The 144,179-nt window shown below is 37.9% G+C and overlaps 5 protein-coding genes across 5 annotated transcripts in view; 2 read left to right on the top strand and 3 right to left on the bottom strand.

Moving 5' to 3' along the window:
• Positions 1-2,755, bottom strand: part of LOC127953760 (grifin) — an 18,938-nt gene extending 16,183 nt beyond the window's left edge. Inside the window, exon 1 of the mRNA XM_052553047.1 lies at positions 2,466-2,755. Coding sequence (XP_052409007.1) covers positions 2,466-2,552 — 87 coding nt within the window. The 5' untranslated portion in view covers positions 2,553-2,755. The remainder of the gene's footprint in view (positions 1-2,465) is intronic.
• Positions 2,756-34,112: 31,357 nt separating this feature from the next.
• LOC127953246 (beta-1,3-N-acetylglucosaminyltransferase lunatic fringe) lies at positions 34,113-42,250 on the top strand. Its single transcript, XM_052552250.1, has 8 exons — positions 34,113-34,669; positions 39,214-39,262; positions 39,503-39,605; positions 39,696-39,846; positions 39,975-40,060; positions 40,153-40,318; positions 40,414-40,499; positions 40,601-42,250. Exons 1-8 carry the CDS (start codon positions 34,250-34,252, stop codon positions 40,665-40,667), a joined length of 1,128 nt encoding a protein of 375 aa, XP_052408210.1. The 5' UTR covers positions 34,113-34,249; the 3' UTR covers positions 40,668-42,250.
• Positions 42,251-52,846: 10,596 nt separating this feature from the next.
• LOC127952438 (protein tweety homolog 3-like) lies at positions 52,847-111,934 on the bottom strand. The gene is made up of 14 exons (XM_052550882.1): positions 110,904-111,934; positions 97,061-97,230; positions 80,725-80,836; positions 80,345-80,565; positions 78,520-78,615; positions 75,397-75,469; positions 74,291-74,366; positions 69,348-69,403; positions 66,096-66,188; positions 64,503-64,595; positions 63,512-63,648; positions 60,033-60,206; positions 59,635-59,710; positions 52,847-55,828 (listed from the first exon to the last, which is right to left on the bottom strand). Exons 1-14 carry the CDS (start codon positions 111,027-111,029, stop codon positions 55,754-55,756), a joined length of 1,578 nt encoding a protein of 525 aa, XP_052406842.1. The 5' UTR covers positions 111,030-111,934; the 3' UTR covers positions 52,847-55,753.
• A 1,954-nt stretch (positions 111,935-113,888) lies between these two features.
• On the top strand, positions 113,889-127,264 carry snx8a (sorting nexin 8a). Its single transcript, XM_052552714.1, has 13 exons — positions 113,889-114,056; positions 114,986-115,113; positions 115,305-115,434; positions 116,650-116,840; positions 119,342-119,462; positions 119,785-119,921; positions 120,038-120,118; positions 120,245-120,405; positions 121,032-121,161; positions 121,229-121,297; positions 123,360-123,509; positions 125,238-125,387; positions 125,521-127,264. The coding sequence occupies exons 1-13, from the start codon at positions 114,035-114,037 to the stop codon at positions 125,608-125,610; spliced, it is 1,560 nt and encodes a 519-aa protein (XP_052408674.1). The 5' UTR covers positions 113,889-114,034; the 3' UTR covers positions 125,611-127,264.
• A 376-nt stretch (positions 127,265-127,640) lies between these two features.
• nudt1 (nudix (nucleoside diphosphate linked moiety X)-type motif 1) lies at positions 127,641-130,566 on the bottom strand. The gene is made up of 5 exons (XM_052552715.1): positions 130,362-130,566; positions 130,007-130,100; positions 129,246-129,306; positions 128,065-128,210; positions 127,641-127,963 (listed from the first exon to the last, which is right to left on the bottom strand). The coding sequence occupies exons 2-5, from the start codon at positions 130,095-130,097 to the stop codon at positions 127,791-127,793; spliced, it is 471 nt and encodes a 156-aa protein (XP_052408675.1). The 5' UTR covers positions 130,098-130,100; positions 130,362-130,566; the 3' UTR covers positions 127,641-127,790.
• Positions 130,567-144,179: the final 13,613 nt, after the last annotated feature.

The following is a 144,179-nucleotide window of genomic DNA, read 5'->3' as shown; positions in this document are numbered from 1 at the left end:
TACAACAAATAATTTATAATTTTGACCCATACAATGTATTGTTGGCTATTGTTACAAATTTAAGAATGCTTTTGTGGTCCACAAACATTGTTGTGAACATTGTTAAATGTTACACTTACTAGAGGAAAAAAATAAATAAAAACCCTTAAGTGTGATATTGTAAAGACAATATGTTGTATGCTAAATTTAGTGATTAGCTTGCATTAGTCTTTGTACTAAAATATAAAATAAATAATTGAAGCAATATCTAGAAAATATAATTTTTATTAATTTTGTTTAATCAACCAATTCTTCTTCTTTTTATTATTATTATTTTGATCATTATTATAAATAAATGAGATGAGACCGACAGAAATAGCATGTTGCTATGATGTTCGCAGGTGCTCTCTTGTCTTCGTCCTGTTAGCCATTTGAATGTAAATTTTGGTACCGAAAGCTTCTTCCTCCACACTTCCTCACATACTTTTGTTTGCATTCTTCTATACTGTTCTCTCACTTACAAGAGCACTTCCGTTTCCCTTAACTACTAATGGATTTCCAAACAGAGCTCAGTGCTGCCTGGTGTGTACTGAACATTTACAGTTAAAGTAAAGAGAAGACTTTTTTTTTTCTTTACAACATGGTGCAATTGGAGTGAAGTTGTTGTTAGTTTCTCAAAATCTCTCAAGTTCCAGGGTGTCTAAAATGCCTGTAAGATTTAATTTTCACTGTTTCTGAAACTCAACCGGGGGTAACTTGAGGACAGAAACAATCACTTTATGTTTTCCAACTGTTTTACATTCAATAGACCCAACAAAGAGCGGAAACAGGTCAAACTGCGACGAGAGGCTTTGTGTGGTCATATCACTTACAGCTTTCTTTGTTATCTACTGTTCTGATGCTGTTGCTGTTCCTTTATTATTTGACAGACAGCATTTGTTTCATGGAACAAAAATCATAAGAGACAGACTAGGGAGAGGATCTAGAGAACCAGAGGTTCTTGGAAACAGGGCATGAACAGTCTTATTGAACTTTTTGTGTGTACAGCTTGATGACAGAAGAAGCAAGTGTAAATGTATCATACGTTTCACTCAAAGCGACCAGAGGAACATTGATTGCAGATGTGAATCGTGCTGTAAAGAGCATGTACATGAGCATGTCCGAGGAGCGAGGGAGGGAGAGAGAGAGAGAGAGAGAGTGTGTGAGATGGCAGATGGTGGGGCAGATCCCCTGAGGCTAAGAGCAATGTTATACCCTGAGACCAGGACACCTAATAATGCCCTGTTGAGCTTCCCACCTGCGGCTCCCCAGCAGACAATGTTATCTCATCTCCCTGACCTATTGTGCGTCTCATTGGCTGTAATGATGGTGGAGAGATGCACACTACAATCCAGATCTCTCCCTGGAGAGACGGACCCTGGGAACGGCTCTACAATCAATGCAGTCTCCCCATTACACCCCAACATTAACATCACCAGCAATGCACAGAGATGGGATAGAGATCTGTGAGGGTCAGTCATCTACACAGCAAACTGCATATTTGGATGTGAGGGTTAATTCCTGAACTGTGCTTTATTGGTGGTGAGTTGTGACCCAAAAATGGCTGTGTTTAAGGTTTTTTTATTTTTTTTGTGCAAATGTATCAAGCATTTGACACCAATGTGCATGGGTTATGCAATATTGTCTTCAAAAACCACAAACAAGCTATGCAAGCTAAAAAGTGAATGTCTTTAAATATGGGTTCACTTTGAAAAAAGATAAATGTGGTTTTTGCTGACCACTGTGTGTTTTGTGGGCTAAATTACTGACTGCTCTGAGTATGAAACTACCAAAATTCACCCATAGAACCAAAATTATCCATTTAGCTTTTCCATCCATGTTAAGATAATAATTTAGCATACTACTGGACATACAAATGCATACATATACATATACAGACAACACATCCTTTATGAAAAACAAGTATAATTAGTAGTTTAATACTTTTAAAAAGAGCACAGAAATAGTAACCAATCTTTTGACCCATTGAAGTAGTTATTTTAGAAAATGTTTGTGTAATTTCATGTCTACTCTTGAAAGGCACTTAAAGTATACTGCTGAATGTACAAATTTATGGTAAACTAAAATATACTTTGATGTTGTTTCAATTAAAACTTGAATGTCATTGTATTTGTAAATGATGAAGTTGTATATAAAAAATATTCACTTTAAATGTAATATTGAATGACACTGCAGCTAGTGAAGACATTAAAAAGGAGCACTTCTTCAAAAGCATGATAAAAGATCAAATAAAATGTAATTTAAGTAATTGCTTTTAATTTGACATAATTATAAATTGCACTTATTAAAAGTGTACTTAAATGTGTTAAGAAACACTTAAGTGGCTTTTTATTTCATTAATATTATATAATCTACAAGTATAGTTAGTAATAAATTGCACATTTGATACTACAGTTCATCCAAAAATGAAAATTGAATTTACTCACATTCATTTTGTTGTAAACCTGTGTGAAAGAAGATATTTGGAAGAATGTGGCTAACCAAACATTTGCTGGATGCCAATATATTTTCATTCTTGATTTTTTTGTTTTTGTTTACTTCTGTTTTTTGGAGCTGTCCGGGGTCACCCCTTGATGTCCACTGTAAAATCCAAAGAGAAAGCTAACTTTATATACAGCCTGGATTTGCATTGTTTGTCTTGCATTTGAATGTGTAGATACAGATATACAACCGTATGTTCTGTTGAGCTAGCAATTAGTTGTCTCAACATGACCATCAGTTTATTTATTTATTTTAATTTTGGGGACTTTGCCTTTTTGATCGGACAGTTACAGGAAATGATGAGGAGAAGGAAGGGGTGAGACCAGCGAATGACCCAAACCGGGTTCGAACTCAGGCCACCCAAACACAAGCTACAATGCAAAGGTCTCCAACTGTAGACTTTATAATATGTATTTATATAAAATATTGAAAAAATATATTTTTAAATACATACTATAAAGTTTGTACAATAATGTCATTGTGATAATTTTCCAAATGCATGTTTTAAAAAAATGCATATTGTAACTATAAGAGTTAGAAAAAGCAGAAAAAGTAAATAAAAAAAATGACCAAATTGAAAATAAAAGCTAATTGTTTTCAACATTGCAGTGGAGTATCTTTCTCAGCAGAAACTCTGTAAGTTTCAGTAGAGATATGACACAGACACACATCACGCCTAACACCCCCCTTATCAGTCCAAACACAGGCGCAGTCCCAAATCCCTGCACTCTCCCCACTGACTTAAATCCACACATGGAGTTTGACTGACCCAGCCTGGAATGTGCCGAAACAAGGGTCCCCTCGGATATTAAATAGCAATCAAGTGAACTTTCACATAAACAGCCGACATACAGAATATCCGTGACCCTCAGTTTTATTGGGTGTATCTATCTTGAATGATTTATAGTGTTATTCTTCTGAAACACAGCACCAGTGCAGTGCTGGGATAGTTATCTCCAGTAGCTTCAGCTGGAGGTTTTATCCACAGATCCTCCCTATAGCTGTGCTAATCACCGTGTTAGTCTTAAATCTGAACAATCTCGCTCGCTATCTTTGACTAATAAAAGAAGCGGCTAGGAAAAACACACTGCCTCAAATGCTTTCAATGTGCTGAGGGGTTTCATGAGAGAGACCGTTACGGAGAACAAATGAATCATGTGACAGGTGGAGCGGGGTACGTTTTAGAGGTACTGTCAGTTAACTTATCAGTTGTAGGACTTTAAAAAAAGAAAAATCTGTATTACTTACCAACCTAATTGGACTTTCAATAATCTTGTGAACTACTACACAGTTTTCATCTTCCATCTCAGATAATTACAAATACAATGCATATTTCTGTGATAGGCTACACTCCAGATAATTATCTAATAGTGTTTTTGTAGAACAGCCATTAGCAGTTCAGACTGGCCCTATAAAATCAAACATCTAAGCACACAAAGAGAAAAGGCTCTCAGGAAACTGTAACCCAACGCTTTGTCCTACCTCTAATCTAAACGTCTCTAGAGATGACCGTTTCCTGCAACCCTCTTTCCCTGCCTTACTTTATACCACCCTTCCCATCTTAGAAAACCGAGAAATCAGAGTTCAGCATTCACATCTCAGGTAATTTCAGATCTAATCAATCAAATGCTCATCCTTATTCAGTATGCTGATTTATTTGTAAATGTACTTTTACCATGCCATTGTGTATCTCATCTACATTATAACAGGTTTGCAGAACAGCAGCAGGCTTATGGGTTGAGATACTCTCATTCACATTCAGCAGGATCATTATTTGGTGCCATGAATAAAATAAACAGATGCTAACGTGTAACTAGTTCTGTCAGCTCTTAATATGCTTGGCTAAGTAAAGGCCTATTCGGTGAATATTCGCTGCCAACAAGGCTTTGAATCAAAACAATGCATCCCTACGGATCTATTCACACAGAGGATGAAAATCCATCTGACAGTAAAATGAGGACTGTGATATTGTGGTTCTCAAATTAGCTTTTTCTCTGAGAGTATTAATGAGACTTCTCAAATATGTCATGGCAGCGGATGATGGTCTGTAATCAGGGCTCAGTGCCATTCTCTGACCCCTGACATCAGCCCGTTTCTCCTGCTTCCAGAAAGGCCTTGACGCTGAGGTGAGATTGCTTGTGCCGCTTTGCCAAACCATGCTGCTGCTGACCGCAGGACATTTCTCTGCCGCCCTCCGCACACTGTGTGGACGGAAAACAAACTCATGGCAAACTTGCTGGAGAGAAAAAACAAAGCCTTGCTCTCTCCTGATGTCAAAACAAACATCTCTCCTGGTTATTTTTTAAATGATAACATCTACAAGCACACGAACTCAAACAGTAGGATTGAAAGGATCCTGTCATTTTAATGCAGTACTTGAGGACTGCTGGGCAAGTAGAAATGGCATCAGTATTTATGTGTCCATCTTAGATTGAAACTTAAGACACTCAAAACGAATTTTTATAAACGGCTCTGCCAAATGAATACGTTCATGCCGAATGTCAAATGGCACCTTTCAACTGAAATGTTATACATTTTATAAAGTAAAAAATGCATTGGGACACAACTATACTCTCAGAAAAAAGGTACAATGTTGTCACTAGGGTGTAACAAAAAAGAAATGGTCCAGTTTTGTTCCTTTTTAACCCTTAAATAGTACATTGAGTTGCACCTCAAACATACTTTTAAGTACTTAAAAACATATTCGGACCTTTTGAAAGTGTACCGCCACAGTGACAGTTTTGCACCTTTTTTTCTGAGAGTGTATAGTTATTTATTGTTGGGAAGAGAAATTTCATTGATCACCAAACACAGTCTTTGACCTAAAGCAACTTTGTGTTGATTATAGATTTTGCTTTAAGATGAAAATAAATGTGACTTAAGCACAATCGTGGTGGATGATCAGTCTAAAAACATCTATTTACAAATGATAAACAACAATAAAATCAGATGCTGATTAACATTTTGGTCACATTTCATTTTAAGGTCCATTTCTCGCTATAAACAAGCCATTAACTATGACTTTTCCCTCAGTAAAGGTTAGGTATTGAGTATAATTAGGGATGTAGAATATGCTCATGCAGAATATGTGCTTTATAAGTACTAACAAATAGCCAATATGTTAATAATAGGCAAGATAATAAGGCAATTATTACTTTAACATCTGGTGTGTGTCCTAGAGGGTTTCCAAATATATTTAAGACAATTCTGATAAAAAAATTTTTTTCAGCATTAAAATAAATAAGACAAATCTTTACTTCTAAGTATGATTACATGTGAATAATTTTATCAGTACTATTAACCAACACTATTTTTACACTATACTATCAATATAGTATGTTTTAAGCTAGACTTAGTAAAATTTTGACAGAACTGATGCAATCAGTGCAATTTGGCTGCATATATGCAGAAGTAATCGAAATGCAACCTTAATGAAAGCTCAACCATGCACAAGCAGACAGGAAAGGGAAAGAAGAAAGGATAAGTGATTGGTTCGCAGACTGACAATAAAACTGTTGAGTTAGAGGTTTAGGACAGGATGTTGGTCTTAGTCAGAGTCTCTCTGCTCTTATCTCGCTCGGGCCAGGAGCTCTCATCCGCCCCGAGCAGTCAGACGGGGTCACACATGCCTTCAGTCCATGAGCCAGAGCAGTTCTGTTTACACACTCTCCCTAAAGCTGTCACAATGACAATTAGTGAAGATTTACACCACTTTCTAGGAAGAGCTATAATCTTAGGGCCTTTAAACAGCAACCATCTGAGACTAATCAGTGCAGATAAAGACAGAAGGAACATTCTCTTAATGAGCATTTCTAGTAAGTAGCCATTTAACAGATGCCTTTGTCCTATGTAACTATAAGGGTGAGCTCACTAAAGAGCTTGTGGCATTTTAGGGAAAACCAACATCTTGTACACTAACCATCTGAGGTGAAGCTTGACCAGGTGCCATCTGTGCTGGTTAAAGCTTTGGCATAGATATTTAGATTGAGTTCAAAATGAGTTCTTCAGAAGGTGTACGCTACCATTTTAAAAAAATGTGGTCCGTAAGATTATTCTTTTTTTTTTAAAGGTTTTTGAAAGAAGTCTCTTATGCTGTCCGAGGCTGCATTTATTTGATCAAATATACAGTGAAGCAGCAATTTTGTTACCACTTATCTTTTTTTTTCTATATTAATATATTATAAAATGTTGTTAAAAAAAGCGGAATTTTTATAGCATCATTACTTCAGTCTTCAATGTCACATGATCCTCCAGAAATCATTCTAATATACCGTTTTTTGATAAAGCATTTATTTTATAGATTTTATGATAACAAAAAACAACAACAAATTTATTACACATGCATTACACATTTATTTACTCTCACTTTTGAATTTGTCACTTTATTTAAAAAACACAAACAACTGCAAAAAAAAAAAAAAAAAAAAAAAAAACATCTAACTGAATAAACTGCCACTTCTTCCATCATCTCACCACCACATCAGTTCCACCTCTATTAGGTATTACTACTATATATTTTAAATACTTCTTTAAATAAGTAGTCCAGTGGGCATTTATAATTTCAGTCATGTAGACGAGCCTTCTAGAACGTATCTATCTTCCTTCATAATTATGTGAAAATAAGACCTCGTAGAAAAACATTGTCATTGTTTTTCAGCGTAGACAATTACTTTCAATTGAAATAGTTGACCCATCAAAGTTCTGTCATCATTTAGTCACCCTTACTTCATTTCAAACCTGTATATAGTCTTCTGAATTAACCCAACATATATTTGTATAGACGAGTGCTATTTTGGCATTCACCTGAGCTGATTCAGCTGAGCTTATCACAGTAGTAAAATAATGCTTCAGGCCAGATCATAGCATCTGCTGCGTCCTCCAAAACTGACCATTCAGAACTGACCTGCAGGATGAAGAACAGCAATGTGCAAACTGTCAGATGAATATAGGTTTTCTGTTTAACGCAGATCATTTACCATCAAATCTGTCCATGCTTTAAGTCATCATTCAGACTTGCATGATTAGACACAAACACAGCGAGACTTAAATGAGGCATTCCAATGGAAACTCAAAAATCCCCTGGATGTTCCACAGCAGCACTTCCTGTGCTCTCTGCATATCTGTGTCCAGCAGTGCTGATCTGTTTGCTTAGTGGCTATCGAGTGGAAAAACTGACTCATGGTGTGGCTCGGGAAGCCCACCGACGCTATTGGCCCCGCTGCTGAGCCGGCCACAACATAAACACAGATCCTTTCAGCAGCCCAGGGTCTATTTCCCACTATGTGCATTGAGGCAAACACATTTCCTGCTGAGGGAACATTACATTCCTAGCATTAATTCTCTGTCCGTATGACTGAACGGGTGCTTCAGACAAATACGTCTGATGGGAAGTCATAATTACAAGGATGAATGGAGGTTATATGCGCCATTATGAGCTTTTCAGCTGCACTTGGCAGACTATCTTAACACTTGCCTTGGCGTGGGTGTTTCCAGAAAGTGCACTTAAAATGATATCAAACCACCAACAAGAATTATGATTTGCTTATCCTAAAATGTTTTTGCTTTATTTAGATCACTGAACATGTTGGAGCTCAAACACACTGAGGTCGCTCTAAAAGGCAATTTTCACTTTATTAATCAGTGCTTTTAAGTATTTTCCAGAGTTATTTTTCATTTCCTGTGCAAAGAGGCAGCTTCATATCTGATATGGCATTAGCCCAACTGAAACAATCTGACAAGTTTTCCCTCGGTATTCACGGCACAGCGGCCGATATGATCTTCGGCCCCCAATTCCACGCCACTTGCCGTGTGGGCCCTACCCAAAAAAATCAGAGTTCACAGTTCGTGTGATTAGAGGAACAATGATAATGTTCAGTGTGAGAGATGGTGTGTTCGGTTCTGCGGCCCTGAGGGAGTCCCACCCATGGAGAGGGAAGAGGAAGAGTGGAGGAGGGTGGTCAGTCGCGCCGGGCCTTCGCTCACAGTGCTCGCTCTGTTTGTTCACTCCTCTGCGAGAGACAGACAGTAAGACTTTATCGGATCAAAGTGCGCACTAATAAACTTACACCATGTTCCCACACATAACATCAGCTAGCAAAACAAGTCAGATAATAAGGGGAACAACTGAGTTCAGTATTATTTTCAGTTATGAATGCCTTCCACGGTTTTCTCTGATGAGGAACAATTGCTAAAAATTGCTGTTAAACATGAGACTACATTTACAAACCATTTTACTTTTATAATGTGTTGTACTTCCAAGTGAAACAGGATATAGGGCAAGACTTGATTTTATCTAAAAGGGAGTTAATTGGATCGTGATCATGGGCATTCACCAGAAACGCAACAAGATTGCAAAGACAAACAATTTCTTTCCTTTAGAATAACATGCACTGATGAAACGTGCACAATAAAGATCAATAATGTACGTTAATAAAGTAAATAGTGAATTTTGATTTCTTGTTGCCTTTTGGATTGCTGGGAAGTTGAGGTTTTACGGCCACGTCTGCATTTGCAGCCTAGTGTACAAAACAGTGTCAAATAAAGGAAGTAACCCACTTTACAACTGACTAACAAAAAAGGCTGACTATATTAAAGATATCCGAAAAGGCATTACGTTTGTAATTGTATGATTATCGGATTATATACAGTATTTTAAGAAATTTATCTGGCACACAACGAGGACCTCAAACAGGGTGAGAAGATAAAACTTTAAAGGCAGGGTATAGGTGATTTGGTAAAAAAAAAAAAAAAAAAGTTTTTTTTATGCTGAATGAAAGTCTCTTCACATCCCGATTACAATCACTAAGTTAAGTGGTCTAAATGGGTTTATATGTATTTATATCAGCTGTGGAAGTTGTAGGACCATAAAATGTTTGTCCAATCATATTCCTAGGTCCGCGGGCCATGATAGGCTATCCTATTGCATGTAAATTTATGTATTTGCATATATCTACACACCCTTTATTAAATTAAATTTGACTGAAAAACAGCAGTACTGACCAGTTTGTTGCAAAAAAAAATAAAATAAAAATAAAACAATTCAAAAACATTTAAGCAACACTTAAACAAATCACCCAATTGGCTGTGATCAGGGTCCACTTGTTAGGATCGAATACAATTAACAGAGATGAAAAACTTTACAGTTTTATGCTGTATGTTATGCTGTAGTCGCATGGTTATAATACTGAAATAAGATGAAACCATTTAAATCTGTACAATAGAACATGTTAAGTGTTATTTTATCTTGCTAGTGAGTTAGCATTGTCTGTCGAATGTTGTGATGATAACAACAGCCAACACATTGACTCCTTCAAGGCTTTTAATACACGGCCAAACAGGATTTATGGTTCTAGCAGATATGTTTGAGCCTCCATGTAAGCAGTCCAAGAGAGACAGTAGGGATGTGATAAATAACTCCCAAAACAGCCTATGAAAATCTGTGGACAATGGTGGGAATCTCCACCGTAGATGATGAAGCGCTTATGTGTACAAAAACAACTGACTACACTATAAAGCATGACTGCCATCTCAGCTCTCTGTGAGCTTCTGTCTCAGCAGAGGATGACTGATATTATGATTGTTGCGCGGTAGGAAGCGCATGAGGAATGTTTCTCTGACATCTGAGACCTCTGAGTGTCCAGGTCCACGTCCAGGCTGAAAGGGAAACGAGGGTGGAATCCAGGCAAACGGCTGGGTGTTTTTGTGATCAGGGGTCTTCCTGGAAATTTAAACACATTTACATTACGCGGGTCAGAGGAGCAGTGGCTGGTCACGTTGATATGAAAACACAGAGCTTCCTGTGGACACCCTAACCTGAATGGAAATTGATGTTTTTTCCATTTTTACCCCAAAGAAGAATATGACTAGATGTCAGAGGAGGATGACTTTGCCCTAATTATCAGTCTCTGGCTGGCTGGAAGGAAAAACCTCCTCCCAAAGCATGGACCCTCACCCTATGATAAGGTCTCTGTGTTTATCTTGGCTAACAATAAAAAACACAGTGAAGAGGATTGATGGCCATATCCTGACTGCTTGTGTGGACAGTTTATGAATGACTGACCTGTGATCCCTCTCGATCAAATACTGTGTGAACTGGAATAATATTTAAAAGTATGTTATACTAACAGAGGGGATACAAGACAAAAACATCAAAAACAAAACATTTATACATCCCAGAATCGTTCTTAAAGATGTTGTATGCAACTTTATGATGTAAAAATAAAAATATTTTCTTTGTCTATCCCTTGTGAGAGCAATTGAATTGAACTTGTAGTGTACTTCAAATATATATATTAAAAAATACTTGCACATAATATAATAATAATAAAATAAAAGGGTCCTTGAGTGCACTTAAATAGAATACATTTTCATGACTGTTGAGTACATAAAAAAGTGCACTTTGTATTAATGTACATAAGTGCATTTAAATCATTGTTTTAATAACATTGCTTTGAAGAAGAACACTTACATAGTTTATTCTTATATAGTTTATGTGTGTGTTCCTGTAGCTCAATTGGTAGAGCATTTCACTATCAAGCACAAGGTTGTGGGTTTGATTCCCCGGGATAGGTAAAAATTGATAGCATGAATGCACTGTAAGTCTCTATGGATAAAAGCATCTGCTAAATGGATAAATTCTGCTAAATGGATAAATATATTTTAAATGTACTTTACCTAGTTACTAAAATGTAAAAATAAGTTTTAGTTCATGACATATGTTACAATATAAATTACATTAAAGTATATTTTGGTATAAGTACCTGTATTTTAAGTACATTGTAATAAATGCTTGTCGGTACACTTGTGAACACACACTAACCATAGCAAATTATTAAATTATTTAAAAAGAGGTTCTTAAGTCCAAGTTATTTGGGTCAAAATGAATGAATGAATGAATGAATGAATGAATCAATCAATCAATCAATCAATCAATCAATACATAAATCACTCTCAGGTTAAGCTAATTGCATTTAATATAAATGTAAACTATTATTCAATTGGCTTTATTTGTAATATGCAATTTTTTGTCTGAAAACATTAATGTAATATACTTAAATGCAAAATGAATGTAAAGTATATTTTTCCCATTGTAAGTACCCCTTAAAAAAATTTTAATAGTTTTTTTTTAAGTTTAATTCTTTTTCAGAAGGCAGTGTAAACCATTTTCTACTTTCAAAACGAATCTTCATGAGCAGTCGGACCAACATGTGGCCTAAATTTAGGATGGGACTGTTTATCCAAACAATGGAAGATGGAAGGAGTGTTTGGCATTGGCAATACTGGCACAGACCAATTTTATGCATATTAATAGGATTCCATCTCCTCTTGTCAAGATATTTCGGTCCAAAAATTAGACATATTTTAACTGCATATTACCAAATTCCTTCTTCTCCTCCACTGTCAGTTTGGGTGATTTAGATGTAAAAAAACACAGCATATATGAGCACACTCCCCAATAAAGAAGGGTGAAGTTCATAAAAGAGGCCTGAAGCGTGTCAGATAACAGACCCACTGGCTACAGCTGCCACTTCCAGCGTATAAAAGAGTCCATATGACCTCTGACTGACTCACATTTTCAACTACATCAACGTCCATATGATAACACTTGAAACATGCTGCAGCTAAGCTGCCTTTAACCTCTCACTGAAGTTGACCTTCCGAATCCTAAATTCAATCTTTTTCATTCACACTGTAAATTAAAAATAGATTTTTTTTAATCCAACAGTCTTAATTGAGGTCTGTCTCGCTTTCCAATATAAAAAAGTTTTGTAACAAATCCTACTTTGTGAATAAAATTGTGAGCATGTATTGTCTTTTTCTCATGAATGCCATGGTTTGCCCCAGGCAAGCAGCTTATTTGCTCCAGAAGAGAACAAAGAGAGAATTTATCTTTTGAACCACTTAATCCACACAGATCTCTCAGACCACCATGAAAACCAGTAAGCAGTACCTCAATCTCTGACTCTGCATATTAAACAGTCAATGAAATATCAGTACTTCACCTAACCTGACTGTGCCAGCAATCCCACAGTTTACAGTAAATAACAAAAGTAAAGACTTCAAGCTTGTTCACAAGTCAAGGATGTGTGGAAAACAGTCCAGATGAACATATGACTGAAGCTGGATGTTCATTCAGGGCTAAAACTTTTTGACTTGACCTGGGCTTTTCACTCAGTGGCTAAAGTTCAAACCTCTGCCCCATTCTATTCAGCAGTCAGACCAATGCTTTCCTAAACTCTCTGCACTCTCTGACCCCAGGCTCAGCTAATGTCATGCATTAGCAGACCGACAGATGCCATACAAATGGTTGCTCTAGGCTGTCAGGAACTGCGTGCACCAGCCGAGGGGACCTCGATGAACCAAACAATAGCATTTGTTGAGCGAAGTCACGCAAACAACAAAAATCTCGCTATGAGTAAATTTGCTGAATGCATTCAACACACTTCTCAATTCAGTCATATCACACTGAGCCTAGATATACATACTTAAAGGGAAAGTTTACACAGAAACAAAAATTTTCATCATTTAATGACCCTCAAGTTGTTCCAAACCTGTATACACTGTATGGAAGCCCAGCAGCTGTTTAGTCACTTTAAGCAATGCATTTTCCACCAAGTGTAAGTTTCCCCTTTCACAATACATTTTGTATTGATTCTGTAATTAGAAAGCGCTTGTACACTTTGGCTTTGCTCCAGTTCAGCAGCACTGCGTTTTGAACTTTTGCACTGCAGTTCTCCATCTTCCTTTGCATTACTATTTTCAATTTCTGCAATGATTCATAAACTAATTAAATTCATTCCTCACCCCATTTTTCCTTCTGAAATGTTGTTTCAAGTCTCAGAATAAAACATTCTGAACTTCTCCAGACTCAAATAGCTCTCTCCTGTGATTTGTGTCAGTGCTTTCTGGCAAAAAAGTGCTTTGAATGTTAAATTTGGTATTTCATGTTTGTTTGTTACTTCTGAATTATGACATATCTGGCAGTGAGTTATGGATTTTGCATGTTCCTGTGGGAAATCTGATTGTTTTAATCACATCAGAATGTGTGTCTTAAAGTCTTCTGTACAAACTCAAGCTGTGGCTGAACACATTGTACTCTTCTAGTTTGCCGTCTTTGTGGATCTTAACTTATTGATTGACACTAATAAGCTACAACTAAGGAAATTTCTGGCAAGTACTTAAAAGTTCTAAGAACAAGCAGCTTTTATCCTTATCTTGTGTCTGCAGCTCCCCGTGGTTTGGAGCTGCTGCAGTCCAGGGATGGGATTGTCTGTAGCCGGTGCATTCCACAGCTCCTTGTGTAAAGCTGTGCCAGTGACTTCATAGCGTGAGTTCACTACTGCAGGCCTCCAGCAGAGCACCATGTCTCCTCCCAGACTGCCCTGCCGTCTGCCACAAGTGCCATTAACCCACCACAGCTCTTCAGCTCCTAAATATGTTAAACAGGACACATGGAAATGAGCTGTTCTGATGTTTAGACCACATCAGTGGGTAGATTGCTAAGCAATTTACTTTAAAAAGAAAAACTGGCACAAATTGAGTTAGAAATTAACATGATTTCACTTTTAAAAAAGCATTGATGGTTGAACATGTATAATAAATATAATTCAAAATACATGGCATATGAATAGTATTTGGACACTTCCGCATCGGACACTTAAAGAAATAGTTCACCCTAAAAATGAAAATGTTGTCATCATTTATTCGCCCTCATGTTGTGCCAAACCTGTGTGGGTTTGTTTCTTATGTTGAACACAAAAGAAGATATACTGAAGAATTGTGTAGAATCGAACAGTTATTGGTCTCCATAGTAGGGAAAGAAATACTATGGAAGTCAATGGGGACCGTCGACTGTTTGCTTACTAGCATTCTTCAGAATATCGCCTTTTATGTTTAACATAAGAAAGAAACTCATGCAGGTTTTAAATGACATGAGGTTGAGTAAAGTTGTACAAAATTGTAACTTTCGGGTGAACTATCCCTTTAAAGCACACAGATATCAGTCCATTTGCATCAATGCAAAGGTGTTAAAACTCATTGACAAATATTGTATCTCTCTCTCTCTCTCTCTCTCTCTCTATATATATATAATTTATATATATAGTAATAATTTTTTGGAGGGAAATTTAATATTCAAAAGCAATCTTACCATCTGACTTGGAAATAATATTAAGTGTTCATCAGCCAAGTACTTAAAACAGCGAACACATGATAGATTTGAGTTTTGACAGCCTGAAGGCTTTTAGTGTTGACTAGAGTTTATGAAAGTATGTGGAGTTGGAAGGACTAGTAACATTCAGCTCCAAGAGCATTCACTGTCGCTGTCATGGCAACTGTTCTCCGTGGAGACAGGCCTGGTTGTGAGAGTCTTTCTCTATTGTGCGATTGTTCCTCTATAGCGCCACACTTTCCCCTGGGGCATTCCCCATACAACATCTGTCCCTCTCAAGTCCCCGCCCCACATGCTCTGCACCCCTCTCCCATGAAAGCTCGGTCACTCACACCTGCTGGGAGGGTCAGAGGTCGTCCTCCAAGCACGCACACATTACTGCTTCTTTGCTTGACTGCAGGCCGCCGCCGTCCAATCATGACCCCGCAGCTTGGCTTTGTCCCTCCATCTGAGGAGAACTTTCCACTGCGCATGACAAATTCACCATCTAATAATTCAAAACTAGGATTCAGTGGCTCGTTCAGATGGTTTTCTCACTCGCCTGAATATCAAAGGCACTGCCAGTTATGGACAACAGCCCAGGCGACCGCATTACGCAGCATGCAGTTTGTGCTCTCGTTTTCAGGACATTCAAACTAAACACCAGAATACTGAAAACAGCACAATTTGTTCAAAAGAAACGTCTGTGAAATGAACGATGACTGTAAGAGGATTACATGTTAAGCTGCTTTGATCTACAACATTGGTGGGCTATTTCAAACTAACCTACGAACCACTCCCGACGTTTCTAATTCAGATCACAAAACGGGCTACACTCTTTAGTGCAAGGGTTCTCAAAGCGGGGTTTCACAGTGATGTCATGGAAGAACAATTTTTGGTTCCATTTTGGCTAAAACATTCTTTTTTCTTAGTGTGAAGAATATTTCTGCAATCTGAAGAACATTTCACTATCCATCCCCTTTTATGGAATGGAAAACTTCCAAGGATGTTAAAGGTTCTTCATGGAACCAAAGACGCCAACATGGAATGTTTATTTCCATTTTTGGTTCTTCGAAGACCCACTTTAGTATTACGAACATTTTTAAAATCCAAAGAAACTTTTTCCACTCTAAACATCTTTTTGTCAAATGCAAAGGTACTACATGCCACCAAACAGCATTTATTTTTAGGATTTCCTAGGCTTTGGAGGTCATCAAAGCATACATGTGCTTGGTACATGTTGCTGAAAAAGCAGGCTGTATCTGCGGTGTGGAAAGAGTCCGACCCCTGTTGCTCATGCTGACGTCCCTGTAGGAATGACCCATGCAAACCCTCTTCAATCTGCCTGAACATTCCTCTAGCATGGACAATAGCAGCTCTCACTGACTCTGGCAGATGGCTCGCCTCGGGCTCTCCAAGCCAAGCCTCTTTTATTTACCCCTGGGATTGATGCACACACTATCAGTCATCCTTTTCACTCTTTTTCTGTCACTCCGAGCACCATACTGAGAGATGAGCAACAGATCTTATCCTGGGAGACATCGACATAGAAAAAGCAGAGGCTCTTCTGAATCTGTAGGTGCTGTCTACAGTGGAGGGCAAATGAAGACTGATTGGTAGAGAGCAGAGATGGCAGAGAGCCACCGGTGCCTTCCATTCATGCACTGAGAAAAAAAATGGTTGTCCATGGCTGGCTAGATGCATGCCCTCAGGGATGAGTAATACTCAAGTCCTTTTACGGACACTTAACTGTGGAATGGTGATATTAAAGGGAGATCTTCCCATTGTGAACTCATACAATGGCAATGTACAGTCACTTATTGACTTTACCATGCTTAGCCATGTTTTGTTGAAGGGGCATCAGGAATTACTTGGTGCTTCTTGCAAAATAAAACATCAAAACAAGTAAAAAAAAAAAAAACAAGTACAGTGGTACTGTCCCTGATGACAGTGACCAGACAAAAAAAAAAAAAAAAAATATATATATATATAGATAATTTCCAGCTCTGACATCTGATTTCTGAGGCAAAAGGATCACAGCATTAGTTCTTATTCCAAATAATTAAAGTCAAATGACAAACATTTTATGTTTTTTGGTTTCAGTTGTTTTACCTGCTGTTTCAAATCCTCTAAATTCTGAGGAAGCGTATGCCTCCATCAGTTTTAATGAACATGATGGATCTGCTTACGTTATATTGCACTACTTCAGCTGAGGGTATGGTAAAACCACATGAGTGAAGAGGCAGCATCGAGGAGCTGTGGGGAAGTGAGGCATCTATTCCCCTTCAGACTTTACTGGCACATCGTGCTCTTGGTGCCAGTTTGCAATAAAAGCAAGAAGGGAAAAGTTAGTCACCGTGGTTAAATTGTGTCATGACTGCACTCACCACAGGCCCGAAGGCCAAGAGAATCCAAGTTCTCTAACCGTCTGCTTGAAAATTAGCATAAAGCTGTTCTGAAGAAAACCAAGAGAGCTTATTCAGAGTTCGTAGCGACAGGCTGTGCTTTCTTTAACACATCTGCTGTGTGCATGTCCGTACAGCTCGCACACAGGTCTGTTGACAGCATCTCCTTTCTTCAGATCTGAAAGAGCCTTCCCACCCTCTGATAGATAGCCTTCATTTAAATCAAAATAGCCTCCTCGTCGAAAGAGAGAAAGGAGAAGCACCACTCCAGCGCACCCCTGCATAAAGCCCCTAAAAGCCGCATTCTCTCCAAGAAGAAAGAGTTCTCTTAAACAGCCTGATGCTGAGCCTAATCACATACAGAGAGAAAGAAAAGCGCTTGTGTCCCGGCCTGAGGCTTTGTACGCCTTCTTAAAGCACAGATCCTCTGCTTTAACATGTCTGCCATGACACACTGTAAACAGCCAGAATAAAAACTGTGAAACCCCGGCCATGTTATGAACACCTTTACTTTGTCCACATGCAATGAGTCTGAAATGTATTTAGGCAGTTTTGGTTCAGATAGAGAGTTTATTTAAACATAATACAAGATAACAAGGCCTGGCGGCAGGACAGTCCGAGTTTTCTAAGACTCAATGAATAAATAAGGACGATGATGTAAGACGCTGGGAATCAGAGGCTGTGTTTTTGAAAGTGCCAGCTTGAATCATGGATACAAGATCAAGACCATACCTAATGTCATGAAGTTATTCCAACGGGAGAAAGACCAAGGAAAACAAAAAAACTGGATAGATTGTGATTATGAAAGTCTTGAAATAGTCCTTATCATGCATCTGATTTATATCAGTTTTCAAGGTCTAACATACTGTTTATTTCCAAGTCAAAATGTAACTATATTTTTCTTCAGTCTTGTTTGTAGTTGCATCTTCATAACTTGTTTATGTGACGAGGCTGCACAAAGAAAGAATCTTATTTGTGGTTGTGGGTGGGTCAAGATGTTTTGGTAACTTTATTTTAAGGACCAATTCTCACTATTAACTGCTTATTAGCATGCATGTTACTACCATATTGGCTGTTTATTAGTCATTATAAACCACACATTAATGCCTTATTCTGCATGACAATATTTCAGATCCCTTATCCTAAATGTAACAACTACCTTACTAACTATTAATAAGCAGCACATTAGGAGTTCGTTCAGGGAAAACTCTGTTTCAAGATAATTTTTCAAGTGTCTACATCCATACATTTCTAATGTGTTAACGCTCAACAGTAGGCTACATGATGCCTGTTTTGCTTCCTGATTCAGCAATTAAGATGAATAGAAATGTGAGGTCAGTGAGCGGTTAGCATTTATCAGACCCCAGATCCGAACAAATACAACTGGGCTCTGACTGTCAAAATAACATGATTATACTAACCGCTTTTTGACAGCATGAGGGAAACAGAGTAGGATTACAAATGGTGATAAGTGATTCACGTTTTTCTCTAAGTCAATAAAATCAGCTAATGCCATACTGGAGTCATGCTCATTTCAAAAACAATCAGTCGTAGCATAAAGAAAAACACTCTACATGGAAAGTTTTTGCTGTGAGAGATGTGTTTTTCATTGGTGAAGCGAGTTCCAGCGCAGGGCAACATGCCTCATTTGTCATAACTCATATCCAGCATATGACCTGAGCCAGTGTGTAAACTATACATGGCTTTCAGGGAGGTCTGCTCCTTTATGTACAGTATGTATATATATATACATATATAAAAAGTCATTTTTATAGTAAATTTTCTATGCAAAAACTGTTGATGTTCATCTCACGCTATCCAAATTTTCCTTTCGGCACCCCTAGTAGTTAACTAAATGTCTATTTATCTTAAACAGAACAGTTGAGTAGTTTGTTATGTTTTTGGTATATGTAAACACAGCATTTATGTTTTCTAAATGGCTCATCAGATAATAAAAACACACTCTTGTAATTAACTTTTGTGATTACTGAAACATTTGAAAACACTGTTGATATACAGATTTATAGCTCCCTTGTCTCAACCTTTATTTTGACTTCCTTTTGGGTTCGTGCCTTGATTAAGGGAATCAGGCCTCCTCGGACGACCCCATCATTTGAAACCTGGAATTTATATTTTCATATATTTAGCACAAGAGGAAGGAACATGTGGAGAACATACAGTTCAAAAGAACAAAGGCCTGGTGGAACTTAGTAGCAGTCCTTAATAGCACTGCATAACAAACACTGCACGTCAGAAGTGATCAAAAAGGCTCATTCAAAATAGACACATTTTATTGGGTCACACTGGCCACACTTGTCAACACATTTGGCAGCAGATCAAATAAACAGTAAATAATAAAGTAATTATATAGTAATAAAATAAAGTAGTTTGAACAGTAAACCATTGCGCCAGCAACTCCAAGGTTATGGGTTCAATTCCCTTTCATTCCTGTAAAGCACCCATATAATAGAATTATATTAGTGTTTACATGTCAGGGAATATACACTACTGTTAAAAAGTTTGGGGTTGGTAAGACTTTTTTTTGTTATTGAAGTCTCTTATGATCACCAAGCCTGCATTTATTTGATAAAATATGCAGTAAAATAAAATTATAATATTGTTACTGTTAACTACTCTTAATGTTTTCAGCACCATTACTCCAGTCTTTGGTGTCATATAATCCCTAATATGCTGATTTGCTGCTCAATATACATCTCTTATTATTATCAACAGTTGTGCTGCTCACAAACACATCCTCATTAGGACATGTTGTCCCTTCAGAGCCCATGCCATCTCCCCTGTTTTGTCTCTGTTGGAGCTCCATCCTAAATCAGAACAGACAGATCTGGAGCAGCACAAGGGGCCTCATTGTTGGGCCCTGAAAGGCGAGCATGTGCTTCGCTAATGCTGCAATCGCCACAGCCAACCTCCAGGACAACTTCTACATTCAGCCTTTGATTAAGGAGGCACATTAAGGCATGGATGACTTCCTCAGAGGTGCCTGGGGGTTGTGGGAAAGAGACGTGGAGCAAGTGTGGCCTTGTCTATGGCTGCTGCCGACCCGACTGGACACAATCAGAGGTTATTAATAGTGGGCCTAATATGCTAGTCGGCTCCATGATGATCGGGACATGAGGTTACCCCAGTTAACTTGGACGAGACAAGAGGTGTTTAAGGGATTTCCTCAGAGTTGAGAGATCTTACATAAGTCTCATACCTCAGATTAAGTGGTTTCAAGAGCCCAATTTGACATGTGTGGAATGAGGGTGTGTGTCGAGGATAACAGGTGGTATTTGTACAAGCTACAAACTTGTTCTTGTGGCTAAAAGGACATGTGTTTGGCCTCATTCCATGACTTCTGTCAGCCTAACCACACTCTTTAGGAGTCTCTTGTATTTTTTTCTCAGCATGCAGACCAGAGGCAGTTTTTTTGGGGGGGGAAGGGGGGGGGGGCGGTGTTGGGGGTGCATTCCTTGTTCATTGGTGCCATTGACAAGATTGAAGAAAAGAATAAAAAAAGAAAAAGGTTAACTTCTTTGTTTATATTCATTTATTACAGTTGAGAAATTTTAGTGTGCTATTTTTGTAACACTTTTTTATATTTGACATTTTTTCATCATTTATTAATGTACTATTTAAAAAGAATGTTAAAAATCTACTAGAATTGCAGAAGTGATCAATAGCCTATAGCTTAAAAAGGCAGTAAAAGTATCATTCATTTTTATTATCGTCATGATAGAATAGTACAGAATCTCACTGTAAAGTGAATATTATTTAATTTTTTAAAACAATTCTTGTTTACCTTAACTAATTATCTAACTTCATTTTCAAATATACAAATAGCCACAAATGCTACTAATACTATACTGTAGAGTAAATCGTTTTTTTTAATAAATAATTGTTACCTACAAATAAACAAGCAGCTTAATTTTCAAAGAAGAAAATGTTGTTGTCATTATTATTATATTATTATTATTGTTGTTGTTGTTGTTGCTGCTGCTGCATTTAAAAAGCTGTTTACGCATTTTAAATGTAGACAAACGCGGTTTACTCAGGGACAAGAACATCTTTCTGGAAGCCTCATGTGACTGAGGAATGTTTACTCTGCCACAAGCGTTCGGAAAAATCAAAGTGACCACAGAATGAAACATGGAGAGATCAGATGACACAGTTATCAGCTATGGATGTTCATTCTGTGTCCAATCTCTCTATTCATAGATGCAAATTAGACTAACTGGAGCCTTAACAGGTTTGCATTTATCCTTACCATAGAGTTTATATTGAGCTCAAATTTCTGCTCGGTGTGTTTACCCTAATGAAAACACCAGTGTTATGAAAATCACCTGGTTTTTGCTGATCTGGTGATGGTGGAACAGAAGCAGATTTGTGAAGAAGCTGGAAGGGATGATTAACCTGTTTGGATATCTAAAACTGGAGACTGGCTCCTCCCTCCAATCAGATGCTCGAGATGTGGCCAGAATTATACCCCTGATGTTTTACCACAAAAAAAAGTTTTTATGGCTGAACTAAACATTAAAGGCACACCAGCTGAACTACAGATGCATATTTAGCAAGCTGAAACAGAGGGAAAACAAGAAAATGAGTGAAACGTTATGAGAGGTACACATCTGTCATGGGGGGAAATATAAATTAAAGGATCAATTTTGCCTTAATGAGCTAAGACTTAATGGTCAGACTCAGAGGAGTTTGTCTATGTCACATCACAACACTTTTTACAGCTCATTTGAGCCGCTCGGTTCCTTCATTTAATAGCCCCATGTGCTTAAAGCAGTCCCTTAAATGAGTCCAAATGTGGCGAGTTAACCTGCTCCTCTGTGATTTCTCTCGTGGGAAATCAGGATCCCTGTAACCTGTGGAAATGCAGTCTGTTCCCACGCTCACTGTATGAGTTTAGAAAGCTCACATACACTCACAAGAGCTGACCAGCCTCCTCTGGCTCTGAAAGACTTTCACCTAAATCTAATCATACCACGAGACTGTGCCCATTATACACTACTATTCAGGGGTCAGGTTATTTATTTATTTATTTTTATATTTAGCAAGGATGCTTTAAATTGGTCAAAACTGGCAGTAAATACATTTATGAAAAATATTTCTATTTCAAATAAATGCTGTTCTTTTGAACTTTCTATTCATCAAATAATCCTGAGAAAACATATCACAGATTGCACACAAATACGAACTCTTTTTATATTGATAATGTTAGAAAATAAACAGCAAATCACATATCAGAATGATTTTTGAAGGATCATATGACACTAAAAATTGGAGAAATGATGCTGAAAATTCAGCTTTGCCATCACAGAAATAAATTTCATTTTAATAATATATTGCAATAGATCACAGCTATTTTAATGTGGCAATTATTGCTGTTTTAACTGTATTTTGGTTCAGATCAAGGCAGCCTTGGTGACTTATTTTTTAAAACTTTTTAAATGGTATTACACATATATTAATATTCAAGCATAATGTTGATTACTACACAAAATGTGTTTAGAGAGCATCACGAACAATGAAAGTAAATGTGGCTTATTTGTGGAGGATTGAAAAGCAGAGATGTGACTTTTATTTTATATGGTCTTTTTTAAGGTTTTAGGCCTTATATTATTTTGCCAACAAATCTGTAAAACTGGATGTGCCTTTACACAGAAAAGCCATTTTTACACTAAAATTGTTAATGTTGTTCATGTTTTGTGGCTGTACTATTTTATTTTATTGCTTAAGGATTGACCTTAGAAAGTGCCTCACTAACCCAGATATTTTTATAGAAATGAAAGACAAATGGAAATACATTTTAATTACCATCATGCCAAAAAATGCTGTCGATTGAGTTTAACTTGAACTGAACCCCTGAAATCTTCCTGCAATGTTTCTAAGAAAAGAGTGACTCTGGGTAGTTTTTCAACTGATACTGTCCTGGAGAGACGGGGTGCGATAATGTAAAGTGGACAAAACCTAAACAAGAGGGGTCTTGTTTAACTAAAAGGTCGGACCATGCCTGCTCTGCCTCTAAAAAGCTTTTAAATGGCCTTATTGAAGGCTGTCAGGTCTTATTGAACAGACCGAAAGCTGGGACGGTTGCCGGTGTCCACCCACTAGAAGAGAGCAGGTCGTGACCCCAGAAGGTGGATACATGGGCTGGCATGTATACTACTGACCATGGGAATGAGCCAGTCTTAAAGAGAGACAAGTAAAGCAGAAGATTCAGTCAGCTGACCAGGGCAGCACGTCTAGAGAGAGCGGGGCCTGTGGTCTGTGCATGTGTGTTTGTGTATGTAATGAGAGGGGGGCAGCTGACGGCAGACAGACTAAATCTGTGTTTAACAGGTGGTGGTCTGGGTATCGTGTGGCGGTTTTGTCCCTACACATGCACACAGAGCTACTGCTGCCAGTATAAGTAATTCAGGAAAGATACTTTCCATCTCTTTAGTATCTCTATAGCACAAGATTATATAGAAACTAACGAAACGACCCCCAGTCTGAAAACACTATAGTTATTAAACATTGTAGTCTTCAAAAGTCCAAAATTTTAATATAAACCCAGACCAAATTATCTGAGGTATAATGTTTTCATTTTATAGCTCCTATATTATATAGCTATTGAATATAAAAACATAGGCTAAACTAGCATTCAAAAGCTTGAGGACAGTAAGATTATTTCTTCTGAAAGAAACGTATGCTTTTATCCAACCAGAATTAATAAAATGTCAACTAAATGCAGTTCTGTTATTCATTAAAGAATTAAAAGAAAAAAAGGAAGAAACAATTATAATAATGAAAATAAAAAATACATTTTAAGCAGTACAACTGATTTTGACATTGATAATAGTAATAAATGTTTCTTGAGCGGCAAATCAGTATATCAGAATGATTTCTTAAGGATCATGTGACACTGAGTAATGATGCTAAAAATTCAGCTTTGTATTACAGGAATACAATACATTTTTAAATATATTTAAATAGAAAACAGTTTAAACAATTGTAACAATTTTATATTCTAATAAAATTTCACAATATTGATGCTTTTAATGGATTTCAAATAAATGCAGCTTTGCAGATCATTAGAGAATTCTTTCAAATGTAAAACAAATTTGTAAGAAATCTTTATGACCCCAGACTTCTTAACCGTAGTGCCTGGATAATGTGGTATTTATTTATTTATAATTAATTTATTTACCTTTCAAATGAAATGAGAACAGTCCATTAAATATATTTACACACACACACACACACACACACACACACACACACACACACACGCACACACACACGCACACGCACACGCACACACGCACACGCACATGCACACACACACACACACACACACACAAATATTATATAATCAATTGGATTCAAGAAAGAAAAACTGTGCAGCATTGAATGAATCTGGATGAAGATGAACGAAATGAAATAAGCCTGAACTGAATTATAATCAGATTTATGGCCCATGACTGAAAGAGTGCTGACGGTATAAATTTACAGCCTCCCAAAGCAAATTACCCAAAAAAGCCTCAAAATATGAGTCATCGTATTACGTTGCCGTTATGTAAGAATTAAGGCAGACGAGTGAAGGAATAGAAACCCATGTTAGGAAGTTTGTCTTGTGATTATTGTGGCCTGCTTCCCTTTGTGTTGTGGACCCAGTATATGTCTCACATGGCTGTGAAGTTGTGTACAGCAACTTTACAGCCATGTGAGACATATACTGCTTCACATTGAATGGATGCACATCGAATGGATGCATCGAATGGATGCAATTCCTCTGGCCCCCCGTGGACCACCACATGAAAGCCATCCTACTCTATTGCAACTGTACATGGGCCATACGAAGGCCTTTCCTTGCGCTGACAATCTTAAAACTGCTTCACAAGAAACAGACTAAAGATTATCTGCTGGAACCATGTGTCTTGTTTCATTAATGTGTTTTTCTTTATTCTTTTCTTCAGTGAGTTGAACCCATAACAGTCAAACTTCAGTAAATCAAACATCAAAATGTAGACAAAGACACCACCAGGGACTGAAACCTGAGCCGCAATAAAAGCGGCCAAAACTGTGAAATCCAAAATGGATTATTACAGATTGGCTTGATTACTGACATTGAATGGCTGTCCCATCTGTCATGGTTTCTCTTCCAGCGCACACAGTGATGGAACAGCAGCAGGGTTGAGGGTCCAGGCGTTATACTCAAATGTTTGGGCCTCTCTTGATGGGAAAAAATTAGTCAAACAGGGCTTCAAAAGCTCTAGCGGTTACTGTAGCAGAGACAGATTGACTCCATGGGGCCACTGGTCCGTCCCGAGCCCTTGAGGGAAGGGAAGTCAGGGGGTTCCCTGGGAAGCAGATCAGGTATCGGGCTGGTGCGAGGCCCAGGACCTTTATGAGCACTTTGGGACTCGGACAGCTCATAATAATGACATTGAGGCGCCTAAGACTAACTCTACCTGCAGAGAGCACCAAAACAGGACTGAGACACGCAAACCAAAGCACGGGAAGAGACGGAGCTCACAATAAATGTGATGTATCACATAGTGAGAGCTTGGATAAAAACAAAACATGACCATGAAAAAGGATCCTGCCCCATTTAATGTGTGTAATATTTCATATGAGTTGAATTTGTAATAATATTAAAAACACCAATATAAAGAATGGCCCCATTTTTCTCATATACTTTGGGTCTTGTGTATTTTCTATAATAACAAAGAATATCTTATTATTACATATAGCATTTTTTTTTTATATAAAAGCAATAACAGATACTTCAGATGTTCTACAGTAGCTTGAAACCAACAATACAAACATTGGAGAAGTTAGGACTCACATGAGTCTCTCTTCTAAAAACATTTTGTCAAAGAGGTCCACCAAACATTTGACATCAACTCACCATCTTTATCTGAAAGTAAAAAGGCAGTCGTCTGAGAAGGCCACTGACCTTGAGGTAACTGTTCCCACAACTTGCATGTTATTTTGATGAAAAACATGCAATTTCCAGTCTTACTGTGTGAGAAAAGAGCAACAAATACATTTCTGAGGTATTTTAATGATCCCACTCTTACAATGGATTTAAGAACAAAAAAAGAAGAAGAAAAGAACAGATAAAAACTTGGTAATGTGGCATGTCACACGCAAACCAAAATACAAATTTCAAACACAATTAGTTTAGCAACGAGCTCCTGTTATTTTGTCTTCTACAGCTAAAGAAAGAACAATTAACATTTTATTTTTATCTAACGACAGCATTTTTTAAATACACACTACCATTGAAAAACGTGGAGTCAGTAAGTTTTTTATGTTTTTGAAAGAAGCCTCTTATGCTCACCAGGGCTGCATTTGCTTGATGAAAAATACAGTCAAATGATAACATTGGGAAATAAGAACAAAATAACCGTTTTCAGTAAGCTTTACTGTTCTACAGTTTCTACTGTAGAAAAGCTCTACAGTAAGCTACTGTAAAAGCTCTACAGTTTACTTTACATTACTCCAGTCTTCAGTGACACACGATCCTCCAGAATTCAGTCTAAAATGCTAATTTGGTGAATGTTGAAAACATTTATGCTGCTTAATATTTTTGTGGATTTTTTTTTTCAGGATTCTTTGACAATAGAAAGTTATAAATATAAAGTTCAAAACACCATCATTTTTTTTTAATAGAAATATCTGTAACATTTTAAATTGTATTCCCTGTGCCAATAATTTTAATAATAATTAAAAAACATATAATAAACAATAATAATAATAACAATAATAATAAATACTGACCCATAACTGTTGAATTATAAATATGTAATGTGTGTGTATGTATGTATGTGTGTGTATATATATATATATATTTCTTCCAGCATGGAAAAGTTAAAGATTAATAAATTAAATTAAATGGTGTATGGTTATCATATAACTTTTACATGTAACAGATTCTTCACTCTTTATGTAATTTTTTTAAATATTATTTAACATAATGAATGACCCCAAAGACTGATGAGTCATTGACTATTTCCTCTGATGTCTGTGATATTATTTTGACAAAGCTCCGGTGAATCAGGGATTACTGCGGAAGCTGGCAAACCACACATTATCTAACATCGAAAACATCCACTGCTTTGCTAAGTCTGATGAGACTGAAAAAATTAGGACAAGTGAGCTCATCAGCCAGTCCTATCAGCCAGTGCTATTTTTCCCACGTCTCACGCCTCTCCCTCGGTGGGTAAACTGCGATTAGCATCACACACACATACAAAGAAAGTCTCAGCGTTTTCCCAGCACACTCACTCTCTCCTGCTCAGCACTTTATGAGACGTCCCCGTGAGATTCTCACAGAGCAGCACTCTCTGTCATCCTACCCCTCCACAGCCTCTCTCTCTTTCTCTCTCTCTCTCATGTTTGCCTACAGTATCGTTTTCCAGTGGCTTCATTCTCCCCCTTGTGCCACACTGCTGGATGGTGTCCCCTGTGACCACACAGATACTTCAAATCACAAAGCCCATCCGAAACTCAAAGTAGCTGACATGAGAGAAAAACGAGAAGAAATGAGCCAAAAAGAACATAACAAACAAACAAAATCAAGCAGTCTCGACTCTGTTAATTGGTACTGTCCCGGGACACTGTTCTCACTGCTGTTGCAGATCCACCCCCATGTCCTCTCACAAACTACAGCCCCAATTAATATACAGACAGATCTTCTCTGTCTCACAGGGCTGGCTATAAAGGCAGTCACTCATTAGCAGGTACTCAGGATAATAGGCCTGGGTCAAAGGGGGAGTTATGGGAAGAGAGTGGAAGTGGAGGAGGGGTGGAAGTAGGACAGATTTGGGGGGGGGGGGGGGGGGGGGGTTCAACAATTATGCAAATGAGCCAGTCCAGATAACAGGACAGTACAGACACCAATTAGCACAATAGTCCAGTCTCGGTTATTCTGGGATTTTAGATGTCATACTGTTTTATGAACTAAGCAATAAAACAGACGTTCAAAAGCACAGACTGTTTCCCTCTTGGGGTCTGCAGTTTTGGAAACTATAGCATGACTGGGCAACATGTGGTTCTTGTTAGGGGGACAAATAGACATGAAAACAAACAGATCAAGAATTCATTTTGGAGCTTGTTACAGTTAATGAGCGTCTACAGGGATTTTGTGTTTGAAGTTGTCGCTCACTTACCAGCACTTAGGCTTTTGACGCTTTGGACAATTACTTTCACACTTGTAGGTATGACTCGTGTGGCCTTCATCATCATCCTGAAATGGTGTTTAACTTCCACACATCCGTGCCACACACCACCAGTTAAGTGCAACGCCTTCCCAAACCTTGTTCTGAACTTTTACACCAAACTGTAGGATTGACACCACATTCAACACTTATAATCGAGCTACAGCAGGCTTTAAGTCAAGCTGCAATCTTCCTGTGTCTGTTCAAGTATACATGACACAGTTTGTAACCAAATACAATAGGGATTAAATACTCGTCACACACCATTTCTGTCTTTTAGTGCTAGAACACAATGCCAAGGTCAACGTATACATAAAAAAAGTGTATACATGCCGAACAAAGTCAAGATACAATCACAAGATCTTTGTCTGTTATTCTGATTGGTAAAAAATACTGCAGTTGACTGATATGACTAAAGGCTGGAATCCACTTCACTACTTTTGCCCAGATTTTTCTCTGCATTTACTGTTTGGAGGAGTCGACACTAAAGTTGCCAAAACTTAAAACCAGTCGACATATTATAGGCAGTCAGACTTGATTTTTTAGCTTCAGATTAGAAATCCTTTCAGTCAGAGGAGATAAAACTTATTTGATATTTTGAGACATTTTAGGCTCTGAACAATCATTGTTTGCGTTTGTCATTATCTTCTAGCAAAGAAGGCGCATGATTCTGCATGAGTTTGTTGTGTTCGGAACGACTCAGTCATTTAGTAAATGAAGCCCAGGTTTTCTTTGTGACCGTTTACAAAGTCGGCAAGTGTATGATGACTAGTGTTTTAAAAAGTCATGTAGCGTTTTCAAGTATTTCCAAGTGTTTATGTTACATTAAGTGAAGAAAGAATTACTGTTTCAGTAAGACTGAAATCTGACATTTCAAAGTGCATGTAAGCACAATTAATGAGGCTGTGTTAAACAACACAAATACACCACAGTTCCCCTGAGCGCTATTCATCCAGGTCAAAATTTAAATATCAACAGTAGCTTATCTCTCCATTAATTACAATTGAAAGCACCAGGAGATCCACATAATGAGATCTCTTGATATTCTCCCAGAGGAGCCATCTCAGCATTCCCAAATGGCATTTAGCATTCAAATACCCAAAATGGGCAGGAGAAAAGGTAATTTACTCAACAGTGGTCACCCCACCCGAAACCCACTGCTGCAATATCCCATTGTTTTCATTGAAAACCCGATGCAGGCTGTTTTAAGCTACTTCCTACAATGCAAATATATAGAATTCCAAGCATTTAAGGATTAATCATATATGTATGTATAGATAGTAATGGCAATGTGGTCACAACAGCATCATTGCATAGACCAGATCGGAAGAGTCATGGGATAGGAATGAGATCAGTGGACCCAATCCCAATAGGACATGTGATTACATCATAACAACTGGCAGCGTTCTCAAAACCCAAAGGTGGGGAAACCCGACAGCTTTAAACCCATTCATATTTGTGGCTGGAATGCGATGGGAGCTTCTAGCAACAGGCCTATTGGCATGCAGCAAGCCATTAGAATGAGAATAGAGGCCTGATGAGAGAGACCTACAGTAGTGCTTTAGAGCTTAATAGGCTCCGGGCAGCACAAAAAACATGCCTCAGTTTTCAGTGGTTGGCTCATTGTCCCGCTCAGCAAGGTAGTGGCAGGCCACAAAGGGGAAGGGTATAGGTTGAAGAGAACTCTTTCAAAGAGGCTGATCTAAAGTCTGATTCACCCACAAACAGCAGCGTCCTTGTCCCAGCTCCACTGTTCCAGCACTATACAAAGAGAGCCAAGCGGCTCCTTTCCCATCGTTCCACCTCCCACTTCTTCCTCAAACTGTAATCAGCTACAAAATGTTTCTGCTGACAGGTTGGGGAGATGATTTGCTTCTGCTCTTGTATGCAAATCTCTCATATGGTTTCAATGCTGCTCAAAACTGTACCCTTCTAAGTAGTTATGCAGTAAATTATGTAGATGAATGAGCAGTTAATTAAACTTTTCCTTGTGATTGCATGGTGTTTTGTGTCAGGGGCATATTTAACATCACTTATCACTACATTACATACATTGAGCATTTGTGGTTGAGGACAAGCCCAGACTAGCCAGGGGTGCAATCTGACCCCCCACTGCTACAGAAAGGCAATCTAATCCATTGCTAAATTTCTCATAATCCATTTGACATGGTGGAAACAAAGCACAAGTTACAGCAACAACAGCTGGCATTGTGACACAGACCCTGGCTTCCAACATCTGCAATTCTCAGAATAACAAAATTAAGTCTCTTCTGAAGGATTGTAGGATCTGGAGAGAATGGCAAGCGAATCAGAGGCTTGGATGAACCCTGAGAAAACAGACAATGTTTATTTGTTAAAGTTAAAAAAAAGATGCGCAAACCCAAGTCATCCAAGTGCATTTTCTTGTTCATGAACATTTATTCCAAAGCTGAAATGCGTTGTGTGAGAGAAGGACATAGTGTATAAAAAGGGCAGTGGCAGAAGCCAATAGCTCTGTTTATTCTCTCAGCATGGCTGTGCTAGCATTGATAGGATTACAGGTCACACCAGAAGTGAGAGCCAGGGGACTCCACGGCCCTTCAGAATCTGCATTATGTTTCCCTGCCCGGGACACAACCGTGGAGGATAGGCACTGCAGGATTTATAGCCCAAAAAAGACAAATAAATAAAGAATGTTTTCCCTTCATCTGGCTAGAGCACATAGACACTTTTTCCATCAACTGAAATAGATTTTACCCAGATGAGACGAATATAGTTTCATTATCACTGTGCACTCACACCATAGGAACATCATCCAGGGCCATCACTGTCTGGAATCCCATTTCATCCAAGAGCATTGGAGAAAGATCAAACAGAGACCTGGAAAACAAGAAAGAATGAAACAAGACAATAAGACATTAAAGCTCCAAGGACAGATTGGAACTTGGCAGGACTTGGTGCTTGCATAATTCAATCGAACATTTCACAGATCCCCATTAAATACGTCAAGCGACCATGACGGCATCTCAAAGAGCCATTTTTTCCCTTTTAGTTGAGGAAAGAGATGACTATATGTCATGTATTGTATTCAATATTTGAAAGTACTGTTTCATAGCTGGCCAAAAGGAAGAAATGATCCCCCAAAAATCAAATAGACCACCAAAAGATGTACTACAGGACACATACTGTAACTCCAGATGATTGTAATACAGTTAAATGCTCCATTATGTGAATCAGAATAATAAACAGGAGACTGTAGGCTGACAGACAACCACTAATCATCACACTGTATCCTTGCCCATTGTACAAGGACACAGTAAGACGCCACATAGCCGTCATCCTCTCACACAGCTGTTGTGAATTTAACCTCCATCTTCAAAGAATCTGTCCAGTGGTTGGAGGGTAAGGAAAAAGACAGAAATGAATGAAAATAAATATGGAACGGATGAAGGAAGGATGTGCCTTTATCAACATGATGGCGTTCTACCACTCCGAACAGACCGCTCTCATTACCCAGAGTATCTGTGTTTGTAGTTGTGGGTATTAAGATCAAAGCGAGTCAGTTTGCATCAAGGGAACTGTTTAAACTGAACGGTCAGATAAGACAACTCTGTCCTCCAATACAGCTAACAAGCTGAAATGGCTTTGTTTACCCTATGCAAACATTCAAATCCCAAAACAAACAGTTGCGCCAAGCCTTGAGCTTGAGTTTTGGCAGGCGGGAAAAGGGGATGTTCAGACAGGGCACGTCCAGTCTCATTTAGCAAGGATGCCAGGCACACTCACTGAAATATTGTACCTCGCCTTTGTGCTACACACATTAAAGGCAGTCTATAAATAGCATAATCATATCCATTCCTCTAAGATTCTCCATCATCCTGATCCAGATGCCACAGCGGGACAGCGGGAATGGGGTTGCTTTTATTAGCAGGTTCACTGGGCATTCTTGTGGGGAAGTGGGTTGTGCTTGGATGGGAGATTTCATTTAATTGGAATCCAGCGGTAACGTCTTCAGATGGGGAAGGATCCAGGATGTGGTATGGAGGGCAGACGGGGGAGCCTTTTTTTTTTGAGAATGAAAGAGAGGTTGGAAGAAAAGAAACTTTTTTCTCCCCTTTTTTGTTATCCGTCAGAGGTGGAGGAGGGGGAATGGGGTGACTGGCATGAATCTGGGATACAAGCGGAACTTTCGCATTGTGTGTGGTTTAGTCCTTTTTATTGCACAGATTGTCTGAGGAGTCTGACAAGGGGCCTGCCAGAGTGTTCCTCCATTCCCGAGTAAAAAAAGGGGAGGTTGACCCCTCTGCCTGGTTTCTTATACACGTTTTAACACATTTTTTGTTGGCTGCTTCAAAAGATTAACAAAAGAAACTGTGTGTCTGTTAACAGCAATGAAATGTTTGAAGCTTTGCGCTTTGTCTTGGACCTGTAGAATTTCTGAAGGAGCACAACTTTTTGTTCGATTCTTAACGATATGTCCCAAATGACCATTGCTTGAGTGTTAATTATCTCTGTTATCAAAAAACCAAGAACATCTCAGCTGTTCAGCCTGACTTAGAAGTGAGGACTTAAATGTAGTGTCTGACTGCTGCTTGTTTTGAAAGCAAGCTGTTGAGAGGCCTAGAAGTAGGATGTGAAGCCTTTAAGTCTGTCACCAGCAGTTGGCGAGCTGTCAGCTGGAAGCCATGGCCAGGGTCGTGCTCCCAGATCTACTGGCTCTTCACCGCAGAAGAGGCGCCATTTTAAAGCAAGCATAAGGAACATGCAGTTGTTTGAAGGCCTCACAAGGTCAGCTGCCGTAGATTGACTGGAGCGCACCACCATTGTGAGCTTGAGTTTGATGTTGACATTGAGATATGGCTGGTGCTTGATGTGATCCAGGTTGTCTATAGAGAATGTCCTATGCCAGTAGTCTTATTTTGAGAGGTAAATCTAAGGCAATGATAATAATAATAATAATAATAAAATACCTTAACAAACTGATTTCTGTTTGTGAAACAATTTTTGCATTGTGACAGTCAGGTTCATGCAAAAAGTGTTTAAAAATACATTTAATCAATTTAACTATAATCATTGTCATGTTTACTTTTGAATGACATTTTTGTCATAAATAATAAAATTTAAAGTTGTTCAAAAAGTGCAATAAACTCATCTTAAGCTGTAATTAACTATAATACACCAATAAACTTACTTTTCAGTTCTTAGCCTTTTAATTTACATCTTTATTTTCTTCATGCAGAAAAGACCAGAGAAATGTTAAAATCTGTACTTTCTCTCTCTCTCTCTCTCTCTCTCTCTCTCTCTCTCTCTCACACACACACACACACACACACACGTACACACACACACACTTTTAGTGGGAAATATTAGCCCATTAATGTATTCTGTGAATAAAATGAATAAAATATGTGCTACACTTTAAAATAAAAAAAATAAATAATAATAATAATAATAAAATAAAAAATAAACAAAAAAATTACATGTTAAACATAAGACTTGACATATATATGTGTGTGTGTTGTCTGTCAGTTTTAAAACCTAAAACTGATGATCAAATTTAGGCCTAAACAAATTTGTATAAATATTTTCAGACCTACTCCTGATAATGCAAAAAATGCAATTAAGAATATTATAGCGCATGCATACATAGTTTGTTTAATAAAAGCATGCACTTTGAAAATGTTTAGGCCTGTTTGTGAACTTAACACTCCCCCCTCGCCTGCTGTCCTTTAACGCGTCCTCCTATTGACAGTCTCTTTGCGGTTCCCACAGCACAATAGCCATCAATGCCCCGCCCCCTGGGCGTGACCAACGCCGTGGGCAGTCTATAAAAGCCCCTCCGAGTTAGACTGAGGAGACTCTCTCAGTGCTACTATGATACAGACGGATGACACGCTTGTTTTTTTAGAGTAGACTATTGGAGGGAAGTTTAGGTTAATGCTGTGTATATCACAAAGAGAGCGTTCTTCCCTTAGAATTGAATGAACATGTCTAAAGCGTACAGCAGGAAAGCAGTGTTCTCCCTCGCGGGGGCGACCGTCACCTGTCTAGGTCTGCTGTTATTTCTGTCGCAGCATCAGCGAACACAGATGGACGGGATGCAGAACGAGAGCGAGGTCGGCTTGCGCTCGCTCCAGAGTCTGGGAGAATCAGAGGCTGATGATGGAGCTCAGCCTGAACAGAGTGGAAAGAAAGGATTCTCTGCCTATTTTTCCAAGCTGACCCGCAGCAGGAGGGAAGCGGATAAGCCGACCGAGGCGTCCGGAGCGACGAAAGACGCGCCGCCTGCTGAGGACATCAGCGCGAGTGACATCTTCATCGCAGTAAAGACCACTAAGAAGTTTCACCGGTCCAGACTTGATCTACTCCTGGACACCTGGATATCCAGAAACATGCAGCAGGTATGTGTGTTTGCACTGTTACAAACTGTTTGCAACAACTTTGCATAACTTGGTTGCAATCTTGTGTTACATATTTAACCAGCCGGAAACAAAGGGGATGTTTTTTCGTGGTTTTAATGATAATAGGTGGGCACTGTCTTTCCGCTTCAAACCACCTTGCCCTACTTTATGACACCTTTAGCTATGAATTTAGTTCATATTCATAATCTTCCGAGTTTAAAAAAAATCCAGTTTACAGTCTTTCATTTTATCAATATTTTGTATTTTATATTTTGCATTAGGCCTACTGTCTATTAAATTATAATAAAGTTAACTTTAATAGTTTTAACTGGAGATGGATCAGTATTGCTTTTAATGACCAATACAGATTATGTTTGTTTAATTGGCCGATAACAAATGGATACATTTAAATGTAGCTTAAATATTTTATTATCCATGAATGCAATTTCACATATGCATTTGTTTGAGTCTGAATGGATGCAAGTTTATTGTCCTCTTACATTAAGTCACTTGTGTACCTGTGAACATTGTTGTTTCTTGTTGAACACAGTGGTATAATGATATTCCTCTTTAGAGATCCTCTGAATGATTGCATTTATTACTACACATGTTATTAAAGAACTGATTAAGTAAACGAATGTGTGAACAACAACAATAAAAAAAAGTTAAACCTATCATCAGTCAATCTATAGAATCAATATCTACAACAGGACCACAAAACTAATTCAAATGTGTACTTAAGGGACCAAAATGTTATATTTATATCTGCCTGGCATATTAAAAAGCACATTTTTAAACTCAGAGTGCTTTCTGTAGCAAACGCTGTGTTACTCAAAGAGAGATGGGTGGCTGTAAGTTTCCCCCTTTCTCCCCTCCTGCTCCATTGTTTGGGGTGTCCCCGTGAATACGCCGGGGCTAAGGATGCATCACAGCAGCGGCTTCAGAGCTGTCCCCTTCTCAGCACTAACAAAGCGTCTTTCTGAAGGGGGAAAGAAAAGCTTTGCCAGCCCCTTGTCTCGCACTCTCCATGGGAACTGGGGATCTGGAGCAGAGGCTGGGTCAAGCTACCCAAGCGGTGGGAAAACAGAGTCTTCGTTATGGAGATGCTGGGGGTACAAAGGGACAGCATCTATAGGCAAGGGAAGGCTTTTCAGTAGCATGCCGAGTGGCTCACAGTATGAAAATACAGCTCTGAGAAAACAGGCCTCTTTTGCAGCCGGCACAAAAGCACTCTCGGCACATCGACAGCAGCGAGCACAGAGCAGTCAAAGTGATTTTATCCACCACCTAGAGTAGTTGCTCATACATTTTGCAAAAGTCAGTTTAATTTGCCTCGGGGCTCTGTCAAAATCTGTTTCCCTCACACCTTAGACAAGAGGGGTTTTATTCTTGTCATTTGAATATGACACCGCCATAGCAACACTTTTAGATGCCCGCAGCGTCTCAGTACAAAGGGCATTTTGTTTGTGATGTTTCTGTGAATATCAAAGCATGTGGAATGTGAAAATTTAAATCAGACCACTTTAGCCTCCGTTCTCATTCAGTCAGCTCGGATTTGTCTTTTGCTGTCCAGCTAAACTGATATGACCACTACAGGCTATAGGCGAGACTGAAAACTAAGACTAGGTTTGTTTAGTACAGGAGTTGATGGAAGTTAACCCACAGAAGAGAGTTAACAGCAGGGATTATTAGCAGCAGCTGGTGGGGAGCAGCGCAGACATAAAAGACCAGCGTAGACCAGAATACAAGGGGGAGTTCCTGGAGAATGAGTGCCAGGTGGCTGGGTCTCAAAGAACAAAAGATAGCTCTAATGCCAGCTATATGAGTCCTCACATTCTCAACATGTATACACAGAGAGCCGCTCTCAAAATGATTTCTACATTCATCCATGCAACACCTGAGTACGTTAAACCCCAGTTATTGTCATCTGAACGCCCGGGGATTATCCCAAGGACTCCGGTGTAACGTTTGGCCGCTTGCCACGATGGCTGGCACCAGACAAGTGTTTCAGCGAGCCAGGCGTTGTTAGACCCACAGCATGGGAACTTTGTCACATATGTCAAGTGAGATGATGCATGACCGACACTGTGAACGTGTTCATAGGGGATAGAAACTTGTGTAGGAAGGATCTTTCCATCTTGTTTACCTTCTTCAGGTGCTGCCTTGACGGGTGATGAACAGCTCGCTGTCTTGGGCTGTTTACATGTAAACACTGAGAGCAGATCCAATCTGTGTCTGCTGTTGACACTCATGGCAGCCTGTGGCTGTTCTTGGTGGGAAACTGTCTTGTCTTTGTTTAGAGTCAGTCACGGTCAGCAAGAAACTCCCCTAGCTTAGTTAATACACTGGAATTATCAGTATTTTTCTAAGTGAAACCCTATAGAGCTCTGGTACTTTCTGATTATTAAAAGCATGCTTTGTAATTGTCTTGACTTGATGATTCAGGACTCTTGAATAGTGTTATTCTTTTCAGTCAGATCTGCTCTATTTAGAATTGTTTATGGTGCAGCTTCTGGCTTCCGCTGTTTCTCTAAATTTCCCCCCTGGAACAATGCAGCTTCCCCAGTGAGAGAAATTCACAACAATGAGAGAATAGCCTGTGCCGCGGCTGCGGTATCCGGTGTCCAGTTACACAGAATGCCATTCAGATCAAATGCACACTTGCTCGACGCAAATTAAGTGCCATGACCAACCTAATTACCTCTTTCTGAACTTCTTAACTGCAGAACTACTCTCTGATTGTGGCAGTAACTTCTCTGGGTTGAAAACAAGACGGTGAAAGCAGTGCAGATCTGTTGTGGCACGAGTCTGTTCAAATTTCTGGTCTCTGATTGGCACAGGTAGAGGGAGCAGGACTGTTTGGTGTTTAATAGAGGGAGTAACTTCTCTCTACTTCCTTCCCGGGAAGAAGGAGACAGACAGCCAGGCTCCACGCTCAGCCTGCCCTATGCCAGACCTTCCTTTGGCGGGGTGGGAGCCCTACCAATCTTTGCCTGCTCAAACAACCAAACCCTCATCCTTTCTTGTGTGCCGAGAATGCTGGGAAAAGTGCATTTTGAAGAAAAGACTTGACATCTATGAAAGAAACCACAAAAGGGTCATTTTGGCACACATTATCTTCAATAAAAGGGAAACTGAGAAACAAAGCCATGTGCCACGAGAGGCCTCTCTTAGTTAACCACTGCAGCTGTATGCAAATCCAGGCAAACATATTTGGGATTTACCCAGTGACAGCTTTACCCACTCCTCATTGTCTCTGTGCACAGGGACAGTGGGAGCAGGGATCGGGGGGAGTGGCCACACACACACATTGTAATGCACTAATCAGATCTGAGGTTTCTCTCTCTGTCAGTGCCCAGTCTGCCTTGGCAGCTGCCTGTGTGATTAGTCTGTCCTTTCAGCGTAACTCTGCTCAAACAGTGCCAGCCTCTGATCCTTTACCCGGTCCAACCGCCAGCCCTCCCTGAACAAACATCGGCCTTGGGCCTCGGCCCCAGAGTGCTGCGCTAAACATCTGCTCAGAGTTTGTTCTGCAAACCAATCAAACATTATTTGCCAATGTTTGAACGTTCAAAAAAATGCGACTGTGAAAAGGGGGGAATGAGTCCACGTGTGTGTGTGCTGGCATTTGAAAGGAAACAAAAAAACGAATTCACTGTTGAGATAAAGATCACAAAACAGCTGAAGCTCATAAGAGAAGAGTTTTGTAGCGTAGGTGTACATGTTCAAGGCCAGTTGGGCGTGGGCAAATTGACCTGTTCAGACACGTGGCTGTGATAAGGCGGCGGGTGGCAGGTGCTGTCTCACCTGAGGTGGAAAGCAAACAGGTTAACGGCAGTGCATGGCCAGGGGCGCGCCGCCTTTTCATCAGTCTGACTGAGGCGTGTGGCGGCGTCTTCTCAAGGGCTCCTTTGAGCCGAGGCTGCCGCCTCGCACCTGCTCTGTCTTATCTTCCACAATGAGCTCCTAATCCCACCCCTTCTATTTTAACGTTAACAAAACCCTGAGGGGTCAGACGTCAGTGAATGCACACTGGTGTGAATGCATATTCATCCATTGGAGAATGGGACCTGGTGCTTCTTTCTTTTCTTTCAGATGACTTGGCCATTCCTTCTTGGGACATGTCTTAAGTGGATAGAGGGATGAGGAATGGAAAAACTTGGGAGGTGGTCAGGGGCAATGGAATGGGGGTGGAGAGTTGTGGGCGGTGGGGGTAAGTGTGGTGGTCTGCTCCACACTTTGTTCTGGGCCTGGGATGCTTTGGGGTGTGGAGCAGTTGCTATGGAGAGATTGACAACAAGAACAAGAGGCCTTTATTTTGGGGGGTAGATTTTGGCTTGTTTAACTTGCTGAGTTTTCCATGGCGTAAAACCCAGACAATGGTTCCTAATCAGTCCGCTTGGAAAAAATAGCTCTTCAAGACACATGATTCCAGTTTGCAACGCGCCAATTCCCATTTCGTCTTTGCTCTAGTGCAGTGATTCATTGATGGACTTGTGTGACTTCATTGATAGAGCTAACAGGGCTTTGTCGTGTTTTTGCAGACATACATCTTCACGGATGGCGAAGATGAAGAACTGAAGAAGAAAATCGGTAAGTACAGCTTCCTCAAGCGGCAGTCACAAGACATTCCCACTTTGATATGCACATAGTTTGGACTCAGCCTTCTAATCCTCTTAAAAACATGTGGTTAGCTAAAGGGAGCTGGGAAGATGGTATTAGTGCGCCGGCAGAGTCACCTGACCTCTTAGATAATGGGGATTTCTCAAGTGATAGACATAAGTGGAGTATTACTTGAGCATTGACAAAGTATCTTTCCTCTTGTCCACACAGGAAACCATGCTATCAACACCAACTGCTCTGCTGCCCACAGCCGCCAGGCTCTGTCCTGCAAGATGGCTGTTGAGTACGACAAGTACATAGAGTCTGGAAAAAAGTAAGCATTGCATGATCACGTTATAAATACTTGTTTTAGTGTCAAACCAAACCATATTGGATGTTCTAATGATATCTATGTCTGGTGTAGGTGGTTCTGTCATGTGGATGATGACAACTATGTCAACGTGAAGACATTGGTGAAGTTGCTTTCCAACTACCCTCACACTCAGGACATGTACATTGGGAAACCCAGTTTGGACAGGCCTATTGAGGCCACGGAAAGACTTGGGGACAAGATGGTAGGTGGTCCAAAATATCCTCATTTTATATATATATATATATATATATATATATATATACACTGGTTGTAAAGATTAAAAAAGAAGCATTAGGTATAGAAACTGATGTTTTTGTTTTTCCATTGCAGAGACCTGTCAATTTCTGGTTTGCTACTGGAGGTGCAGGCTTCTGTATCAGCCGTGGGCTAGCTTTGAAGATGAGCCCCTGGGCAAGGTGCAAAAAAACTCTCAACTATCCTAATGCAGTGAGCATATTCAGCGTTTTAAGATGTTTTATGTTGACTTATTTTACTATTTTAATGGCAGTGGTGGCCATTTCATGAACACTGCCGAGAAGATCCGTCTTCCTGATGACTGCACCATCGGCTACATCATCGACTCAGTTCTTGGGGCCCCTTTGACTCGAAGCAGCTTGTTCCACTCACACTTGGAGAACCTGCAACAGGTGTCCAAATCAGAAGTACACAAACAGGTAAGGAACTTGATACAGACACTTCTGTAAAATACTTTATTCTGTAAAATGCAGCGTAGTTGTACTAATGCAGTCTTTCATATAATTCCATTTAGATTACACTGAGTTATGGAATGTTTGAAAACAAGAGGAATATCATCAGCATGAAAGGGGCTTTCTCTGTTGAGGAGGACCCATCCAGGTAAAACAAGTTCTCAACACTCTAGATCATATTTGGATTTTTCTTTTATCTACATTTTCGTGCATGTACAAATCTAACATCTATTTTTTATTCTCTCTCAGGTTTAAGTCAGTGCACTGTCTGCTGTACCCAGACACTCCATGGTGCCCTCCTCAGGTTGCCTATTAAGGTGACCGGCTCCTCTGTTGTATCCTCGTCCCTCACTGCCTCGGTATCTGAAAGGCATGAGGGACCAGTGTGGTATTAGGCCGTGTGGCCGCTGCGTTTACTCTGCAGTGGCGCATGGCCTTCCGTGGTTATACTGGGCTGCTGTGCGGCCCGCCTTTAAACAGTTCCTTCCTGACTGGTGCCCGAGCTTCCTGTCCAACTCCGACATCATGAAGGGCCTGGCTTTCAGAAGGATGCTTTTAGCGCCAAGCTTTGCAGGCAATCAACTGTGCTTTATGTGATTACTGTTGCTTGTATCCCATTTGCAATTCTCATAGAATGTAACTTTCTAGTATACCCAAGCCTTTTGCCAGCTTTATATGCTTAGTTTTAAATTCTAATTAGCAAATTAGCGCATACTTTATATTTTATTCTCTGCAAACGCCGTTCAGGATGTTCTTTCCCTCAGGTTTGATTGAATGATTGAGTTCTTTAAAATCTTCAGATGAAATCAGTTACATGGGTGCTTTATTATCTAGTTCTAAAGGACTCCGGACAAACCTAATGAGATGAAGGTCCACTTTTTTGCAAATTGATTTCTTCGATGTCAGTGTTATTATAATTATTATTGTAAGAGTTTTTAATGACCTTTAGTGCTGGCAATAGGCAATTTTTCCAAATATGCCGTCAGGTTATTTTAATCTGTGGTGTATGAGGACTGAGCACTTTTCTCCCTAAATCCTCTGGGCATTTTATGGCGATTGAACTTTTATATCTTAAAGCTGTGTGAAAATGTATCAAGTGCCCAAAATTTTTAGATCTTTATATTATTTAAAGCCAATGCATTCAAACAATCTTGGCAGATAGATATGAGATTTTAGGCATGATTTATTGTTATAATTTTGTTTTAGCTTTGCTCAAAGATGTACTGAAGTGGGAGTTGCACAGCTTGGTTTAAAATGCCTGTTTGTTGCTCAAGTAAAGCATCTCCTAGCAATCTCTTAACGCCGGTTACTCTTGGCACCAGGGCCACTGTCAACACAATGTACATTGTTAAAACAGATGCCAGCTAAAGTTTAAGACGTGTTTATAGCATCGATCAGAGTTCTCTGATCCCTTTTGCACAGACTGATCTGGCTTAGAGCCACAGTTTTCCCCATTCTTTCGCCGCCGACAGTTGGACATCACTATGCCAACTATACAAAACATGTTAAGTGAGAGCTTTACATGAGCATCAACAAGTGATCCTAACAGAGTTGCAGTTTCTCTATGAGAATGACCCATATTGGGTGAGCCTGTATATTTTACTTTAAAGCAGTATTTCTGTACTGTGCCATTTCAAAACAATTGTATTTGTACATAATTGTTTAGATATTATATGAATTTGGTCACCTGTGGATCAGACCTTGTTCTGATGATTCCTCTAAAAAGATTTTTTAATGCTCGGACTTTTGCTAATGGCTGTAATTTATATTCCAGTATCTGGATTCTTTGTTCAAATGTTGTCCTCTCAGGGATCACAATCCTGATATTGTTACCATGCGCCACCTTGGTAATTTACCATTCAGCTTTTAAATAAAGCAGCATATTCGCTAAGAAACTTTCCTGCACTGTTGTTTGCTTTCTTTCAGCTGACACACTACATACATATTTCAACAACTAAAACCTACATTTTAGCTGTTTCCAACACAAATTTATCATATGATTAATCTAGACCACAAGCCACAATGCATGCATGTTGATCGGGAACTGATGCACTCTTTGAAAACATTGCATTCCATTGAGTGATCAGTTACATAATTTTCATTTTTTGTTGAACTATCAAGGACACACTCACTTCTATAGTGCAACACAGGCGACTTGCATCAATCATTTAGAGTAAAATCATCGCCAGACCGCAGAGGTTCAGAGGCCAGTGTCTCTTACTCTGTCAAAACTGTTACTGAAGCATGCAAGCAAAACAAACTCGGCCTCTCATGGGTTTCGAGGGCTGGCACTGACCCGTACTGTGTTGCTTGTTGTATTAATGAAACACACTTGAAAGTTTAGTCTCACACACATGCAATTTATTATTCTACAAGAATTGCCATGGGAAAGGACATTTCCTCACTACCGGGCCTTTCAAAACACTATATACTCATGTAATTTAAGGCCTGGAAAATATATGGGAGAGCTAGGTAAATTGTCAATTGTTGATCATAATTGCATTAGACTTTTTATACAACACATTTTGAGATATAGAGTGGCAAGTGCTATTTATATGGAAATAGTCTGCCATACTTTTTTTTTTGGTCTGGTCTCGTTGAAAAAGTTAATGGAGAAAGTGTATAATGTGCATGCTCTTCATAGTCGTAATCAGTAATACATGCAGCAAAAATGGGAAAAGCCTTGAAGTGAAGCTTGATTTCTTGGATGACTAAATACATTATGAAGACTTGTATTGCTTCAGATCACATAAACGGGAGGTCAACAACAGAAATGTTGTAAATGTTATTGCAAGATGATACAAATCCTTTTATTCCTTCGACATTAATAACAGGCTTCACCACAAACACTAATTCCACACCCCACTGACACCATTCAGTATGTTTTTAAAACCACATTTTTTTTTTTACGTTCCAGTCAGATCACAAAGATCTTATAACACACATAATCATGTTTTGATTAAGTCACATCTGGGCCTGTTTTAATGGTGTGAGAGTTTATATTCTTAAGCCACGGCTGCCTGTTTTGCCATGAGTCTGAGGGCAGAGAGGGGATTTCTGCATTCTTCAGGGTAAGTCTGAGACACGGAGCAACCCCCAAATCAACCACCACAGCAAAAAGACTTCCTTCAGTGATCCTGAATCATATGCCTTCCCCCCTAAAACCCTCTTCAAAGACTTCACACAGTTCATATGTCATATGTGGCTGCAGATGTCAGAAACCATGTCTGCAAGAGCCAGAGCATCAGACACTCATATGGGTGTGTGTTTGCTCCCACTGTACTGTAATAAACCAAAGCTATGGTTATGGGTGTTCATCTTGAAGTCTGGGTTCCAGGAAGCACAACATCTTTTTGTTTTGGTGAAATACTAAATTTACATTCAAGGTAGAGACGAGATTGAGTTATGCAAAGCGCTCATGCAGAGCAGTCAGCCAGAGAAGGTAACCTGCCTGGAGGAAAGATAACTTTCTAAATATAGAAAGATAGTTATCAGTTCAAATAAAACGGGTGCCTTGAACCCATCCATACACAAAACATTACGTCTTCAGTGTGGCATATAAACAAAGCTGTCTGTACCATAACCTAAACGACTTGCTTATGCCCATTTGTGTAAGCGACACCAGAACATCTATGACATTCATCAACTTGAAGGGTTTATTAATGACTCCTTCTAACCACTTAGCTGGCTGGTATGACAAACATCGCAGAACCAACTTTTAGAAACAGAATCCGTTTCCGTTCTCATCCACGAGCCAAATTCTCATTGGTAATTAAAGCCTTGAGGTCTGTTTTGACTGCTTCTGCACTGATGCGTGAAATACAGTCGGACCACACAATGTCTGGGTCCGTAAGAGACTGGGAAATGATGCTCGAGTCTAAAACAAAAACCACTCAGAAGATCTATAATATGAACTCTTGGATCAAAACACTCACTTCCTTTGACACTAGTCCTTGATGTGTCTTGAGATGCCAGTTTCACCTCAGGGAGCCCAACAAAACACTGAATGTGAAAACATCAGGCCACAACCACATCGCGGTCTGCCAGAAAAATGAATAGCTGTTTGAGCAAAGCAACCGTTGCACGGTTTCTTGGAAGGAAGATGGCAGCATTTTTGTTATGAGTCAGAGGGCCCTGTGGTCCACATATCTTTATCCTTCAGACTTTTTGAACTCTCGAAACTCATCACAGCAATGCATTTTATGCCCCGTACTGTTCAAACCACATTTATATTGAACTTTTTTTTTGGATGCATGTTCTATGTTTGAAAAAAAAAAGAAGAAGAAGAAGAAAAAAAAAACCTGAAGTGAAAGTGCTTGCAAATTCATACTGAAAACTTCTGTTAGATATTGATCAGACAGCCGTTCTGCTTATTCTACAAAGCAAATTCCTCTCATAAAGATGTTACTTTTTTTCAATCTGATTTTGATATTTCATAATTTACCTGTAGAAATGCACGGCCACAATGCAAAGTCATTGTTATTAAGTTATTAAGGTGTTCTGAGCAGTTCTAGCATGTTGTTTTGTTGCTATTTGCGTTCTAAACATCACTTAGAAGCATTTTTATGCAGCATTTTCCAGTTAATCTGATTAAAGATTCAATGAATCGGAACCAACAGGAAAGGTGCTTTTGTTAAATTTGAAAGTAAACATCATAGCTTAGCATGACAGCAGTGGCTAACACTCTTGAGAGGCTGAAATCATAGCAGTCAGCAAGCAAGTGCCAGCTCCACAAGTTCTCCAGCCACTGGCCAGAGCTGAAATCCCCATGAACATGTGCTCAAAGGAACTGAGCAACCATCTCCTAATCCAGCTATCAGATATCCTCTGCCAAAGAGGCTTTACCTCACAGAGCAAAAATGTCTGTTTCATGGATTCTCACGGAGGGTTATCGAGCATGCTGAGAGACGTCTCCTGGGTGTCCCATGTGCTCAACACTTATTCATTCAGCAGTTCATTTCTCTGTAACTTGGACTTCCTTGGTAAAGCTGCCTTGGTGAACTCTCACCTGGATGAACAGAAACAGTCTGGTGATTTCTAACGTTTTGTTCCTCATTTCATAAACCAGCGCACATTTAGAATAAAACTCCAGGAAATGATGTTCTGCCAGTGGTGAGGGTTCAGTGTTATGTGTGATCTCATTCTCTACTTCTCCATCTGCATGTTGCTAGGTACAAGCAGATCTTTCTGACGGCTGGAAAATATGATCTTTATTTGGGCCTTTTTAGCCTCCTTTCATCAGTCTCTGGCATGAATGAACAACTGACTATTTCCAGTTGAAACAGAAAGTTTCATGTACGTCATGTACGAAGATAATTTCCGCCGATACTTAAGCTATTTTTTGACACATTTACTTAAAATTAGAAATAGCTCAGCAACGATCAAAGAGCATGAACATGTAAATAGCTATCAAACTTTAGCTAAAACGTTTTTAAAAGTTTCTCCTCAACACAGTTACAGAGTTGACAGGAAACCTAAACAGAAAGTGAACCTGAAAGAAAAAAATAAATAAATATATATATTCATTAAAATAATGCTTAAATGACATTAACAATCATTGTTATTTTATAAAAAAAAACAATATAATTATATATAAATCACACTGTTGTGTGAATTAGAATCAGAAACTCTTTTAGGGGAAAGTGATCTGTTGGTGATTTATTTATGCAAAGCAGGATGCAAATAAGCCGAAAATCAGTTAAACTTACAGATTTCTCCCAGGCCAGGACAGGATGGTGCTTCAGTTTGTTTACCGTCCTGCAACAGTTCTTGACAGGACAGTCATCGATAACAACAACCAACTGTCATGAGTAAAAGCTCAACTGCTGCTCTCCACAAGGTTTCAGTTTCTGCATTTCATAACGGACACAACAGACCAAACCTCTTTTAGAAAGAAATTACTCATGTTCGCTTTGACTACACAGCTCAAACTGTCCTGCCCTTTGGCACAATACTGTCTTCCAGCAGTTGCTCATTCTTGAGTTATTTTGGGTTATTCAGGATCAGCGTGCTGCACTAATGTGGGCTATACCTTGTCAACTCTTTTCTTGTCCCTGTGCTGCGGTGCGAGAGCACTGAGGTAAAAAAGCACAACAGTGAGGGGGAATAAAGCTGACAAAATGGGTAAGAATAGGACACATGATTGAGAAATAATGGTCTTAGACGTTTCTGAATGTTGTGGGTATTAGCGAGGAGCAGTGGGTGGAGTTTGAAGTTAAGTGACAATCAAAGCCAGCACTGGAGGAATGAAGAAAGGACAGGGAACAACAGGACTGAGCTCTTCAGAGCGGCCTGCTCCTTCCAGCTGGTGGAGGACGGTGTTAAAAAGAAGCAGTTGGGTGTGAGGAAAGGGTTTGCAGACCTCCTGAATACAGCTGCCCCTCTATACGGCTCTGAGGAACCTGTCCTGTTATCGTGACTCAAAATCTTGTCCTTCAGGATGGAGTGTAAGGGGAATTGACACACTAGAGACAGCTCTGACAGCATTTGATGGACAGGAAGTGTTTTGATGGGGTGGAAAGAACCTGACTGACCTTCCGTCCTCATTGGTTGCTAGCTCAAGCTTCACAGAAAAGCCCATAGAAATGACCCGAGATTTCTGACAACAGCGTCATTTTCAGTCAAAGTGATAAAATTGAGTGGAGTTGTAACACTTCATTTCAAGGTGTCCTTGTAACAGTGTAATTATCCATTTAAGTAGTGAGCAATATTAATTAAAAACATAGGGTTTGAGTTAGTTAGGGTTAGTCGCATGTCGTTATGCATAATTTACTGTTATTACTAGTAGGGCTGTAGTACTCGAGTCCGGTCTTGGACTCGAGTCCGGACTCGAGACATTTTTCTGTCGTCTCGGACTTGTCTCGGACTCGTTGCATTTGCACTCGGACTTGTCTCGGACTTGGCCATTGGACTCGCCAAGTCTTCTAGTTGGTCTCGACCGAGTCCAGCAAAAAAATAAAATAAAAAATTTCTCCTTCAAAACAAAACCACATTTGCATGATGTCGCGACTGAAAACGTGTGGAAAACGCTAGGAGCGCTGCTCTCCTTATTTCCAAAGCACTCTGTAGCCTGCGCTTGCGCTCCAGTGGCGTCTGCTGTTGCTGGGCAACCATGACCCGCTCTCCATGATGACGCAGAAGTTTCAGCAAAGAATAAATGGAATTCCAGCAATTAAAATCACTTGCAGTAGCTCTGCTAATAGATTAATTTAAAAAATGGCTATCCTTGTACAACTATGATCATCTGTTTCTCCATCTTGCCTTAGCTTTCAGTATTGTTCCGGGAAAGGATGTGCATGACCAGTGGTGCACTTACTGCGACCTGAAAAGTTTAGATGTTTCTAATTTAATTTTCTACCTGTTAGATTGTGTTTTATTTACGTCTACACCTAGATAGCCTTTTTTTTTATCAATAAACGCGTATTAATGTATAGCCTTATGCAACAATTACATATGTAAATATTTAAAAAGAAAATTTAAACTTTATATATGACATTACATATTTACATTTTCATGTAACAGCCAGTATTTGTATCTGTAACAATCACAAAATTTTTTCTATCTGCATTCGGATACAACATCGTACAGTTACTTGATAAGACTGTTATGACTTTTTATATATTTTTTCGTAGTTATCACTGAACAGGTATGTCGTGTTAAACTGAAATAATTATTAATTTCTAAAATAATATTTATCATGCAAGCAGAGAGATGTCATGACAAACGTTTAGTGATCATTTGAACACGACTGAATCCATTCAATGCACACATTCTCATTACGCAGAAGCAGAACGCTTTGAGCGAGTCTTAATGTTAATGAACTTCACTAAACAGATGTGTGTGTTCCGCGCAAACCAGCAAAAGGTAAATATGCAAACATGTAGGAGAAGTAGACAATGTATCCGTATCGAAGCTGATTATTAGCCTACTCTTGAGAGAGAACTGATTTGGTTTCTAAGAGACTGAGACGCGCAACTCTGCTGTTTGATTGGCGAGCGCGCTGTGCTTATTCCATTCATTCGTATCATGGTAGCCTAAGCTTTCAATATTTGCCTTTTAAATATATACAAATAATATAACGTGTAGCTATGATGTATAATTATAGGTAAAATTACTCTTGCAACGCTCTGATTTCTGAGAGATAAACAGAGAGGCGACAACAATGCGGTGTTTGATTTGCGATCTTTTCACTCATAAAGTTTACATTCATTCTGGCGCTGATGCCCTCGCTCACCTGTTATCTAGCAAACACCAGACTCTGTCAGCTTTAGCCGAGCATTCAGGCAGAATTATTCCTTGAGCGTTATTCGTTTTTTAAGCCATTATCCGTGCCATTCCGAATAAGGTATTCGGCTTCAGGCACAACCATATTACATATTTTATTTTTACATGCAACATAGATAAGGTCATATAGTAACAGCTCCACGCAATATTGTAAATCTAAAATTCACGTCGTACTTGCAAACACTTTGTATGCATTATGATTAATACATGCTGGAGTAGTTGATTGTTTCCGACAGTGCTCGACTAGTCTATGCAAGCACTAGCACAGTATGACAAAAAGTTCGCTGTATTTATGTGCGCATGTCCAGTAGAGCCAAACGTATCCATTCTAGCCTTGCTGCGCGCATTTGTCATATCCCGAGCTTTGCGTGTGTCTGTGCACTGTGCCAATTAGGCATAGTCATATACATTTTTGACCACAGGTATAATGTCAACAAAAAATAAAGTACATAAAAATTATTTGACCTTACAGTTCCAAACTTTGTTTGTTTATCCAAGTTTAGCTCCCAGGGTCGGACTGGGGGTAAAACCAGTACTCATTAACAAGGCCCCAAAGGAAGAGAGGGCCCTTGAAAAGTATGAATCTGAAATATATATTTTTTACCTGGATATTTTCATGGGTGGGGGCCATGGGGGCCCATCAGGACTGCCTATGCATAGGGCCCAGGATCTTGTTTAACGCCCCTTTTAGCTTTAACCCTAATTATACACACTTGAACCTAATCAAGCTCACTAATCTTCCAGGTGTTTTAAGGCCAGTTGGAGCTTAACTTTTCAGGACATTGGCCATCCAGGATGTAGTTTGGAGACCCCTGTCCTACAGAGTTGTTACTTTGCACATGATTTTTGATCATTACAAATAATAATGTAAAATGATTTTCTTAGAATAGGAGATATGCTTTCTCTCGCATCACAAACATTATCAGTTGAGTATGTGGTCTTGAAGAGGACCCTTTTTTCTTTCATTTGGACTCGGTCTTGGACTTGGACTCGAAACTTTTGGACTTGGACTTGACTTGGACTCGAACCTCTTTGGACTCGGTCTTGACTCGGTCTCGACTAGTCCTGGACTTGGACTTGACTTGGACTCGACAAAGCCGGACTTGACTACAGCTCTAATTACTAGTGTAAGAACATGTAAAGTGTAAGATGGACAATAAAATAAAGTGTCATACATTTCTATCTGATATTTTTCCTTTAAACTGTTAAATTATGTCGTAACGTTTTTAAAACTGTGGAGACTGAATTTTGTTTTTACTTGGTACCACCTTGTAAAAGATCCAGCGAACATTACCCTTATCGCATTTGTGCACAATTTAGTGTTCAAAACTTTTCAAATGCACAGACCGTCCATAAACTGACATTAAAAAGAAGGGGGAGGGGGGGCAGTGGATGCCAGTAGTAAGTAATTAGTAAGGTAGAATCAGAATCAGAGCAGTAAATTTATTAATTTATTTATAATCTGTATTTTTTTATTTTTTCAAATGGTCAATTTTATTTACAACAACTTATGAATTTTATCGCTGGTTAATTGAAACTTACATCAGTGTGACTTAATTTTCATACTTTCAGTTTTAATTTTAGTTTAAGTTTCAGTCATTTAAAATATTCATTTTGCTTTATTTTTATTTAACATTTAAATAATAATAACATTAGTCTTTCGCCTTAAACTTATTTATTTGCCAAGGCTACTTTATTTTCATCTAGTATATATATATTTTGTTTTTATGTAGTTAGTATAGTATAGTTAGTATAGTTTGTTTTTTTGGATTTATTTCAATAAATTAGTTTTTATAGTTTTAGTTAACTATAACATTGAGTTGCGCCAGAAGGAAAATTTAGAAATTGTTAGTAAATTTCATAAATAGAATAGTAGAAAACTTGCTGAATTAAACAAAATGAAGTAGAAAGTTGAAGTAGAAAGAGTGAAATAGAAGTATTTTCTTGTTTTACTTAAAAACTTTTTAAAAAAGAATAATTTTTGTGTGTTATGTGATACTTTTGAGTAAGCATGGAATCTGCCTGTTGAGTTTTAACGGCACAACAGAGTTAACATCTGCAAAGAAAGCCCCCCAAAGGTTCCCAAATAACAGAAATCAAGCAGATGGTTGCTAAAAACCTTCTCAGGAAATCTCACCTATGATCAGAAACACTGAGATGTCCACGTCAACAGAAAAGGCACCACTGAAAAGAAAGAGGAAGCTACTCTTAAACTGATGACATGGAGCCCTGACTAATAAAAGCAAATCTGCTGGGGGCTTTCACAGGAGCCTGGCATCACCCCCATTTCCATTCACTTAACCACTCCACTGCATTCACAGAGCATTCCTGCGGCCCAACAATAGGAGCCCAACTCAATTTCCAACGTAATTAGACTGTGCGGAATTCCATTTGTGATCCCTGTTACGGAATAAACCTGTGCCATGTTCTATTAGAGGGAAACGATTCCCGTAACATTTGTGGATCGCCAAGCTAATTAGCTTCTTTGATGCCTGTTCACATTTAGAGTCTGTGACATTGTTTGGCTCTCAAAAATAAACGCTTTATATTTCCACTGACAATGAAAGGAGACAAGCAGGGTGTGCACAGTGTAAAGATCCCTCTATTCTGCACTTTGTTTTCCCAGAGGTCCACCCTCTTCCCCTCCACACGCACACAGGCCTGTTGAAGCGGCAGCTGCCTGGCGGCTGACAGGAAAGCCACTATTGGGTGTCTGTCCTGTTTGCGACACTGACCCCCATGACTGATGACATGGCAGTGAGGGCATAAATACAACACTTTGATTTCTATTTTCCTGGCAGGCCCCAGACAGCATTCAATGCCTCTGCATTTACTATCTTTTGGTTTTAAAACATAAAACAATCCTCAAACCTCAACCACAATCAGGGAAGTAAACATCAGTGACTTTCTAGGAATTTTGGGTTAAATGTCAAACCATCCCATTAGCAAATCAAAACAACAAAGGCACGTCAAACTGCGTTTAATTCACAATCATGTGGCTAGCAGCCTAGATTACATATTGCCAATGCCAGTGTACGATCACCATAGTGCTTGTAGATAGTGACACAATCTATTGGAATACATATAGCATCTGATGGCTTTTAGATCATTTTTGACCTAACCTGTAATAAAAATATCCCACTCTTTGTCGTCAACATCATGAATTGCAGTAAATATCGCATTATGCCATGGTTTCCTGAACTGGGGTTCTGAAAGAACGGCATGTTTGTGAGGCTATGAAAAGTGAATAATTAATTAAATCATAAAAATGGCAAATTAAAATAATGGTGTGGTTCCTCCATTTTCTGTATAGTCACCCGACTAGTGGCTGGTCTGTGTGGTTCCATAAAACTGGAAGGCTTTCTTAGTGTATATTAGCAGTATAAAAAATTATTAGGGCGAATCAACACATAATTAATAATTTACTGCCATTAATTATATATTAGACTAAACAACATGTAATAATTTTACATATGTAGTTATTATTTTTATTTTAGACAACTTAAATGCATGAACATATATAGTAATTATTAAATGAATTTTTATTAATTTAATAAAATTCAGAACAGAATACAAACTATGATGTCCTTAATGGGACATTTTCTTGCAAACATTTGTTCAATATACTGTATATACATTATTCCTGCAGCATCAAAGTATTTTTAAAAAAATCGAATAGAGCTAAATCCTATGTAGAGAACTGCATCACACAATGTAATGCAATTAACTTTTTTCATAATTTCCCATAATTATTTATTTTTTATTAGAACTTATTTTTATTTTTTTTACACAATTTAATTTAAATGTATAAAATAAATCCCCACTCTTTTACTCACTAATACGAAGTAATAGCCCGTTTTGTTTTGAGTAGCAAGGAATATCCTCTCTATTAAATGACACAATTCTGCCCTCTTGCGTTTATATGCTAAAACTGAATCGGTATTAATTATGATTAATCCATTCAAAACTTATATAAAATGCCAGATTTTTATAAACACAAAAATCCATGAAAAAAGCGCTATAACCATAAATAATATAACAGTATTAAAAAAAATCAAGAATAAAGTGATCTTAGTTGCACCTAATTCAACCTAATAAACCTTCTTAGGATCTTGGATTAATCAGAAAGGTCACCATTATAATATTGTAATCGAAAATATACTCACTGTTGTAGACATAAAAACATGCAGTTGAACATAAAAGACACATTCATCAGTTAAGGTTAGGTTTAATCTGAAAACACAGAGTTGAAGCTCAATAAAACCACAGGTTTTACATTTACAATATTTTAGTAACTGAAAAAAAAGTTCATCCTACAGTGAAGTCATATAAAAACATCTCGATAAAAGACCAAAATCATTGAATCGCATTCAAGAGAAAATATTTTGTGCTTCCTAATATGTCTAAAAATATGCCACGAGGACTATGAAAAAAAAGGAAAAGAAAAGAAAATCATGTTTGTACTAGAATCACAATTTCATGTCCTTAATGGGGCATTTCCTTGCAAACATTTGCTCAATATACTGTATATACATTATTCTTGCAGTATGACATTACCAAAGTAAATAGCAACATAAAAAGAGAGACTGGATCATCACTAACATGGTTATTACAGAGAAAAATCAAAATCCGTCAGGCTCATGTTCACAGGTGTCTCATCTGGTTGCACAGACCACACAGAGCTCACGAGAGTCCACTGCAAAGATGCGAAACAATTAGAAATATAGGAAAGATGTCAGTTATTGGCACAGCTGAGGACATACGGACCTCACCATTGATCACAAAAGCATCAATCGAGAAACCAGTGCAAGCGTCAGTAGCACACAACATGGTTCTCCTCCATGTTTCTAGGACGATCATGCCTTTGAGAAGCACAAGAACTCACAAGGTCCAATAATAGCTGAAGAACACAAGCCGAGGCTCTGCTTGCTAATAGCTGTAATTCACACCTTCCCCATGAAGTCCTTGCTTGTTTTCACAGAAGTCTGGGACATCAGGAGCAACGCTGTCACATTAGCTTTTGTTATCAGTCTGTATTTAAAAAGCGTGAAGCACGCAGAGCCCTCACAGATAGGAATCAGGGCTCAACTATAAGAATGAACCACCAAACCAATGCTTCATCTATTCTTCATGAATAATGAACCTTTATCGTTATGAATCTAGAGCATGTGGATACTAAAAAAGCAGCATTTTTGAATGCTTGTTGTTGAGCCCTGAAATGGTAAGGATATGACCTGGACTTGGTGTCGGTGAATTGTGATGTTGGCAGTATGAGGGCAGTCAGTCTTGAGGTGTGTGTGTGTGTGAAGGTGGGACCATAGATGCCCATGATATGAGAACATTGGCACCACTTTATAAGGTCGAGAGGGGAGACTGGGTCTATAACATCAGAGAGAGGTCTTTTGAGGGAAAAGGGAGTTCACCCTGATCAGATGCCAGCCTCCTGTGTGTCTGTGCTCTCATCAAGGGGAAAATATTCTGGATGACAGCACATCACTTTTATGTCCTCTTCAGGGACGGCAAGTTTCCCCTTAACTCTGGGAATGAAAGCAATTTGTGGTACAGAAGCAACTAGCCCAGGAAATTGCGGGCTTTGAAAGTCACACTGAATTACAGCAGAATTTACAGAGGCTTGTGGCATTCTTCCATTTCTTTGAATAAAAAAAAAAAAAAAAAAAAACCAGGACATTGATGACTTTACTTCCTGCCATATTGGGGTCCCCCGTCCTTAAGACTAAACTGATCAGCAAAATCAAGGTTTACACTGTGTACACTACAATGAACTTCTCCCAGCTTCTTTCCTAGAACAGATAAGAGATGACAAAGTGTCCAATCTGGTCCCAGTGTCTCCATGTTTGTACAGTATTAGGACAAATGTAATGTTCAAATGTGATCCCAGCATTAGCAGTTTTAGAGTTCTGTTGAATTCAGACTGAAAGTACTTGGATATAAAAAGCAGTTTGAGGTTGCGTTTGCTCAATAATCTGACGAGGTTTCCTCAACATCCTCTTTGTTAGGCTGGTTTGTCCAGATCTGCTTGTCCAGGTTTTCCAGTCATGGCAGTGGATGAAGCCCAGTTGGCTTAATTCAGTCCATGTGTATTGATAAGAACCCAACAAGAAAACACTAACTGAAAACTCAAGTCTGCAAATGAGATGAAAAATGCAGAAATATCTCCTCACAACCAGCGTATGCTACAGATTTAGTACTGAAACATACTATACACAAGTACAAAAATGCAAAAGCTAGCTGCGCTAACTCTGGCTTGATTTCATGCATTACACCGGAATCCGTAACGCAACAGGTTTGCTAAAGCAAGCATGTCCATAAACTTCAAATGGTCCATTGGAGTCACGAAAAAGCAACTTTTTGAAGAGAAACTTGGGCTGTGTCTGAAATATAGTGCACTTTTTGGTGTCTGAAACTATAGTGAACGTAATCAAGTACACTCACTTCCATAAATCACCACAACTGATACTCAATTGCTGACCTCAACAAGTGGAACCCAATTACTGAATTCTGGGAAAACTTTCATTGCTCTCATGCTATTCAGATTAGATAGGTTCAGTAATATTACAGTAGATGCCACTGATGTAAACGGTAGAGTCGGAATGTGGCAGTAGGTCCTGCAAATGGAGAAGGTCACATTACTTTAGATGACCAGAGGACAGAGGCTATGCACGAATGTAGGGTTATGGGTGTTAAACCCAGTCCAGTTCTTCAGTTTTGGACCTTTTCTAAACCTCTGGAAAGAGCACCACAACTGAGCAAGGGCAGCATGGATCAACACACATACACACACATACACACGTCACTCAATGCATCTTTATGTAATGAAGTTCATACTCGTTGCAGACGCTCACACACAAGCACTCAGGGCTGAGAGTAACCCTACTAGCTGCCTGAACTGAACTGGCCATCTGGAAACAGCCCAAGAGGCCTCTGGAACATTGCTCTGACAGCAGGATTTACATGATGCAAGGACGTCCTGTATCAGCTGGGATGGAGAGCACGCATCAGATATCAACATGGCTGGATGGGTGAAACCGGTCTGGGCTGAGGGCACAACATGGGGGTGAGGGCGAGCTTTAGACGGAAAGGAAAGATGACGGTGTTCCTCTAGTTTGCTGAGGTGCTGCTGTCGGGGTCAGGCCGGGAGTTGGCCAGGTACTTGGCCCTCATGCTGGATGTGTACTGGAGAGAGACAAACATTGAGAAATTTAAATTAATAATAATAATTTAGATTTTAGACTAAGCATGTTCTTCTGTGTGAAAACTATAGATGTGTGTGCACATGCCTATCACAGTGGCACTGTTAATACGTGCTATTAAAAACAGATGTTCCTCGATTTCATGAATGTATATTGCATTGTGCATGCACTGTAAATTACTTATTTTATAATTAAAATATTATAAATGATAAAAATATACTTAAGTATAATATACTTGATTTAAAGATTAGATAGTATTCTATATGTTAAAAAAGACATTAGCGTGCACAACTAAATAACCAATCATGATGCCAAAAATGATAAAAATATAGGCTAAAAAGAAAAATGCTATGGATATTGTATAGAGTGTGTGCCTAATGCATAATGCATACTTTACAAATGTTCTGATTGGATTGCAATTTTCTTTCAAAGCTGTACCTTGAAAGATTTGATACACTTGTTTTGGCATTGTGAGTGTGTTACAGTTAAAATATCAAAATAATAATAATAATAAAAAAAAACGAAATTGTGATAAAATGTAATAAAATTATGTAGAGATATTTGGACATGAATTAAAATGAAAAAAAAAAAGGGAAACAGACAAGCTTATATATACATTATGTATACAACAAACAAAAATAACAAAAATTATCATAAAATGAATGTATCGTATAACACATTGAACAAAGTAATAATAATAATAATAATAATGATAATAATAAAGTCTGTCACAGCACACCTAGAATCATTTAGACAGCCTTGTAGACTCAATATTAATATGCTTGCAGAGACTGTACTAGTACAATTAATATCATTTATTTCTTGGCGATTAAATGGCAAAACAAAAATGCTATTTTTCTTACATGTAACCTAACCCCTAACATGATTTGATACCCAAAAATGAGGAGACATATCTTTATACTTCCAGACCTAAAATGACCCTAATATTAACATAAATGAATATAACTTGCTGATTGCTCTGTCTGCAGATATTTATTTAGTTCAGACTTACATACTAAGATAATGAGTAATTCCCTTAAACGGGTTCAGTCACATGTTTCTCAATGAAAGACAAGTCTAATCTGTACAATCAAATCCAGTGTACACTAATCATCATCAGTTTACAGATGCATATGTAGTGATTAGAGCTGACAAATCTTAGTCAAACTCAAATTTCAACACATCAAGCTGATATTATATCAGTCATAATGCATCCCTAACAGGACTACCTAATAATATTTACTTTATAAAAGTACTAATCCCTTGTGAAAGGTGTAACTAATATGACACAAAACACATTACAGTACTTTTGTTAACACGGACAGAGATTGCTTATTAATATTAATCAGTGCTTAACTGCATTGTAACAAGGAAACGTTCAAATAAAACCTGACAGAGAATTGCTGATTTTCACCGAAATGAGTGACAGTGGGCATTCTTTACTCAAATGAGCAGTCATGTGATGTGTCAACTGCCAATGGGAGCGCAGACAGATTCAACGGTTAACATAGAAACCTAACAGTACAGCGGCTCGGTGACCTCCATCAATTTAAGGACTGTCAGTGTGAATGCACCTTAAGGATGCTAATCATTAGCCAAACTGAATTAAACAGCAGTTCTCTTCCTTAACGTCTGCCTTAATGCATTTATTCCTCCCTGTGTTCTTGGAAATTGGATTCTCTGTCAGATACGTGAAGGGTTGATTAACATGCCAGACCAGGGAGCCACACAACAGAAACACCAGGGGCCAGGGCAGCTTGCTTGGGTCAGAGTGAGGGTTTTTTGTTTTTACAGGGAGGAAGGTGGGCCAGTAAGTGGGAGTGGGGCATTTGAGTACCTGTTGGAATAGCGAGGCTGTTACCAAAATGAGCGGGAACTCTCCGATGGCTTTAACTGCCAGCTGTGACGGCTGTTACTGTCCGTGGAGGTCAAATACAACTGTGTGGGTTTGCAGAAAAGAAAACGACAAGAAACTGTAGAGCAGATAGACACCACTGACTGCATCTCCAGCTCACAAGAAACACACACACATGCACTCCCAAACACACACACGCAGCGTCTAGAGGACACAAGACCAGACACGAAGGTGTGAGGGGACACAAGTACACGCTGTGAGTGGGGTTAACTTACATCAGCAAGTCCTGACAATCTGTATCTCACCTCGACTACCAGACGACCAACAAATCTTAACACAGATTTTTAGCTTCATTTAAAGTCTGTCCAGTGATAATGTTTCTTAAATTATGTTGGCATGCAATGGATTTGTCAAAAATGAAAATGCAAGCGTCTGCGCCAATAGCTTTGTGAGCAGTGCCACTGTCTCGAGTTGGAGTCCCGGCTCGTTGACCTTTCCTGATCTCGTCTCTCCCAATTCACTTCCTGTCTAGCTGCTATCCTATCATTATAAAGGCAAAAAAACTAAACCCAAAAAATCTTACAAATAAATAAACAAATAAAATGCAAGTTTAAAAAGATGCGTATATGTATAACAATAATTAGAAATATAAACAATGTAATGCATTATTCAAAAATTAATGTAAAATAATGCATTGAACGCAATTGCAGAAGTCAACAATAATAAGACACTAGCGCTCACCAGAAGCTATATAAAAATGTCTTTTAATAATATACACTAATCTCACTAGCAATCTTCATCAATCCAGTTACTTATAAGATGCTAAAATTGGATTGGATCTGGTGGGATGCATGACTCTAGGAAATTTCACAAAAAAAAAAAAACGAAAAACAAAACAAAAAAAAAGTTCCATTGTCTAACATCAACATCAATAACTATAAATACTGAAGCACAGCTCAGACAGAAGTCACTTTCAAACCAAGCAGCTTTCTGTTGAACTTGAACTCGTGAAATCTGCAAAAACCATTCGCCTTCAAGTGAAATGACTGGATTTCACCCAGGAAAATGTGCCTAACATCAGTAAATGCCAAGAAAACCTTGAAAGCATAAACAATGTGTCTGAAAGCACTCGTCATTGTCTCCTCAACACCATGTATCCACAGCGCCACCTAATGTTTGCAGTTGTAATGCCATCATTTAAATGAAACAAGAATGAAACCGATGCACCACACTGTCTGAACTCTTAGCCACATCATTCTTTTGAATTATCTATTTTTTTTTTATCACAGAAAATGTTCAATGCATAGAGTAGCCTACAGCAAGACTTCATATCGATTGGCTGCCAGAAAGAGGTGTTGAGGTACATTTAAAGTCTATGTGAAATGTCTCAGGCACTCCGCTAATCAATCAGCTTTCTTCCATGTCAGAGCACTGAGTTTAACAACCCGATTTCAGCAATTACAGGTGACCGTGTGGATATCTCGCTTCAGTTATCGAGGTGTTTCCAGTCAGTAAGTGGGCAGCTGGCTCACAATCTCTGTTCTCCTTTACCTCACACACAAACAAATCAATGCAACATCGATCTATGGCTATAAATCACCAGTCCGCCTAAACTCTTCTGTAAGATTGGGCAAGCAAGAAGTTCCCAACAGGCAAAAGTTATCCAACAGCAGTTGGTTTAAAAGATCCACTTCCTCAACTTTAATGATCCAATTAGACATTTAACTTGAACGGGGTTCAGGGCTCTTTGTAATGACTTGCTGTGTACAGTGAGACTACAGTGGGGGAGATCATTGTTTTACACAAGCAAACTACAAGAAGGAGCTATTTGAGGAGGATATTGAAGCATTCAGGCTGTCAAAGTGACTCTGTGTTTTGTGCGTTAGTGTGTTTGTGTGTGTCGTCATTCACTGAGGACGAGTGCAGGTACTTACAGACGGAGGAGGAGATTCTCTCCCGATCAGAGGAGTGTTCTCACAGCGAGGGTTCTGGAAGTTTGCATTCTGGGTCCTGGACATGAGACACACACTCTTTACAAAGATCCAAAATCCTCCTGCATTAATGTTACTAATCGATTTCAAATGTAATGTACTTGTTTATTTACACTGCCACTTAAAAGTTTGGGGCATGGGAAGATTTAAAAAAAAAAAATGCATTTCTCCAGTCTTCAGTGTCATATGATCTTTCAGAAATTTTGATATGCTGATTTACTGCTAAAGAAACATAGGTAGTATCGGTCAAACTGAACATCAGGCTATTTCTACAAAAAACTCCATGGATCCCTGACAGAAGGGAAAAGGTGATCTGTATGTGTTGTGTGTGTTTAACTCACATGTACTCGGTAACAGGAGCATTGCTGACAGTGTGTGCTCCTGCAGGGATGCTGGTCTCGCTGCCGTAGCTGCTGCCGCAGCTGTAGAGACTGGGCATGTGCACCCGGTACAGGTTATCATGATTCTGTCTGCCTCCTTGAGCCATGGACTCCTCCTCACTGTCCTCATCAGGCCTGTATGCACAAACACACAACATGCACAGTACTGTCAGCAGTCACGTCAGTGAAAGCACAAGCCATGATCACTGTGGGAGTGTGAATGAGACACTGCAGATAGCTGACAAGCAGTGTCAAACTCAGACGGGACCTCTCAAGAGATCAGAGAGTTGTCATCTGTTCCCTACTCTTGGCAGAAGCTAAATACCCGCTGTTGATTAGCACCACCGCCAGAACAAAAGGGAAGTACTGTCAGGTAAAAATCATGTCATTTTATTAAGTTTTTTGATGCTAAACAAGCAATGAATGAATGAATGAATGAATGAATATGGGACAGAATATTAATAAAGGAACAAATTCATTTCTATTCAAATGTTTGGGGTTGGTAAGGGACACATTAAATTGTGAATATTAAAATGCATCACAGTTTCTTCAAAATTATTGAGCAGCACAACTATTTTGAACATTGAGCAGCAAATCAGTATATTAAAATGATTTCTGTAGGATCATGTGATACTGAACACTGGAGTAATGATGTTGATAATTCAGCTTTACCATCACAGGGATAAATTATACATTACTGTGTATTTAATCAAATTATTACAGCCTGGATGCAGATAAAAGACTTAAAAAACATTATTAAAAAAAAAAAGTCTGTACATTGTATGGGTCAAAATGATAAATTGTTATTTAATGCCAAAAACCATTAGGATATCAAGTAAAGACCACGTTCCATGAAGATATTTTGTAAATTTCCTACCTTAAATATATCAAAACTTAATATTTGATTAGTATTAAACCAATGAAAAGCTTATTTTTACAACTTTCAGACAATGTGTAATACTCAATTAAAAAAAAAAAAAATCTGTCCATTGTGTCACACATATCATCAGTATAGTCCAATAAATAAATCAATTAACCTTCATTCAAAGTGGAAAGCCAAGACTTCAGAGAAATGGATGAAACCACCCAAAATTTGTATCATACCACTGTGATATGCCAACTGTAGCTACATGAATAAATTCCCTCCGATCTTCACTATCAATGTGTCACACTGTGGTATGAACAGCAGAGGGCGCTCTCTGCTGTGTTACTAATGATAAACAGGAAGAGCACATCCAGTCCACACAGAGGCATGTGCTTTGCTTGCTTTCAGCTACAGGGAACAAAGAAAGCAGCATGCATTTGGCCAAGTGGGACGACATCGTTTGAGGGAAAGCCTGGAACCACACAAAAACCTGCATCAGTGATCGTGTGATTCTTGACAGACTACTAACAGTCTGTTCTCCTGTCACTGATTTGATTACATGCGACCAGGAACAGAACGAGCTGTATCTGCTCTGTGTTAGCTTAATGAACAGGATAGAAAAAGCTGACAATGACCAGAGGGAGAAAAATGAACACTATCAGGAGGGCTGTGATCAGATCTGGGCCTCTCCCTGCCGGACGTGGTAGCTTGAAAGTTATCATTGGCATAAAGTGAGGTTGCATTATTGTCCACAAAAGTAAACTCGGAGGTGATCCAGTAAAAAACTTGTTCACACCAAGTCAGAATTTTCAGTACTAGGTTTCATGACAAAAATAATGACACTTTTGTGCCATTTAGTTGCAGTGCATTTCGATTTTTGAGTTATTGGGAACACTGGTTAACCTATGAGGATTTTCTTGAAATTGTAACTCTTTGATTTAGGGTCATGAACAAGGTTTCAACACTAATATGTTGCGGAAATGCGTGTACAAAATTTATATTAGGATTATGATGTTTGCAGGTCACTTTGACTAAAAACAAAATACATAATGTCAGTTTCTTAACTACTTTCCGAGGGTATTTCCACACCTCTGTTTAAGATGTTAAAAAATAGTTACAATACTGTTTAGATTATTTGCATTAAGAAAAATCGAATTTTTTAAAAACAATGCTCTTTTTTGTTGTTGTTTTCAATGCATGAGAAGTATACATGTAAAAAATGCTTTATAGTGAAAATTATTTTTTAAATATTTTTATTATTATTATTTTTACAAGGGGCACTTGGTACTTTGTTTATTTATTTTTAAATGTTGTGCTGGTCAATGGCGCCACTGGTCTAGGGCTGGTCACTTAACATGACATTAAGCTTAATTATTATATATATAAAAAAAGTTATATTACACTTTGAAAGATTATTAAAAAAAAACTGTGTGCACCTTTAACACCAACAATTTTTTTTTTTGGCATTTAATAATACATGAACTAACTTCAAATAGCTCAAAATATTTCCCTACTTCACACATAATCAGTGTCTACCTCCACACTACACGGCCTGCCACTGCCTGCCTAAACTCATATTCAGAAACTGCTAATTATCTATAATGAAGAGGTAGTGTGAATAGCTGTGTACCATGAGACACACACTTACGAGTGTGATAATAACATAATATGCTTAAGCTGGCGTCTTTGTCCTTTCTATCTCTCTCAGTGTAATCCTGTTTGCTTGATGCAGGCCTGTCCTGGGAGAGCTGCCGCATGGGCCTGGACCGGGAAATGATGGCAGTTTATGTAATTATGGGAGGAAGATGTGAGCGATTCCCACACAGATCCCTTGGAAGGAAGGAACAAGGGGGAAGAGATGGAGCGAGGCAGCTGTTTCCGTTTAGATTCTGACCGAAGAGCCTGATGGGAGCAAGAGGTGTCCAAACATAGTCGTCGTAACAATGCCCATGGACACCACTAACAGTTGTTTTAGCTCTGGTTTAATCCTCCTGAGTGCATTTGACTAAAAAAATGAGGATGTTCCACTGAAAGACTGCGTCATACTGCTAACACTAACTTGCGTGGGAAAAGAACAATGTGTTAAATGACCATAACAAAATTGCTCCTTTCTCTTTAATGCACAAGAAGCCAGATAATACATATTTCATGCTGTGAAGTAGTGATATAGTGTTAGGAATATATAGGTCACTATCAGATGCATACTGTTAGTAATAGTATACTTGTCATATACATATGTATATATATCATATATATATAAATATATCATTACACACACACATACATACATACACACATAGATATATATATATATACACACACACACACACACACACACATATATATATGTATATATATCTATATCTATATCTATATATATATATATAGAGAGAGAGAGAGAGAGAGAGAGAGAGATTTTTTTTTGTATTATCAAGTTAAACTAAATTAAAAAGAGGAATATTGCACTTTTCTTTTTTACTTAACTATAATAACCCCTCTATGTTTACTAACAATAATTGTAACTATAACCATAAAAAAATATTCGGAACATTTTTTTTCTCTCTTCAGAGCTCACCTTTTGCCATGCCATGTGTGTGGCACACTGCAGACGACAGAAGTGAACATGAGAGCTGTGATGAATGAGAACAGCACCAGGTAGATCACACCCTCCAGTCCATCATAACACACGCCAGTCAATGCCTGCACATAATCCTGCACACAAATTCACTGCCATCACGGACTCGCTTTCAACAGCAGAGGCACACAGTTAGGATAACATCACAAGGATGAGAAAATAATGACAGAATAAAAGTACATTTTTGGGTCAACTGTCACTTTAAATGCCTTGCATGCAACAACACGGAAACCAGTCTCTTTTGGGTATGTGGATAATAGATAGAAAAGAAATGAAAACAGTATGATAATATCCAGAGCTAGACTTTCTGACTGAGAACTTCCTGCAGGAGAAGGCACCATATGCTGCAGAGAGAAACAGGGCTTTTAATATTACATGCTGTGCGGACAGTGAGCAGCCCTACACATGCTGCTATCAGAGAAACATGGAAGAGTCTTCCCTCCTCCAAATTACTGTCATCATTAACTGCAAAATCGCTCTATTTGTAATTACTGCCTGCGCTGCTCTGCATCTCCAGCACAAACTCTCCCACATACAGCCCAGATGCAGATGGTTTGGGCCGGAAAGTATGTTATTGCTTTTGCAGAATGAAAACACCATCAATAATGTATAATACATTTCCAAAAGTCCACATTTTATCTGTTACTTTCTGTTTCTCACGGGAAGGAGATGCATTTTTTAGGACCACCCCAACAGCAGGCCTCTGTCTCTCAGCCCTGAGGAGGAACTCTTAGAAAAGAGGACTGGCTCCAGTGTGTGTGTGTGTGTGTGTGTGTGTGTGTTTGTAAGCGCACTGCAGGTGGGCTGCAAAACCCTGGTTTCTCATGTCACAGAAGCCCACAGGTTGAGGTTACAGTGAAGATGGCGGCAAGATGTGCTGAGAGTCAGAGAGGAACTTAAAGTGGTCACATACTCTGAAACACTTTCTTACCATGTGCAAACTGCGGCAGTCCACAAGAGCAGTGAGCTGATGCAGTCCGACTTCAGTGGTGTTCAAATCCCCCTGAATTTGCTCAAGGTTTCCCTAAAAAACACCAAGACATAGTTTGAAATAGGGGTGCTCCGATCACGATCGGCCGATCGTTAATGCGCATCTCGTCAGTAAAGCCGGTTTTCTAATCAGCGGTTAATTCCATCAGGTGCGTGATTTCACATAGAGCAGCTGTTACTACACAGAGCCGTTGTTAACTGAGAAGATGGGCCAATAAACGCTGAAAATTAACGTGATTTGCGCATCTTCTCTATTAACAACGGCTCTGTGTAGTAACAGCTGCTCTATGTGAAATCACGCACCTGATGGAATTAACCGCTGATTAGAAAACCGGCTTTACTGAGGAGATGCGCATAATGATCGGCCGATCGTGATCGGAGCACCTCTAGTTTGAAATAAAGTGGTTACTATAAATGCAATGTCTAAATAGATATTCTCTTAAAATGTAGTTTATTCCTGTGATGGTAAAGTCTTCAGTGTCACATGATCCTTCACAATTCATTCTAGCATGCTGGTTTGCTGCTCAATAAACATTTCTTGTTATTATTTTCAATGCTAAAAATGCTTTGTGGTACTTAATATTTATGTGGAAACCATTATACAGTTTGTTTAAAGATTATTTGATGAAAAGAAAGTAAAAAAGTACAGAATCTCTTTGCTCTACTATCTTTATTTATAAAAAATAAAAAAATAAAAAAATAAAAACCCATGCTCCAACACTATTCTTTCTATTCAATCTACTGGTTTTCTTTTTATTCATTGCAAATAAAGTTCCTCTAACATTAGCATTCTCTATTCTTTTTCTTTTCTGTATATCTAAAAAATGACCCTCTAATACTAGCATTCTCTATTCTTCCATTCAATCTAATTGTTTTCTTTTTATTCATTATAAAAAATAAATAAATAAACTTTCAGACTAACCAAGCCTTGTCACCGCACTTGCATATTATTGCTCTTTTGTAGGGTTTGATTGCTTCTATTGTCCTCATTTGTAAGTCACTTTAGAAATTTAAATGTAAATGCAATGCATACATTAGGAAGTATAATCAATATCCTCATTTCTATTCAGTTTTCATGAGTCCAGCACACAATGGCACACACGACAAACAAAACATTCACACAGGAGGATGTCAAATAAGAGATGCTTGTTTTCTTTCTTTTAAAGGCTCTAAGTTGTATGAAGTTGCAGTGGTAATCAGATTTTGGCTGGTTATAAGGGTGAATTATTTCCATTGATTCAGCGGTTTCTCTCAGCGCTTGTGTTTGAGCAAGAGGACGGCTTTCTTTCTCACATGTGCAGAATGTCAGCCATCACTTTGTCCCAGAACACACACAGATGCTGCACAATGACAGAGGCCCAGGGATAGTGAACACACACACACACATACAAACATTTCCACACAGACACTACAAAAGAACCTGCTTTTTTTCATCAGGGACTGAGAGAAATGGGCCATACATACTACACGCATGCTCTCAAAACACACACACACACACACACACACACGCAGATATCTACATACACACGCTCACCTTTGTTGTGGGGTATTCTCGGACTGCAGAGCGCAGTAGTTCTGACACATCGTCCTGCATTTCCACCAGTGCTTTGTGACTGCCTGACAGCTTCTACAACAAGACAGAAACAAAACCTGTTACATGCAGTGTGCAAAATTCATCTCATTTACAAGCTTATTCTTAGAAAAGCACATAGAAATAAATTATATATCTTTTTTTTTTTTCAACAATTACAGGTTTTTCAGGTTACTCCATGTTTTTTTTTGAGACATACAGTAATCTGGTTAGTACAATACACTAAATCTAGCACAAAAACCTACAGATCTAAACACATTTGTGTAAAACTTAAAGTGACTCTGAAAATGAAAAATAAGATGAAACTAAAAGACAGCAGTTGAAAAGTGAATTATAAAAAAATAAGAAAGAAGTCACCAACGCTACATGTATTAGAACAAAAATACAGTAAAACTATAGTGACAATTACTATAATAATAAAAATAATAATAATAATAATATTATATTTAAATACCGGTTTTCTAATATATGTCATTTATTCTGCTGTTTTAGTGCTCAAAAAACATTTCTTATTATTATCAATGTTGAAAATACTATAGTTGTGCTGCTTATTTTTGTAATAGTCATTGTGATACATTTTCAGGATTCTTCAATGAATAGAAATTTTAAGAGCCCTATTTTTTAAATATAAATCTTTTTTTTTTTTTTTACTTTACTTTAAATCTTTTACTTTTTATTTTTATGATTAATACCTTTATTGTCGATCTAATGCATCTTCGCTAAACAAACTATGGATTTCTTCGTATAATTCATAAAACTATATTGCTATAAATAAGGTGTGTAATTATTTGATTCTGGTTATTTTCTGGAAGGCACACACATGCAATATAAAGAGCTCGACAGGTAACACAAACTGGGTTGCACAACAGCCACTTCCTGGCCAGTGCAGCAGTATTTCCTCAGTGTTGATTCCCCACTGCACACACCCACGCTCACTCCACTGTTAGTTCTGCAGCAGGAGAGAGCTGCTTGCATAATGCAACCCTGCATTTACACCCAGCAGCAAAAGTCAGTACAGGCTCTTGCATCCGGCCTTTTAGGTGTGTCACAGAGCATTTCAAGAGCACAGGTCTTGAAAACATGAATATTTGAGATGCTAAATGGCCACCGTGTTCTCGGTGTCTGCCAACAGCTCCACAATGTTAGGCTGGGAAGTTCGCTGACATTCAGTGAGAAAGAGGCAATGAAGAGTACAACAACAACATGTCCTTCTTTACAGAGCTCACAGAAGACTTCTGCTTACGGTGTTAATGGCAGGAAACAGTGCTGGAAACTAACTAAAGACAACATGCAGCATCAGCAAGGTTCAGTGCTGCTAACAAGAATTGTGAAAAACACAAACAAACGCAACTCCAAGTTTGTTCCAAAATTATGCTCCTTAGAAGATACATTCTTTTGGTTAAATTCTAATGCGGTATTATATACACTATCATTCAAAAGTGTGAGGTTAAAAATTTCTTTCTTCTTAATACAAATTACTACTTTTACTGAGCAAGGACACATTAAATTGATCACATTTTCAGTCAAGACGTAATGCTACAAAAGATTTAGATTTCAAATAAATGCTGCTCTTTTGAACTTTCTAATTCAAAGAATCCTGAATAATGTATCAGGCTTCCACAAAAAACAAAACAAAACAAAAAAAAAAAACCCTGCACTTTTTCAGTGTTGATAGAAAAAACTTTTCTTAAGCATCAAATTAGATTGATTTCTGCATATCGGCATATTAGATTGATTTCTGGCGGATCATGTGACACTGAAGACTGGAGTAATGATGCTGAAAATTCAGTTTTGCATCACAGGAATACATTACATTTTACAATATATTCAAACAGAAAAGTTATTTTAAAATGTAATATTTCACAAAATTACCATTTTTATTTAATCTAAAACACAGCAAAACCAGCCTTGATGAGCACTGGAGACTTCTTTCAAAAACATTACAAAAAATCCAACCAATCCCAAACTTCTGGCATCCTTCACAGATGAAATACCTCTGGCTGTTTTGAATGCAAGAACATGTCTTGTGAAGTTAACTGCTTGTGTGCATTGTAGACAGCTGATTTAAAGCATTAAACTTCAACATTTCTCTTTAAATGTTCTTAAAATATTCCTTGGTGACATTTTAAATCTGAAATCAATATCCATTTCAAAAGATTGCTGTCTCAGATGTGGATCAGGCTCACTTCATCAGTATGCTGCATGAGAACTGGAGGAACTCCATTCAGAGACATCAGCTGACAAAGTAGAGCATTCAATCTCCATATGGGCATTGCCCTTCATTTAAATGAAATGACATCAAGACAATGGAGCGGTCATGGACATAACCCATCAATCATGATCAGTTAAGAGCTGTGATTTGTCTGAATCATGCACATACATTACTCAAATAAAGACGCTGAGTCGGACTCCATTAACTAAGGAGAAAGGCAGGAAGCCAAAGGAACACACATTTCCACTGAGCAGCTCGCAATGAGACTGCTAATGTACAGTGGCAAACTAAACAGGGGGCGGCACTTCCCCTCTAATGGAGTGTGAGGAGGAAGGAGACTGGCTGTTTTCCAAACTCGAGCGAGATACCTTGCTGTCTATTAACGATCTACAGAAGGGACGACATTAATGGTCCCTCACAGTGCACAGGACTAAAATAACTCTCCCAGAGTCTGATGTTAGAAACAGTAACTTAAACTACTAAGCAAATTTTTGTTGACTGAAAGCTAAAATAAAAGATTTTATACAATTTATACAAATTTCAAAAAATCTATAAATAAATGTAAAAAAAAAAGTCAAAAGAATGGCAAAATTCAAACTAGAATTTAAACTAGAACAAAATAATAAATACTATAAAATAATGTAAACAATGCAATATAATACAGGTTTAACTTTTTTTTTAAGTGACCTAATAGCAATGAATTCTGGGATTATCATTTCCATGATGCACACATGTAATGCTGTATTAATTTTTTGCGAAATTAGGTATGTATAATGGTGCATAAATTTGCTATTTGCAAAAGCCTTTCTGTTGGGAATGTCTCTATGATGCCAGACTTCTCCAGCTGGGAAGCTCACTATTGTTTGGAACAGAGACAATGCATTTTTTCCTGAGGACGTCTCTCAGAGATTTGAAAGTGAGGGATTTAGTTAAAAGAGAAAATCTGAATCAGTGCTATCAAGAGAGGTAGACGCTATGATTACCTGTTGGAAGGGGTTGACATGACCCACGTTACATGTGAGGTAATACTGCAGGATATCTGTAAAGAGAAAGAGAGGCAGTAGGTCAAGAGCCATGACATGAAAGAAATCAGCATTTATTATCTAGACGAAAACCCACTCAGGTATGACAGTTTTTCAGTTCTGTTCATCTATAAGCGTATAATACAATTTAGGCAATGTAAGTCATTATAAACCTGCAACATTCTACAAATCGTTTCTCTTTTCCCAAAGCAGATGAAACCACACACTGACACATTGTCATTTACTGAACTCAGAGAACCTACAGCAGCCATGTCAGGTATCTGAACAGCTAGATTTCCATCCACCAGCAACACTAGATTCCATCCACAGTTGCCTCGCTCACCCAAGCTAAGCAGAGCATCTAATTTCTCTCATGCAGAAAATAATTTCCCAGTCACTGCACATGAGTCAACTAATCCCAGACCAAATCTGCAGATCTTGAAGGAAAATCTGTAGGATGAATTCAAACATGCTAAAATGTGTCCATTTAAAAGGGATTATTAAGATATTTTCGATGAAATCCAAGGGCTTTGGGACCTTCATTTTATGAAGCTACGAGAATACGTTTTGTGCACAGAGAAATGCATTGTGGTACTCACATTGAAAACTGACACAAAAGATGAGAAATTGTAGAACAAAGTCATTATTTTTCTTAGTGCACAAAACTATTCTTGTAGCTACATCCACTGATGACACATGGACTATTTTAAAGTTTATTTTAATGCCTTTACTAACTTTCTGGGACTTAAACGTGTCCGTTAAATTGTTGTATGTGGAGGGTCAGAAAGCTCTTGGATTTCATCAAAAATATCTTCATTTGTGCTCTGAAATTGAATGAAGATCTTATGGGTTTGGAACGACATTACGAGTGCATCATAAATTAGCCAAAATATTTAATAAATGAATAAGACTCTAGGAAGTCATAGGGGTGTTCAGGAATAACTCTTGCCTGGTTCAGGAAGTTGTTAGTTTCAGTTGCTTATTAATAAATGCTCATCAGCAATAGGTGGCATATTCAGTTGAATTTCATTGCGATTTCTACTATTTTTTAGTAAACGCGAACGGAAAACACAATCGCACATTTGAAGAGTGCTGTCAGGTCACTGAAGCCAAGAACTGAAGACTTCGTAAATAGCAGGTTAGTATCTCAAACAGTGCAGCTTGACGTTATTAACGCCAAGGTCATGGGTTTAAATCCAATTAAATAACAAGTTTAAAATGTACAATACACACACACAAAAGTTTGGGGTCCCACACTGTGAAGTAAAATGACCATGCAATAAATCAAATCTGTGAATGTAAAGATGAGTTGAAATCTAGATTGCAGTGTTAAAAATACTTTCTATTTCTGCACAGGAAATGGTACTAATTCACACAGTCCTCTCACAAACCTCCACACGCCAACGCAGATGGAGTCTTGGGTCATCTTCATACGCAGCTTGCAGCGGGTTGCGTGGACGCGAATCAAAAACAGACACATGCGTCAGAGCGGTGGGTTTGTTGAGGAGGAGTTGAGTGTGATTCTTTCATCACTATCATCACACACGGCAGCGATTAGGGGGAAAAGTAAAACCTGCTTATAAACAAGCCAATTCCCCCATCCCTTACAACCAGCCTCCTTGATTGCACTATAAATGGCATAATTATAGCAAATGATGAGGGGAATAAACTGGCCTCTCAATTACATCCATGGATGGCTTTATACAAAAGGCTAGACTGAGCAGCGTTCATTTCTAGCGTAGTAGTGGAGTTCAGTGCCGGATTTATAGGTTGTAATAGTATTCAGTGAGAGGGCCAGAGCCCCACAGGCTCATATGTCATGTGTAAATGACCTCCAGTAATTGGATGTAATATTGGGTGACTGGTGATGCCCATATGAAACCGAACAAAGACAATGGAGTGGCTTCCAAAAACGATCGGAGAGGAGGCAGAGCTTTAAATCCTACTCACGCCACGATGACTGCAGGCTGTAAAAGATCTGGATTCACACGAGGCAGGGAACACGCCGGCGCACTGACAGATCTTATTTATGAAGTGTTTCACAGATTTTCTTCAATGATGATTGTAAAACTTAACATCCTTCTGCAACGTTATCAGATGAGTAAACTGCATTCATAATGGAGGACAATTATAGCAATTTTTTTTAAGAGGAAAGCATTTAATTTAGATACTTGTTTGGACTATTGTCATCTTCTGGGTTTGAAATTAATATCGAGTGAACATCAAGGCAAGGCAAGTTTATTTATATAGCACATGTCATACACAATGGTGATTCAAAGTGCTTTACATAAAAAAAAAAAAAAAAAAAAAAAAATCAAGTAGACTTCATATGGATGGAAACTTTGTGATGCGAATTAAAAAAATACCATAAACTAGTAGGTTAGTCCACCATAACAGAGCTTTAAGTATTCATAGGATTCGGCCTAATCCTAAAAACAGATGTTTTTGGTATACAAATGAGTAAAATAAATACACTTTTTTTTAAGCCAGGCCAATATAAAACAAATGTGTACTGTTAGAAATTAAATGAAAGAAATAAAAAGTTCCCTAGATTTATGATTTTAATAATTCCAGAACTGCATCACAGCCTGTATAATGGATCCACATGGTCTCTTTAAACAAACAGATTCAGTATTAACCGGCACAGAAGATATGCTGGGATACATACTGAGGCTTTCCTCACAGAAGAGACACGATGGATGGCACAGGCATGTGTGCTGTCTGGAAGCGCACAAATGTCTTGGTTATATTTTAGGGAATCGCAGTAGGATGAGTCAGTCTAGGACAGTGATAGCCAGAAGGAACACACTCAGAGCTTTCTTTATCTTCAGTCATTAATGCTTCTGACTGAATTACTGCACCAAATATAATTCTGGACTAAAGAGATGTAATTAGTGGAAAGGTGTATGCTAAAATCTGATGGGCATATTTTGATGATGTTCCAAAGACTAATTTTATTCTAGAATCATGGTGAGACCAATTCTAAAAAACCCAGTAGCAAAATATTTTTTTCCTTATGAAGCAATCATACTTCAATATTTTATCCAAACTATTCATTTTTCTTGTCTTTTCCACATTTTGGGTGAACCATTTATCTCTTTAAGGACTTATTTAGAGCAAATGAGAGGAACGCTGCAGATAGAAAGAACAAAGATAAGAATAGAGCCCAGAAGACACAATTACATGGGTGCGTGAAGCTGATAGTCACATGGTTTATCATCCCCATCCTTCAGCAGTTTTCTCTTCCTTTCCTCTTATCTCTCTCCTCTGTTCTCCAGAAGTTCTTGCCGTAGCTCTTCTCTTCTCGGCCGACCAACAAAGTGATTAATCAGAACAGACGTCAAAGTTGACATATAAAACCTGCTTGTCCTACATGAAAGAATATAGAGATCCAAATGCATACAAACACATTTCTGCTTCCTGCATAGCACCAATTCTAGCCGACATTCATTAAGTACCAATATAACCACTGCATCTCAGTGTCTAACCTCAGGTCCGACATAATGAAACTATTTAAACGCATTTAACAGGATACACACAGGTTCAGGCCAGTGCAAATGCTTCCTTTCCAAGGATTAACTCATAGGAAGACCAATTTCCAATGGACCGTATCCCCAGAGTCCACCTAGATTAGGCTTAACCAGAATACATGAGCATAACTTTCCATCATCAACATCTTGCCCTGGCCACCCAAAAAGGAACACTCGGACACGCAAAACAAACAAAGTCTGAGAAAAAAACACCCACACGGTTGTCTCCTTCCCTGATTTACTGAGAGCATCCAGCCTCCTGTGGATAATAAGGTCACTTTGAAGAGGAACTGCTGTGTTGTGTAATACTGATAAAGTGAGGAACAGAAAGTCAGATGTAACGCTTCCTCTCTGATCCAACAGGAAATTAAAGCCTGAGTGCCTGTTTATCAATCAGAGAACACGCTCCTCCGTCAGGAGAGGTAGGACAGACTAAAATCAGACAGACTTGCAAGAAGAGCTGCACAATTAACTGAATGCGATTGTCATGAGAAAATTGTCAGTAAAGCTGGTTCTTTGATTAGTAGTAAATCTCCATCATGTGCTTTCAGATGGAGCAGCATTTAATACACAAGACATAGTTCACTGACAAGCTTTGCAAAATCGTGTTCAATCGAATACGCTTTAATTGCGCTTTTATAAAATCAAAGAAATCGTTCTGTGATTACGAAAGCTGTTTGTGTAGCTTTTCAGTGAAATATAGCTCTGTGTAGTAAATGCTGCTCCATCTGAAAGCACATGAAAATACTACATTTAATAACATGTTTTTACTCCAAACTCACTTCATATTGTCAGATGAGTGTTTGAAATAAATCCTTCTGTGAGATGATGCGGCTTCTTACACAGAATAAGGCACGCAACATTTAATTGTATTCTAAGCAATGTGGCTATGTCAATTAGCATTACATTATTATATACTTTATTATGCTAAAAATTATAAGACGAACTCGGATAAACCATATATTGCCGTAATCGTCTATTTATTAGTCACATTGAATTAATGAAAGCAGTCAAATTTTCTGTTTATTCAGCAACCGCTTTAGGCATTTCCTGGGTTTCTTCTGCGAGACCTATTTGGATTTTCAGTGCGAGGGTGCCCTGTGGCGTTCGGACGGAGATTTACTGCTGATCACAGAACCGTGCTTCAGTTAAAGATACACATGAAAATCACAGCTTCTGCCCGATCGCGATTTAAAGTCTTTCCAATTTAATTTTGATTAATCGTGCAGCCCTACTTGTGCGAGATTCAAAATAACACCTGCTGGATTAAGCATCTTACAAATCATAGGGAGGTGGAAGAAAGAAAGAAAAAAAGATATGTAATATCTGTGAGATTTGAAAGAAAACTCTGGATTGGAGTGAAATGAAACAAACCTTTCTTCATAAGCATATACTGCTCTGACACCTCTGTCATGTACATGTCAGGTGCTGCACAGAAGTCACTGAAGCCCTAAAACGAGAAAGAAAAGCAAACAATGAATATTAAAAGGAGTATATTCTAAACTTTATATAACTTTATAAATAAATACCATTTCAAATAATGGTTCTGCATGATAAACTTCCTATTTATTTCATTGTCCCCTTCTATTAAACTTTTTATAAGAATTCTGAAAAAAAAAACAAAAAAAAACAGAAGATTTCGTGCTTTCACAAAAATATTAGGCAACCAAACAGTTTTCAACATGGATAATATAAAAATCAGCACTTTAGAATGATTTCTGAAGGATCATGAGACACTGAAGACTGGACTAATGATTCTAAAAATTCTAATTAAACATCACAGAATAAATTATATTTTTAAATACATCAAAAACATCTTACCAACTTATACAGGATAGTGTTTATATTGTGTTTTTTAGCAACAGTGTTTAATTAGCATCCTGGCAGCTTGCTGTGCTTTAACTGGTTGACAAGTGTTGTGTTTTTAAGATGGCATGTCAAGCTAAAAATAGTCTAACTTTACAAAAATGCACCTAGAAATCCCTCAATTCTGTTTAACTGCATTTTGCAATCGAAAGAAAACATCTAATCTAAATTTCCCCAAAGAAATGCGTGCAATCAAGTCCTGGTGAATCTGAAAGTAACCTAGTCATACAGGGACTTTCATACAACTGATTTGCCAACTAGTAGTTGGCCACCCACTGATTCATCTATTTTGACTAGCTTTGACTTTAAACTGTAGGTTTGTACATGTCTTATATAAAAATGACCTTTATTATGTTTGACTAATTGCTGTTAGTGTTTTGATTCTGCGTGTTTGAGTATGTTAACAAAAACATAGCATGACATCCCTTTAAAGCAGTTGTATCAAATAACTATGACTAAAAGGCTGCTAATCACAGAGATGAACTATTACTGGCTGCTTTATGTAATTCCACAGTTATAATCTGGGCATATGCAGTGAGATCTCAAGACGAAGAAGCATCACTACAATACTGTCATGTGTCTGTGTGGAGAAGCGTTGCCATGGAGACACTCACCGAGGAGACCGCCAGTTCCAGACTCAGTGTGCCCCAGCTGATCACCAGCGCCAACACACCCAGAAAACACACCCTGAGAGAACACAGTTAATCAGCGTTTCTGCTATCACTATATACAGTCTACACAAATAATCTTCTTCTAAAAGGTTGAAATCCCTTCAATGGGCATTGCTGCTTAGAAAAACCCTTGATCCCACTACAGCTTTCAGCTATAATATGAATGTACTGGTGGTAAAAGTATAGAAGCAACAGTGGGATTCAAAACCATTAAGTAATAAGCACACATGGATTGCTATCATCCATACAGCATGTTGTTATATTTCGAGCCTCACATCTGTGTAAAATAAACTTAAATTAAAATATCTGCTCACTTTCACATTTAACATCTGATGCCCACGTTTGAGCATAACATATTTAACATTTTGCAGATTAGCAGACTGTAAATTTATATGAAATTAAGCATATATGTATATATGAAAAAATACTTTTTATAATTACTTATTTTTATTTAGCATATATGCGTAATTAAAAATAAATTTATTTATTTTGAGTTTGCTAATCTGCAGTTAAATTTAATTAAATTAGTTCTTTTTGTTTTAAATATAATTTATCTCTTTCTATGTGTCAATATATAAAATCAAATACAATATTTATTATTTTAATTAGCATATATACAGTACACAAATTAAAAATAATTTTAATTTTGTCTGCTAATCTTTAATGTTAAATTTAAACTAGTAATTTATTTTATATTTATATACTTTATATACATTTATTCAAGGACGCTCATTTTATTTTACTTGGAAAAATATATATATATCTGAATTCCCCCCCCAAAAAAAACCTGTTAGCAGCATAAGAACTCTAAAATCAACATGTTTCAGACAAAACAGTCAGACACTAAAGGGAATTTTTTTTTTTTGGGTGATGTGTACATTAATAAAAAGTATGCCTCCATCTGTTCCTTTAAATAAATGCCAAGTCAAGTAGTATCATGAAATGCTTTGAGTTGGGATTGAACTATGGTAACCTAAAGATTTCAAGCTTTAGGCGAGTAGCAAATTTTATTGCAGGGCAAGCAAATCAATATCCTGACATTTACCTTCTGACATGGCCTTAAGTCAAACCAACTTTTTCGCTGTATAATGTGAATGTGAAATGTTAAATGTCTTAATGTATAGTGAATAAGACAAGCTACAGGAAATCAGTAAGCCAGCTTCAGGACAGACAGGGCAGGCTTTAATGTGAGCTCTAGCCTGGGGGGAAACGATGCACTGCTTCCTCCTATAAGACACAGCAGGTTAAACTACCAGGTTAAAAACGGCCTTAGAAACACAATGGCTCTATCCATAACACTGTGTTTTTGGCAGGTCTGATGGAAGGAGTTGTGAACTATCTACTAAATGACTGAACATGATTGGCCCCACACCACGTCCCTGAGGTACTCCAGCACAAATAGGAAACCAACATACAACTGAAGAAACCTTCCAGAGAATAGCTTGCTTACTTACAATAGCACTGTTCCAAAGTCTAGTATGCCTCCTACCTACCCAGACAGCATTTTAAGCTATACACTTCCAAAACAAAGGCTGTTTCAAAGGATAGGCATGCCAGCTAAGGCAACACAGCATGTATGCTTCAATGAGAATGCAACCTAGAACGAATTTGGAAGAAGTTGTTGGACATCTGCCCAGTGAACCTCACTACAAATACATATATTTATTTTAAAACCTATATACAGTATATATCTCAAAAACATTTTATCCAATGTTTTGTGTGTTTTTTAAACATTTTATTCTTGGAGTACAGAATGCAACAGCGGGGTTCCAGAAGTAAAAATCTATTTATTGTCTCCATAGGGGAATTGATTTTTTAACAATAACTTAAACACCTATACAGACAGACCTACTGTGAGCTATGAAGTTGTTAATCAGTGGGGTAAATGCTTTTGTTGAAGCCATCAGCATCATTTTACTTAGTTTATAAATATATTTTTAAAATAATCATATTCAAGAGTGGAATTCCTGGTGAAACACTGAATCTCCACCAATCAGAGAACTAACAAGCAAATCGCACCAGAATACTGTACACAGTTTTGTACTTTGATTTGAAGCAGAAAAGTTTTTGAAAATCAGATAAAACGACAGTGGCAGTGGCAGGATTTTAAGGCCATGTCAGCATCTGAGGCTAAATAGCTAAAATTGCAAAAACTGAGTTACAAAAAAATTAAACGTTCACATAAATAAAATAAAAATATAGTAGTACAGCAAAATTACTAAGACCTGGGAATTCTAATAAAATGTGTTTAATGGAAAGGAGGTGTCGGAAAACATACAGAGTTGGGAAGACAAAAAGGCACAATTTGTAATGTTGTGATTTACCTCTTAGATGGTTGGCTTGGTTAATGGTTTATAATGCTTTAAGAAAGACTCTATAAAAATACTTATGGGGGAAAATGAATAGTAAAAATACTACTGGAACCAAGGCTGCTGAAAAGATAGGTGGACACGGTTGCATTGTTAGCTTTGTGACATCTCTAGTTGCACACAAAACTAAATAGTTTCCAGTTCGCCCTATACTGTCTCGTGTAGGGATTTTTTAAGGTTATTTTTTGTCATCCAGCATAATGTGCATTTTTTCTTTTTGGAATTTTCAGTGTCAACACACCACAAAAGAGAACAGAAGAGTGCATAAGTAAACCCATTGGTATACTCTTATTGTTGAGTCTTTTAGCACTTTAAATGAGGAAGTGTGGCAGGAAGTTACTTTCTATATAGAGCGGTTTTGGAACCGTGCTAATGTGTCTGTTTTTCGAGCTATGTTGTTCAGGTACTGTGGTGAGCTGAGGGGGGAATAAGAGAGAATGAGCCTTTATAATTTTATAACAGAAGAGTATAACTAACACTTCATAAATCAATCTGGTGTAACTGCTTTGACAGAGAGTCAGAAATCATTCATCACAGCCTCATGGAGTGGATGGCTCCCTGACAACTGAAGGACCTTTGTGGGTCAGTGCAAGAGCGGATCAAATATTGCTGGTCATTTGCTAGTTACCGTACGCTTTATTTTCCCCGGTGTACCACACATGACCCAAAAGACACAAAGCCATATGTCGAGCCTTACCCAATCAGAGTTCCTTTGGAGTTGCGGATAAGGCCGAAGAGCACCAGCAAGCAAATGAGCACATCAAACAGCAGCAGACCCAGGTAGCCCAGCCACCTAAAGACAACACCACATTAACATTACAAACACAGCAAAACCCACAGTCAATATAATGAACACTCTATGACAATGTATAGCAAACTCAAAAATGGAAACATTAAGAAACATTAACAATTCTTTAACAAATAGTATAAAATGCTTCACAGATCAGTTGTCTCTTGTATATTTAATTATTGAAATATGTAAATATGTAAAAGGGGTCAGAGAAATATAAAGAAAGTTATATTTTTACTTACCAAGGATGCACAAATTTGATAATTCATAAGGTAACAAAAAAATAAATAAATGATATTGTAAAAAAAAATGTAAACGTCACGGTACCAAGTTTTCTTAAGTACCGGTGGTAACGAGGACCACCTTTTTTTTTTTTTTTTTACTTTTATATATATAGTTTTTTAGGTTTGTAATTTATTTTCATGTATTACTTGTGGAAAAACTTGAAACACAATTTTAAACAAGTATAAAGAATGGCATGGTTTAACTTTATTAATAAAAATGGTGTGTTGTTCAGCTAGCATGTTTTTGTGTTTTGCTTTGGTACAGAGAACCATTAATTTTTACTGGTAAATTTAGTCTAAATTGAACTTTGGTTTGATACAGAAATTGGTACCGAGAACCGGGGATTTTCACTGGTATCAGTACCGAATACTGAAATTTTGGTACCGTGACAATACTAACAGGTAGGTAAGGTTGGATCTGGTCAACTCTTAAAGTGACAGCAGTCTAATATTCCTGCGTTCTGTCATTCATGTTAGTCAAACAACAAAAAAAACAGAAAAAACTCTGACTTCGACTAAATCACTTCTGTAACTTTAATAAGGAGAAAAATTATTTAATTTAGTGAAGAAAATTTTGTTTTTTTTAATACATGTGCTAACTTTATGCAATGTAGCATTTTCTAACTGTTCTACTGTAGGCTTTTTGTAGTTTCTTATTGTTATTTAATAGCTGACTATTTCCTTGTTTTCATTAAGCATCAGTGATCCATTTACATTTTCAGAAAAGTTTTTATTTTATTTTATTTTTAAATCAAAGACAAAATTATTTGGTTTTCTGGCTTTATCCTGTTTTGGAAGTCTAAAATTTAACTTATTTGGCTTTTAAGGCAAGCAAACAGACCCCAAAGCAATTACTTTCAGAGAGAAATGTAAATGGCTGTCGAGAGGTGGAAAGAGGCAGCGAGTGAACAGAATACTAATTTCTATTCTCTCTGAGAGAGCACTGTTCACAACTTATCCGATACAGAGAAATCCTTTGAGCACTGTTTCTTTTTCGCCTGAGACTTTGGTTTTTTTGGATGTCAGAAAGGTTTTACAACCCTTACAAACAAACTGAAGTACATTTCTAAATGTCTGTCAGAAATTTGTTTGTGTTGTCACAGTATTAAAATTTCAGTTACCAGTATAAAATATTCTTTCTTTTTTTTTGCCACATTTCCTTTACCAAATAAGTTTACTCACTGAAGCAACCCTCATATTTTAAGTTAATATTTTAATAACACTCTCACATGTTCACAGCTCTCTGATGTCACTTAATGGTAACATGTCATTTTTTTGCAAATGTTTTATAATAATAAATAAATAACAATTTCCTTTTTAAAAATAAATCTGTATTCTCTTTTAAATTTTTTGAATTGATTTGGTACTGAACTAGAATATTTATACCTACATATGAAGAATATTACATGCAATATTGCCATTCCTGTGAAATAAATCAAAGTTCATACCTGTACCAGTCATATAGTTCAATCTGGGTTGCCAGATCCTCCAGGGAGATGCTGAGATCGCTCCCAAAGGGAATGCCAGTCATCTGACGAACCAGCTCCCTCCGCTGATCCTGGAGTTTGTGTACAATGGACAGGTAGTCAGTGTGCTTTGCATACTGGTCCTTTAGTAGCTGAAGGTTCTCGTCCACAGTCTGGCTCTGAGCTGATGTACTTTCTGACACCTACAGACACACACATTTGCTTTTTAAGTTGTTTTTCTCTTGAGCTACAGATCATACAGTATAACATCAGAGTATGTCTGTGAGATTGTCAAGTTCTGGTGTGTTTTTGGGGAGAAGGAGCACTTAGTGAACATAACCCAGTGTGCATCAGTGCCTCACCAGTCTGTCCACTCCTGACACGGTGCGATTAGCATGGCGGAGGGAGTAGGTAAACCGATTCACACCATCACAGGTCTCACCATTCCCGTAAAAACCAACAGCAATGCCAGCGCTGCAAGGAGACAAAGAGAGAGGCATTCAGACTCTACTGTCTTCATAACTCATCTGAACACACACGAATGACTTATTAAATAAGAGTGAATTCTCACAGATCATTCAGGGCACTGATTTACAGCAGTCATTTCCAAACAGGAATGTTTCAGGGGTACATGTAAAGATTTGAAACTAATTATAATAAAATCCTAAAAATAAACAATCTTGTGTTTATTTTTGTAATAGTCATAAATACACTATGTGCAATATGCACAACTGTTAAAATTATTTTGGATAAGATTTGTTTGAAATATTTTTTGTAAAACTTTTACTCAGTAAAGAAACATAAAATTGATCAAATTACTGACAATTATACAATAGATGCAGTTCTTTTGAACTTTCTATTAATAAAAGAATCCTGGAAAAAAGCACCCTGCTTTTAATGTTGATAAAAATGCTTCTTAATCATCATATCAGCATATTAAAATATGCTGATATTTTCTGAAGGATCGCATGTCACTATAACATGGAGTTGACTAATGAATAGGGGTGCTCCGATCACGATCGGCCGATCGTTATGCGCATCTCGTGAGTAAAGCCGGTTTTCTTATCAGCGGTTAATTCCATCAGGTGCGTGATTTCACATAGAGCACCTGTTACTACACAGAGCCGTTGTTAATAGAGAAGTTGCGCAAATCACGTTAATTTTCAGCGTTTATTGGCGCATCTTCTCAGTTAACAACGGCTCTGTGTAGTAATAGCTGCTCTATGTGAAATCACGCACCTGATGGAATTAACAGCTGATTAGAGAACCGGCTTTACTGACGAGATGCGCATTAACGATCGGCCGATCGTGATCGGAGCACCCCTACTAATGAACTCATAAAAGTTAAGTTGTAATAGTATTTCACAAAATTACAGATTTTTACTGTATTTTTGATCAAATAAATGTAGCCTTTCAAAAACAGAGACTTTCAAAACTTTAGCTTTCTATGGACATTTGTTGGGTTGTAAATAGGAAAGAGTTTAGTATTGTCTGAGAGAAATTAATTCTGAACATTATTGCATTACATATGGCTCATAACCAGAAGAATGCTGGTTCAAGCCATATAAATGCAATAAAACATATAGCCCTTTGCCCCAAAGGAATGCAATAAGATCCCTAAATGTTAACGTAATGACTACTCACTTTATATATTTGTACAATTTGCAACTAACAAAATGCTTTTAGTCCATTTAGGTCCAAGCGTCTGTGCACATGTGAGAACCACAAGAGGAACTAGTGGTCAAATGATCGATAGCACTCTGTGAAACTCAACACAACATTGACACAAACTGTTGGGCTACTACAACAGCGCTGGGAGAAGATGGATGAAAACTAATCGATTGCGGTAACAGCTTTGACCAACCAGAGAATCAGGTCACAAATAAATGGCTGCCCACAAACCCACTAAGGCCGTTCAACGCAATGTAGAGACCACCTGCACCAGAGATATGACCACCAACACATCAGACTTAAACTTGTTGCCTCACCACCAGGTGGCAGAAAAGCACAAACTGCAGCCGGGGCTTTCAATCCCACTCATTCCCATTCCCCACCCTCTCTCGCTCAAGTATGTCACCCAACTCCATTGTAAAGCCTTCAATGGCAGCTACAATCAGCAGCCACCCCACTTAAAGGGGTTCTGCGGCTAAACAAAGAGCTATTCACCACAGGACAAGCCCCACAGCTCTCAGCCAGAGTATATTTAAGACACATTCAGTGTGTTTGCCAGTATTATCATTTGCTCCGCAAATGGGCCAAAGTCTAAGCATTAAGATTTCACAATAAGGTCTGAGTGTGAAGGACCCATTGTGGCTGAAGCACTACGCAGGAAATGGCTTGAGTGAGAATCTCTCAAACTAGCTCTATATTTTGTAAACATGCAGTTAGTTGTGCTAAGCCGATGTGGTTTGTTGGTGTTATTCTCCATGCGCTGTGCTGTTCAGACGAGGCGTGTTGCGGCACGAATGTGCAGATCTGGAAGCAGATGTCACCTCGCCGTCCCCCCGAAGCCACGGTCATGTGACCCATTAGAAAGGTCTCAGTGGAGTTCCCAGCCTTCCTGCTACACTGTAAATCTGGTGGATAATCTGCATGAGCAAAGTTAACTAAATACACAGAAACACAGTCTAATCTCTCATAGCACAACATGAATGGTTCGAGAGTGATACGATGGACATTTCTCATGTTGTTTGTATTAAAACTAATTATAATGCTACTTGTGTTTGCACTACTCCAGAACTATGCAATGACTTCACTAAGAAATTATCTGTTTGTTAGAAGCAGAGGTTCATACTGTATTTTTCAAGCAGGAAGAAATTAATTAATACTACTGGACTATTTGTGCAAAGTAGCGTTCTGGCAGATTTTCAGATTTTCTTTTTTTAATAGAATTTTAAAAACAAACAAATAATAGATTCTGTATGTTGATTTAAAAAAAAATATATATATATATTTTTACTTAATGTGACTTACTTCTAAGAATACTATGGTATGACCATTGTAATCACATCAAAAAAGGAATGGGTAGGCAAAATAAGGCTGTCAGCTATAAAACTGTCAGCTTAAAAAAAAAAAAAGGAAAAAAAGGGCAGGTTTATAGACGGTTTCAACGGCATCAACATAAACAAACGTTAATGCGCGTGAGCGCTTTTGTGGACCTAACTTAACTTCCGGTAGACTCCAAATAGAATCAATAACAACAGTCAAGTCCCTCTAGAGTAGATATTTTTTGATAACAAACAAAATATGTTTGCTTCGTGGATCAGGCGGACTTAATGAAAATGCAAATTCATTCTTTGCCAGCAGGAGATGTTTTAAAGCATAGACATAAAAGCACGAGAAATAAAGGTTTCCCCAGTAACAGCTGTAAACAAAGCAGAGCTGGTACGCTCATACGCTGCTTTATCAGGCATATAACATGCAAGCCCTCCTTCAGAAATACAGCGATATAAAAACAACGGTGCCTCGTTTTGATATTTAAACATAAATGTAAGGAATTATTATTATTAAACGTGCAGTACGTTACGTAATGTTACGTTACTCATGTTTATATAACGAAGCCTTTTTGAAAATCGATCAGTTTTAAAATTGCGGCGAGTCTCCAAAAATAAATAAATGTATGGGTGTTACGGGCGCACGGACACCACCCTTAACATCAAGGAGAGACGCACACAGATCAGCTCGTGTCAAAGGTAGGGGTATGCTTGTTTAATAGAAAAATGAAAGATATGGTAACACAACAAAAAAAAAAACTACAAAAGCGGAACGTTTTCTACAACTGGGTGGACAGCAATCCCTATAAAGTTTAAACAGCACGGCAGTGCATCAGCTCTGTTCTCCAGCTCTCTGTGTACGTGCTCAGGTGTGATTTCAGCAGCTCTTTATAGGGCTCCACACAGGTGTGGATCATCTGTAATTAAGAGAAGGGACACTGCGTTCAAACACATGATTAAGATCAAACAGGGCTGGGGGACGTAACACCCCCACCCCAAAATGGTGACCTGTCACCATACTCTGGACACGACAAATACTCATTTTACTTATGAATATACGCAATGCAAATGACTTACCTTAGATCAGCAAGCCAAACAAACAAACAGTTAAAACAAATCCCCTCCCAAAAAAAAAAAAAAAACATAGCAGCTACTATATATATAGTATTGTTTTATTACTAACCATAACCTAGACGTCACGCAGTTTAATATTTCAAACGTATCCTCCTTTTCCTCTAAGACGAGAAGAACAAAAAAAAAAAAACACGATTAAGCATCCACCCTAGATAACGCATCTGCAATAACATTGTCTATCCCCCGGACATGCACAATTTGGAGGTTAAATGGTTGAAGCAGGAGACTCCAGCGCATTAACCTCCTGTTCGAGTTGTACATGCGATTGAGGAATTTGAGTGGATCATGGTCAGTATAGACCTTAACTGGATGTACCGTAGAACCTAAATACACTTCGAAGTGTTGAATAGCTAGAACTAAAGCCAAGGTCTCTTGCTCAATAGTGGAGTACTTTCGCTGGGCAGAATTAAATTTCTTAGAAAAGAAACTCACAGGATGGTTTACATCGTCTACCCCTGACTATAAAAGTACGGCACCGGCACCTACATTGCTGGCGTCCACAGCAAGCTGAAATGGTCTGTTAAAGTCTGGCGCAGCCAGCACGGGACTAGTCAGCAAGAGAGCTTTGATGTTTTCAAATGCTTTGTTACAAGACTCAGTCCACTCAAATTTAGTCTTGGGGCTCAATAAGTTAGTGAGGGGACAAACCACAGTTGAAAAGTTCTTGCAAAAACTTGGTTGTACAATGGTTGTAGCCTACCATTCCTAAGAATCGGCGTAGCGCACGCCGATCACAGGGCACAGGGAACTCCTGAATAGCGGCCACTTTTGCCATCACTGGTAAAACACGTCCCCTGCCAACTATCCTCCCCAAGTAAGTGACAGTGGCTTTTCCGAACTCACATTTTGCAAGATTAATTGTGAGCTTTGCATTGGACAACCTACGGAAAAGCTCTCGAAGTTGTGTTATGTGCTCAGACCAGTGTGTACTATAAAGGACTATATCGTCCAAATATGCCTCACAGTTTTCCATCCCAGCTAAAACAAGATTTACTAATCGCTGGAATGTGGCAGGCGCATTACGCATTCCGAAGGCCATAACTTTATAATGCATAAATGAATCCGGGGTCACGAAAGCTGATATTTGTTTTGCCCTTGGTGTAAGGGGCACTTGCCAGTAACCTTTTAGGAGGTCGATTTTAGTGACAAAGGTGGCCGAGCCAACCCGGTCCACACAGTCATCCATCCGCGGTAATGGATAGCAGTCTGGTAGAGTGATGGCATTAACACGTCTGTAGTCGGTACAAAACCTGTAAGTGCCATCAGGTTTTCCAACTAAAAGGCACGGGGAGCTCCAAGGGCTAGAGCTAGGTTCAGCAATGTTATTCCTGGTCATATACTCAACCTCTCGTTGCAGAATAGAACGCTTTTCTGGATTTACCCTATATGGGTGTTGTTTAATCGGGCCTTTATCACCCACATCTATGTCATGTTCCAAAACTGTTGTTACAGTCGGAACATCTCCGAATAACTCAGGAAAATCATCCATCACAGATAATATGTCAGCGATTTGAGAGGGAGTTAAATGTGGTAATCGATTTGCAATGACCGAGAGCATAGCAGAGTTTTTAAGTCGACCTTCAATCACACATCTCGATGGAGGGGTCTCCACATCATCATCTACAAGTGAAGGCAACACAGAGGACTCAAGACCGTGTACGATAAGATTACACAAGTCAGTCTTAACATCTTTGCGCGTATAGTATGGTTTAAGCATATTTACATGACAGACGCGAGAATGTCTTTGCTTGTCGGGGGTTGAAATTACGTAATTCAAATCAGATATTTTCTTTTCAATGGTATATGGTCCACTGAATCATGCCTGGAATGCAGAACCGGACACGGGTAAGAGAACCAACACTTGGTCTCCAGGTTTAAATGAACGGGCTCTTGCCTTTCGATCATACCAAGTTTTCATGCCAGTTTGGGTCTTTTCTAAGTTCTCTCTAGCTAGTTCACGAGCTCGGTGTAGGCGGGTGCGAACGTCGCTTATAAACTGTAGTGCACTACGAGAAGTAGGCTTGCTCATCCACTTATCTTTAAGGACGCTCAAAGGTGTGCGAATGTCATGTGCAAACACTAGCTCCGCAGGGCTGAAACCAATTGACTCTTGTACTACTTCTCTAGAGGCCATCAGCATCCAAGGAATCGCCTCCTCCCAGTTCGTACCCGTCTCCAAGCAATATGCACGCAGCATCGATTTTAGTGTCTGATGGTAACGTTCGAGAGCGCCTTGACTCTCCGGATGGTACGCGCTAGAAATTCGGTGCTTAATCTGGAGCGATTTCATGATCTGGGAGAAGACACGCGAAGTAAAATTTGTTCCTTGGTCAGTTTGAATGACTTTCGGTAGTCCCACAAAAGCAAAGAACTTTAAAAGAGCCCTGGTCACGATTTTAGCAGTGATTTTTCTCAGAGGCACCGCCTCCGGGAAACGAGTAGCAGTACACATAATTGTTAATAGATACTGATATCCACTTTTCGACCGCGGAAGAGGACCGACACAGTCAATGATTACCCTCTCAAAAGGCTCACTCACGGCAGGTATGGGGTATAACGGTGCAGGTGGAATTATCTGGTTTGGTTTACCACTAACCTGGCAGACATGGCACGTTTTACAATACTGCCGCACATCACGCTTCAGCCCAGGCCAAAAAAAATGACGAAGAATGCGGTTGAATGTTTTAGTCACACCTAAATGACCAGAAACACCATCATGTGCGACACTCAGAATAGCACATCTATTTTCAGCGGGCATAACGATTTGCTCAATGTCATTGCACTCATTACTTTTCTGAGGTCTCCACGTCCGCATAAGCAGACCGTCTCTGATGAAATAAGCAGGGCTCTCACTGACATGGTCTGAAACAGATTGAACTGCCTTAAAACATGAAACAATAGAGGGGTCTTTTTGTTGAGCATTAATAAGTTTCTCTAAGGACAGCAAAACATCTGGCTCTTTGGTTTTTCTTTCTTTCTCACCGTTCGCCACAGGTACAGGACTACCGTGGCATGGAGTGGAAGGGGGTTCGAATAACCTCTCACACTCTGCGGGGTGAGCAACAAAACTGTCACTTAGGTCTACATCCTTAGGAGGTACGGAATCCCTCAACCTTCGAGTCTGCGACCTAGTGACGACACTAGTGGGAAAAACGTCAGGGAATTTTAGTGAGCACTCATCAGGGCACCCTTGACTGAGCGGCACTGACACAACCTCTGGTGGGACATCACCCCGACTCCACACGTTCCCACCGGCTAGGTCATTGCCAAGGAGGAACGTGACACCGGGGATTGGCAAGAAGTCTTGCACACCAACAACCACATCACCAGACACCAAATCTGACTCGAGATGCACATAATGTAAGGGAACATCAAGAAAACCCATCTCAATTCCTCGAACAAGAACACTACTACCAGTTGCAGTCTTTTCCGACAATGGCAACAAACCGCGAAGGAGGAAGGACTGTGCAGCACCCGTATCTCGCAAGATGCGCACAGGAACAGCTTCCTCACCCGGCACCGATACAGTCCCATTCGTCAGAAAGGGATCGTACATGGACTGGGCTTTCTCTGATTTTAACGCTGTACGAAGGATAGGTGATACTTTCTTCGCAGAACTAACGAGTCCCATTGGTTTCGTGGATTGTTTTTTTTTTAATATCAAGCAGTCTGCGACGATATGCCCGGGCTTTTTACAATAAAAACAGTGTCGGTCATCTTGTTTTATTGCACTCTGTTTCCTGTCTGCATCAGAGGTCATAGAGGGATTAATCCTTAAGCGAAAACGGTCTCTGCTAATGTTATGCGTTAGAACGTATTCGTCAGCAAGGATAGCAGCTTCAGAAATTGACTCGGCCTTCTGCTCAGCTAGATAGGTGGCCACTGTGGTTGGCAGACAGTTCTTAAATTCTTCTAGAAGAATTAGTTCACGCAATTTCTCCTGACTATCAACCTGTAGTGCCGATCACCAACGATCAAAGAGAGCTGCTTTATCTCGACCAAATTCAACAAAAGTTTGACGCTCCATTTTTTTTAAGTTCCTAAACTTCTGTCTGTATGCTTCAGGAATCAGCTGATAGCACCTCAGAACTGACGCTTTCACTACATCATAGTCACCACTCTGCTCTACTGTTAGTGAGGAGTAAACCTCCTGCGCTTTTCCTACTAACACGCATTGCAGGAGGAATGCCCACGCCGTTTTCGGCCAGTTTAAATTGGTAGCGACACGCTCAAAGTGTGGAAAATATTTTTCCACATCTCTTTCCACAAAAGGTGGCACAAGACGGATGTGGCGCGTGACATCAAATGAATGAGGATCAGAAGGAGTGACACCTTCCCTCTGGGCCTCAATTTCTAACTTTCTCAATGCCAATCGATGTTCAAGTTCATGCTCACGGACCTGTGCTTGCATTCGCTCACGATCATACTCAATTTCCTTCTCTTTGATGCTTAACTCCCTCAACCGAACCTGCAGCTGTAATGCCTCCGTAGACACGGGAGATTGTTTTTCTACAGGCAGAATGCCCTTATTAATCAAAGCAGCTTGTAAGACGGCCCTGATTGTATCTTTGGTGCGTTTCTCAGCAGACGTGATCTCAACCTCATAAGTTGCAGCTAAGTTTAGCAACTGCTCTTTCGAAAGTCTTAAAAATAACTCAGTAGAGGGTTCCTTAACAAATGCTTCCTCTGTTGCCATTTTAAGCGCAAAAAGAAAAAAAAACTCAATGCAACAAGATCACAAAGAAAATTATAATTCTTTTTTTTTTTTTTTTTTTTTTTTACAAACACAAATACATATACAAGCACTCACCTAAGCAGTTTAACTGTGATCAGGCTACGAAGTACCAAATATCTAAAGTGGTCAAACGAAAAGCACAGTGTAGGCTACAAAGACCACAAATTTTTATGTCCACCCATAAAATTTAACTAATACACTAGTACCTCCAAAGTACCAGCGCTCACTAAATAGGCAATATGCCACAATATACTACAAGCTATACAACTAAACTAGAAGGTATTCTGATAAGCAAAAATGTTGTCCAACTTCTCTAACTATACACACAAAAACAAAACAAAAATCCTAAATACCTACGCAATCTTCAGTGGCTTACTCAGCTCGAGGCCTCTCACGTGCCCCCTCCTGAGATATCCACCAAAATAAAAAAAACAGTCGACTAAACAACCAGACAGACAACCATAGTTGCCTACCAGAATACTCACCAAAATGTTGTACCCTTTCAAAAGTTCCGCAATTCACACTAAACACTAAAGTCCGATTTAATCAAATTATTAATCGCGGACGAGCCTCCACTAATGTTACGGGCGCACGGACACCACCCTTAACATCAAGGAGAGACGCACACAGATCAGCTCGTGTCAAAGGTAGGGGTATGCTTGTTTAATAGAAAAATGAAAGATATGGTAACACAACAAAAAAAAAACTACAAAAGCGGAACGTTTTCTACAACTGGGTGGACAGCAATCCCTATAAAGTTTAAACAGCACGGCAGTGCATCAGCTCTGTTCTCCAGCTCTCTGTGTACGTGCTCAGGTGTGATTTCAGCAGCTCTTTATAGGGTTCCGCACAGGTGTGGATCATCTGTAATTAAGAGAAGGGACACTGCGTTCAAACACATGATTAAGATCAAACAGGGCTGGGGGACGTAACAATGGGAAACACATCCCACGGCACAACCACCTTAGCCCAACTTCAGTCTACTCATCACCTTGGCTTTAACTGCGTTTGTAGATGGCACCGCAGCCAGACCGATATAACACAGACCGGAAGTTAACTTAGGTCCAGGCGCGTGCGCCCGATGAAACCGTCTATAGAGTCAAATACATCAAACCATATAAGAGACATCCCAGATATTAGCTCTGCAGAGAGAAGGGAAAGTGAATGTGGGCTCTAAGGCAAGATATGACCCGAGGACAGATCAATCAATGTTCCCGCAGCTGTGGCATTTGGTGGTCCCATATCACTGCTGTCCTGTATTAAAGAAAACTCAGTCTGTCAGACAGTCTCTATTCTCGGCCACAGCTCTCATGGGTCCATACAGACATACTGCAAACAAATAAATAACAAAAATAAGCCACATGACTCATCAACATCTATCCCAGTGCTTGAGTTGTATAATATATAATAAGTAATGAACCGTGATTGTTGATCAATGTGAATGGGGTTAAATGCTCCTTAGAGAATAACACTCCTCTGACTGGACAGATCACGCTGAGCAATCTCATTACTAATGCCCATCCTGGTGCGCCCTTCCCCCTAAAGCACAGCGTCGCCAAGCAGTGGGGATTTGGTTAAGTGGAGTGTCTCACAGCTAAGACAAGACTCTCTCTCTCTCTCTATATATATATATATATATATATATATATATATATATATATATATATATATATATATATATATATATATATATATATATATATATATATATATATATATATCACTTCCAAACGTGGATTTTAAGTGGATACACATTCGTTATCTGGACATCCGACTTACGTTTAAAACCATAGATTGTATAAAATCATGGACGTAGTGTCTGTGACGTTACCTGTAGTTGTCTGAAGAGTGATTTTGAAGCTCAAATTGGGTGGAGCGAGCCATCGCCATATTGGCAGCGCGTCACCCCTGGACAATCGAAAATGGGCAAAAAGGCGGGAACTGGTTACTGAAGCCACGCCCACCTAGCTTGTGTTGTAGTTATATATATTCAAAAAAAAAAATTCACCCCCTCACAGTTGTCATGACGGGCAAAATTTAAACCCAAAATCATTTTAAGACTTGCAGTGTAAACGCAGCCACATATAAATAAATACATACATAGAGAAGAGAGTAACACAAAAACTGCAATCTTGTAACAAAAATAATTTATATTAAAAAAAAAAAAACTAATACAAAAATAAAATAAACATTACACATGACATAGAAATGGCAGGTCTGTTAGTTTGCAAAACTTAATGCGCATATTTTTTTTTTTAAATCACTGCTATAGTTATCAAATGTTTTTTTTTTTTTTTTACATTTTCAAATTCAATCCCACATTTAAATATGGTTTATTCTAGTATATGGTTTATTCTAATATTAAGCTTATTCTAGTGAGGAAAAAAAATGGAAATCTTATATTTATCTTATAGTTTTATGTATAAAATATATGTATACAAAAATGTTGGATGGACAAGCTAATATATTCCCATCTCAATTCCTAAATGAACTGCACACTGGCTGCTGTGATGCTATCAGAGCCGTTGAAGGGGCTTTAATAACAAGTCATGAGCTGATTAGCATAAACGCTGTAAAGGTTTCAGAGTCTTGCTCTGGATTTGCATAATATTTAGTTATGCAGCGCTATGGCTAAAATATGCCTGAAGCTGCAGACATCAGAAGTCCAAGCGTGAAACTTAGGTGGCTTGTGCATTGGATCGAGTCCTCCAGGCTGTTTCACACCAACTACAATCAAACTATCTGACAGAGGTGAGGATCAAACTTTAATCACTGAAAACAGAGCAGATTCATGCGTCTTGACTTCCATGCCACCAATTCTGACTGAACAGTGTGTATTTGAAGGGATTTCATCTGGACTAAATAATGAATGTGGTGCAACAGAACTCAACAGAGACATAAAAGACACACTCCTATGTAGGAGCAAATAACAACATGAAAGCTAAATGTTACTCAAAATAAACCGGAAACACTTAGAGTAGGTGTTAACCTACATGACTGATTGGACAGTGAAGGAATCTACAGTAACATGACTAATTCTACCGTTTACGATCACTCCTCTGTGACCTCATGAATCACTGACTCACGACAGGGGATTGCATGTCTCAACCACATTTTGTAAAACATTCTTGTACTCTCTGGTTTCTATTTGATCACTCATGTGTTCCTTCAAATGCGTCCACCGAGATTTCTTATTAAGCTCTCAAAATATGTGCCTTCATAAGCAATTCTCAGGAAGTTTCACCATACAATTTGCTTCCAAGAAAGACCAAAAACTGCACAACTCCAGATATCTATTTCAATAGAAACAATTATCTGACATATTTAATACCAAATCTGGTGGAATTAGATAACCTTCAGATGGCACACATTACAAGGGCTTCTTACTAAACAGTGTCTAGATCCACAGAGTCTACAGGAAGACTGCACACTGTATGGACGGCATGAGCTTGTTTCCTCCTCATGCATAAGTTATGAGAAGTCCATGCAGTATCTGCACTTTTGCACATTTCCCATGCTGATTGGGGTAGAATATCTTCAGAGTTTTGCAGAATAAACTTAAATATGCTCAAAATATGCTTAAATAAGCTCAAATACAAGAGATGGGTGAGGAGATTTGTACGAATGACGTACAAAAGAATTATGTGGAAATACGCAGAACTTTCAGTGGAATTCTGCTTGGTGCAGTTACCGTGCAGGCGTGCTGATGTGAAATAAGATAATGCTTGATGTTCGCCGCTTTAAAGTGGGATATTTTTTATTTTCAGTGGACACAGAAGCCGAACAATGGGCAAATCTGCTAAATGATCAATAATGCGTCAACTTGTCCTTATTGTATTACTCAGGACCACGATTACTCTTACTGTAGCAACTCTGACTCGGTTCATAATTATTAGGGATGTGTAAAACTACATATGTAATAATATTTGTAATAGTATTATAATATTATTTAAAAATCAACTAGATGGTGGCTGAAGGTTTCAGGTTCACCTGAAGCAAATTAGACCCATTTCTAAGAGTATGTTTAGACATTACAGGATGTTTATCAATCTATAAATGAGTGGAATGGAGTCGAGACACATTTAAAAAAATATTTGTAACCATTTTGTTGTTGGCATGTCTTCTTTAAAAAGCAAACACTGTGGTGTAAAACACCAAAAAAAATTGCCTGAAGCATAACATAATGGCTAAAGGCATCTGTCTGAATGTGTATGGCTTTAGAAATTATAAATTTAATGAAGCTTCTGAGATGTTTTACTATGCAAACGACCTAACAGCTAAATCACAATCATGCTGTGAGCATGCAAATCAAAACACCATCTCTAAAAAATTCAAAACTTAAAAGAAAAAATGCATATTAACTCCTCATCAGCTGAACAACAAGATGACCATCGCAATCATTTGTAATAATGGTCACTTTAAAAAGTAACATTTCATCCTATACTTAAAGTCTACCAATTGAAAGTGAGGATAAAGTCTGCCTAAAGCATTACTGGCTGCAGGCATGCATTATGAGAATATTAATATCACATTATGAGAAATCCTGAGTCATGTCCCTCGCAGGTGTGATGATTATTAATGGTGTTTGTGTTGAAAATGGGCTCATCTTCCTCCCCACAGGGAGGAATCAGCAGGGAGCCTGAGAACATGTCAAAGAGAGTGTTCTCCATATTTCCACTTCCACACAGGACCAGATGTGCACTGATAAACTTTCAAAGAAGGGAAGACGCTTGCTCAACCTGCAAACTCACAGCAGAAAGCATGAGACCGAGAACAACCGAGAGAGAAGAGTTTTAGTCACTGATTTAGCAAAAGAGTGAACCGAGTGCGAGACTGACAGAGAGTACGGATTTGTGAGACTATCTCTTCATGGATTAATAAACAAGTAGGTCCACATGGAATCGCTTTCCTCACAAGATCAAAAGACTAAAATCAAACAAAAACTAAAGAAACTAAAACAAATAACAAAAACAAAAAGCAAAGAAAACAAACTAAAACAAAAACAAAAAAAAAACAAACAAAGCAAACTAATACCAAATCATAACAAATCAAACTAAAAAGAAGTAAACCAAAACAGACCAAAGAGAAATAATCATCAACCATGTTGGTCTACAGCAGATGTAATTTATTTTCTGTTATTGATTCACATTTTGTTTTATATTATATATTTTTGTAAACTTGCACTGATGTATAATCTAAATAAGACCAGCATATTTATGAAGTATTTATTAGGGTCAAGTCTGCTTCCATGGTGCCTTAGGAGAAGGCTTTTTTCGCCTCGTCTTTGAGCTCTTTACAACTTCCGAGCTGGGGAAAAAAACTGAACTGTACTGAAGACAGGATTTACTGCCTGGTGTGTAACTCATAGTGACCATAAAGTTCACACCTGTCATCAACATACACTGAAGAACAGAAACTCACAAAAACCACACAGCAGGCCCTCTCTCATGCGGACACGATCACGGACGGACTCCCTGAAGAGCGAGCGCACGTTAACATGGAAAAAACAGGAGGATCGGTCATGAGATGTGGGGGGTGGTAGTGGAAAAAGGTGGTGGTCTTTTTGTGAGTCCTTGACGATGGCTGTAATGGCAAAAACCATAATTGCCGGGAAAGACGCTGCCATAGCAACAGTGTTTATTTGAGACAGGATGTCAGACCGGACAATAGCGGAGCCTCAACTTTCCCACCGAATTCTTTTCATTCACATTGTGCGTCAAACATCATCATAACAAAAGCCAGCTTTACTTATTCAATCTGTTTATTTATGAATCCTTCCACTGGTTTCCATTCACTCACAGAGACATCTTGACATCTTGAATGTTAATGGACTATAATGCACTTAAAAAATAAAAAAAACTCTACGGTTGGTTCTGAAGACAATGAAGGAAACCTAGAGTGAAGGACAGCAGAAACACTCTTTGTGATTGCATGCATTAGAGCAACAGCACCGGACAGAAGGTTGTGTCTGAAGTAATGACTTTCTCAAGCACAAGCCCACTTTATTCTGCAGCTCAGCACTTTGTCATCATCGACATTATAACACACCAGGAATTAAACGGTCAATGTTTCACCTCAGCAAATTTCACAAACCAATCAATAGTCATCCAGTGATTAATTCAAGCAATCCAAGACTTGTGTGTAGAAGGACCAAGAGTTGATTCTCAAGTAGTCAAATGTGCTTTATCAATTTGCATTGAATGTTCAATTCTTTTCAAACTGCAATGCATTTCACTACGAGATCCAGATGACATGATCATGAAGAGTGGAAATAATCAAAATCAAGATTTTGGCGTTGCACCAAAGAATGCTAAGTAGTCATAATTGGACAAAAGCTTTATTTAAAAAAAAGAAAACCCTTTACAGGGATAGTTTGCCCCCAAATAAAAATAATCTTAAAAATAATAATACAATTTGGTCACCATTTAAGCCATACTTGGTGTATATGACTTTCTTCTTTTAGGCAAATACAATCGTAGTTATATAAAAAAAAAATTGTCCTGGCTCTTACAAGCATTATAATGGCAGTAAACGGTGGTCAAGATTTTGAAGTCCAATAAAATGCATTTATCCATAGTAAAAAGTGCTCCACATGGCTCCGTGGAGTTAATAAATGCCTTCTGAAGCCAAGTGAAGTGTTTGTGAAAAAAAAATATTCATGTTTAAAACTTTAGAAACCGCAATCTCTAGCTTCTGCTAACTGTTGCACATCCGTATCGAAATCCTGTCATTTTTCCTTAAAAAACCTTGTTTTGTACTTCTAATTCATGACTGGTGTTTTGTTTTTCCACATTCATCACTTCCCAATGCAGACTTGCCGCGAAAGTCAGTATACAGTACACTGTGTTACCGGTGTTAAGCTGCAACACTGGTTACGTCAACTGCCCAAAACTCAAACAAACTCACGGTTTTATCTGTGGTTCCGTCATGGCAGAGCAACAGTCTGAAAAAAATCCCGCTAAGCAATCTGGTTCAAGTTCAGCTGCCCGAATAAGAAACTAAATGTCTCATGGATGTCTAGTTCACTTTCTACTCAAACTCTGATGCCATTAAGCATCTGGCAAACTCTGGCAATTCCAGTGATCAATTCTTCATCAAAAGCACTCATCTTATAAACCTTCTTACCATTGACTTACTTCTTTACCAGATAGACTGATCAACAAAACCTGGGCACTGCTAATACCTTAAAAGGGTAGTTAATGTAAAAATGAAAAATTCAGTAATTTATTCATAATCATGCCCTTCCAACCCTTTATAAATTCCTTACTTGTGTGAAACAAAGGAAGATATTTTGAGAAATTTCTCATTGTCTATTGTAAACAAAACTGTTTGGCTGGCAAAACAGTTTATATTTCTCAAAATATCTTCTCCTGAAGCCAATGAGTGCGACAGGTTGAAACAACCACCAAAGTAACACACTAAAAACAGTAAGTATTGGCTAAGCATTTCAGTACTGCCCTACTGCCAATTTGTTTCTGTCCTGGTGAACTTTCATTTTCATACAATGAACATTTCCATTTTGGATAATCCTTACATTAGTTGCCACTGAGGAGTTTTGGGGCAACAGGTAAAAATAACCCCATGCCTGCAGCCATATCAAACCCCAGAGAGAGCTCCAAATGAACTACAGAGATTAGTACAGAAATGAGTTCCCTTCCAGAAATTAAACCCTGCAGCCCTTCAGATAATACACCTCCCTTTTCACTCTAACAGACAGAATGAAGTTTTTCCAGCTGGGATCGTTTGATAAAAGCATCTCTCTGGAGACTCTGACAACAGTTGTCATCTTCTGCTTGAACGAGCCGCTGATATGAGGAAGAATGCATTCAGACTCACCTGCAGACGAGGGTGGCAATGATGACGCACCAGGCGGTGCAGCAGCAGTCTGCGTTTGGCTGCTCCTCGCTCTTCTTACGGCGGCAGCACAGCCAGCAGGAGTAGATGACGAGGAAGAGGAGGTCCAAGGCCAAGCATGCCAGAGCTACACTGCCCAGCAGCAGGATAGACTGCACAAGAGATACAAGTGAAGAAAACATGAGCCATCCAAATAATCAGCTATTTAAGACATTATCATTATGGCTTTCTCCGGTTCTGAATATTAAGAGATGCCCACAATTTTTTGGCTATAACATCTGGAGAGAATTAGCCTAGACATTGGACAAAGATGAAACTTTCTAGTGCTCATTTCGAGAACCAAATAGAGTATACATTGAAAGACTTTATATTAGTCTCTACAACAAATCACTGGCTCCCCGAGCTCAGTCTCTCAAACTGTTTGTGAGCCACAAATACCAAAATGAGTGGCTAACTTTACGAGTAAACATTCGTTTGTATTTAATTTTGTACAAAGAAGACTACTAAAATTAAATTTGACAAAAATTTACAATTATTACATTATTATTTCTGTAGTATTTCTTACATGAATATAAACTTACTTAACCTGAAAACTTAGTTTTAAAGCTCTCTTTTCTTCTACTGCATTAGTGCTATTTTTTTTTTGTTCTTATTTTATTACTGACTCTTTACTTGTGTTTTCACAACTTCAACTTTGTGTTGAATAAAAATAGATTTAGGTTTGTATATGCTGTCAATTAAAGCGCTTATAAAATAAAAAAATGTAATCTGCAAAAATCGGTAAAAAAAAAAAAAAAAAAAAAAAAGGAAAATCTGAATCAGCCGAGAAAATTGCAATCGGTGCATCTCTAATTATTTTAGTTAGCACAGAGTTTGTATTTCTTTTTGATCTGAACTTATGTATTAAATGAATATTGCAAAAATAATCTACAAATAATGTTTTTTTGTTGTTGCTATTGTTGATTAATTGATTGTTAATTTGTTTTTTTACCCAAATCCTGAAGTGCATAAGTTCAGATCAATGAGGCCTCCTATCAATTAGTCCCCACAAAAATACAAAACCTGTGCTTCTACTTCTTCTTTAATTTAATTTAAATGTTCTACCTTGATATTAGCGGTCATAAATGAAAAACAACAACAACAACAACAACAACAACAACAACAACAACAATAACATGCGGCTACATATAAATGACCTAATTTAATGTTCATTTCCTGACAATGACTCTTTTTAATTCAAAATATGACTAAGAAAAATCAAAGGCATCTCATAACACTTCCCCTTTTATTAAAATTGAAAACTATGCATAGGTCAATCTAAACTGAGTTTCCCACTACAACTCACTTGACAAGTAACCTGCAGGGGAAGTTTTATGCATAATGAGGTCAGAGCTATTCTCGGTTAAGACACACTTCACTCTGGCAATCTTGTTGTGACAACCACACAGGGATTAAGCACTTTAAGATCGTCTGCACTCACATTCCTCAAAAACAGACCCAATTCTTGTCCCGGCCGAATAGCAGGGAATCGTTCAAACGGAGACACCCATGATGGGTTTGGCCTGGTATTCAATCAGTTAATCTGCATGGACTCACTAAACCCCTCTTCGCATGTAAGCATTTCAAATCTCCCAAATCACAGTTTCCATACGGCTTTCAACCCGTGCCAAGCTGTCCGTCAAGCTCCCAGTGTGTGATCACAGGAGAGCCAGGAAAACTATTGTGCTGGTTCAAAAGGGCCCAGCGAGTCAGACTGGAAAAGAGAACATGTCTTAAAAGCACAGACTGTAATGCTAAAAGGGCATCATTGCTCAACGCATTCACTTTAAAACATAAAGCCTGATTGTTTGACCCAATATAATTCTTTGGGCTTATTAGGCTTACACTAATATCACCATTTGTGATCTACTGACACTGTCTAAAGAATGGACTGACAATTGTGACAGTGAGTTAAGTTTATTTGATGCAACTGTTAACAAATAAACAAGATATCAATCAATACAGCTGTATGTTAACATTTGTTTCATGTTTGTGAAGTAGTCGATTGCTGAAGGATCATCGGCCGATAAGTTTTTTCTGCTTGGCCGATGTGTTTGAGTCGGGACTTCTATTATGACGGCGCTGACATAGTGTTCACATTCTCCCTCTTGTTCGTGGTCGTCGTTAACAGTTCTGTCTTATACAGATAGAAGTCCATCTAATAATCCCATAGAACAGTTAAACAAAGGAATTAATGTATACAAAAGGTATTATAACGCTTGTTTTTTATTAGTAATAGGCAAGCATTATAATACTTCCTCATTTGTCATCAGCATTAAGCAAATATGCATTTATATAATTTAAACAAATCTTTGAATGACTAATGAACATTTAATATCACAAATCTTGCAAACTTAGAATCCAGCTGTGAGATCTTCTGAAGTGTGTATGTGTATCCAGCAAAATTATTGAAGAACATCAGAATATCAGATTTCTCAGACATGGTACCCACACTGATAATATTATCCCTTTATGTCTGAAATTTTGAAGAAAAAATATTTTGATTTTCTACATTTATTATACAAAGTAAGATAAAATGCACATGATGCTTGAGCAGATTGTATTAGCAGCCTGTTCTATGTAGCATTTGTCTTGGGAGTCAAAGCGCACATAGTGAATGATAAACTGCACAGCTGAAGATGGGGGAGAGAGAGAGAGAGAGAGAGAGAGAGAGAGAGAGAGAGAGAGAGAGAGAGAGAGAGAGAGAGAGAAGACACCTGGTGTGCATTGAATGGCACTTGTTCACATGATTGGAATTAAGTAAAGATGTCACCTCGTTTGGCCACTAGTTAGAGGTTAAGCTCACTCCTGATGTCCCAGTTGGGGTTTCCTTGATGAGCTTATCTGTGAACTTTGTCCTACTTTTAATTTCCGCTTTTGATGGTCTGTTTCCATTAAAAGGAGAACAAAGGCAGCTTTGCTTTTAGCTCAAAATCATTATTTATTGATGCAGCTGCCCAAATATTCAGTTGTTGGGCTGCTTGTAGCATTGAGAGAGATGACAGGTTATTAAAGTTGCTCAACAGACTGAAGCCCCTTTCACACTGCCATTCCGGCAAATACACAGGTAAAGTGTTCCTGCAATTGTTCCCTGGTCGCTAGATTTTGCACTTTCACACTGTCAGTGATGACCCGGTATATGTGCGTGCTTTCACACACAACCCTTGAAGATCCCGTAACGACACGTGACATCAGCGCGTGACGTGTAATGTACAAGTCGACAACGCCAGGCACGTTACTTTCACTGAAGCAAGCAAATGATCTCTGCGTCAGCGCGGAAAGTGAGGAAATAACTGATCTCTGCTTCATTACAGTTTGCACATATGTTTTCGTCGCGAATGTTGATCTTCCTTTAAAACAGCTGGTAAAAGAGTCGCGCAATAACGCGCCTCATCACTTTGACACGGAATTAGATCTGGCTTTTGTTCACACAGCGCTCGTCCCGGGTCGAACCCCGCAATGTTACTAGGTCCCCAACCCGGGTTCAATGCAGTAATCAATCCAGGGACGTGGTTGCTTTCACACAGAAGGCGACCCGGCAATGTTCCGGAAATATTGCGGGTCCGACGTGCAGTGTGAAAGGGGTTTGAGTGTCAAGAAATGTGAAGTTTCCCAGCTAATGCACGTACTAAAGAAGTGTTTGGGTAATGGGTTTACCTTCAGTACAGGAGTTACTGCCCTTAAAGTAGTGTGTGTGTCTGTGAAATGTCTTTTTTTTTTAATAATATTTTAACCAGACATATTTGTTTATCCTACAGATCAGGAATGATACCATTCAGAAGTTTATGGTCTGTAAGATTATTATTATTATTACAAATGTGAAAGTAGTCTCTTAAGGTCACCAATGCAGCTTCTGTTTGTATAAAACTATCTACAGCAAAAACATTAATATAACAAAATATTACAATTAAAATAAGTGTTTTATATATTTTTATGTAATTTAAAATATAATTAATGTGATCGTAAAGGAAATTTTTGCATCATTACTCCAGTCAGTCACATTATCCTTCAGAAATCATTCTAATATGTTGATTTGCTCGGTTTTACATTTATTATTATCAATGTTGAAAACAATTGTGCTGCTCAATATATTATTATTTATTTATTTTTCAGGATTCCGGATTCCTTTTTCTAACATTTATTGTCTTACTGACCCTACATTTTGAATGGTAGTGTACACCAAATAATATTAATAGATTAAATTAAGATTAAAACTAATAAACAAAAGCATCACAACATTCTAATGTGTACGGCACGAAAAATTGATATTAATTCTGAGATTTGCTAAATATTGCATTTGAAAGTGTTATCAAAGTATAAGTATTAATTAAGCTAAATTAATAGCATTAATTAAATGAATAGGCATTATAGGCACAATTAAACATCCAGCATATCGACTTATAATGATATATTTTAAATATCTTTCATATTTGCTGATAACTCTGAAATGTGTAGGACCAGCATTCCATCTGTGAACTCAAGTGGACTGAACCAATCTCTGATATTGAACTTCACCCTTTCCCATCCCTAAACACTTCTCATTGGCTATCAATGAGTATTGCATTGAGAAAAGCATGTCCCGTGTTTACAAAGGCCAGGACTGTGGGAATTTGGGCAGTGCTTCTGACAAATCTCTGTGGATAAAAGCCAAGCTGTGAAGGGGAGGACCAGTCAACGGGATGATGGATGAGACTGGATCTCTGAGTTTGTTTGGGTGAGGACAGACCTGCCAGTGGATGAGGAAGGCACACAAGGCTAACTTGAGTGTGTCACCACTGGGTTGTCTACCATGAGTTGATAACCTGAATTATGTTATTTGGGAAGTCTTTTTTTCGGCATTAGGAATGGATATGACATTCGCAAACCTTACTTGGAGTAATCTGATATTGACTTAAAAGGAGATTGTATTTTCATATTTAGTCTTTATCAAACCATGCTAAACCATGTGTTTCCTTTAGCTTTCTAAGTGGATTTAGCTGAAGTTATTTTCATGGGGTCTTTATCAAAAACATCACTGTAGTGTTGTTCATTTGCCTTACTAGTTCCTGTCTTCTTGTTTGTGGGAATGTGGGTTTAAGCACAGCTTGAAGTGCAATTTGAAAAACAAAACCCTAGTTGCTTTCCCACTCCCACACCCACTCCCCAGGCTGGTTGTGGGGGAGGTTGGAGAAATTTGTGACTGGCCTCTTCACGTCATGGGGAGAGCGCCAGAACATTTCAATTTTTGCTAATTGTAGTGCTGGTGTTTGTGGAGTCATTTTAGCGTGTCGTTCTCAGGGATGTCGTTGGGCGCACAGGAAGTTGGAGCGGGGATGCTGATAATCTGTTTTGTCAGCATGTTTGTATGGTGAGATACAGACGGACGAGGCCGTCCTGTCATCAGGCCTGGCAGGAAACACAAGCTGTCTCTCATAGTGGCACATTGCCAATACATTCAGCACGTGGTCAGCTGGTTATGAAGGATTTGTGAAGGAGCCGTTCAGAGAGCGGTGTAAACACAACCCTGTTTGCAATATGAATGTCTCTGCTTTCACTTGACTCCAAATCTGATCTGCGTGGCTGATTCTTTTACAGTTTACATCTACTGTAGGTGTTAACTACTGACTTCCTGTGCATGTGTGTGGGAAGGTCTATTGCCACCCATTCTGCCTTCAAAGGCTGAAATGCTTTTGACATCCTCTCTGAAAGTGTTGCAAACTCCTCCCCAGATTACGGTTGCTTTGCCAAAGAAATCTCTGACCCAGATTTGGCCCCTTGCTGCTCCAACTGCAAATGAAAAGAACCTCAGCTTTTTTCCATGATAAAGTGGAGGCTATATGGCTCCCTGAGGAAAATTAAATGCTTTGGTATATCAACATGTACATTTTAAGCTATAAGCTATATATCTCGGTCTTTGAGATGCTTGTTTGTTTTTTATTTTATATATATATATATATATATATATATATATATATATATTTCCTATAAAAGGCAGTTATATAAGATTTATTTATTTTAAAAAAAGGGAGACTGGTTTTTATACTGTCACTGCACTAGGTCAAAACTGATTTAAATATCTCAAGCATGTTTACTTTTGTTTATAATGTCAATAGATCACAAGTCGTGTCGTTATTTTTTACATTCTCTTGCAAAACAATCTGAGAGTGATTGTCATGTTCACATATGGCTGCATGAACTGAATCAGGAATAAACACCTGCACCTTTTCATGGTTTCTGTTACCCACCACTATACCACCCCACACACATGATGCTTTTTTTGGAAACTAATTGGTCTAGATTTTAAACCTGTAGTTTGAATTTCTATTTTGGATGCAAAAAAAAGTGTGTTATTTCCTGTGGCAGGTGTGACATTTTCCGTGTCGTTTCCTGAAGCAGCAACATTCGCTCAAAGGTTCAGGCTGATCTATTCTAGACTCTTTTCCTGGGTTGTTTAGATGGTCTTGTGCTTCAGTCTCTGCCAGACTGAATGAAACGGCTTGTGTGTTTGATTGCTTTGCCACATTCATTCAAAGAACCACAGTCTCCTATCAGAGAATCAAGCCCTTTCATAGATGCATGGCTCTAAAATGAGAATTAAGCCGACAAACAATTCAGTCACTTGATAAAGCTGAATAACAACTCAACGGTTGATTGTTTTGGTGCAGATTTTTCAAACTTGAAAATACCATTTCTTTAAAACAACTTTCATTCTGAAAAATAGATTCTACTCCATTTTTTTCCTAGTGTAATTTCATGCAGATTTTTATATTTTAATTTAAATTGTTTTAAATAAACTAAACAGTAAATGGCATAGCTTGTTTGTCATTGCTAAGTGGAGCACAGTGAGATTCCATGTTTGGCTAAAACTTCCTTTCTCTGAAACATGACAGGATAAAGGGTGGTGCATTTTTAGCAAATACCATTCGGATGGCCTACAGCCAGCAGCACTTCAGCGCAGTGATCTTGTTTGAAATGCTGCTGTTGTTCTTGGGCAGTGCTATCGCTCAAAGGGGTCTCTCGCTACGCCGCGTCCTGAATCAGCGTATGGAAAGAGCAGATCCATTGAGATAATCTGCTGTAGATCACCGTCTGTTTAGAAAAGCTGAGTCTGGGTCTTTTCCTGTTAGCAGCAAAAGGAGAAACATGGCAGGATTGAAATCTCGGTAATTGCGGTGACCTCCTTGGCACAAGTTCTCACAGGAAAACACAAGCACTCCGAGTTGGCAAATGCCAGCTGTATTTCATATCTTTAACTGGTGGGAAGTCTGTTGAAAATGTGTAGATTGTGTTAGATTTAAGTAGACTTTAATGCATTATCAGGTGCTTTTATCCAAAGCGACTTGAAGTGTATTTAAAGTACACGTTTTTTCAATTAATGGATTCCCTGAGAGTCAAAACTATGACCTTGGTATTGCAAGCACTCTGAGCTACAGGAAGTAGATACAACGTTTAATGCTGTTTTTGGCAGTAACGCCCCACACTGGCTAATGTGATGTTTCTTCTTGTTTGCAGCTCGTTTTTCTTGTTTGAAACCAAGAAAGTAGATGGATTTAGTAGACATGCAAACCTCTCGTTTCTTCTGCCATTTTCTACTAGGGTTGATTATTCAGTTGCGTTGTGTATTTATATAAAGCCACAGCTTTCTGCCAGTACACTGAGATGATCTCATGGACGCAAAGGCTGTTAATCACGTTCTCCAAACACATTATCAGAGGTTGTCAGCTATGCAGTTCTGGCAAGATCTGCCATTCTTGGTAAATGAGGCTATTTAAGCACTGATTAATCATTTCAAGAGTGCTTACTGGCCATTCTCCCAGATGGTGCTGGCACCAAGTAACACATTTCCTCATCCTGAGATGTCATATCAGCCATCGTCATCATCATCATTCACACTTCATATGTCTCAGATGAGATCCTGCCTCACGTTTCCCATTGTTGCAGTGAATGGTTTTGGGTTTGAGTTGGACTTCGATTCGGCTAGTTATGACTGATTCATTTAAGCTATTTCAGTGGCCCTTTCAAGTTGTATACATAATTTTTACACACATGGAGCACAAAACTAGTACTAAAGTCACTGGGGTATATTTGTAGCAATATCTAACAATACATTCTATGGGTCAAAATTATAGATTTTTCTTTTATGCCACAAATAATTAATATATTAGATAAAAATCATGTTCCATGAAGATATTTTGTAAAGTTCCTACCATAGATATATAAAAACTTATTTTTTATTAGTAATATGCATTGCTAAGGACTTCATTTGGACAACCTACAAAAAAAAAAAATCCTGATTTAAAAAAACCCATATGACTGGTTTTGTTGTCCAGGGTCACATATTAGCAATGGGTCGTGATGGCTGTCTAATCATCCAACAACGGTTTAGTCTATTGGTGACATTGACTAGAAAAGAGGTTCATGGTTCATCATCTGCTACTTAATGTGAATAGTCATCAGTGAAGAAAGTCTTGGTTTATTCGTTTATCATCAGTATGTGTCTGTTCATAAATGTCCACAGGTCTGTTACAAGTCGGCACAACCCTCAATGTCTATTTCTGAACTGTCTCAGTGAAAGATTCAGAAGACCTCACAAAAGATTCATTTTTCTTGACGCGCCACTGTGAATAGTGGACATTGTAGATTGTGGATAAGTGGTTTTCACAGGCTATACAGCATGAGGCTTAATCATGCTTCTAAAATTAGATCGCTTTAGCATTTCCCCGCAGGGACTGGGTTGTCTTGATTTTTGGAAATAATTTCTCCATCACACAGAAATGTAAAGCAGCAGTGACGTAATGGACATGTTCTCCAGATTCAACGCAGACGTCTTGAATTCAACCATTTTGAAACAATTTCTAGTAGAGACGTGCAAAACACAGGGGTCTTGATATTTTCATCTTTCTATGCATCAGCTGGTCGACTGTCATGAACAATCCCTGGTTTTGAGGACAGACTGACTGCTCAGAAGCGTGTGTTAGCTAAGGTGATCTAATTACCAAGGCTTATGTCTAGTAAACAAGAGCGGTGAAGTATACTTGTTGTTCTATTGCATGATTACCCTGTTATTACCCTGTAGCCTGATACCCTAACCTAGATTTTACCTGGGGAATTATTATAATTGATGTAATGATAAAACTGGAATAATTTAGCAAATGATAAAGCAAACTTTTGTTACCATATCCTGACTGTGTCCATTTAGATTGGAAATGGCAGTATGACTGACATAAATGACCAGTCAGGCAGAATGTATTTGATCAAAATACAGCAAAAACAGTACTATTGTGAAATACAATTTAAAACATGTTTTCTGTTTGAATATGTTTAATATATATTTTTTCCTGTGAAAGCAAAGCTGATATTTTAGCAGCCATTACTTCAATCTTCAGAGTAGTGTGCAACCAATATTGTTTTTTTTTTTTACACTCAATGTCGAGGTTGGAAAGCATTTTTGTACAAATTTTAATATTTAAGAAATGTTAAATCATTTGACAATGGATTAAAATAATAAATGTGTAAAATAAACATACATTGTATTTTTCAAAAATAAATAAATATTTAATAAAAATATAATTAAAATGGAAGTAAACACTGTAACCTATAGGGCACTCCATATTCTGGGAAGTTTGTGTACATTGGGAATCCAATTATTATTATATTTTTTTAAATAAAGCCAGAGTAAAACACATTTTACATACAGCACACAGAGAAAATTACATGAATAAGGTAGTGGGCAAATGCATAAAACACAGCATAATTTGAACACGCAATCTGCTGGACACACAAACACTTCACAAGATCTCACAGCTGGATTCAACTTAGTTTGCAAGATTTCTGATATTAAATATTCATTAGTCATTCAAAGATGTGTTTAAATGATATAAATGCGTATTTGCTTAATACTGATGACAAACGACAAAGTATTATAATGCTTGCCTATTACTAATAACCAAAACAATCATTATAATACCTTTTGTATACATTAATTCCTTTGTTTAACCATTCTATCGGATTATTAGATGGACTTCTGTCCGTATAAGACAGAACTGTTAACGACGACGAACAAGAGGGAGAATGTGTCAGCGCCGTCAAAATAGAAGTCCCGACTCAAGTTTTTTTCTTCTTGGCTGATGTGTTTATCGGCTGATGCCGATATATATATATAAAAAAAGCCAAATAAAAATGCTGTGGTGATATATCGGTCGATTACTAGTAAAAACTTGTTTTGGACTCAGGCCTTCCCCTCCAACCATGCAGAGGAGCATCTAGACATTTCAAGTACAGTTGTCTGTAATTCTATATGCACCTGATGTCAATGGCATCTGACAAGAGGGAGTTAGAACCCTTAACACAACTGTAAAAACAGAGAATTGCTTCCTCGTGTGCTTTAGCTTGTTTCTGCCATGCTGTTTTAAGACATTCTTCCAGTGCTGATGCTTCGGAAAATCCCCAGAAAAACGTTTTCAAACAGCTGACAATCTATCCTGGGCTTTATGACCCGGAAGCACTGAATTCTCTGCCTTCACCTCTGCTCTCCATCTCAGCTGCTTTCTCCAGCAACTTTTACATCTCTGTGCCTGCATGATTTCCAGCAACTATATGCTAGAAGACCAGCAGGCAATGAGCATTAAAGCTTGCGACTGCTGTTTCTAAATTAATCCACTCACTTTTGCCTTGATAGTTCCTCTAAACTTCTAGCAGAAAAATAAGTGATTCTCATCATCATTTGAACTTATACAGCATTACATTTTGTTGAAATTCATTAAATAGTGTTGGGGTGATATTTAGTCGATAAACAAAAGGTAAAACTGGCACCTTGATCCAATACACGGACCATATACAAGACAATCAAATCATTATATATGCACAGACAACCTCGAATAACCCCATTATAGGTGCAAAAAAATATTATAATTATGTTCCTACAGTTCTGGAACTATATTGTGCTACACGAATTCTCAATTTTATTCAAATAACCAAATCTGTCATTTAAGACTTGCCATTTGCTTGGGTTTATGGTGGTGGTCAAGCACAATTACGACTTCTTTACATGTGTGTTCCTAATTACCAGCTGGTTTGACCCAACACTCCATAAAGCGAACAACAGTGAAGGCCGAACTTGATTTAAGGAGCTTTGATTAGAGGTATTGTCACCAGGCTTATGGCACTGCTGGCTTGTCTTTAGGCCATCTGTTGTCTCTATGATGAAAGACTACAGCCAAGTAGTTGAAAGGGTGCTCAGAAGCCTACTTTCTACCTTCACTAGCCACGCATGGGTGTGTTCAGCATTAGAGAGATCCAAGGCTTAATAACAATAATGAATTCATAATAATGATGGAATTATAGTTACTGCCATTTTATGGCACAAAGAAATGTGCACATAAAACAAATATAATCACTGCATAATCACTTTAAGAGATAAGCTCCTACTAACTATTGAACTAAAATGAACGGCTTGTTCTAGTGCTTTAACTCCTTAGACAAAGAGGTATATGGGTTTGGTCCTTCAGGGCAGCTGGCATTTACAAAAGTATGTTTGCACGTTCTACAGAGCATTTTTTATTACGAATGTGTGCTGATTTTGTTCTTTTAATATCAATTGCTAAGAACATTAAGCCCATTAAGCCATGTTAAGCATTTTCATTATAATGGTTTTCTAAGTAGAAAACATTTATGTAAAAATCTCGTCTTGCTACTTGGATTAGAGTGCCATTGTCTTTAGTAGTGGATAGGACTGGGCGATGTGGCCAAAAATATTATCACAATATATATCAGCTATACTCTAGAGGGACTTGGCTGTTGTTATTGATTCTATTTGGAAGTCTACCGGAAGTTAAGTCAGGGCCACAAAAGCACACATGCGCAGTAACGTTTGTTTATGTTGTTGACGTTGAAACCGTCTATAGAGAATTATCACAATAAATGTCAAATCTTTCTTTCAAGTTTAAAGCCAGATTTTTGTTCCAAGTTAAATTTGTAGAAATCAGACCATCAACAAATACCTATAAATAAAAAATAATAATTGCCTAGTTTCTGCATGTTCTAATGAGTGATTTTGTTTCAAATCAAGAAACGGGTTTCGGTTGCCTGATTAATAATAATAATAATAATAATAATCACCTTTTGTCTCTTAGAAATGCATATTTGATAGAAGAATGAGTTAGGATGCAGTAGTTAATTTTTGTTCATTATCAAAATCAGTAACATCTGTAAAAATTATATGGTTAAATTGATTCTGATCAAGTTTTTATTTATACATTTTTTAATTAAGCATTGGTCTCCCATAGTAGCATACATTTAAATCATGATAAACACAGTTAAAAACACGCATGTAGCTCAATACCATGGTAAAAATATAACTGTTTTCAGGTAGCCTATTTGTATGAAAAACAGTAGTCTAAAAACATTCAGTATAAATGCACATGCTATAGCTTCATAACAAACACATACTACAATTATATACCATTTCTCCTGTAATAAAATACAGTGTGAATATCCCAAATTTCTGCCACAATACCATGGTGAAGCTAGTGTTACTACAGTAAATCCATGGTAAATGATGGCGATGTGTAGATTGAAAAGCCTTCTGACTGTCTCGTTGCACACAGTGTTTCTTCATTTTGGCTTTAAACTAGTTTAAATCACAGATTCATTTGTGTTTATCGCTGAATTCAAGCGCTTCACACCGGATCTCACAGAGCTGTTTAAAGTTTGTGCGACCGAGAAAAACCAATCTGCTCTAATAAGCTTGTCCCACATGGCAGTTTGAACTTCGATCCGAGTGGATAAACAGTCCGTGTGGCATGATTCAAATGAGTGATTATTATCGTTAGCAAATTATTGCCCCGCCCTAGTGGATAATGTTTATGGCAAGAACCAAGTCTTCTGCTGGTCGTTGTTTTAGAACATAAAAATGTTAAAAAAAAAAGCTTTCTGAACCTGCAAAGACAGCAACGCAACTGAAACAAGTTCAAGGCACAGATACGTAGTACAGACATCATTAAAATAGTCCATGTGACATCAGTTATTCATCAGATATTTTATGAAGCTACAGGAATAGTTTTTGCACATTGTGGAACTTTAATGAACGCGCATCAAAGACTGACATGGAAGACAAGAAAGGAAGAGAAGAAATTGTTGTATAAAGTCATTATTATTGTTTTCTTTGCACACAAAAAGTATTATCATAGCTTGATGTCCATACTAATTTTCTGGACCTTGACTGTGGTAGTTCTGTTGCTGTCTATGCAAGGTCAGAAAGCACTCGGATTTCATCAAAAATGTCTTAATTTGTGTTCTGAAGATGAATGAAGGTCTTGCGTGTTTGGAACGACATAGGGGTGATGTAATTCATGACAGAATTAAAATTTTTGGGTGAACTATCCCTTTAAGCCACATTAAGCATATGGAATGTCCCCATAATTCCAATCTGGAATGATTGTAGAACTCCTTGACCAAAAGGAGGAAAATTGCTTTGTTCCAGTCATATAGGATACTCCAGTCCAGCTTTGCAAGGCAAAAACTGACAAGCAACTCTTGATGCTTTGGCTACTTTTGTAACTAATTTAGTTGGTTGAGAAGAAATACATGAACTAATTGGATCAATACATGTCTCAAATTAAATCACTTAATTCAAGCAAACCGCTGACATGTTATATACTGAATATCAGCATGGCTGCTACTACTAGTCTACAGCTGTGCCTATATGCAGAATAACAGCACTGTGTGTGTGTGTGTGTGAGATATTAAACAGCAATTCATCTACACATGTTGCTAACAGTAGCATTGTTACTGTAATACATGGCCTTACCTGTTGGTATGAGGAGTCCTCGGGTCGAAAATCACTGCTGGTTTGTTCAAATTGCAGATTAAAGTGAGGCAGTCTGTGAAGAAGGTTAACCCACCAGGGAGGAGAGTAATTCACAACGGCTGCCATAATCTTTATGACAATAACACTCCGAGCCGAGAGAAACTAAAGCAGGAGGTTTAAAACTTCTGTCAGTGCTTAAACAATATCATTAGAGACTATAAAGTCACACATAAAGCTGCTCTTCCCTGGAAAAAGCACATCTATCGTCCTTCATCCGTGGTGATATGGAGCTAAAATAGACTAACAAGCGCATACAAGTCCCTTGGAGAGAAACCGAAAGCTAATTGTTAAGTAAAACGAGGGGTTTAATTATTCAACGTGGATCGGTAAAGAGCTAATTATTTAAACCGCTTCAGAAGTGTCCAGTAGTATAAAACAGGACTTCGGCTTTCCTATGCCCACCGTCTGGCTGGCAAACACGAGAAAAGCGTGTATTACAAGCTCCTACTTCCCCTCTTCAGACTGTCTATTGTTTGGATAGCTACATTAAAACTACACGCATGCACACAATAAAACCTGAGATATGCGAGCATTCAGAGCTGAATCCTTTCGAGAGCCAAGCCTCAGTCCCCAGGCTGCTCTCAGCGCCAGCCAGTTATAAGATGTATCTCCCTTGCTTTATGTGTCAGTCATTGGCCGAGATTAGTGCCAAGCGTTTGTCTGCGGCTCCGTCATTCCCACGGTGGAACTCCTCCGTCCTTTTGTCCTTATTAGTCCTAAATGACCGGGGAAGGTATTTGTGAAGTCGTGATGTCCGTGTGTGGGTTAGTGGACGCTACGCGACTCCTCCCCGTCGACAAAACTCGGTGAGCTGAACTCTAATGCAGTGTGTGTGAGTTAGTGAGTGAAGCAATATTCAAGCGACGAGCCCGGTGCCACCGAAACAAACTCACGCTGAGATAGTGGAGTCTTATCAGGCCACGACACAACTGTTGAGAATGCTGACATCTAGTGCTCAGACACACTACTACACATACGACACAACTATTGCGTATGTATTCATTAATATAAATGGTCTTTTTGAAAATGGTCTTTTTTTTTTTTTTTACACATATTCCTTACATTTTTATTAAAGGTAGCATGATTTAAAATATGATTTATGACAACTGGAAAATGTATCACTTAATAACATATAAATGTAATGTATGAGAATTACATTATTTATTAAATTAAATAAAAATGAAATCAAATGAGTTGTATTTATTTTATAGGTAAAAATGTGATGATTTTTCATATTAGGCACAATGTTTTGGGGTAACATAGAATTCTATGGCTTAAAATGATTGATATTGTTACATAGTTGTTCATAAAAATATAACGTTAATTTATTAAATTTATTAAAAAATCAAATCAAATCAAATGTACTGTTTTTTTTAGGTTGAAATGTAAACATACTCCATTGAAGTATGAAGTTTTTTACACCTTTTAAACACTTTTAAATTAATTTTCAGATTGAATTGAGACTTTAAAAACACAATTTACTAGGCTAAAACAAATTAAGTAGATGGAAAAAATTACACTGATACAACATTATGTTGAAAGCATTTTTGGGGAATTAAAAATGAATGCCCACTTTTCAGCCAAGCCGAATTTTTTCACAAAATTCAACTAGATTTTGGCTTTAAAGAAAGACCTGTGTATTTTTTTATCAAATTGAACCTGAGCCCCTTAATGCATGTGGTCAGGTAGAAACTACAGCAAACATTCACTTTAACCAAGAGCTTAAGGAATTCAAACCTAAGCAAGTTTGGGTTTGCTGGTTTGTTACCCATTCAAGGTACTATAAATGATTATCTAAATTCTGTCTGTATGTCTGCAAGATAGTCAACACACTTTCTCAAAACAAGTCTTAATGAAACTCAAAACTGTGTGGTGCTTTCTGCTATTACGCTGAATAGAACATGCAATTCACCAAATAATGAATATACATAAAGATAAATGCCAGGATGGAGAAACATATAAATCAACTGAGAACATATAAACTATTTTATATACATCTCTTAAATTTGGCAGGATAAATACTGTCTCACAAAACTGCTTAACTTACTTTGTGAAAGAACTTACACATTGGCATAATTTTAGAGCCATAACCAAAAACTGGTTCCTGTCTAGACTAGCAGATTTCGTAATGAACAACATGCCTTTTCAGTTTCATTCCACCGGCATTGGCATTAATACATTTGCATGAGCTAACATGTGTAAGTCATTTTGATGTTTGGCATTTAAGCTTCACAGAGCTAATATGGTAATCAGTCAGCAATATGCTGAGCAGTTCACACCTTACTGGAAATGTTAATGCAACATGAATAGGAATAAAAAGTATTTAGGTCTCAAGGAATGATATTTTAATGAATCAGTGAATACATGAGAATATATATATATATATATATATATATATATATATATATATATATATATATATATATATATATATATATATATATAAAATCATGTATTCACTGATGAATTCATATATCATAAACTTTTCTTGATCAGATAATTTTTTTTTTATTATTTCTTTTTACATAGAATTTGATCTCGATACTTTATAGCTAATAAACACTTCATGACTATTATTTTCAGTTCCCCAAACTAAAAATTGGACAAGTCCAGGATGTGTTGTTTTGACTTCAACAGAAAATTATTTTGGCTAAAAGAGGAACAGTGGAAAGTGATCAGGGGGTTTCATAGACAAAACATTTTTCTTCCCCTCATGCATGGTCATTATTCTCTCGGCAAAACATATCATAAAAAATATAACATGCGAGTTTAGTATGTTTTTGTTGATGTTGTTGTTGTTGTTGTTGTAATGTCTTGTAAGTTATATTAACCAACAGATCACATCTCTGAGTGAATTACCTTCTAGAAAACATTCTAACCATATAAAATCAGTCTTTAATGTAATATAAAGACGCGTTTGTCCTCAAAGAGCCTGTTGAACCTGAGGCTCCACCCCCTGTCACACGTGTCTCCACATCACTACAACTTTCAGGAGAGGGACATTCCTGCTGCTCTTTTCTGCAGGAAATCACATGGAAGTGCCATGATCGCACTCACATGACATCTCAACTATGGCAGCGGATATCAATGAAGGTAAGGAATAGAAATTAAAGGTATTTAAGCTAAATATTTTACGGTTTCAGATTATGTTTTTCCGTGGGATTCATTTATGTAACTTTTGTGCTGGCGTTGGTCTGCGAATTCCTTTTCTCGACTTCTGAAAGTTCTAAACCTTCTCTGATGGTGTTTTAAAATATCTCGAGTGACCACTAGACTCACTTTAATAACTTGACGCACTTTACGTTCTCGTGTAGCTAAATGTTTATTATTAGTTGCTGCTTCACTGGTTTCACCTGTTTAGTGACTACAGGCTAACGTTACCTGTTAATTCAGGTTTTCCAGACTGACACCTCACATATGGTTAAAGTTTTAAATAGGATATGTCCATAATATATATATGCTATACATATTCTAAATATTTAAAATCTCTGACACCATTTTAACGATTTGTGAAGGGGTTGCGTAGAGTAGAATGGTAAATTATATTGATTATTCATGCAGTCAGTTGCATCCATGCTTATAGGTTGAATGTTGTCATTTTTCATAGTCTGATTTAAACCAATCAAATAATTTCCCCTGCGAATATTTACATTTTGTCCGAAGCCATTGGATGCGAAGTTACAAAAGCCAATCCATTTCCAAACAGCTCTGGAATTTTCAGATGTATTTCTATTAAATTATTTAATTTACTATATGCTTGCGATGGCATTTGTGTTTAATGTTATTTTTATTAAGTTATGTTGTGTTTGCATTGTTTTTGTCTAACAAGAACTTACTGAACTCTTCAATGTAAAATACAAAGGTATTATGCAACTACAATATTCTGACAGTGGTGAAGCAATCGGCTTATAAAAAAAAGATTAATTCAGTGTGTTCACTTGTAACACAGTTGAAATGCTCCCAGTCACCCATTCCAAGTCAATCATTTTGTTATGTCAGCATAAGCTCTTATTGTCTTTTAGGATCTGTCCCTTTGTACTATCGTGAAGTACATCAAGCCATCTGCTCCAGAACTGATGAACGAGTGCCCATCAGTGTATTCCAGAGAGTTCTCAGCAGAACATCTCTCTCCATCACCGTTCAAAACCAGGTGAGACTTGCACTAAGATTACGTGTCATTATTGGCTAGAAAGACTGTAGCTGATAGTTAGCTCAATTACGTCTCACAAGCTTTGTTTAATGGCATTATGTGTGGCTAGATGTGGAAATGTTATGGTTTTGTTGGGTTTTCTTGTGGAACTTATTCTACAAAGGCTGAAAGGTATCTCATCTGCATTTTAGATAGCCGAACATGTAAACAGTGGTGATGGATTCATAAGTAAAGTCTCGCTGTATAAAGGCTTGGCTCTAATTGCTCTTGCACAACAAGGAAAACCACCTAGTACCAAACTGCTGGAGAATTTCATACAAGGTAAGCATAAGCATATCTGTTCCTCAGCTGACTGTGATAAATGTGTAGCACCATCAAATGTCATTTTAAGTCAGTAACCCCAGTTAAGTCTTTTGTTTACGTCCTGTGATGTTAAATTGCTCTTACATCCTGTCCCAAATGAATTGCATTCCAGCGGCATTTCAGTGTCACCATCTGTTTGCAGTGATTTGAAGAGCGGAGCTTAATACGTGAAGATTTTTTATGACTTTTTTTTTTTTTTTTTTTTTTACATCTTTAAGAGAAAAATGTGCATTTTAGAATCCTAAAGTGTTCTCACCCTGTTTTATACAGTATGCATGTATTATTTACATTCCTCAGGTCTATGATTTTGTTGGACAGGTTGTGCGATGGTGTATTTGAGTGTTTTTCTTCACATATGATTCATATAAAAGATTCATATCAAAGCTCTGAAGAGTTAGTTTTTCTTCAATACAGGCCTCTTGTGTTATTTCAGGTGTTGCCAGTAGGACAGTTGACCGTGCACTTTAAAAGTGACGTTTCCTGTTTTTTCCTCTAAGCAAGACCAAGTATCCCACAAACTGCATGCCAAGTGCATATCTCTCTTAGGAATGACCAAATTTTTAGCATTCCACCAAACAAAAGCAAAGGTCCTGTGTTCAATCTGCTGAGGCAAAGTTTTGCTGGGTCAAGTAGTTTTTTCCCATTTTCAGTTTTAAATTGTAAACACAGACCACAGAAATTCAGAGAAAAACACAGCTCAACATTTTATTGTTTTTATCTTGTTCTTTGTCATTCCTTGTGACTTCTCTGTAATTCTGTTATTTATTTGCTGTCATGAAACTCTCATTGAACAGAGATGGAAAGAAAAAAGCAATCTTCTTCATCTAATTTAAAATAATTAAGGTGAGACACTGCAGGCAAAAACACAGTTTTTTCAAGCTCCTGTCAATTTTGAGATTTTTGGGCTTTTTTGTTATTCATAAAGTGCTTTTTCAAACAAGTGGAAGGAAAACATCCGAAAGACACTGTTAAGTGTTTCTTTTATAGCACTTTATCTATTTGTGTCAATAGATTTACATTACAATACATATTTTTAAAGGCTGTTTTCTCAAAATGAGTTTTTTCCTTCAACACTGATACTGTGATCACCCACACATAATGTTTGGTCAGTCACCTCTGAGTGTCGCACCTCTTGAAATACATTAAAGTCACCATTATATGTCACGTTTAAAGAGTTCCCGAAGCCTCAGCTGGGAGAGCCGAAGGAGCTTCAGAGTCTGAAGATGCAGACGGTTCAGGAGAGTCCTTTGATCTTGTCTTTGACTCTGGGAGAGCTGTTGAAGAAGGACACCATCAAAGTTCAGCTCATTCCCGAGAAGAAGGGGCTATTTCTTAAACACGTGGAGTATCAGGTCACCAGTGAGGTGAGTGACTTTAGAGGCGGCATTAAACTTCATCCCAAAAGTACAAATTTGCTAATAATTCACCCACACTCAAGTTATTCAAGATGTAAAGGAGTTTGTTTCTTCACAGAAACAATTTGGAGTAATTTAGCAAACTTAAACTTGCTCACTAATGGATCCTCTGCAGTGAATTGGTGCCATCTGAATGAGAGTCAAAACAGCTGAAAAAGACATGACAATAATCCACAACTAATGCATCAAGTTTTTATCTTCAAACCATTGCTTCTGGCAAAATATGAGTCCAATATCTATAAAACTGCTTTTTCCAGTGAAAAACTCTTGTTTTCAACAAAATATAATCGGGCTGATTTGGGGCCGATTTTTTCCCCCCCTTCCGACAATCCTAGCTATGTCCCAATTATCTTGATGGTTCTACAGATTATCTTATCAGATGGCCTCTTGGTGTGAGGTGTGTTAAGAGTGTCCGAACCTGATCGGTAGAACGTCGGAGCCGCCCGATCGCGAAACATAAATATTCAACATGTTTAATATTTATGATCAAAAATCCTGATGTGTGGGGGGAACCCCAAAGACAAACGCGTGCACGCTCTGGAAATTATCATGTGAAACGAAACAATATCAAATCAGAAAGCGAGATGATGGAAGACGGAAACAGTCATGGCGCAGCACAAAGTAAAATTGATGTGGACCGCAGAGGTGGGGGATCAGCTTGTTGATATGTGGCAACAGCACGAATGTTAATGTTTAAACACTATCATTGCAATTTCTTTCTGCATATCGTCCGCCATGCTTATTCTGAAGTCTCGCGAGATTTTGCGAGATTTCCTGTGTTCACAGTCGAGACTCTGGTTGAAAGTCTGCTCGTGTGTGGTGTGCTGTCTTTGTCACATCATTGCACACCACACACTATAGGAGCAAAATGGTTAAATCTAGGATTTTTTATCCTCCTGTTTGTGGTCTATCACATTTTGAAAATCTTATAATATGTATAAATCTTTTTGTGTGTACCCACCCAGCATTAGTTGAGTCATTGTTGCTGTGTCATGGTGCACAAACAAAAAGTACTTCTCTCCATACGTAGCTGTTAAATGGCTCACTTTAGCTTTAGTGTCTGTCTCAAATGATTAACTCACATGTAGACAGCTCAAGATAAATGTCACAACCCTCTACATTACGAGTAAATAACTCGCATATGCTGTCTATCGTTAGCCACTGGCTAATCAATTCTTATTTTTTACTCACAAGTGTGTCTTAGAGGCTATTATAAGTTAAGCACAGGCATATTTTCACTCGCTGAAGACTCTTACTGAGCACTTCAGAGATTCACTCTATGTCAAGCGATCTGTACTTTTTCAGTTCATCTCAATGGATGTGCAGCGTACCTGTAATTGATGCATCGTAAACCTTAGTGTGATGGTGCATGTCTCGCCGTCACTGTTTCTCACACATGTAAAGAGAGAGTTTTACATACCACGCTGAATTGTGGCACTACATGTAGACTATATTCTTTGTTGCATTTTCCTGTCAAAATAACGGCGTTCATTTAGAATTATTCAGCTTTTAAGAACAAGCAGAAGATATTCCGGTGTTCTGTCGATTTTGTCCTACCCTGTCAGACTTTGCTACCTCCAGTTAAAACAGATGGTGCTACAATTCGACAATGAAAAATGCTATCTGTAAAGTTATGGTTTATTAACGCCTACGCCTACCCCAACCCTAAAACTACCTTTACAGTAATCCAAATACAGTAATTATGTGTAATACTCGTGGTTGTAGCTAGAAGGGATACAGCTACAGGTAATCAACAATAAATAATTCGATTTTGTTTTATTAAAGTCTACACCTACACCAACCCTAAACCTACCCTTACAGTAAAGAAGATGCATTAAATATTGTTGTTCGGCATGAAAAAAAGGATTCAGTATTGATGTGCGCAGGCGCAATAAACCCTGGTAGAAAAATCTGATGGATAGGAAAAAATGTCAGGACCATTGACTGTTTGACATCTCATTGACTGGTGCTCATCTATTACTGTCCCTGTTTTGAATTCAGAAGATCAGTTTGAGCGAGCGCAGACAATGTGATTAATATTCATGAACCCAGCAGCTCGTCAAACCGTAGTGCACCGTATATTGTTAGTATAGTAGTAGAAATAGTAGTAGTATTATCTTTTGATAATAATAATTACTATTATCTATTACTATTATTATTATTATTTATTTTATTTTTTTTAAGTACCAGTGAGTTTGGTTCATATTTTGAGGAATTGTTTTCCTTTATCAGTTGTGATAAAATAGCTTGACTTTGCAAAGTATGAGAGGGTTAAAACTGTATTTGGCACAAAAATATTAATTTAAAAGCAATAGTACAAAAAAAAAAAACTCTTCAGTGCAAAATTGGACCAAAAAGACACTCGAGTTGCTGCTGAGTCATGCATCAGTCACTGTTGTAATATTTAAACATATCACTGATAGTTTATCTACTATGTGCCCTTTTTGCAGCGTTTTACAGTATCCGTCTATCGGAGATACAGTGATTTTGACGTCTTCCATGAGCTCCTGCTTCAGAGGTACGCTTACAGAGTCGTGCCGGAGCTTCCTCCCAAAAGGGCATTGAAAGGAGGTAAGAAGTTGAATTATTTATTCACTGTAAAATCTCAGCATGTGAAAGAATTGTAATCAAACCTGTAGATTATAGTCTTGTGCATTTCCCATTTAGACTGTGGTGTGACATTCAGTGCTTTTTGGGAATGCACCAGACAAGCAATCATAACCCTGCCAAGGCTAAAAAAAGTAAACTTCTGTTTTTCTGCAGACTTCAGCAACTCGTACTTCCATAGTAACTGAGTACCAGAAAGTTCCTTGCTGTGTTTTATTAATGTAAGGACTGTTTTGTTGTTTCTGGGAAAGTTTAATCTTTTCTCTGTTCTTTGGCCCCGCTGCAGTCCTGACCTCCATGTCAGAGCGAGAGTTCATTGAAGGGCGGAGAAGAGCTCTGGACAGGTTTCTGAATCTTGTGGCACGCCACCCTGTTTTTTCCGAGGATGAGCTTGTGAAAACATTCCTCACCTTCAGTGGCTCGGTGTGGATTTTTTGCTAACCCTGAACTTGATTTGAATTTTCTAGATAAATGGGATTGCATTTTTATTATATTTGTTCTTAATGGACATTCCAGATTTCAATATTTATACCCCACAGGATGTCCAAACTAAGCTTAGAGATGCGTGCAAAAAATTGGGTGATGAGTTCATGACATGCAAATATGCAACGCAGGCCAAGGTTTGATTCAGTTTTATTTTACTTCACATGTTAAATATATGTTTATGTTTGAATGTCATAATATTCTCTTTTATTGCAGTAATTGGTAATTAATACTGCTTGTCTGTATTGTGATTTTTCACACAGGATTACCTCCCAGCAGATATCCAGAGTCAGTTTTCATCCAGCAGAGAGCTCATCAAAAATATCCATAGCAGTCTTCAAAAGTTACGGGACCGGGCAGAGAGGATGGCCGAGCGCTCGAGGGAGAACGCCACAGATCTGCTGATGTTTGGGAAGGAGCTCAGGTACCACCTCATCCTGAGGGCTGTTTCTCAATCTTTGTGGTATCTCATAAACCAGTGGCTCTTAACAACCTGGGATCTGAGGTCATCTAAGTATGAATAGAACGTAGAAAAAGTTTTGAATGTTTAAAATATAAAGGCAGCTGTAGATTTTTAACTATAAAATATTACGCTTGTGCTAACAAGTTTTTTTCTATCCCCAGTACTGTTAGATATATAAATAATTTATGTGATTAAAATCATGTTGTAAATAATTTATATTAATTTTAGTTATATATAAAAGTTTTTTTTTTCTTTACTTTAACACATCATTTTATCTACCCACAAGCACTGGGACTTAAATAATGCTATTATTCACATTTATTTATACATATTTCAGTTTCAATACTCTGATTTTCCCCCTTAACTACCCACATCACTCCTTGCAGCAAAATAAATAAATCTTAAATGAAAGTCTATCAATCAACCTTTATTTTTTGATGGTGATTATTTGTCTGTACATGATCTCTTATGTACAATGGTACAGTACAGTAACATTCACTGTTTGAGTAGGTGGAAAATACCAGACTTTTTCAGTGGTTTATGACTACCTGCCATAGATTTCAGCTTTCGGTCTCTCTCCGCTCCAGTTCTTTGGGGTCAGACGAGTCACCTGTGCCTATCCTGGCATCCTGCAAGAGTCCTTGGGCTACTCTGAGACGCTCGGTCAAAGGGCTTTCTGTTGAGTTCTCACTTCTGTCTGAGAAAGCTGCCCAGCAGGTACTGTGCCGCCCACACATACCACGTGAACTGCTACAGAGGAATTTCATTTATTTATTTAATACAGGGCAGAAGAGAGGAGGATTATGTGGTGGAAAAACTTAATCTGTTCCTGGACTTGCTGCAGTCGTACAGGGTGAGTATTAATGTGCTTTAAAAGGGTCATATCATGCAATTTAAAATTTTTCCTTTCCTTGTAATGCGTTTTGTCTTGTCGTGCCGGGACACACGACATCACAGTATGGTAAGGGGCATAACATTTCCGTCACACACTTGAGGTATTCGGCCAATCACAACACACTGGATTGCTGGCCAATCACAGCACGCCTCGCTTTTCAGAACAATGAGCTTTGTAAAAGACTATGCGTTTTAGAAAGGCAGGGCTTGGAAGAGAAACGATAATGTACATTATGTGGAAAGTAATGTTTTTTGATTCTTAAACCACATAAACAAATTGCATTACACTAAATACACTAAATAATGTTCTTTGTAGCCACAGCTGAAACTTTTTCTTTGTATTTTTGCTAGTGGTGGGTCGTTATCGGCGTTAACGTGCTGAGTTAATGCGAGACTCTTATCGGGTGATAAGGGTGCCGTTAATCTATTCTCAAAGTTGGGTTGGGAGCTGGGTCTAAACTAAGCAAGCTATGATGACTTTCACCTTGATATTTTATATAACACACTGGCTGAGGCCAGCCTAAAAAGATGCTCAGGACAGTTGACGGGCCACTGCTGCGCATCATCACGAAAGCTTATCTTTTTCACATGTTTTTAAGTCTTACCGCTTGTGGATTTAAACATTAAAGCATCCAAACACAAGACGCGGAAAAGCTGAACAGAGTAGCTGGTTACTCGCGTGCTGTGTTCGGTGCGGAGAGAGAGAGAGAGAGAGAGACGTGTATCACAGACAGCGACACTGAACCGAGCTCTCTTCTGCGAAGTTCTCCTCGAAGTCCCTCCTGCACCTGAACGAACAAATACAAAATCGCAGTTTGAACAAACAAAAATGTGTATTATATTGGATGCGTTCATGGTCTCTTAAAGGGACCGCGCCTAATTTAGCTACTGGCTGCTGTAATGTTAATCCAAGAAAATTAAAATGAAAATCACTCGCTGCTCTTGACTGAATTACTTTGTAGTTTTAACAGTCAAACCAAAAATTATTCCGACACCAGATATATTTTTTGATATATTTAACAAAACTGTAATAATGTGACAAATGTTGAAGGTGTCTGAATAAATGTAGGTTTGATTGTATATTTCATTTTTACATTGAAGACTATCCAGTGCTTTTTTACATTTAATTATTTAGTTTCTGTACCTTGACACCTACAAACTTGAAAAAAACTTAAACATTGTGTAAATAGCACAAATAAAAAAAAACGAACATACAAATTAAACAATTTCAAACAGGGCCCACTGGTACAACCTTCACCGGGTCCCCACACAGGCGCGTTCGCTCCTGGAACGCAACTGGAATCCGTTAACACGGGTGCATGGCTGCACTGCAGACGGAGTACGTGTGAAACAGGCGTATGGTTGTTCGCACCTTGTGCAATGTGGAATTAGTTTACAGCTTTTTCAAGCAGTTTGTGATGCATTTTGGAAACAGGAGATGAACATTTCTAATGCACCATCTAGCTTGATAAACCCCTTCTCAAAGACTTACTGTTTGTCAATTTTATTTGGGTAACACACATATTCTGAATGCCGTCGGCAGAATTCGAATGAGCCATTTTAATCTAGATTAATCTAGATTAATTTCAGATCACAGTGAGATTAATCTAGATTAAAAAATTTTATCTATGCCCACCTCTAATTTTTGCCCATTTAGAGGAAATAAATTGAAACTTTTGAACTTTTTAGGGCTGTTAAGATAATGCAGTAATATTCCACAGAATTAATGTTTTTATTGTACTTTTGGTCAAATAAATACAGCATTAATAAGACACTTCATCACCTTGAGATACTTTTTTTTTTTTTTTTGACATTGTTTCAGAAGTCTTGGAATATAGCAAACAAGTTGTAATTTAGCTGTTTTCATCCACTGTTTATCTAGAGAGGACTAGGGAGACTTGTGTTGCAAGCTTAATTAAAACCATGTGTTACCACATGAGCACCAAAGCTCAAAGTGCATGTAAGTTACCACTCAGCCATGGCACAACATTTTTTGAGTGTGTATGTTTTGTGTCATACAGGACTTGTGTGAACGACATGAGAAAGGGGTCTTGCACGAACACCACCGCGTGCTGCAGAAGTACGGTGTCATGAAAAGACAAATGCTGAGTGCCACGGTGCAGCCAAAAGAACAGGTTTCTGTCGAACAGCTGGAGTCCCGCATCGTCCAGGTCAGACCACACACAGACACACACACACACACGCACACACACACACACACACACACACAGAGCTACAGCAGAATCACCAGAGGGGAAATGTGGGGACCAGTAGCTTGAGGGGCGCTGATAAATCCTTTTAATTTAGTTGGTGAAATTGAACTGAAGGGCTTGAAACCAAAGCCCTTGAGCAACACTTGTATCCTCTAAATCCCTCTGGGGATTCCACAGGCATCTGAACTAAGATCTCTGCCTCTTTGGAGAGGTAGTAGTAGCTCTCTCTCTTTTTTTATTTTTTAATCTTATCTTGTTTATGCCTGGGTTTTCAAACTGGGGTCTAGAGAGGCTGTTAAAGGCTGCTATTTAACTTATATTTTTCAGAATTGGATTATATTGGTAATACACTACTATGTGGTCTGAGTAAGATTTGTATTTCTTATTTTAATTAAGAAATGAACACTTATAGGGCCAGATTTATTTTCAGCTTGTGTCAGCGCAAACCCTCATTTGGCGTTAAAAAACCTACTGTCAGGATTTCCTAAAGACACGCAGTGGGAAATTAGCACTGAAAAGGAGTGGACCGTTTATTATTTTTGCGACTATTGAATATGCATTTGCAGGAGTTTCCCTTTCGAACAGTACATTTGTGGGAGGAGAGTATTTAAATGAATCACACAGCGTGGTTCACACTCGTCAGTTTACTGATATTTGCTGCATTATTTAATGCAAAGAAAAGCATATCTTAAAGCAGACAGTGTTCTGCGCTTCTCTTGGTAGATTGTGCTGGTCATTAAGGAAATTAAATGTTGCAGCTGTGTTTTTTAATGTGGCCATTTTCAGTAAATCACCCTCAGAATTTTCCCTCATCATCGGCGCTTGTATGAAATCGTGCTCTCACGCTAATTTACCCTGTTAAGTAAATCTCCCTTATTCAGCAAGGATGAAGTACATTGATCAAAAGTGACAGGAAAGACATTTATATTGTTAAAAAGCTTCCGATTTCAAATTAAGGCTGTTCTTTTAAACTTTCTGTTCATCAAAATGCATTACTGTTTCTCACAAAAATATTAAGGAAGGATCATGTGAGACTGATGACTGGAGTACCAATCACAGGAAGGAAATGAGATTAAACATAGTTATTTAAAAAAAAAAAAAATTAATAATATTCCACAATATTACTTTTTTTTACTACATTTCTGATTCAACCTAGGTGAGAAAAAGAGATGTCTTTCAAAAAATTATTTTTATTTATTATTAATTATTAATTAATGCCACTAATGTACATTCATTGCATCACACGCACTGAGGATATTTTATAAGCCACCCAAAAAATTCCTAGCAACCCATTTCATTTGGTTAAGTCTATAAACGTTATACACTGACCAGACTTTCATTAATGCATTTAATTGATCATTTGAGCAGCCAGTTTGCATGTTCATTTTACCTTCTCATTTAACAATTTGATTGATCAATTTCATTTAGTCATAAATCAACATAAAGGCCCTGGCCATCTGGAGGACAAGAGAAACCCTCCCTCATTCTTAAGTGATATTGATGCAATGCCAAATCATGTGAGGCACATACAATCTCTGTCTAACCTTCAACAAGCATATCACGATCCAGTGGTTTTTAACTGCTGGGTGGCTCATTGTGATAATGATGATGATAATGATGATGAAGGTTAGGGTGGGAAGATGTGACCGCGCCGTAACCTCACTATGATCTCTGACTCAACGGCAGCAAGAAAACGCCATCCAGGCCATGGAGCTGCGCAACTACTTCTCCCTGTTCTGCCTGCACCAGGAGAGCCAGCTCATATTCACATACCTGCCCATCACGTCTCACATCCTGGGGGCATTTGTGAACTCACAGGTGCTGGGACATAAAGAGGCAAGCTTATCTTTTAATCCATCTCTGTGTCAAAGCTATTCATTTTGATTCGTGCCAAAGTTAGTTCGTATTATTTTGATTCAAACAAAGCCTTGTAATATTTGCTGTTGTGCCTTGTTTTGCTCTGCTCTAGATGGGCGAGGTGTGGCAGGATCTTCATTCCAAGCTTAAAAGTCTTTTTGGGGACGGGAACGGACAGTCTCCACCCCTCAGCCCAAAATAGCCTCCCCTCTGTGTTCTCAGAATCGAACGAACCCTGGCCTGTTTTGAATAGCAGGATCTATTCGGGAGTTATGGGGAACTGCTTGTGTGTGAATGTGTTGTGTGGCAGTTCCTAAAATCTGTCTGGTGAAAAGGGCCCTTAATTTCCTACAGTTTGAACTAACTGACGCCTAAAATAAACACCTTATGATGTAGAGAATAAGTTGAGGAAATGCAGCAAGATGCTACAACACTGTATTAATGTTTAATCTACACGTGTGCAAAGCTGATGTTGTTGTTTTAAAATGTTGCATTGTTGCAAAACCGTGTAACTCATGAAAGATAACCTTTCTACTGTTTTAGTGCAATATAGAGAACTGAACTGAGAAGCTAATAGCCAGCAGCAAGCCAGAGCGGTGGTCAGTTGAATATTCTTAGCAAACACAGGAAATGTGCAGAAATGATGTTATTAGTTGCGGAGGCAACATATTCTTCCTTGTTTGTGGTTTCAACTGACAGATTTTTCTGTCCGATTGTCTATTGTCGATTCTTTAGACTCGTACTCTTTGTGCTTGCAGCTTTTTCACATTTTATCTTTATTTGTAGGAACCATTCAAAAGTGTGGAGTTAGAAACAATGAATACTTTTATTCAGCAAGAGCACAGTGAATTCAGCTGAAGTAACATTTAAAGTGTTACAAAAGAATACCATTTCAAATGAAAGCTGTTCTTTTGGTACTCACTGTTCATCAAAATATCCTGGAAAATATTAATCCGCACAATTGTGTCCAACAATGACAAGGAATGTTTCTTGAGCAGGAAAACTTTCAGTCTTGCAGAGAATTACTGTGAGGTATTCAAACTCTTGAACAGTAGTGTATACAAGCGAACACTTTCAAACTACACTAGTCACCATTTAAAGTGGATCAAAACCCTTCATCAAAGTTGTCCTAAAGCCCCTGTTGAAAAAAAAAAAAAAAAAAAAAAAAAACAGCCTATGCCGGTTAGGTATATATTGAAGCTGGGTTTGAGCTGGTTTAAGATGGTCCTTAGCTGGTCATGTGGACCAGCTCAAACCATTCCAGCTCCAAAACATACCTTACCGGCATATGCTGGGTTTTATCAACAGGGACCGAAAGCCAAAATGCATTCTTTTCTTCGGACAACGTTGATTTAACTTCAAATGTTTTTTTTATCCACTTCAAATGTTGACCACTAGGTGTCTAACAGTTCTGAAAATCGTGAAAGGGTTTTTTAGTTTGTTTTGTTAGTTGTTAAGCCTGAGCCTGGCTTCTGAGTCTTAAGTAGTAACTTCAATGAGGCATAAACTAGTTATTATTAGCTGATCTATCTGCTTCAGACCTGTTTTCATGCAATAAGTCTTGAAGGTCTAAAATTCTCACATTGCTAGTAAGCTATCATGTAAACTATACTTCAAAATATGTGTCTGAAGAAAATACGATGTACTTTCAATTCACCATAAAGCTGTATAGATGCTATTGATCGATAGTGCATGCATCATGCATATTATTGTCTTAATTGTTAAACATTCTAGAAACCCCTTTAGGAAAAAGCGCTTTACAGATGAACTTGTATTTAACTGAATTTAGCAGAGCTTATTATTATCAATTGTACATGTTTGAACAAGGTAAAGCATTAAAGAAATGCAAAAAAGTTGTTGTTCTCCAATATGTATTCAATCCTGCCACCTACAGGCACAGAGGGCAAATGGTTTGAGAATTAGGTTACATTCATTCTGTACTACTTGCAGTTGTTTATTTCCACTATAACAGACAGACATTAGATAGATGGATACTTTGTTGTATACTGCACTTTCCATTATTTTATTTAGTAGATGAATATTAAAGATCTTGGTAAAAAGAAAGGTATGATTTTTGTTGTACTCTACTGAACAACCATTGTAGGAATGATGAACAAAGAAAGTGGAAAAAACAAAACATCAGAAAACAGAAGACGTGTGAATTTAACCTAAATATAAATGGAACACCAAAACTAAAATATAACGCTATTTTCCCAGGCAAAAAAAGAAGGGTGCTTTAACAAAATGCGGTACATTTATTACATTAAACTACAGCATTTTTACAGTACATCTCAGGATTTCACATAGTATCCAGGAAGGCATGTAGTTGGATAATTTCCACTGATACAGTGGCAAAGTTCATCAGTGGTATCCAAACCCCAATCACACATCCTCCACTTCCTCCAGTTTCTGCTCCACTATCACATCGTGACCGTGGAATTTAAAATATCCCAAGAACTTCTTTTTCTGAAGCATCAGTGGGAACCACAGGACATCATCTGCCCACATCTGGCCGAAAGGTATTTTATCGGTGTCAAACCACTGCGGCCTCATCTCTGAAAGAGAAAACAAACCGCTTCAGTGGCACGTTATTGGACCTTGCGTCTCAGTATGTGTCTCTCAAACTGGATCATTAAGTGATGTGGCGCTGTATTACCGTCTGATTCGGTTGGCTCTCCTTTATAGGCGTCAGCTCTAAAAACGTGGACATCCAGCAGTTCTGTTTCCCCAATAAACTCAAATTTGATATTGCCAATCTTGTGGAGGGTGTCGACGGTGAGGCCACTTTCCTCTAGCAGCTCCCTGTCACATAAAATGGCATTTCTTTTAGCTGGGAAACCAATCAAACGGGGAAGATTGAACAAGGCCAAACGCTGACACCATTGTTAAGTTCTACAGACAAGTAAATAATATAAAACATTCTCAGCATTACAAGGTTCAAACCGTTTAACTTTGATCTGTAGCTTCAATAAAGTGAAAAAAGACACTGTAAGAAAATACTTTTTTAAAGGGAAACAGTACTGTCCATTTGTGTAAGAAATATTTTATATATATATATATATATATATATATATATATATATATATATATATAGCTGAAAAAAATGCTATGATTCTGGTTTTGCATTGTAAGACAATTATATTAACTAAAATGTGTCCAAATGTCCAATTTTCTTGTCCCTGGGAATGTTTTACAGCACACTCAAAAACCCTGTAAAAACTGCAAAAAAAACATAGCCTCCAAGAGCAAAAACATAAAATTACTAAATATTTGTTAAACACAGTTTTATTTAATCACGTTCTCATTTATTTTACTGTTGTTAACGTTGTAGAAAAAACAGTTACAGTCAGTTTGACCTGCAAACTTCCTAATAATTATTAATTATAATATGAATATAGGCTCACAAAAAATAAAAATTGAGATTTAAATTATTTTCTGACCACTAAATTAGAAACGTCCCCTTTTCCCATTTCAGAAATGGTCTCCATATATGAACAAGCTATTGTTGTTAACTAAAAAAAAAAAAAAAAAGTTTTTTTAAATATTACAAAATTAAAGCTAGTTTAACGGGTATTGCTATTGTTTATTTTAAACTAAAGTACAAAGATGACTAAATAAATGAAAACTAATACATATTTTAATAAACCGAAAAACTGACAAAATAATTAAAATGACTAACTAAAATGAAATTAAAATCTAATTCAAAATATTAACCAAAACTATAATTGAAACTAAAATAACACTTTCTCCTTCTTTTTTTTTTTTTGGCAACAGTAAGTCCCGTGTATGGTCTTGTTATAATAACATCACATGTGCGGAAGGCTGTTTGGGGCTCACCGTCTGGCCGCCTGCTCTATGGTCTCTCCTGGCTGGACTTTCCCTCCAAACCCATTCCACTCAGTGTTGCCAACTTAGCGGATTTGTCGCTAGATTTAGCGACTTTTCAAACCCCCATAGCGACTTTTTTCCAAAAAAGCGACTAGCGACAAATCTAGCGACTTTTTTTTGACAGACCTTATTTATTCTCTGAGACTCTCCAGTACTGCCGAACGAGCACAAGCGCTCGCGCGCTCTCTCTCTCTCTCTCTCCCCCCCCCCCCCCCCCCACAGGCAGCGCGCGCACACGCATCTCTATCTGCCCTGTTCAGCGAGCAGAGAGGAGCAGCACTTTCAGTTAAAAAAAGATATTCTGTTGCTTCAAACTCTATTTTACATACAAGTACAGTCGAAATCACAGTTCAACCATTGTCTTAATCTTATGTGTATGTTATTTCATAGTCGTGAATAGGATTTTAGTGCACAGATTAACATCTTTGAGAGCTGGTATGTAGTCTTAATGGACCGCGTTTCAGTCATTATAATATTAATTCCGTTGTCTGACAACAGAAACATTAAAATATAATAATAAAAAACGTTTTATTGAGAATTTTTGCAGCATTAAAATGCAGTACATGAGCACAGAAAGGGCGAGATAATATGACGCACCTACGTCATGAATATGGTAATTACCATATGACGTCATCTAGCGACATTTAGCGACTTTTCAGGCAGGGTTTAGCTACTTTCCATTGAAAGAAGTTGGCAACACTGATTCCACTTGCCCGCTCCAAAGCCTCTTTTCTTCATTCCCAACAACACCCGTCCGGGCTGCACCACCAGCACCAGGGTCAACAGTTTATTAGTCAACATCACCTTAAACATAAAATAAAGCGTTTTTAATGGTTAGTAGACTATTAGACTTCCTTTAAAATGCTCACCTAAATCATACGAAGAGTATGATATTTTGACTTTTATTTACACGGTTTACACTTTTATTTATCAGCATTCAATATATGAATATTATTATTATTTTACAGCTATGCACATCAAGCAACAACTATTAACAGATCGGATAATTAAATTATGACTGAACTGTTCACTTCACAGACAGTTCAATCCAAACGATTTACTTACTTCGTCCAAAGTAATAAGCAGAGACAAAAAGATATATAACTTATATATATAATCACATAAACAGTATAAAAATCCGATACGTCAATAATATGCAGATATTTGCGTCTCAGCTGAATGACTCGGTCTTGTTCCCGCGTGTTGCTCGCGGTCAGATGATCACATGGAGGCTTCAGATTGACAACAGTGAATTCACTCATAATAGTGATTGACATCTTATTCAGATTGTGATTTATCCAAATGCAACACATGATCTACAGATCTGCGAAAACATATTACAGGTTGACTCCACCTACCTACGTTGTGTGCAACAGTGAAATATTGTCGATGGGAAAAGCGACTCATTTCAGTGAATCGGTTCTTTTGAACATAACAAAACGAATTTAACCTCCATTCAGTTACAGAAACAGACCAAAAAAAATTTTGTTTTGGCCAAACTGTAAATATATTTCAAGTGCATTGTAACATTTCTGCTATACGACTACTAAAGGCTATTATTCCTCATTTCGCCACATGTAAATCATTGAAAAGATCCGACTCAAAAGAACGAGTCCTCCTGATGAGTGTGCAACAGTCAAATATTCTCGACTGATACTGAAAGCATTGCAATCATTAGATACAGTGCATAACAGTGAGATGATCACCAACTGATAAATGCATTTCATCTAAATAAGTAACAACATCCAAAAGACATATAAAGCACGATAATGCATAACCCATTGATTTAAAATGCGCGCATCTACTGTTTGACAGTATAAGGACACCATAGACGCACATGTGTCTCCTTGTTTTCCTGTACTTACGTTCTAAAAGTATCTTTCCAGATCACTTGTTTGTAAACGATGTGGAAAGGACGAACAGGTCGTTCTTTCACGTGGTGCATGCAGTCAGGTTGCAGTCCAGAGAGTCAACTCAACAGGAGAAAGTAAATGAGCTGCTGCTGAATTATGAATCACCAAATTTAACATCATATAATATCTATGCATCTTAGGGTACATGCACTACATCTAAAACGTTTTGTTTCGTTTTTTTTTTTTTTCGAAAGAAAATAATCGATTTTATTTAGCAGAGATATATTCAATTGATCAACGGAGAGTAAAATAACTTATATTTGTACAAATAAATGCTATTCTCTTGGACTTTATATTCTTCAAAGAATCCTGAAAACCAGGTATCATGGTTTGCACAACAATATGAAGCAGCGCAATGGTTTTCGAAATTAAAAATATGAAGGAATGTTTCTCTAGCAGCAAATACTCATATCAGAATGATTTCTGAAGAATCATGTGGCACTGAAGACTGAGTGATGATGCTGAAAATGCACAGGGATCAAACACATTTTTAAAAGTTAATCTAATTGAAAACTTGCATGCATCATGCATTGTAATAATATTTAACAATATTATTGTTTTTACTCTATTTTTGATCAAATACATACAGCCTTTTTCATCTTTATTTATTTGTATTTGTTTATTTTTTTTAAATATAATTTTATAAAGCTCTTATTAAAAAAGCAAACCCCAAACTTTTGAATGGTATAGATTAAACACGTTACCAGTCAAAACTTCTAGATACACCTACTTTTTCATTACATTCTGTCTGTATTATTTAAAAACTTAAATTTAGAATAATAGTACATTCATTCATTACCTTGAATTGCATTATGAAATAAACAAATGAATAATAAAAAAAAAATTAAATATATATTTTTTTAAATTACTTGCATTCTGACCACTTATTATTATAAGTTATTCATATATAAGTGCAATTTATATACAGTATGTCTACAGAACCAATTTTAAGCAAACAATATACTGCCAGAAGTATTGGGAAACCCCCTTCCGATGAACAGGTTTGACTACTTTAGTAATTTCCTTAAAAATTTCTTAATATTTAAGCATAAAATTATTTTCTAGGGAATTGTTTGCTTCTAATTTTTATAGCAACAGTTTGGACATGAGCCTTTTCTATTCTAACATGACAGTGCCTCTGTGCTGCCTCTGTGTTTAAGGCAATGTTCAAAAAAGAAAGGATTGATTGAGTCAGTGTGGAAGAACTTGACTGGTCTGCAGAAAGCCACGTCCTAATCCGAGCTGAACCCCTCTGGTTCAGTTTTAAATGCTCTCTTTGGTGTCATTTATTTTAGCTGATGAGGATATAAACACTATACCTTTGTTGATTCCAGGCGTGGATCTTTCTAAAGGAAGCGTAATAGGAGTAGATATATTACACATTTCCCCCTTGGATGGAGCTCAGCTGCTGTCCAGTCATGACATCACTGAGCCCTCGACTCACATGGCGCTGGAGAGGCTCCTCCCTGAAGCTTGAGCAGATGTCATCCTCAGTGACATGCCCCCCAATGCCAGCGGGCTCAGGGAACTGGATCATCAAAGACTGGTCACCATGTGTCTATCAGTGCTGGGCTTAGCTGACAAGGTTTCGCACCCTGGAGGCTCTTTGATTTGTAAATACTGGGATGGAGCTTTGGCCCGTAAGCTCCAGCAAAGGCTTTCCTCTATGTTTCAAGATGTAAAAACAGTAAAACCAAGAGCAAGCAGCCCTGGAGCTTTTCTTTCTGGCGAGGATGTTCAGAATCACAAAGGATGAAGTCTTTTTCATGCAAAAGTATTTTTAATATATATAATTTTAATAAATGTATTGTAAAAAAATAATAGTTTTGTTCCTTTTACTTATATATTTATATATATAAACACTTGCCTGCAACCAGATTCAGTGCATTAAAAACCAGAAATTCAATACAGACCCTGGATATAAATGCTGCAGCAGAATAATTCGATTTAGGTGTTGAATATAACATTATGTTAAATCAGATTTGCATTTTGAGTTTATTAGGGAGGCCTAGCAGTGTTAAAGTTACAAATAATTTTATAAAGAAATGATTGGCATGCATCTAAATTGCTTTTTAGTGAGTGATTCCCTATTTATAGTGTGTTTTTCCCCCTCTTCTGTTAGTAATAAAACAAAAGCACAGAGAGAATATTAAAAAGGAGAAATATTTGCTCATATTTTATTTTCTGGATTAAATCAGTGTTTCTCAAACAGTGGTTTGTGAACGATTGCAGTTGTTTTTTTTTTTTTTTGACTGATAAAAAGATAAATAGATAATAAAATAATTATAATTGACAAAACAACAACAACAACAATTTATGACAATAAATTAGCAATATGACAATAATTTATTGTCATAAATTGGTGTTGTTGTTTCATCCTAAAAAATGTGTTCATGCTGCCTTAGAGGGAAGTCGTGGCCTAATGGTTAGAGAGTTGGACTCCCAATCGAAAGGTTGTGAGTTCGAGTCTCGGGCTGGCAGGAATTGTGGGTGGGGGAAGTGCATGTACAGTTCTCTCTCCACCCTCAATACCACGACTTAGGTGCCCTTGAGCAAGGCACTGAACCCCTAGCTGCTCCCTGGGCGCCGCAGCATAAATGGCTGCCCACTGCTCTGGGTGTGTGTGTGCACTTCGGATAGGTTAAATGCAGAGCACGAATTCTAAGTATGGGTCACCATACTTGGCTTAATGTCATGTCACTTTCACTTTACATTTAGGCTTTACTAGTTAATGCTCATTAACTAAAAGTAGCAATCTATTTAATTCCAATGAAATGAACATGAAAGAACATGTTTATGCATCAGCAAAAAGTAATTTCATGATTTATCTTTAGGCAGCAGGCTTAAACAGCATAAAAGCAATTGTTTTGAGGAAGCCAATTTTCTTAAAGACTTTGCAAAGTGTTTCTGTGGTTATAAATAGTCACATTTATGTGAATAATTTATGTACATTTATAATATATGCAAGTGTTCGGTCCGACTTCCTATTAAGAGAAACGTCTAATTATTTATGTTCATTAGTAACTGTCTAGTTACAGTTGATAATAACAGCAAAATGACAATCTGCCAAAATTATAGAATTAATATAAAGAAAGTGTCCATACAGTAGATTCAAATTAAAATCAAATAAACTTTTTGGGGAATTAAATTAAAGGGATAGTTCTGCCATCGTTTACTCTTCCTCATGTCGCTCCATCCAAACTTGTATGATTTTCTTTCTTCTGTGGAACATTTAGAAGAATGTTGGTATTTCAGCAGTTTTTGCTTCCTTTTGACTGAAAGATAAATAAATAAATACAATGGAAGTCGGTGGGAACCGAAACCATTTGGTTATCAACATTCTTCAAAATATGTTCTCTTGTGTTCAGCAGAAAATAAAAATGCATACAGGTTTGGAAACGACATGAGGGTAAGTAAATGGTTTTCATTCTTGAGTGTACTATCCCTTTAAGAAATAAGCTCATTTATTTTAAAGCTTGGTTTGTCTTATTTGCAATTATTTTTAGTCAGTAAGGCTGCTTAATGGGCCTCAGCCTTCTGGTTCACTATCCAAATGAGATTGGGATGTAAGGTAGCCTGTAATTTTGCTTTTGCTCTTTTGTTCCATCACCTAAAAAAGTGCAAGAAACACTGGACCGGAAGACATTCAGCTTGTCAGAAGATGGTGCTCTTGAGTTGCAAAGTGAAAGCAGCAGACCAATATCCCCGGCGTGGATCGGCTGTTACTGGGAACAGTGTTTCCCAACCGTTTGAGAGTCGAGTGCTCAAGAGTTAAAAATCCAGCATTGTCATTTGCATTTTAGCAAACTCCTGAAGTGTGGCTTATTTGACAACACTTTAATTTTGTGTTCCCCTAACCGGAAAGCTAAATTGTTTGCGCAATACCGAAAATCAGTTTTTCCAGCCGTGTAGAAAATTCAATCATTCTCTCATTATAAGCCGAGGAGCTGCAGAGAGGATGGATAAGTGTCTTATAGACACTATGACTAATGAGAATCCTTTGTCCCTGTAGCAATGCAGTCTCGCAGATATTAGCCTGACACACTATATTATCTCAGACACTTGCTTTCTATAGTCCAGCTGTGAATGACATCCAGCTTGTGCTGCACGGAGAGTTTAGACCTAACCTTTAGTAGTATGCAGAACAGAAACATCAGAGATGATAAAATGGGGTTTAATGATTCATAGAGGTTAGATCATCACTAAAGCCTCATGGAGTTTTATAGTTATAGGTACAGGGAGATCTCCTCAAATTTTAATAACTCACACTGTATGCTGTAGGTTGGATCTGAAAGCATCAGAAAAAGAATGTCAGGTTCGACCCTGGATTGCTCTAATCTCAAGCTCAGAGAATCTTCAACTGAGAGACTCAAACATCCCTAAATTAATTCTGCGGGCAGCTCTGGCGCTTTCATATTCGAATGGAAATTCTTGCAACCTCACTCTTTAATCTGAGCGCCTGTGTCAGCAACATGTTTAATGTGTGTGCCGCTTCGGTCAGTTTGAATGCTGTGGTTTTTGATCATCGCTCTGACGTATCCAACACGTACACTTGAGGGACAATCCACTCCTGCGTCAGTGACATGCCAAAAGAACCTGGAGAATTCATTACGGAAGATTAAGGAATTTATTTGAGAGCTTAGTTTTATACGCCTGTTAACGGTGGTAAAAGTGGAAACTAGTGTCTGCAGGGGTTCAGCCACACTGAATGGTATGAAAATAGTACAAGTGGTTGAAGTAATTTATAACAGCTTCTTTTTTTTTTTTTGGCCCCTGAAGAGATCATCTTGGTTTTAGAAGTTTTTCTCTGCTCTTTTATTCTTTCTAGCTGTATAAGGCTCATTGCAGGTAACTCGCTTCCTTCTGGTTTCCTGAAAGTCTCAAATTCTCTTAAAGGTCAGAGTTCAGGCACTCCAGCGCACTGTAATAATGTGCTGCCTAACATTTTGACAGACCTGAATTTAGAGTTGGATATAGCAAAAACTTTTGGCAAAACTTTTTACTTGCGTTTCTGAGGTTGTGCACCATTAAAGGGATAGTTCACCCCAAAAAATAAAAAAATGTGATGTTTATCTTATCCCCAGGGCATCCAAGAAATAGGTGACTTTGTTTCTAGAACACAAACCAAGATTTTTTACTAAAACCGTTGCAGTCTGTCACTCTTATAATGCAAGTGGATGGGAGTCACAGCTAAAACATACAGAGAATAACATAAAAAAATATACACAAAACCAAATTAAACCCTGTGACTCGTGACGATACATCGATGTGTAAAAACACAAAACGATCGGTCTGTGCAAGAAACTGAACAGTATTTATATTGTTTTTTTTTACCTCTGGTTTACGTTTCTTGTTTTATGGTGGATTGCAGACTTATAAGTGCATTACCGCCACCTATCTCTCATATGGACCATTGACACGCTATACAATCTCAATTAGGAGTGTCAATTAATTAATGTGTTTCACAGACTTTTTTTTTTCTCGTCTTAAGAAATATCAGCATCCACATGAAACCTCAAAACTGACACAAAACGACGTAGTATACATTCCAGACCAGTATGTGGCGATGTAATTCTGCCACAGAGATACACTGAAAAAGAAGAAGACTTGGACCATGTGCATAAACCTTGCGGGGTATACAGAAAAACATGGAGCAATACATTTATTAATCTGTGTTAATAAAAAGATAATCATCCAGTGTTTGTTCATGTTTTTGTTTCTGTTACATGTGTAACGGTGTCTGAATAAGGGTGAGACGTGGGCTGATGACGTCATCACTTCAGTAAATATACAGATTTGCTGTCCACATGAAAACACAAGGGCAGCATTTTCAGATTTATCCACTCTGGGACATGGTTTAAAAAAAGATTTTTTTTTCTCTCCCAAAACTCCAGATCCATGTGGATGAAACGTCTATACGATACAAAATGTATGTGTATACAGTGAAACGCATGTCCTTGTGGATGGTGCCTCAATGTCAAGAAAGACCAAACATCACTATCTGTGATGTGCAAACCTACTGTCAAAGTAATTCTTCTTGAAGAAGAGGCTTGCAGAGATACTGTAGTCAATGTGGGTGTCAAGATTCAACATTCACACCGTTTTATGCTTATGCATCTGAAAAACGTGTTATGTAGGTATTTCATAAATATGTAAAATCAGTTACAGAAACATGTTTGTGGACCTTTTTAAGGTTTAGTTCACCCCAAAATAAAAATTCTACTCATCCTCATGTCATTACAAACCTATAAGACCTCTTCGGAACTTTCATCTTTCATCTTGTTTAACGTTCAGTGTGCAGACGTTTTCTCCTGAATGTAAACAACGTTGATTATGTTCTGGTGAAAGTGTGCACATGCATCGTGGCACTCTTCAAAAAGCAGAAGACAGTAACTCTGGAAGAAGTTTTTTATATTTGTGCACATACAGTGTTCTCATAGTTTCTTGAAATTGAAGTTGAGCCACTGATGTCACATGGACTGTTTAACCGACATCCTTCTTGCTTCGTTTCTGGGCCTGGGAACATTGCAGATGTGTTGCTGTCCATGGAAGGGTCAGAAAGCTCTCGGATTTCATTAAAAAAATATATCTGTTAATCTGTTAAAGAGCATGAAGGTGAGTAATTAATGACAGAATTTAACTTTTTAAGTGAATTAACCCTTTGATATTTATTTTTGCAGTATGCAATACATAGACTTCCATGACATCCTTTAAGGCCTGCAACACCAAGAACAATTACTATAAAGATACCTATTTTAGCGTCCACATTAGCTGACAATATCATATTTTGGTAAAATGGTTTTAAAATAAACTTTTACAAAAAAAAATTTTTTTGACAGTATTGAATATAATTTAGTGAAATTTTCAGGAAAATGTATTCTCTGAATAAGATGATAAACATGCATAATTGTTTAAATTGATTACTTCATGAATGGTGTTCCTCTGTTTATGTGATATAGTGAAGTGATGTTGTGTAAATTCCTTATCCTGCCATCAATATCCACAATTCAGATTCACACTCAGAAATTATTAAAGAGAGAGTCCACCAAAAAAAGAAAGGAAATTCTGTCATTATTTACTAACCTTTATGTTGTTCCAAACCTGTATGACTTTCTGTCATCTGCTGAACAGACAAGAAGATAATTCGAATAATTTTGATAACAGTTTAAGTACCCACTTACTTACATTGTATTTTGTTGTACAATGGAAGCCAATGCAACCAAAACTCATTGATTACCATTATTCGTCAAGGTACTTTCTTCACTGTGAAACTGTACGTAGCTCATCCTTAATGGTAATCAAAAATTCCTAATGCTTCTATTTTTATTCAATTAACGCATTGCCTTGGGTAAAATATTTTGTATGAATTAATGGCTTTTGAATGAACATAGTAAATAGCCTTGTTGCAATCAGATTAGACCTAAAAATGGGGCTTAAATTATTAATCTGTGCAATGTAATTTGTAAACCTTATAGCAGTATTATTTGCATGCATTTATGAACTTAGAGAAACAGACTTTTGTCGTTCCAGCAAATTTGAGAGTGACCCAATAAAACAAAGCTTGTCTCTCATGTTGGTATGATTGCAATATCCGTAAGCAGAGTTAGAGGCTGTTTTCCCTCCACTAATTCCCTTCTTTAGTGTTTTGATCACATTTGATACTACTCCCATGGCTATAGAAGCTAAAATATATTTGTATTTAATCAAGCAATTCCCCGGCAGTTGCTGTGCTGTTTCACACAGGTGAGAATTTGCACACTTGGATATTAAATGAATCTGTTCCAAGAGCGTTCCAGGGGGATGGTGCACTGTCAGGTTAATTTACTTTTGTTAGGACAGCTGGTGGCTTGTATGTAAATATCAGTCAATTAAGGAAGATAAATTATATGCAGAGACTATGTACACTTCCTACAATTTAATTATGAGAATACGAGATCAGCTTTTTAATCTTCTGGCTTCTGGCAAAGAAACCCAGCAGAAATAAAGTTACTTGCTGAAAACTTGATTTGTTCGGTGATATACAAATAAAGATATGCTTAAAAACATTTGATGGAGTGCCGGCTTAGATATTTTCAGCAGCTGTGCAATGCTCTGTATGGAGTTTAAAGCTGCAGAGGCTGACAACGAACCCCTCTGATATAAACAGATACTTGCACCTTCCAGTGCTGAATGAACACAAATCGGTTTTCTGTGGGTCTGGAGGAAAGAGATTAGAATGTTTTCTCAGAGAGTTTTCTTGTCACAGGTCTGTCACAAAGGCCTATTGAATGAGAAAACTCAAATGGCTGAGGGAGCTTTCGGGACACATTTAAGCAGTATCTCATGGGCAAGAGCACCGTTATGATGAATATTGGCATGGGTTAACTGCAGTTACAGCTGTGTTGATATCAAGTACAACAGCATGATATTGCTTTTATTCAAGGAGGTCAGTATGATTTTTTTTAAGTACTTTATTGCATTAAATTAATCAAAAGTGTCAGTAAGGACAGAACATTTGAATAACACATACATTATGTTTCATAATGTTTCAGAACATTTCTTAGGATGGTTTCCACAAAATTATTAAGCAGCACAAATGTTGCATATTAGAATTATTTCTGAAGGATCATGCGACCATTTTTTTTAGAGATAGACAACGGTTTAATTCTAATAATATTTTACAATAATAAACCTTTTTTTTTTTACTGTATTTTTTATTAAATAAATGCAGTCTTGGTGAGCATAAGAGACTTCTTTCAAAGCCATTAAAATATTTTGGATTTTGGAGCAATTAGGCTGCAGTCTGTACAATATGGATATATTTTTTCCATTTATATTTATCTATTTTGGAGCTATATTCTCTTTAATTGCATTAGAAATTATACTTATAGTGCTTAACTGCTAATGCCGTTTAAGCTAGGTTAAAATCCTCTATTTGCAGTAGATGTTGGGTTAAGCATATTTTGATACATTGCATGTAACTGTGCGCTTGCTGTTTACTCAGAAGTGTTTGCTTTAATGCTTGAAGCCTGAAGGAAATTAACTAAGGTGTTTCAATGCATTTGGATATCCCAACAGGCATTCATAGAACTATGGACAGTCATATTAGACTTCAGATTCACCAGCTGTGATTTCAAGAGGTTGCCACTGTGTGCACCACTTTTGTCTTGATGTTCAAAGATGGTGGCATGCATGGCGAGATCTTTCTATTTGATCCTTTTTTGTTGTGAACTAGAGCTAAGTGCTTTCTTCGGAGGGGTTCCACTCTGCCACTCGGTCACTCTACGCTTTGCTTTGATGCATCCCCCTCTCTCTGTAGATAAGTTTTCAAATTTAAATGGATGTTTTGGATGTATGATAGAGTTCACTGTGACTCAGTCACTTCTGCAAAAATAAAAGACAAAGACTATTATTCTTCAATCAACAGGTGGTTCGGCTGACCTTCTTATCAGCAGTGTTTACTAAAATCAGACAAGGTTTCTGTGTATTAGTCACTGGCCCTAAGTCTGGCCACGCAACACTAGTTATGAGTGGCTTTGCATCAGAGCTATAAGGCCTTCTCCTGCCAGAAAGAATGGGAAGTGGAGCATGAGCCTGAATATTCATTGCTTCACAGACATTAGGTTGCTAGAATTGCGTTCTGATAGGTTTCTGCCCGTGAAGAGCCTCTAAATTGCAAAGAGGTTTTTCTGATGAAGCTCCTGGCTACCAAGATTGCAAATGCGCAGCAGGCACTAATGCTTATTCTTACACATGTCCAAAATAATCAAATATGTGTCTGGATCTGATCTCCTTCAGAACATATGTGATACCAAAGACTCTATCACGATCTAGTGGCTTTATATGAACTTGTGCAAAAACCTAAAATTAATACTACAGTATGTGAAACAATCCTGTCAATCCTTTTTATGTGAGAAACAGCTACGGCTTCTAACATTTGGACAGATCAAAAGTACTCCAGAATGCATTTCGTTTCTTTGTTTGCTTTACTTATTATAACTTTATGACTACTGTTACTTTCTTTATTCCACAATGCTTTATTATTATTTTTGTTGTTGTTGTTGTTGTTATTGTACAATCCACTTCAGTTAACTTCATCACAGGGACCAAGGAGGAGAAAAAAAATGAAACATACTCAATGAAAAAAAACAACAACAACAGCTAATATTTATTAGAGAAGAAAAATGGAAAAGTGAGAATATAATACAAATAATTTCTATACTTTACCACAATCTGCCCTTAAAATCAGTTGGAAGGGATTGGTTTATGTCTAAATATAAACCTGCTGTATAATCTGATCGGTTCACAGGAGTGTTGTTCTAAGGCCAACAAACATGTTGTAGCTCAAGGTATTGTAGACCTTCTTTGAATTAAGCACCATTAAATATAAAGCTCAATTATAATTCATTTTCAAGATCATTGCACTTATCATGACATATCAACACAAGATATGTTTCTCATTCTAGGCCATGTTGAAGCATCAGACATAATTATATTGGATTTTAGACAAGCTTCAGTTTCAGATGCTCAGTAGATGCTCTCTTTTAATATGTTGGTTGTTTGACAGTTCACAGAACTTGGGATCATCCACAGTGGAACAATTACTCCCATCCTTTAATTAACCTGTGTGGGGACAGGTGTGGATTGGTGCATGGGATCAGCAAATAGGGTCTCTCGGTGGACAACAGCTAAATTAGAAGTTAGAAACGAGGGCACAATAGCAGGAGACTGACAGATGGTACACAAAGTAGTTCTGGGATGTCTTTATTCAACCTATAACCTGTCAAACGAGACTCTTGGAAAAGACAAGAACAAGATGTTTTAGTAATCAAACAATCAAAAAGTTGCCTACATGGTTTATCTGTTGTTTTCACAGATTACACCACAGTGCGAACATTATTTTTAAGGGAGATCAGATTTAGTTTAACTGTTTATGTTTCAATATCTGCAACTGTTTTTTTTTTTTTTTTGTATGTGCTCTGCTTCTTAAACTTTAAAATAATATTATCATATCTACTGTAGATTTTACAAATATACAACTCAAAGGATGATTTAATTTTTGCGCTTTTTTTTCCCCTAATCATGTTTGCAATATTATTGTAATGTCAATGAAAAATTATAGTTCTGTTTCTGTACATGTATGTATATGTATGTTTTATGATGCATGTATACATTCAAACGTTTAGGTTATTAAGTTTTTCATTATGGCTTAAAATATCATCATGCAATGCCAGAAATGCCACCTCAAATAATAAAAATCTCCCCAAAATTCAATAAACGGATTACCGTTTTATAAGTTCTTGTTTTTTTGTGTTAAGATAATATAGATAAGAAAGAGTGCCATTTTTCTGAATATTAGCCCGACTGCAAATGTGGTATTCATTTTATACAACAGTCCAAAACATAAGTTAGTTAGTTATTAAGTGACCGTTTCAGACACAACATTGTCGGTTTGGACTGTTTTTGCTCCAATGAAAATAGTTCCAGTCGAAGCAGAATAGCATAGCATAACACAGAGTTATGTGTGTCATTCTTGGATGATTCAACATTTGTTACAGAATCTGGTGAGTCAATTATTTAATCAGCCATTCATAAAGACAACAACCACCTTCTTTGTAAGAACTGGTTAAAGAGTGAGATATTTCTGAGAATTTTTTCTTCTCAGAATTCTCAGAATGTTTTTTTTCCTTCTTTTTTTCACCACAGAATTAAAAATGAAAAGGTCATTGTGAGTTTTTAACTCACAGTACTTCTTTAGATTATTCTCAACTCTCAATTCTGTGGAAAAAAAGACAACATTTTGAGTTTTCATTTATTATTATTAATCCCGTGGTGGAAACAAGCTTTTGCTGTTGTCATTTAAGCACCTGCCACCCGAAAATGTCTGCCCATGGTCTGTTGCAAACAGATTGCATGTAAAGACCTATCAGCCCACGCCATCTATAGAGTTTCATGACTAAACTTGACACATATGCATACAGTATGTGTGTGTGTGAAGCAAGCATATGTGGTGAACATAGTCTGTTCATCCCTGTGGCAGAGGTTCAGGTGAACAAGTATGATTACATTTTAAGGCTTTTCTTTAACAGCAGCTCAGAGTTCATCACCTTCACGCTGGCTTTTGATTTCAATAAATGATGACTGAATTCAAACCCCACAGAGTCTAGCACATCCACTTAGCATTTCTAGTTCTGGCTGAATATCCCTCCGGGTTGCTTAAGGAGCCCAGATGGAGGCTGGGGAGTCTTTTTAGAGCACATGGTCATTAATCTTTCTAAAGATGCTGAAGGCATGGTTTGACACAACGCTGTAGTCAGATCCACGGGGGTCCTAGAGAGGGGAGAGCGGGGTTTGTCACACATTGAAGCCATGATACCCCCTGCTTGCCGTTCACAGGGCCTGGCAGGCCTTCCAACATCTCTGGGAAAGTAATCTCTCGGCTGCTGCCATTCTCATGACAAGTGCAGTCTCACCTAAGGAGTGTGTTCGGCTGCCAGCAGGAGGCCAAAGACAAGACTTTTGGCAAAGTGTCTAACGCATCCTTCATGATGGATAACAGCGGGAAAGACACACAAAAGGAGCATGACTGATCTAGCTACTGAAACATAGCTTTCAGTTAAAGGTTTAGATTTAAATTCATGAAACGTTTCACTTTTATATGTATCAGTTATCTTTCGTGGCTTTTGAAGCATAATCGAGGAATCCCGGGATCCGCTGATCCTGATCGCCAAGACATCTTAATAGGAGTGACTTGGTATGATTCTTGTTATATGTATCATGTTGCTGTTTCACAGTGTATATTTTGACTTGAACAAACAGCTAACTGATAATGACTTTCGCTGTGGGAGTATCTGAAAACCAAATCAATTATTCCATGAGTTTATATACGGTTTTACTCAATTTCACAGGTGCCTGATTACCACATGCATACAGTATTGCCATATATGCAATATTTAATAGACATTTTGCTACTTCATCTACACTACCATTC

The sequence above is a fragment of the Carassius gibelio genome, chromosome B3 (assembly GCF_023724105.1).
Source record: "Carassius gibelio isolate Cgi1373 ecotype wild population from Czech Republic chromosome B3, carGib1.2-hapl.c, whole genome shotgun sequence".
Taxonomy (NCBI): domain Eukaryota; kingdom Metazoa; phylum Chordata; class Actinopteri; order Cypriniformes; family Cyprinidae; genus Carassius; species Carassius gibelio.
The sequence above is the reverse complement of the archived record's forward strand: the minus strand, read 5'-3'. Positions and strand labels throughout refer to the sequence as shown.

Bases quoted from the DNA above. Each gene is read 5' to 3' on its own strand.
- LOC127953246 (XM_052552250.1), top strand. From the start codon at position 34,250: ATGAACATGTCTAAAGCGTACAGCAGGAAAGCAGTGTTCTCCCTCGCG. The intron at 40,061-40,152 runs GTGCAAAAAAAC...TTTTAATGGCAG, and splicing joins AAGATGAGCCCCTGGGCAAG to TGGTGGCCATTTCATGAACA. The intron at 40,500-40,600 runs GTAAAACAAGTT...ATTCTCTCTCAG, and splicing joins GTTGAGGAGGACCCATCCAG to GTTTAAGTCAGTGCACTGTC.
- LOC127952438 (XM_052550882.1), bottom strand. From the start codon at position 111,029: ATGGCAGCCGTTGTGAATTACTCTCCTCCCTGGTGGGTTAACCTTCTT. The intron at 75,470-78,519 runs GTAAGGCTCGAC...GTGTTCTCTCAG, and splicing joins TCCAAAGGAACTCTGATTGG to GGTGTGTTTTCTGGGTGTGT. The intron at 64,596-66,095 runs GTGAGCGTGTGT...GGTGTTTTTTAG, and splicing joins GAGAATACCCCACAACAAAG to GGAAACCTTGAGCAAATTCA.
- snx8a (XM_052552714.1), top strand. From the start codon at position 114,035: ATGGCAGCGGATATCAATGAAG. The intron at 115,114-115,304 runs GTGAGACTTGCA...TCTGCATTTTAG, and splicing joins CCATCACCGTTCAAAACCAG to ATAGCCGAACATGTAAACAG. The intron at 121,162-121,228 runs GTACTGTGCCGC...TATTTAATACAG, and splicing joins CTGAGAAAGCTGCCCAGCAG to GGCAGAAGAGAGGAGGATTA.
- nudt1 (XM_052552715.1), bottom strand. From the start codon at position 130,097: ATGTTGACTAATAAACTGTTGACCCTGGTGCTGGTGGTGCAGCCCGGA. The intron at 129,307-130,006 runs AGTGGAATCAGT...TTGGCAACACTG, and splicing joins AAGAGGCTTTGGAGCGGGCA to AGTGGAATGGGTTTGGAGGG. The intron at 127,964-128,064 runs GTAATACAGCGC...TTTCTCTTTCAG, and splicing joins AGAGCCAACCGAATCAGACG to AGATGAGGCCGCAGTGGTTT.